Source organism: Tachypleus tridentatus, chromosome 7 (assembly GCF_004210375.1).
Source record: "Tachypleus tridentatus isolate NWPU-2018 chromosome 7, ASM421037v1, whole genome shotgun sequence".
In the NCBI taxonomy this organism is placed as follows: Eukaryota; Metazoa; Arthropoda; class Merostomata; order Xiphosura; family Limulidae; genus Tachypleus; species Tachypleus tridentatus.
In genome coordinates this window covers 8,332,296-8,476,474 of record NC_134831.1, presented here as the reverse complement: position 1 = coordinate 8,476,474, position 144,179 = coordinate 8,332,296, and the positions used below count along the sequence as shown (strand labels likewise).

The 144,179-nt window shown below is 33.1% G+C and overlaps 1 protein-coding gene across 2 annotated transcripts; it reads left to right on the top strand.

The window, feature by feature from the left end:
- Positions 1 to 62,382: 62,382 nt before the first annotated feature.
- Positions 62,383 to 141,121, top strand: LOC143255061 (nephrin-like). Of its 2 annotated transcripts, XM_076510109.1 has the most exons (15): positions 62,383 to 62,571; positions 105,629 to 105,679; positions 106,004 to 106,339; positions 110,846 to 110,956; positions 111,435 to 111,638; positions 112,543 to 112,839; positions 114,249 to 114,539; positions 117,379 to 117,666; positions 118,054 to 118,353; positions 121,285 to 121,410; positions 128,658 to 128,688; positions 130,081 to 130,169; positions 130,990 to 131,132; positions 133,192 to 133,398; positions 140,479 to 141,121. In XM_076510109.1, the coding sequence occupies exons 1-15, from the start codon at positions 62,508 to 62,510 to the stop codon at positions 140,524 to 140,526; spliced, it is 2,586 nt and encodes an 861-aa protein (XP_076366224.1). In that variant the 5' UTR covers positions 62,383 to 62,507; the 3' UTR covers positions 140,527 to 141,121. The 2 variants fall into 2 exon arrangements, with proteins under 2 accessions (XP_076366224.1, XP_076366225.1); XM_076510110.1 differs by lacking the exons at positions 128,658 to 128,688; positions 130,081 to 130,169 and having other exon boundaries at positions 140,479 to 140,663.
- The last annotated feature ends 3,058 nt before the right edge of the window (positions 141,122 to 144,179 follow it).

Sequence of the window (144,179 nt, the reverse complement as noted above, 5' to 3'; positions counted from 1 at the left end):
GAGCAATTTCTTTCTTGCTTAACACGTTTAAAATTCTAAGCTTGAATAGTCTTATCTAATTATAGGAAACTTATATTAGGCTTGGATATATATATATCCGTACCTCAAACATACGATTTTTTTTCTCATTTGCCTTGTGTGATTAAAAAAAAAAATCATAGCCTACAAGAAACGTTCTGCTTCAAAGCAAATTTCAAATATTATTATTTGATTGCTTTATTTGTTGTTAAACACAAAGAATCACGGTAATCAATCGATGCGTTCTGTCCACCACGGGTATCCAATCACGTCATAAGCTACTAAGAATTTAACTTGGCTTCCTCGAGCCACTCAGTTAAAGTAACTTGAAGTATTTCATCAGAAACTGTAGATTTTCATTATTATTCATATTTAGAAGTTTTTATAGTAGGTGCTATTAAAATAACAATGTAAAAAAATGCAAAATTGCTATATGGCGTTAATCGTTCTACTAAAGCATACAGCTCTCTTGATAATAGGAAATTTCATATAAAAGACAAACATTTTATTATTGCATAACGAACGTTGTGTCCAGCTTATGAGGCTTTACAAGCTTAATGGTTAAATTTCAACACTGTTCTAGTCCTTTTGTTTTAACGTTAACGTTAAACACCAAGCTACACAATCGACGATCTGTGCAATGCCCACCACAAGTATCAAAACCTGGTTTCTAGCAGTGAGTCCGTAGACATACTGCTGTGCCATTAGAGGGGCTAGGGATATTTTATATTGTCATCCCACAAAGCATTTAAACATGAGTTTAGCTCAGTGTTAAAATATAACCGGTCGATTATCTGTGATACCAGTTCGTCGATATTAAATATTTAATAGGACAATGCGTGTTATTATAAGTAAAAGTAAATCGCACACATTATGTCACATGTTTTTAATAGTTGTGGAATGTCCTTTAATCAACGGTTATAAAAAATTTTATGGTGCATAAGCCTCCTGTTGACCAAGACTGTTCTGTATATTGTATGACATCACTTTACACTAAGACTGACATTCGATATAGACAAGAGATAGAGAGGTTGCCAGCAAGAAGAGCGTAATAGGAAACTGCAGATATTTTATGTGTTACATGTTCAACCGCCCTTGTTACGTCAAGCGTGTTGAAATACTGTTATATTCTTATGACTGAAACCCATATAGGGCTATTAAGAAATATCTGTTCACGTTCAGCACCAATATTATTATGATGTAAAGTCGCACAGACTATCTAACATATTGTATAGGAACTTCGAGAGAATTCCATGGCTTCTGGCCCGGCAAGGCCAGGTGGTTAAGGCACTCGACTCGTAATCCGAGGGTAGCGGGTTCGGATCTCCGTCCAAAACAAACATGCTCGTACTTTCAGGCTTGGGGGCATTATAATATGCGGTCAATCCCACTATTCGTTAGTAAAAGAATTGTCAAAGAGTCAAAGAGTTGATGGTGGTGACTACCTGCCTTCCCTCTAGTCTTACTCTGCTAAATTAAAGACAACTAGCACAGATAGCCCACTTGTAGCTTTGCGCGAAATTCAAAACAAACCTATCTATGTCAAGTTGAGAAACTCTAGTTTATATAACTTAGAAAAGTTGTTGATTTCTTTACTCGATGTTTTTATTAAACACTATTTTAGAATACGGGGGTTGAGTACGTTAAACGAAGATATCCTGGACCATATCCTGGTCATATTAGATCTGACGACTGTCAACGTCGACAATAGCCGTTTAGTGTAACTTAGATTCAATTACGAAAAGACTCGGTTATAAAACTATCCTGTCTAGATTGTATCCCTCCTCCTTGCATGCTTTTTATAAACCTTCAACTGCACGAAGACAACAGTTTCACAGTACTCATTATAGCACCAGGCATACTACAAAGAAATCCGTATACGCGTCCGGCGAATTGATTTAATTGTAATTGTACAGAATAGCATAAATATTGTTTCGTGTTGGAGCAGTTGAAGATATTAGGTGGTTGCACAGACATCTCGTGAAAGCAACTGGTCTATACGGCACGTGGATAGATATTGCAGATGGTAATCCTTTTTGATTATGTTGAGTACTGTTACTTGATGCGCGTGGTCGACTTTTGCTACTTGTCTATGCGTTCTTGAATTCTTACCTGTAACAAGACGTTGTATTATGTTTGCCATGTCAAGAGTACGACTTCCTGCAGGTCTCTTTCTGAATGGTCATGGTTCTTTAAGTTTCTACTCGTTCCTTTGTTTTCCAGAGCTATTAAACACAAGGAAATTATAAGTCCTGGAAATTATAAGTTTCCAATCTGTACATTCCTTTCTAAAAGTAAACAGCTTTCAGTGACATCGCTTTACTCATGAAACATCAAAGAGTGAAAATATGTACTTCTTATACAACTTGTTCCATTACAACATTATATCGGCTATGGTTATCAGATGATATGCTGATTTGTATACTCTTTTTTTTTCTTATTTACGTAAGGTGCTCTGACGTGTTACTAGAAAATGTGCGAGAATCAACTGTCTTCCCTTAAACGAAATTATAACATTTGTTAAATAAATGATCGTAACATTTGCCTTTCTATTTCTCTCTCAGATGTAATACCTATTAACTCTTAAGTGTTTTAGTGAATTTAATATAACTTAAATTCATGCTTTAGTGACAAGTTTAGATATTCAACCTGCTGAAAGATAGCTTCGAATCAGCTCTATTTTGCATTTACAGACCAATAACAACTCCCGAACTGGTTATAACTTTATTACGATGGTTCGGACTGTTAAGTAGTTTTAAATAAGCTGTACTTTGTAGAACAGTGTATATTACCTTAAAACTGTTAAGTAGTTTAAATAATCTGTACTTTGTAGAACAGTGTATGTTACCTTAAAACTGTTAAGTAGTTTTAAATAATCTGTACTTTGTAGAACAGTGTATATTACCTTAAAACTGTGAAGTAGTTTTAAATAATCTGTACTTTGTAAAACAGTGTATAGAACTGTTAAGTAGTTTTAAATAATCTGTACTTTGTAGAACAGTGTATATTACCTTAAAACTGTTAAGTAGTTTTAAATAATCTGTACTTTGTAGAACAGTGTATATTACCTTAAAACTGTTAAGTAGTTTTAAATAATCTGTACTTTGTAGAACAGTGTATATTACCTTAAAACTGCCAAGTAGTTTTAAATAATCTGTACTTTGTAGAACAGTGTATATTACCTTAAAACTGTTAAGTAGTTTTAAATAATCTGTACTTTGTAGAACAGTGTATATTACCTTAAAACTGTTAAGTAGTTTAAATAATCTGTACTTTGTAGAACAGTGTATATTACCTTAAAACTGTGAAGTAGTTTAAATTATCTGTACTTTGTCGAACAGTGTATATTACCTTAAAACTGTTAAGTAGTTTTAAATAATCTGTACTTTGTAGAACAGTGTATAGAACTGTTAAGTAGTTTTAAATAATCTGTACTTTGTAGAACAGTGTATATTACCTTAAAACTGTCAAGTAGTTTTAAATAATCTGTACTATGTAGAACAGTGTATATTACCTTAAAACTGCCAAGTAGTTTTAAATAATCTGTACTTTCTAGAACAGTGTATATTACCTTAAAACTGTTAAGTACTTTTAAATAATCTATACTTTGTAGAACAGCGTATATTACCTTAAAACTGTTAAGTAGTTTTAAATAATCTGTACTTTGTAGAACAGTGTATATTACCTTAAAACTGTTAAGTAGTTTTAAATAATCTGTACTTTGTAGAACAGTGTATATTACCTTAAAACTGTTAAGTAGTTTTAAATAATCTGTACTTTGTAGAACAGTGTATATTACCTTAAAACTGTTAAGTAGTTTTAAATAATCTGTACTTTGTAGAACAGTGTATATTACCTTAAAACTGTTAAGTAGTTTAAATAATCTGTACTTTGTAGAACAGTGTATATTACCTTAAAACTGTGAAGTAGTTTAAATTATCTGTACTTTGTAGAACAGTGTATATTACCTTAAAACTGTAAAGTAGTTTTAAATAATCTGTACTTTGTAGAACAGTGTATATTACCTTAAAACTGTGAAGTAGTTTTAAATAATCTGTACTTTGTAGAACAGTGTATATTACCTTAAAACTGTTAAGTAGTTTTAAATAATCTGTACTTTGTAGAACAGTGTATATTACCTTAAAACTGTTAAGTAGTTTTAAATAATCTGTATTTTGTAGAACAGTGTATATTACCTTAAAACTGTTAAGTAGTTTTAAATAATCTGTACATTGTAAAACAGTGTATATTACCTTAAAACTGTTAAGTAGTTTTAAATAATCTGTACTTTGTAGAACAGTGTATATTACCTTAAAACTGTCAAGTAGTTTTAAATAATATGTACTTTGTAGAACAGTGTATATTACCTTAAAACTGTCAAGTAGTTTTAAATAATCTGTACTTTGTAGAACAGTGTATATTACCTTAAAACTGTTAAGTAGTTTTAAATAATCTGTACTTTGTAGAACAGTGTATATTACCTTAAAACTGTTAAGTAGTTTTAAATAATTTGTACTTTGTAGAAGAGTGTATATTACCTTAAAACTGTTAAGTAGTTTTAAATAATCTGTACTTTGCAGAACAGTGTATATTACCTTAAAATTGTGAAGTAGTTTAAATTATCTGTACTTTGTCGAACAGTGTATATTACCTTAAAACTGTTAAGTAGTTTTAAATAATCTGTACTTTGTAGAACAGTGTATAGAACTGTTAAGTAGTTTTAAATAATCTGTACTTTGTAGAACAGTGTATAGAACTATTAAGTAGTTTTAAATAATCTGTACTTTGCAGAACAGTGTATAGAACTGTTAAGTAGTTTTAAATAATCTGTACTTTGTAGAACAGTGTATAGAACTGTTAAGTAGTTTTAAATAATCTGTACTATGTAGAACAGTGTAAATTACCTTAAAACTGCCAAGTAGTTTTAAATAATCTGTACTTTGTAGAACAGTGTATATTACCTTAAAACTGTTAAGTAGTTTTAAATAATCTGTACTTTGTAGAACAGTGTATATTACCTTAAAACTGTTAAGTAGTTTTAAATAATCTGTACTTTGTAGAACAGTGTATATTACCTTAAAACTGTTAAGTAGTTTTAAATAATCTGTACTTTGTAGAAGAGTGTATATTACCTTAAAACTGTTAAGTAGTTTTAAATAATCTGTACTTTGCAGAACAGTGTATATTACCTTAAAACTGTGAAGTAATTTAAATTATCTGTACTTTGTCGAACAGTGTATATTACCTTAAAACTGGTAAGTAGTTTTAAATAATCTGTACTTTGTAGAACAGTGTATAGAACTGTTAAGTAGTTTTAAATAATCTGTACTTTGTAGAACAGTGTATAGAACTGTTAAGTAGTTTTAAATAATCTGTACTTTGTAGAACAGTGTATAGAACTGTTAAGTAGTTTTAAATAATCTGTACTATGTAGAACAGTGTATATTACCTTAAAACTGCCAAGTAGTTTTAAATAATCCGTACTTTGTAGAACAGTGTATATTACCTTAAAACTGTGAAGTAGTTTTAAATAATCTGTACTTTGTAGAACAGTGTATATTACCTTAAAACTGTTGAGTAGTTTTAAATAATCTGTACTTTGTAGAACAGTGTATACTACCTTAAAACTGTTAAGTAGTTTTAAATAATCTGTACTTTGTAGAACAGTGTATATTACCTTAAAACTGTTAAGTAGTTTTAAATAATCTGTATTTTGTAGAACAGTGTATATTACCTTAAAACTGTTAAGTAGTTTTAAATAATCTGTACATTGTAAAACAGTGTATATTACCTTAAAACTGTTAAGTAGTTTTAAATAATCTGTACTTTGTAGAACAGTGTATAGAACTGTCAAGTAGTTTTAAATAATCTGTACTTTGTAGAACAGTGTATATTACCTTAAAACTGTTAAGTAGTTTTAAATAATCTGTACTTTGTAGAACAGTGTATATTACCTTAAAACTGTTAAGTAGTTTTAAATAATCTGTACTTTGTAGAACAGTGTATATTACCTTAAAACTGTTAAGTAGTTTTAAATAATCTGTACTTTGCAGAACAGTGTATATTACCTTAAAACTGTGAAGTAATTTAAATTATCTGTACTTTGTCGAACAGTGTATATTACCTTAAAACTGTTAAGTAGTTTTAAATAATCTGTACTTTGTAGAACAGTGTATAGAACTGTTAAGTAGTTTTAAATAATCTGTACTTTGTAGAACAGTGTATAGAACTGTTAAGTAGTTTTAAATAATCTGTACTTTGTAGAACAGTGTATATTACCTTAAAACTTAGTAAACTGTACTTTGTGCCAAGTAGTTTTAAATAATCTGTACTTTGTAGAACAGTGTATATTACCTGTAAAACAGTGTATAGAACTGTCAAGTAGTTTTAAATAATCTGTACTTTGTAGAACAGTGTATATTACCTTAAAACTGTTAAGTAGTTTTAAATAATCTAGTTTTAAATAATCTGTACTTTGTAGAACAGTGTATATTACCTTAAAACTGTTAAGTAGTAGTTTTAAATAATCTGTACTTTGTAGAACAGTGTATATTACCTTAAAACTGTGAAGTAGTTTTAAATAATCTGTACTTTGTAGAACAGTGTATATTACCTTAAAACTGTTGAGTAGTTTTAAATAATCTGTACTTTGTAGAACAGTGTATATTACCTTAAAACTGTTAAGTAGTTTTAAATAATCTGTACTTTGTAGAACAGTGTATATTACCTTAAAACTGTTAAGTAGTTTTAAATAATCTGTACTTTGTAGAACAGTGTATATTACCTTAAAACTGTGAAGGTGTAAAATGCCATCCAAATTTATATTCTCATTTTGATACGTAGATAATGCTGGTGTTATTGTTTTCTTAGCGCAGTGCTACACAACAGGTTAGTTTCACTCTCTCCACATTTAGGAATCGAACCCCGGATTTTGGCTTTATATGTCTAGTATGTCTCACTCACATAGGGAGTAAGTAATGGTACTGATTCACTGAAATCTTGTATACGTAGATTTTTTATAATACATTAGAGATAAATTTACTTTATTAAACGTATCACAATTTTATTACACCGTTATTAATATATCGTTCTTAGTACAACAAATGTAAATATTTAATCATTTTAAGAGTATGGGAGAACAAAATGAATAAAAGTAGTAAAAATATACACTCAAACTTATCGTATACACTCACAGGACAGGGTGCTGAGCGTAAACACTAACGGCAGCATATAGGTGCGAGAAATTGAATAAAGGTTCCCCAGTACGTGACAAATTCACGGCCTTCAAAAGCTACCCATTCACAGTGAAGTCTTTCTCTTCCGTTACAGTCAGAAAATAATTGATTGATTTTTACGCCTCGAAATGTTTTAACAACAAATTTTGTTCTAGTTCCTTCCCTAGTTACGTGCTTGGAATGTGACCGGACTTCCCTCATCAATAGGGTCGTCATGACAAGGTTTGTACCAAAGTTAGTTCACCAGACCCCATAGAACTATGCTTGTTGTATCTAATCAAGCCATTTGCTACCGAAAGCCCTGATGAAATTAGTTTTTGGTACGTTAGTGGCTGAAAAGGTACCTTAACAGTGACCAGTATGTCCTATCATTTCCTTTTACATGATTGGTTGAAGCAGACTCGCTTCTTTCTTCAACAAGTCAATAGATCTAAAATAAGCTAGTTCCTGTGTGCAGAAGAGTGAATGATGGTATATCAAAAAGCATCGTAAGAATACGTAATTTTTTTCTTCTATAGTTACTTTGCAATTGACCCGCTATGACTTATGATGACGCATATCAGCACTAAAAGAATCCGAGTTAAAAAATAATAATTTTATTACATTTACTTACGGGTCACACGTCGGATCGTCAAAGCAAAGGGCGAAATGTATGTCTCTGTTAACGCTATTCTCATTAGATATTTTGTATTATATATATATATACAAAGTGAGAAATACCATCTTTAGCCTTGTGTATTCAGACCCAAATCATTCTCAATAAAGACCATCACTGCTACGAACTATGTTAGTTTGACAAATACTCCTTCATAGTTCTTGAAAGCTTCTTTACTGTGCTTAATGCATTATAGGTGCAACTCAATACAACCACGCAAGCGGAAACATAATTTGTACATTCATATTTCGATATAATAGAGCTTAGAACAAGTTACATTCTGTATAAAACCAAGTAGAGCTAACTGTTTACACATCAGGCACACTATACACACATAATGAGATCAATTTCAATATCAAACCAATATACTATTTATAAATAAAGAGCTTGGACTTCTGATCAGTTAGACCAATCTACTATTTAGAATTAATTAACAAATTAACTGGAATTACGCTTACCATAAACACTTGAAAGACCAAATTTTCAGACAACCCTTATTTGTTTGTTATTAAGTCCAAAGTTGGGTAACCTGAACATGTCAATTGTTTTAACCAAAACGCTGAATCGATCTAGGGCCAGTCAAAACTAAGTACTGGCAATAAAAGAACATAATTTTTAGATCATACCAGACCTAATCTGTGCTATTTGTTGTTTGTTACACAAGGGATACTTACGTAAAGATACAGCCGCCTGTACCTTTGAACTGATCAACTAGTGGAAAACAAGTAGTCAACAGCATCAATCACCATTTTTTGGATAATTTTATCTTAAGTGTTCGTAAGCACGGAACATGTACAAAAAACATACGAGTTCACAACTCCGGTACGCTAACAACTTGGCCACACCTGGCCCCTTTCATTATTCCGCAATAAAAAAGATGCTAAGTGGAAGGAAGAAAAACACATCACTTCAATCCTCGAGACTATAAAATAAAATAAAGATGTTAATAATTAAAATAAGGAAGATTAAAAGTACAAAAAATATATTCTTCCATAAAAATTCTCTCATGAGACACTAACGATAAGTAAATAGTACTTAGAAACTTCAGCAATACGATCGCATTCAATCCACGCAGAACCCCCTGAGGGCCATACCGACAGCTAGAAATATATATTTTAAAATAATCCCCTCTTGACGTAGACTAGAGAAATAAAAAGTACTACCAAAAGCTGCCATTGGGCCATATGACAATGTAATAACTGATCTATTGGCAATAGTCCATTATAATAAAGAAGATGAACTAATACGCAATGCTGAATTAGGAATGCATAAGCCTTTTAAATCCATTTAGCTAATAACACACTGTTCAAGATATATTTTGTTTCACTAAACTTGGAAATATTCTAATGGTTAGTTCAAAAATGGAATGAATCACTTCCATTACGACCACATAGACTTCCCCGAAGATGGTGGCACGATAGTATGGTTTGAAATTATTTTAGCTTGTTTTGAATTTCGCAAAGCTACACGAGAGCTATCTGCGCTAGCCGTCCCTAATTTAGCAGTGTAAGATTAGGCATCTAGTGATCACCACCCATCGCCAACTCTTGATATACTATTTTACCAAAGAAGAGTGGGATTGACCGTTAGTTTATAATGCTTCCAGGGATGAAAAGATGTGAATGTTTGGTGTGACAGGAATTCGAACCTGCGACCCTCAGATTGCAAGTCGAGCGCTTTAACTACTGACCACGTCGGGTCCTCCCTAGAGGGGACCAATAATTACATAGAGATTAAATAAATAGAATCGTATCAAACGGGTCGGATATAGCCTTGTGGGTATGGCGCAGGAATTAGAATTTGATGGTTTATAGTTTGTGTCTCGATGTTGCAAAATCGAGTACTTTAAACTCACATAGAATATTGCATTCATAATACTGATGCCTAAGTTCTATGAAAACGTGTCATATGCTTTCTCGTGAAGGCTCAGTTATAATTGTACTTATTTATTCTCTTCCATTTATTTATAATAAATAATGTTAGTATATCGTTTATTGTCGTGCTTGTGAGATCAGAGAAGTTAAATACATTTATTTAATACATAAAGTAAGACATCTGTGTGTATGCGTTTCTTATAGCAAACCAACATCGGTTATCTGCTATGCCCACCGAGGGAAATCGAGCCCCTAATTTTAGCGTTGTAAATCGAAGACTTACCGCTGTCCTAGCGGAGTACAGTAAGACATCTAACTTCAATTTCGAATTTGCGTAGATTGTCCAATAATTGTTCCGAAACTATACAATAATTTGCTGTTTCTTAAGATTTTTGGTTTGATTACAACAGTTTTATATTGCACAAAAGAACAAACAGAATCACGGAAAAATAATTATAATGGTAACTTAAGATTTTTGATTTGATTACAACAGTTTTATTTTGCACAAAAAGAACACATAGAATCACGGAAAAATAATTATAATGGTAACTTGTAACACACGTATCGGTTTGAAATTCAAAGGAAATGTATGGTTCCCTGCTCGTATAAAAACAGTCAAACAATCGTGATTGGAATATTTAGGTGAAAACAAACTGTGTAAATAATGATTGGATCATTAGCATCTAATCAATATTGCCATATGAGCTCTAATTAAAAGAGCGTTACGTTGACGTTTCACTTTCACCAGAAAGAAAAATGTAACGATAGAACTTTCCATTATAAAGATACAATAAACTTACTTCGCTTCCGCAGATATGTAGCTCACGCCACTGTCACAATGTGTCTATTTCTGTGCGAAATAGCAGCGGTTGGTGCTGACAAAGACCAAACACAGGCATTGTGTGGTAGACAAAAGATAAAGGACTTAATGGTAAAAAATGGTAGACTATTCATATGAAGTGATTATGACATAAATTGAGCGAATTGTTTCAATGTGCATTATTTTCCCACTTTAATAGAAGTCACAGCTTTAGAATAGCTAATTCCATTACTACACATTTAAGTACGACTCGTCAATACTTGAGCATGGACAGATGTAGTCCAGGAAGATCAGAATTCGTCCAGCTATTGAACCAACTTCCTTATTTATAAGAACATAAATTAAGTTTTTTTTCTGGTTCCTTAGTTTGCACTAGGAAACACTAATGAAATCGTTTTTTGTTTTTTTTTCGTTGTAGAAAGCTATCAAAATCGATCTTCGACGATTCGTGTACTGAATGTGTTACTAATGACATCTGATGGTAAAAATAGTATAAACACGACATTCATATTAATACTTCATATCTGAAACCGACATGTCATTATACGCCGGTTACACAGTGAAAAGATATAAACAACACGTGTTATATAAGCTCATGGTGTAAGCTACACATTTGTAAACATCGCATGTATTTATTTGTTATCCTAAACATAAATCTCAGGCCTTACTAAACATTCTTAAAACAGTGTTTATATGGCATCAGTAACTAGTTCATTGTTTAACATTAACTTTGGTGCTCTGTAGTGGAACTCTGGAATTCGTAGGTGGATAACCGTATTGAGGTAAGATTTTAAGCTGTGGGAGCGTTATAAGAATGACAGTTGATCCGTAAGTGTGCTTGATTAATTACCAACTAGGAACGGTGACTAATAAATTTTCCAAAGAAATAAAAAAATCAATATAAGTGTCTGTTTCTATTTAAGTACAAAGCTACATTATGGGCGATTTGTGCTATACGCACCACGGGTATTGAAACCAGGTTTCTAGTAATATAAGTCTCCAGACATACCGCTGTGTCAATAGGGGGAGCTCCAATACAAAGATACATTTTACTTTGTTATTAAGTATAGTAGGAATAAAAAAGAAATACATATAAATATATATTCAGAATTAATATCAAACAGAACACAGAGGTTCTAAATACTCATTTTCTAGGATTTCGAGAGGCTATCTAGCTATTTATTCTACCAAATTATCAATAATAAAATGAATTAGGGCAAAATAGGTGCAGTATTTAAATTTCAGTTGATTTTTAATACCTCTCCAAAAGTCACAGATTTTTATGATCTATTTATAAACTGATATTATTGCCTAAAACAGAGGTCTATATCCTTATTCTACTGATTATTGTATACGTATTTATCATCTACGAATGTGCAAAATTGCTTCAGAAAAAAATGAAAGTGGTGACTTATCTTATATTTCAATATAAACAATATAATAAACTTTGTTAATTTGACACAATTTATGAGACTTATACGCTATGTATCCAAGTGTTTTTTACATTTGAATAAACATTCAAAAATACAGTGGCGGTACTTAAAGCCATTCAGGGGTCTTCTTATCATGTTTTATAAAATATAGAGGTCAGCTTTCTTAATAATCTTCTACGTACAATAAGTTAAGAGTTGAGGCTATATTTACACATACTATAAACTTCTAACCATACGATGTAGAAAGGAAAACAAACACACTGAATTATAAGTCAATCGAATGTACATCTTGGTAAAAACAAATTCATGTGTAACTACCTTTTTTTTTCATCTTATGTCTCTATACCTTAATGCAGTCACTTACATGACCACTACAATAGGTACACATTTTTACTTACGAGAGGCTGTCAAAATTTATAAATCCATAAATTATTTGAAGGTTCGTTTGTTTTGAATTTCGCACAAAGCTACTCAAGGGCTATCTGTGCTAGCTGTCCCTAATTTAGCAGTGTAAGACTAGAGGGAAGGCAGCTAGTTATCATCACCCACCGCCAACTCTTGGGCTACTCTTTTACCAACGAATAATGGAATTGACTGGACTTTATAACGCCCCCACGGCTGAAAGGGCGAGCATGTTTGGCGCGAAGGGGATGCGAACCCGCGACCCTCAGATTACTAGTCGCACGCCTTAACACACTTGGCCATGCCGGGCCTTATTCGAAGGGTTATGGACAATAGAGACTATTTTCTTAAATAAGTTGATAAAACATGGTCTGGAGATCGAAGTGTGAAAGATAAAAATATCCTTTTCAAAACAGTTAAAGTTAGGAATTTATTGCATACCAAAACAAAACAAATAAAACACAGGTGAATAATTTTTTTTATGTAGGAAATGAACATTATAAACATATAACCAAACTTCTCTGTTTAATGAGTTCCAAGAGAATAGTAAATATTTTCAAAATAAAGTCACTACATTATTACGTCACAGGCAGACTTATAGTTCACGAATATTCAAATAGAAACAGCGCACGTATGGTTAGTTTTAAAACAAGACTACTTCATTTTATAAATCCCTGATCCCCGCTAGTACAGTGGTAAGTCTAGGGATTTCCAACGCTATAACATCAGGGGTTCGATATCAGGGGTTTTTCTTGCTAAAAAAAAAAAAACACACTCACATAGATCCCTAGAAAACATGCTTAAACACTAACTAAAGTATAAAGAGAAATAGACATTAGTAGGTTTTTCCTCGTCATGAACCTTTGATTCTACACTCTAACAATGAGCTGCTGGAAAGAAATCTCAGGTTCTACAGACAGTTAAAATAATATTATATTTCATCAATATAGTTTTATCAGTCAGAAAGTGCTATGCCATAATATATGTTTAAATATTCTGTTGTACGTTTTATTTAAAAAAACACCTTATGATAATTAATATTTAGAATAACAGTTGGACAACATTTCCCTGTTGGACAACATTTTACAGTTGGACAATACTTCACAGTTGGACAATACTTCACTTGTCTTATGTTAGTCTTTCAAAGATATCAAAGCCAAAGAAATATTTCCGACAATGACATATCTCTCTTTCACTATCATTATGTTGAGTGATGTTAGTTATTTAATCATAGACAAGTATGCCACTTCAAAGTTAACATAATGAATTACAGTGAGGTAAACTTTTCTTTTCTGTCCCGATAATATTTTCGTTATTATATTTTAAAATGTTCAGAAAAAATTAATTCCTTCCTGAAATTGTTAAAAAATTAACTTCGACATAAAAACTTAACTAACGAATAACGTGTGACTTCATAAATACGTATTTACATTATTTAACGTCTTCATATTTAAAAGTTATAAAGTATGTGCGTGCATCACTTGAATGACTTAATACACTAAAAATGAATTTCAAAAATGTATACCACAAACTTATACTTATTGTACAAGACCATTTTAATGTACAGAAATGTAACTTTTACATAGCTATAGAAACCCTTATATTTTAAGATTTTTCTACTATTTCCAAAGCAACTTTTAAACAAATCAACCATACTAGTTATTTCTAGTTAGGGATAACATTTTAACTTTCGGTTTTCTATTCTAAATCACAAAATTAAGACAGAATAAAAAACTTATCTTATCATTCTAAATCTTAAAATGTTTATTATTTACAACGCTGATAAAATACTTCATTAAATCTCTTATATTTTTTACAGATTCTAGAACCTTAAAAAAACAACAAAGAACGGAATAACAGAAGTAACAAAGTAAACTAATTTGCAGGTGGATAAATTGTCTATTGAATATTCGAACCTTTCCAAGAACCTTCAATACTATGAAATATATAGTTTGTTTTCTATTTTCGTTCATAATATTCGGTGTATCATTAATTATCTAAAATTAATTAAAAAGAAAATGTGTAGAAATATTCAACACTGAATATTGAGCGTACGTTTTTCTTTGCGTAAAGATAGGACAAGTTTCCACACATATGGTTGTATTGTTACTACAAGATAGGACGATTTTAAACACAGCAACTCCTTATTGTGATGGTTAGGATAACACAGGACAGTATCATATCATCAGATAAGTAACTATATTATGATAGGCTGGATACCACAGAACAGTTTCATATCATCAGATAAGTAACTATATTATGATAGGCTGGATACTACAGAACAGTTTCATATCATCAAATAAGTAACTCTATATTCTGATAGCTTGGATACCACGGAATAATATTTACAGTGTCTATATAAGGACACAGGAACAGAAATAATAAACTAGTATTTATTCTTCAAAGTGAAAACGTGTGAGTTCACTGTGTCAAGTGAATCTTCGTTGTGCTTCATTCTGATGACATATATTCTCGACACCGAAAACCAATGAACCTTTCTTTGCAAGTACACATTTCGTTCTCATTTGTTTTTTTTTTTTATTCTGATGCCCGCAAGGGACACTGGTACTGAACAAGTCTCTAGGGACTATTAAATTGGTTTACTGTCAATATCTCCTTTCCAGAACGAAAAAGCGCTCGTAAAAATTTAGTTCCAAAATAAGTATTCGTGTTCTCTTAAACATTAGATAATTACTTCTATTCATGAGCTGATCTTGTCTCGAACAGCGGTTTTGTGTTGGTTAGTTCAATACTTTCTCAAGTAGATATCTTCATCCCATTGGCTTTCAGCAAAAATACTTTCAACACAAGTCAAAGACAAACAAATTAAATGGTGTGTAAACTTCGAAGTTTTCCTGTGAAAGACAGAAGATATTTCTAGCTATTGTACACAGGTTTAGAATATGTTCCCTTTCAACATCGATTTTTTTTAAGTGATCAATTACGAAATCTTCAATGAAAATGAATAATTTTCCAGTGCACACAAAACATTTATACAGCCAAACTGAATTACTAAATTAAATTATGGAATCGCATAGCCTTTGTTAGTACGTGTATGAAAGTAATAATTCGGTGTGCTCCTTTGATATCTTCTGTGTTCATGTATAATACGTCACAATACTGGCAAGATAGAAAACATTTTACGAATTAAGTGGACACCATTCATACTATTACGTTTCAGAAGGATCAAAGAATCCTCATGTTATAATAATTAAAAAGAAATATTAACTTATAGAGTTGTTACGTGTTAACATTATATCTTAGTACATAATAACATTTCACTGTTATTTTCTTCATGCATAGCTACACAGTAGGCTTTCTACGCTCTGTTCACAGCCGGAAATCGAGTATCGTTTTTACCTGGGCTCACCAGGATATAGCATTTTATAGCATCTAATATAATGATTATCAATCCAGCCTGTAAACAGTAATGAAGTCTAGTAATGTATCATTGTATCCTGTACAATACGGATTAATTACAAAAACACACTTCATAACACAACTTTCATTTAAAACCAAAGCAAGTTAAAAGCACTATTAAGCCTAAGTTAAAAAACAAACAAACTATTGTTAAATAATTTAAGTAGTCCTTGGTTGCCCTCTTCATTGACGTTTGTTTAGTGTATTACCAGGTAAATCAAACCATGGGTCAAACGTGTCATATTTTCTGCTAAATATAAGGGGGCGCAATAAAAAAAAAACGTTATATCTACGGACTTACAACACAAAAAACAAGGTTTCGATACGGTGGGCAAAGTACAGATAGCCCATTGTGTTTAACTTCAAACAAACTTAAATAGAGGATTTTAAATCGTTCTTTATAATGCTATTTTCACACCTCAGATTTATATATTTGAGTTTGAAGAATTTCTTTATTTGTAAACATGTTAAGTTTCTTAGTCGATATAAAAATAAGTTCTTAAAGTTTACGCCGACAAACCTTCTTAATTTAACCCTAGAACTACTGATATGATTTATATGAAAACTATCTGTTTTTCAAACATGTTTTTAGCTATTTTGAATCACAATTATGTATATCCATGACTTTTATTGGGTACGGATCCTTAATGGCATACAAGTCATACGCAAAATAAAAAGCAAACCGCAATACTGATCATATTGTATTTGATTAATCCCACTATTTTCTGGATTCTTTATGTGTTATATGCAGGAAATTAATGTTATTTCACAATTTGCATTCGTCAGTTTCCACAGTTACTATAGTAGAAATCAATATCATAAAATTATTCAACATACGCACTCAACAGACAGTGAAACATAGTGGAAAGTGACGTAACTTGGGGACACTGTGATAGATGTATTTAATGTGTAGTATAAACGTCCTGTCCATGATATTCATACGCTGAAGGGATTCCAATCTTTCAAAATAATATGCATATATGGCTCGAGTAATTACGTTAGTTGGTTATATTTATTTTAATAATAAAATAAAAATCAAATACTAGTAATTAAACTATAATTAACCTTTAGTTTGCTTAAAATAATAGCATTAAGTAATCAGTCTATTTCATTAATTATATATGGAAATTTGAAGTTGTTATTTTTTTTAATTTCGCGCAAAGCTACACAAGAGTACTCTTGGTTAGCCGTCCCTAATTTAGCAGTGTAAGACCAGAGGGAAGGCAGCTACGTCAAATGGAGAAATGAAGATAAAGTTATTCAAAAAAGGCCGTCAAATTTAACATGAAATTGATTTTTTATAGAAATAACAAAAAGCGTAGAAAGTTTGTTAATGATTAATTGTAGAAAAAAATACGGAATTTCTCTAGACTAATATGGGAATAAAAAATGAAGGTTACGCTTTAGGATATCAAAGTCAAACATTATAATTTACCAAGAATGAAAGTAAAAGTAACACAAATAGACGACGGATGAATAACATTCCATCTTCTCATGAATAAATTCTTTCTACCATATTAAAGAGGTCGTTACGTACCTATTAAGTTAGGAGGTTTGCTTAAATGTTGTTGTCTTCAATATTGTTAGATTATTAACAAGTAAAACCAATTCTTTATTTTCTGTCATATAAGTTAGGGATTCGTTTGTTTGTTTGAATTTCTCGCAAAACTACACGCGGACTAGCAGTCCCTAATTTAGCAATGTAAGACTAGAGGGAAGACAGCTAGTCATCACCACCCACCGCCAATTCTTGGGCTACTCTTTTTTTACCAATGAATAAAGAGATTGATAGCCACTTATAATCCTCCTACGACTGAAAGGGCGAGCATGTTTGGTATGACGGGGATTCAAACCCGCGACCCTCGAATTACGAGTCGAGTGCCTTGTCCACCTGGCCATGTCGGGCATAATTTGAAGTGTAAAATGAGTTATTTATTTTATTTTACAAATTAAAGTAGTAGGTAATGATAATGCTTTCATTACCTCAAATTAACCTCCTTTATTTGCACAGTTGAACAATAATTTCCTTACTGTATTCTATATTTAACTGATATTATTCTTAATTATTAAAGTGCTAAATAAAAAATATCTTTGAAGTATACATTCTTTCAACTACTGGATTTATATATTTCGTACTCTATATTATACTGGGATAAACATTGTTTTATCTGTACAGAGTTAGTTTTAGTATTTCAAAATATTAATAGCAGTAAAAAAATAGTTTTAAGGATAAAATATTACTCATTTGTCAATGCATACTTTGTAATTTTTTAGCTTCATTTTTTTTCCCCAAAATTTAGTTCTATACACATTGTAATCAAAACTCGAGGTAAAATTTCTTAACTACGAAATTCTAAGTTAATTAAGCAAGAATTATTGTCTGAACTAAACCTAAACTGTTTCAAATCCCACTCAATAAATTTTCCTTTTTTGTTCCTCATGAACGTAACATAGCTCAAGTGACGACTAAAGATGTTTGACTGAAAATTGTATTTAGTAAAATCAGAAATTATACAAAATGTACAAATCTGGAACAAATAATATATACAGCGGTTTCTCTTTAGGATCTTCAAGAAGTGTCTTGTGTTTTGTTTTAATGAAGAAATCATTTATATTACAGGATTTTCAGTTTTTATCTTTAGTTATAGGTCCAATATAACTCAAACATACATACTGTTGGAAAATAAAGAAAATTAGACACATTCATCATACCAGTGATTATATGATACACGAAAACAAGATACATTCATTGTATCGTTGAAGATATACAGTATATTTATGAGTCGTAAAGTCCAAACGTTTATGAGATGAATGATTCGTCCAGTAGGTGTTGCTTGGGCATAGCCAGATAATTAGGGCGCTCGACTCAAAATTTGAGGGTCGCGGGTTTACATCCCCGTCGCACCAAACATGATCGCCCTTTCAGCCGTGGGGATGTTATAAAATGAAGGTCAATCCCACTATTCGTTTGTAAAAGAGTAGCCCAAGAGTTGGTGGTGGGTGGTGATGACTAGCTGCCTCTCCGCTGGTTTTACAGTGCTAAATTAGGGATAGCTAGCACATATAGCCCTCGTGTAGCTTTGCTCTCAATTCAAAACAAACAAACCTTTACCCACAAATATAATTTGCCTTTAACCTTTGAGTCCAGCAAGAAACATAAATTATTATAAGTTATGTTTACGTATGAATAAACGAGGATTTACACAAATTTTTGCATTCACAACAGTAATAATTGCTTCTTTCTTATTTATAAAACGTTTTAATCTAGCTATTTTCATCATAAATAATCTAACATAATTGAACACTATAATTTAACTGATAAAAATAGAAAAACAAACAAGACATCAATATACATATATTTATAACCGAAGATGGCTTCTACATTAACGTCTACTTGCGACTTAACAAAAGGAAATCTAATAAATATTTTCAATTTATATCTTTCACGATAACTTCGACACACGAATACTGCATCAATCGATGAGACGAGCGAGTACAGGAACAAGCGGCAAAGTTTTTCGATTCCAGGACTGTTTTTCTAAGAAATCGTAGTTACAGTTGCTGTTCTAGGTAGATTTGTTTATCAGTGCATAGCTAAACAAAGAATTATCTGGGCTCTATCCACCGCGGGGAATCGAACCTTGCATTTTAACACGATATGCACATTACGTACCACTGACACATCATTGAAGGATTATATTTACTTGCTACATCATATTATCACTGCTTAACAAACAAGTTATTAAATGTTTACACCATTACATCATTTTAATTGCCAGATGTTGTACAAACACAGATTTAAAACAAAACATGTTTATTTTATATTTTTCAGACATTGAAAATATTCAATACACACATTTAGTTTCGTAATTTATGCAGTTTAAACTACGTACAGTAGATATTGTACGTTGCTGACAAAGTATCTGAAGAAAGATATTGTACAAAGAATACAGTATCCTACCTTGTAATGGTAAGTGCATACGTTCATCAGATGGTTCGAGAAATAAACACTTATAAATTATAAATAAAGTACATAAACAAATCATATATTTTTCTTATCACTTTTGAGGACGATCTATGTTCTACTCTGGATTAGTCCAGACAGTGAACTCTACATTATTAAAAGACTATTTGTTAATTTCTTCGTAGCGTTAGCAAGTGGTCGGATTTCCTTTCCATTAGTTCATTTGGTTTGTTTTGAATTTCCCACAAGGCTACACGAGGGCTATCTGTGCTAGCCATCCCTAATTTAGCAGTGTAAGACTAGAGGGAAAGCAGCTAGTCATCACAATCCACAGCCAACTCTTGGGCTACTCTTTTACGAACGAATAGTGATATTGACCGAAATATTATAACGTCCCCACGACTGAAAGGGTGAGCTTGTGTTGTGTGAAGAAGATTTGACTCCACGACCCTCAGAGTGCCCTAACCACCTGGCCATGCCAGGCCACTCTGTTTCTAATACCCAAGCAACACCAACTGGATGATTCATTCACCTCACAAACGTTTGAACTTCATGACTCATAAATGTACTGTATATCTTCAACGGGACAATGAATTTATCTCATTTACATGTACATTCACTGGTATGATGAATGTGTCTAATTTTGTAGAATCCTCATCGGTATGGTAAATGTATAGGATCTCGCTGAATTTCCACCGGCATCATAAACGTGTCTAGTTTTCTTTATTTTTCTAACGGTATGTACTTTTGAGCAATAATGGGCCCATAAAAAAAGATAAAAACTGAAAATGTTATAGCGTGGAATTCAAGAATTTAAAAATTTAAAACTGTAATAAATCTATGAATTTTCTCTTGAATCTTAGATTACAAGTCGAGTTCCTTAACCACTGGAAATGTCGAGCCTCTCATTAGTTAGGGCGAAATTTATAAAAAGGTATATTTTACTTATTCCTCCTTTGTAACTACTTTTTACACTGTAAGCTAAACATGCTCACCCTTTCACCCGTGGGGGCGTTATAATGTGACGGTCAATCCCACTATTCGTTGGTAAAAGAGTAGCCCAAGAGTTGGCGGTGAGTGTTTATGACTAGCTGCCTTCCCTCTAGTCTTACACTGCTAAATTAGGGACGGCTAGCGAAGATAGCACTCGAGTAGCTTTGCGCGAAATTCGAAAACAAACAACACACTGTAAGCAAAACAATAAAAGCTAAGTTTTTCCATCATGTTATCCAGCATTGTAAATGTAAGAAGATTAACATGTTCAGCTATGCTATCTTGAATTATTCAAAAGCAGATGGTTTTAACACATTTCGCCATGTTTCCCAACACTAAACTAAAGCAGTGATGTCATGCAGGCCCGGCATAGCCAGGTGGGTTAAGGCGTTCGACTCGTAATCTAAAGGTCGCTTGTTCGCATCCCTGTCGCGCCAAACATGCTCGCCCTTTCATCCGTGGGAGCGTTATAATGTGACGGTCGATCCCACTCTTCGTTTCTAAAAGAGTAGCCCAAAAGTTGGCGGTGGGTATTTATGACTAGCTGCCTTCCCTCTAGTCTTACACTGCTAAATTAGGAACGGCTAGCGCAGATAGCCCTCGTGTAGCTTTGCGCGAAATACAAACAAACAAACAAAAACCCCGAAGTCACGCAACTCGCAGTATTGTTATCAAGAACATTTCTGAAACCTAATTATATTTGTAACCCAAACATTTGTTACTAACTAGTGACTGAAATTAGATGACTATTTCTCTAAATGCAACTAATTTATCCTACTGTGCTCTAATTCATGCCTTTTTATCTCTTTTCACTAGATACTTTTTTAACAAAACTTATAATCACAGGCAACGTATTGGATTTGAAATATCTAGTTCTGAACTTTAAAACAATTATGGTAAATGAAAGTAATTGGTTCAGACGTTCGTTATATGATGTTATCTAATGTTTCCTCAGCTACCCTTCCTTTGTTATTCTCCCAACCTACTCGACGCTTTAATTTTCGTCCGAACAACCACTTTCAAACACGAGAATTCGCGATTAGAGTTGTTCCACTAATTACAGTCTTTTTGTGTACAAACTGAGCAGCATTCTTTTCATATTTAGTTGATTTCCTCGTGTGAGTTTTTTTACGTAAATATCAGCTAAAAAACGGTACTTTTAGATGTTAAAAATCTCTTGTTAAAACTAAATATATATGGAGTAAATGATTTGTTATACTTTACTGTGTCGAAACATGCATTATGTTTCGAGTACCATTTTTCTTTTCTTTTCTTGTTTGAAGTTGAAGCTTAACAATAGACTATCTGTACATTTCTCACCATGAGTGTCGAAAGCCTGTTTCTGGTGTTGTAAGCTGGCAGACGTTCCGCTGTGCTTCTGGTAAGGTGGAGGGGATAAGTGCTATTGAAGAATTGTTTTGCACTTATATAAAAATTATATTTTGACTAGAAATGTATACGTATTTATGGCATAAAACAAGATACTTCATTCAATGACAGTATTTGGACTGTATTCCAGAGCTGAATTAGATTCATTATTAGGAATCTCATTCAACTGAAATTTATGTCCATCCCAAAAACACTTGATCGAAGAAAAAAATCTGCTTTAGTTCAAACAGTGAATAATGTTTATTAAACACAGCAAGATAAAACAAGTTGAAATTTCGCACGCTGGATAATTTCGTTCATGAGCTGTAAATATGGTTTGATTGTTTGTTGAGCACAAAACAATGGACAATTATTGCTCTGCTCATTACGTCTATCAAAACCCGAAGTTTAGCGTTGTAAGTATGCAGATTTACCACTCAGCCTCTGAAAGGTAAGCTTGTTAACCCTAACTCAGTGATGATTCTTAGATGAATTAGTAACCAAACTAGATGTAGAACAGTCATACTTAATAACAGTTTATTTTCTTAAATATATTTCATTTGGTCTAGTGTTAACTATATAATAATTTTGCTTGAAATAAAAGTAAAAATTAGGGTCCCAGTTAGTTTCATTTAAAACACTTCCCGACGGTATCGTCATGAAACTGTACGTGTTCTGATTGTTCCTTGTTCTTGTTATTTATAAAGATACCTGATAAACAGCTTCATTCCAGAAGTACATCTGTGCAAAAAATCCTTGTTTACGATTCAAAGTTATTTTTAAAAATATATATATAACCTAACTGTAAGCATATTATTTATAAAAAAAAGTATAACTTAATTGTATGTTACTTATACAAATTTATAATTTAACTGTAAGTGTGTTATTTCTACAAAATTATAACTTAACTGTATGTTATCAGACTTAATTTTGTAAGTATCGTGATCAGCCTCACATTTTAAAAATAAATAATCTTGATAATAACATTACTTTACCAGGTTTGGAAATTTACTTCTCTTCAGCTTATTACGAACAAAAAACCTTACGTGCAGACCTGTTTCTTTATACAGTTGAAAGAACAAGAAACTGAAGCGTGTGACAAAGACTGAACTACCTTTATTAATGAAACGACTTTGAAAAACAAATTACAGATTGCGACGTTTCTAAAGTTTATGGAATGATATGAAAACACTGGAGTGTTTGTCGCAGCTAGTGATTCTTCCAAAACTTATGCAATCATATCATAAATTCAATTATCACTAGCTCTTCTCCAATAAAAATAATTACATGCGATACTGTTGTTTATGTGTTGAAACGTTTAAGCTTATAAACATATTGTAACTTGCATTATCTTCAGATGAACTTATCAGGCTGAATAGATCGTTTTAATTGGAATATAATCAAACTGAAAATAATATGACTAAATAAACATTGTTTTAAATAAAATAAAATATCACTGTTATAGACCTTCATAATTGTGAACATCTAGCTATGAATGAAGTAAACACATGTTCATAATACGATGACCTTAGGTCTTACGTTTATCTTCCATAGACACTGATAAAGGTTTGGTTATGTATACTATCCCTACTTTATCAAAATGATCTATTTGTTTCAAATAATATAACACTCTCTTCCCATAGTTTGTCAGAGTCAGCGAGAATTGTGCGGATTCAGAAATAAAAATTTCAGGATTCGATTATCCGCAAATAACTACGGTAAGTTTTGTTTTATTTCTCCGTCTCACTTCCCACCTGTTATTAACATTCGTAAACAACGACTGATAGTTAAGACCTACATAAAACGAGCACAAAAGCACCTTAGTTTTGACTTTTGGAATCAATGATTGCGTGGATTTATAAAATATAATCTGGAAGATACACAACGAGTCTTAGTATGAAACCTACTTATCTAGAGATCTCTAGCATTTAGTTTCAGCTGGTAAATAGAGTTGGTTTGTAAACTGTAAAATAGAAGATACACAACGAGTCTCAATATGAAAGGATTCCACTTACCCATAGACCCTGTAAACCTAGATTTTTACTTACAGACCTTCCAGTATTAACTTGTAAGTTTTAGTATCATTGTCTTATGGGGTCGCAAGAAATCGACCACAAATAACAACAAATTCTTTATAAATGTACAATTCCGAGCGACTAGCTATATATTAGAAGGGTTCAAATTACAATGTGAAAATTTAATAGCCAACCTGTAGCACACCAAGGCTCAAATATATGTTAATAGTAAGCACATGAACAGTCTCAAAATTGAAAGAGAAATGAAACCAATTTTGCTTTGACAAAAGATAGAGATAAAATTAAAGTAAAGCTAAAGTAGGGACTCTAAAGTTTGATCATTTGTACCATCAGAAACAATGAAGAAATGAAAGAATACATTGCTATGTCGTTAGATGACGCTCCGGAAAATTGGTAACCAGCGAGTAAAATGCAAGGAATGTTGGAGAGCCATATGAAAACATTTCGCAAATTATTTCAACAAGAACAGCGTACGAGCAGGAGAAGACAGATAATTCTTCTTCCGAACTACGAAAGTAATTTTTTTGTTAAATACAGAGGAAGAAAATCCCAAAGTAGAAGAAAACTTTGCCTACGACGTGTTTTTACACCAAACTGATAATTCTGAATGAGCAAGAAGTAAAATATAATTCACTAAAGCAACAGAACTACTTTCTATATAGTTATGGTCAGCTTAAAATTGTTAAAAAGTAACTAACCAATCTCCTTAACTTTAACGACCAGGAATAATGACGTGTTAATATAATATATTTTTCAGTCCTGAGTAACTTTGTTTTATCTTTCCAAACTTTGGCTACAGTAATGGTCAAATAAGTGTAGTTCATCGTAGCTTTCTACAAATAGCTCTTTCACGTCTTTATGTTAAAAATAATAATTTCAATTTTTGGTGCCCCTCACTAGTACAGCGGTAAGTCTAGAGATTTAATCTCTAAAATCAGGGGTTCGATTCCAGTCGGTAGACTCAGCAGATAGCCTGTTGTGGCTTTTCTATAAGAAAAACACAACTTTTGGTCTTCAGTGTGAATCTGTGTTAATGGTTTTTCACATTTAGAACTTTTGGTCGTATATAGTTTAATGTAATATTAAACACCTGTATTAATATATTCTTAAGTAATCAATATATTTTAAGTGTTCAAATCAAACAATCAGTTTGCTGTTCAGTATTTATATAAACACTGTCTTAATTAATCATGATATTGTTGAGTGCCAGATAAACTTTGTGTTAAATAATTAGTATATTGTACAGTATACAAATGAACACTGTCTTAAATAATCCATATATTTTTCAGTATCCAGATAAATATTGTCTTAAATAATCAATATACCGTGCATAATACAGATAAACAAGACCTTCCTGTTTGTTATTGAGCTCAATTATTAGCTAAAGTCTTTGTTTGTTTGTTTGATTTTGAATTTCGCAAAAAGCTACTCCAGGGCTATCTGTGCTAGCAGTCCCTAATTTTGCAGTGTAAGACTAGAGGGAAGGCAGCTAGTCATCACCACCCACCGCCAACTCTTGGGCTATTCTTTTACCAGCAAATAGTGGGATTTACCGTAACATTATAACGCCCCCACGGCTGAAAGGGCGAGCATGTTTGGTGCGGCCAGGATTCGAACCCGCGACCCTCAGATTACGGGTCAAACGCCTTAACCCGCCGGGCCGCATTAGCTAACAAATCAACATTCTGATAAGTGTTCACACATGTTGAAAACGTTTTACAGCGTGTGTTGTGTAGAGACATCTTGACATAATTTACCCTTTTTACTTAATTTTCGATCTATAAAAGTATTCCTGACAAACGGAACGTATTACGTTTTAACATTTTTTATGATGCATATGACTAGAGAATTAATTGCAATTAAAATAGTAGTAGACGTCTATGAAATTCACTAGAAATATTATACAGTTGCAGAAAAAATTACAATTGGATGATGAGTCTGCAGGAAAGAAAATTATTCGATTTCAGTTTTTGGATTATAAGATGACGAAGCCGAAGTCTCATGGGAAATTTGAAAAGAACAACTACCGGTAAAAATTATTCCTTTCTTTCTCAGGTAACCTGAGCCGCATGGTAACGAGAAAGTCTTTAACTCTTTCCGTAACTCTATTAGGAATAGTAATGATGTGAGAATTATAAAATCTGAACTGATGTAATGATGTAACAATGTCATTTTATTGATATTATATTACAAGGAACGCTATCAAAGTGTATTTTTTACGTTATTGGGAGGCTATTAATCTACACATTGTCTTTCTTTTTTTTACGTAGAGTTAAATAAACATGTCTGAAAGACATTTAAGTATCATCTAAGTGAGTTACCCATTCATTAAGACTTCATTAAACTAACAGTTAATGACACTACCAAAGCGCTATAGCCATCTATCTGATTGCCTCGCCATGATTTTCTCTGCAAAGTCTGTTCAGCAGTGAGGAATTACGGGTGAGTAAACTTTCCCAATTTGCTGGTACCTTTACGACTATATATATGTAGTTATGACTTTACACTGTTAAGCTGCAGCTAATCCAAAAATCACTTCACAACTACCTTTTTTCTTCTGCGGGGTGGGGATAAAAAATTTCAAATGTCAGAAACATTTTTGTTTATCATACCGGCTTCAAGTGCTCTCTCCTGGACTACCAAAACAAAGGTGAGACTAGCAGTATAATACTGGATAACACAGAACTCTTAGATCTCCAGATAAAATAATACTAAACTTTTTCAATGATTTGGTTCATGTATTAGATCACGTTGTGTGAAACTAGATTTACCTGTGGAAACGCTTAATTGGATTGAATAACTCAGAATCTATATGTATAAAATACACCTCCAGTAATTAAATGAATTAATAGATGTATCGATGCAATGTTTATACTGTGACTCGTGTGCTGTTAGGGGACCTGTGGAAACAATGTGATCCATCTACAAGCAACCTGATACATAAATATTTTAGGGAAAGGAGTTTCAAGAACCGATGGTACGTATTAGAGGGACATCATTTGTTACCGTAATACGAGTAATTTTGAGTTAATACTTTAGTGGTTAGGAAAGCAAGTGACTGCTGCTTCTTCCATATCATTCTTCATAAAAAAAACTAACTTAATTATATTACATCAAGTTATACCCACTGAGTTTTAAATATTACATCAAGTTATACCCACTGATTTTTAAATTCACAAACGAATTTTCTTTATTCTATGAAAAGTGTTCTTTAGGTAGCGATGACTTTTTTTCCCATGAATATTTACAAACACTAACGTTAGTTTTCGTATTTTTCAAAGAATTTTCTTAAATATGCGACAAAATATTACAAAATTAATATTTACCATAACGATAATTAAATAAAAAAATTAGTTTTTGGTAATTTGTAAACAAGGTATGTTCAAAAATGTTGTTATAACATTTTATTGCAAGGCATTAAATATATTTTCATATAAAAACAAACATAAATGCGTTCATACATCGCAGAAATGTTATACAAGAAAATAAATGAGGCTTACTCATATTGTATTAAACAACTGAAGGTAAGATTACTGTTCTGCTACTAAATAACAAAAGATAAGCTTACTGTTCTGCTACTAAATAACAAAAGATAAGCTTACTGTTCTGCTACTAAATAACAAAAGATAAGCTTACTGTTCTGCTACTAAATAACAAAAAATAAGCTCACTATTCTGTTTTCAAATAATTAATTAAAGGTAGGCTTACTGTTCTGTTATTAAATAACTAAACATAAACATACTGTTATCCTATTAAATAACTAACTAAAGGTAGGCTGCATGTTCTGTTATTAAATAACTAAACATAGACATACTGTTTTCCTATTAAATAATTAATTAAAGGTAGGCTGACTATTCTGTTATTAAAGAACTAACTAAAAAAACCTTACAGTTCTATTATTAAATAACTAAATATACGTTTTCTATCTGCTATTAAGATAGGCTTATGATATTAAGACACAGTTACTTTTTGCTGTTAAATAGGCTCATTGTTCTGTCATTAAGAACTAAAAATCGTCTTATTGTTCTGTTATTATATCACTAATTAAAGATAGACTCACTGTTCTGTTATTAATTAACTAACGAAAGATAGACTCACGATACTGATATTAAGCAGTTAACTAAAGATAGGTTTACTATTCTCTTATTAAGTAACTAAAGATAGTCTGACTCTTGTGCTATTAAAGAACAAATTAAAGATAGTCTGACTTATTTGATATCAAATAACTACCTAAAGATAGGCTTACTGTTCTGTTATTAATTAACTAGCGAAAGATAGACTCACGATACTGATATTAAGCAGCTAACTAAAGATAGGTTTACTATTCTCTTATTAAGTAACTAAAGATAGTCTGACTCTTGTGCTATTAAAGAACAAACTAAAGATAGTCTGACTCTTTTGTTATCAAATAACTACCTAAAGATAGGCTTACTGCTCTGTTATTAATTAACTAACTAAAGATAGGCTTACAGTTCTGCTAGTAAATAACTAAAGATATGTTTTTGAACTGCTGTTAAGGTAGGCTTATGTTATCAAGACACTGTCTTACTGCCTGCTGTTAAATAGGCTCTCTGTTCTGTTATTTACTTACTAAAGATATGTTTTCGATTTGCTGTTAAGATAGGCTTATGTTATTAAGACACTGTCTTACTGCCTGCTGTTAAATAGGCTCTCTGTTCTGTTATTTACTTACTAAAGATAGTCTTACTGTTCTGTTATTAAATAATTAACTAAAGACTTGCTCACTATCCCATTATTAAATAACTAAATATATTCTGACTGTTCTTCTGTTAAATAACTAAAGATAGACTCACTATTTTGTTATTAAATAACTAGATAAGGATTGGCTTTCTGTTCTGCTATTGAATAACAAAAATAGGATTACTATTCTAGTATTAAACTATTAACTAAAGATGGGCTTACTGTTCTGTTATTAATATATAAAAATAGTATTACTATTCTGCTATCAAAAACTAACTAAAGATAGGCTCGCTGTTCTGTTGTTATTAAATAACTAATTAAACATAGGATTACTATATTGGTAACTAATAAGACAAATAAGTTTACTATTCTGCTGTTAAATAACTAACTAAAGAAAAGTTCAATGTTCTGTTGTTAAATAACTAAAGATAGTGCTACTGTTCTGTTATTAAACAACTAACTAAAGATTGGCTTACTGTTCTGCAATTAAATACTTAAGGTAGGAGTACTGATTTGCTACTAAATAACTTACTAAAAATAAACTCACTGTTCTGCTATTAAATAACTAACTAAAGATAGGCTTACTGTTCTTTTATTAAATATCCATCTAAACATATGTTTACTGTTCGGATATTAAATAACTAACTAAAGATAAGCTCATTGTTCTTTTACTAAATAACTATCTGAAGATAGGTTCACTGTTCTATTAGTAAAGAAATAACTAAAGATAAGCTTGTTGTTCTGGTATTAAATAGCTAAAGATAAAATCACTGTTCTGCTATAAAATGCTCTCTCTTCTCTTTTTAAATAACTAAAGACATTCTTACTGTTCTGCTAGTAAATAATTAACTAAACATAGGCTCTCTTTTCTGTTATAATGAACTAACTAAACATAGGCTCACTATTCTGTTATTGCATAACTAATTAAAGATCAGCTAACTGTTCTACTAGTAAATAACTAAAAATACGTTCACTGTTCTGTTCTTAAATAATTAAAGAAAGACAGGCTTACTGTTCTCCTATTAAATAACTAAAATAGGCTCAGTATTTTGTTATTAAATAACTAATTAAAGATAGTTTTACTGTTCGCCAATTAAATAACTAACTAAAGATAGGCTCAATCTTCTGTTATTACATAATTAAAGAGAGTCTTACTGTTCTGCTATCAAATGAATAAGTAAAGGTAAGTTCGCTATTCTGTTAGTAAATAGCCTGATTAAAGATTGCCTCAGTATTCTGTTACTAAATAACTAAATATAGGCTTACTGTTCTGCTATTAAATAACTAATTACAGCCTTACTGTTCTTGCATTAAATAACTCGCAAAAGATAGGATCACTATTCTGCTATTAAACAATTACTAAAGATAAGCTTACTGTTTTACTCTTAAATGATTAAAGATGGGATTACTGTGCTGCTTCAAATGACTAACTAAATATAGGCTCACTGTTCTGTTACTAAGAACCACAGATAGTGTTACTGTTTTGCTTCCAAGTAACTAAGTAGAGACAGGTCCACTGTTCCGTTATAAAATAACTAAAGATAGTCTTATAGTTCTGCTAAACAATAACTAATTAAAAATAGATTCATTGTTCTGTTATTAAATAACTAAATAGAGTCTTACTGTTCTGCTATTAAATAACCAACTAATGATAGGATCACTATTCTGTTATTAAAAACTAAATAAAGATAAGCTTGTTGTTTTACTGTCAAATAACTTACCAAAGATAGGCTTACACTTATGCTATGAAATATCTAATTTAAGATAGGCTTACTCTTCTGTTATTAAATAAATAAGTATAGGTTTTATGTCTGTTGTTAAATAACTAAATAAACATAGATTCACTTTATTTCCTTTAAATAACTAACTAAAGATAGTATTACTGTTCTGTTCTTAAAAACTAGCTAAAGATAGGCTCACTGTTCTGCTATTAAATAACTAAAGATAGCTCACTGCTCTTTTATAAAATAAGTAATTAAATATAGGCTTATTGTTTTGTTTAAATAACTAAATATTGTCTTGTTATGCTATTAAAACAACAAAAGACAGGCCCTTTTTTTACTGCTATTAAATAACTAACTACAGAAAGGATCACTATTCTGTTATTAAAAACAAACAAAAGATAAGCTCGTTGTTTTGCTATCAAATAACTAAACAAAGATAGGCTTACTATTTTGCTATAATATTTCACAAAACTAAAGACAGTTTTACTGTTCTGCTATTAAATAACTAACTAAAAATAGGCTCACTGTTCTGCTATGATATAACTAACAAAAAGATAGGTTCATTATTCTCTTATTTATTAATTAAAGATACTCTTATCGTTCTGAGGCCTGGCATGGCCTAGCGCGTTAAGGCGTGCGCTTCGTAATCTGAGAGTCGCGGGTTCGCGCCCGAGTCGCGCCAGACACGCTCGCCCTCCCAGCCGTGGGGGCGTTATAAAGTGACGGTCAATCCCACTATTCGTTGGTAAAAGAGTAGCCCAAGAGTTGGCGGTGGGTGGTGATGACTAGCTGCCTTCCCTCTAGTTTTACACTGTTAAATTAGGGACGGCTAGCACAGATAGCCCTCGAGTAGCTTTATGCGAAATTTCAAAACAAACAAACTTATCGTTCTGTTATTAAATAACTAACTAAAAATAGGTTCGCTTTTCTGATATTAAAAAATCAACTAAAGATCGGCTTACTATTCCTTTATTAAATAACTAAAGATGGTCTTACTATTCTACTGTTAAATAACTAAGTAAACATAACCTCTATTCTTTTGTTTCATAACTAACTAAAGAAAGATTTACTATTCTGTTATTAAATAATTTAAGATTGTCTTACTATTCTGCCATAAAATAGCTAATGACTGATGTGCTCACTATTCTGTAAGTAAATAAATAACGATAGTCTTACTATTCTGCTATTAAATAACTAACTAAAGATAGGCTTGCTATTCTATTATAAAATAAATAACTGAAGATATGTTCGCTGTTTTGCTATCAAATTACTAACTAGAAATAGGCTTACTGTTGTGCTATAAAATATCTAATTAAAAATAGGCTAACTGTTCTGTTGTTAAATAACTAAAGATAGGTTTTCTATCTGATATTAAATAACTAACTAAAAATAGACTCTTTGTTCTGTCTTTAAATAACTAACTAAAGATAGTCTGAATATTCTCTTATTAAAGAATTAAATAAAAATAGGCTCACTAATCTGACATTAAAAAACTAAAAATAGTCTAATTGTTCTGTTATTAAATACCTAATTACAGATAGGCTTACTGTTCTGTAAATATATATAACCAAATAAAGATAGGCTGCTGTTTTGTTATTAAACAAGTAATTAAAGATACGTTCATTATTCTGTTATCAAATAACTAACGAAATATAGGCTTTCTGTTCTATTATTAAATAACTAAAGATAGAATTACTGTTTGGTAATTACTGTTTAGTTAACTAAAGACAGGCTTAGTGTTCTGCTATTAAATAACTAACTAACCATAGGCACACTATTCTCTTATTAAATAAATAAAGTTAGTTTTACTGTTTTGCTATGAAATAAATAACTAAAGAGAGACCATTGTTTGTTTGTTTGTTTTGGAATTTCGCACAAAGCTACTCGAGGGCTATCTGTGCTAGCCGTCCCTAATTTAGCAGTGTAAGACTAGAGGGAAGGCAGCTAGTCATCACCACCCACCGCCAACTCTTGGGCTACTCTTTTACCAACGAATAGTGGGATTGACCGTCACATTATACACCCTCACGGCTGGGAGGGCGAGCATGTTTAGCGCGACGCGGGCACGAACCCGCGACCCTCGGATTACGAGTCGCACGCCTTACGGGCTAGGCCATGCCGGGCCAAAGAGATACCAACTATTTTGCTATGAAATAAGTAATTGAAGGTAGGCTTAATGTTCTGATATTATATAACTATATAGTATTACCGTTATCGTGTTAAATATCTAACTAAAGAAAGGCTCACTGTTCAGCTATTAAATAAGTAAAGATAAAATTATTGTTTGGTATTAAATCGTTAACTACAGATAGGTTTACTGTTTTGCTATGAAACAACTAGCTAGAGATAGGCTCACTGTTCTGCTATTAAATAGCAAAAGATAGCATCACTGTTCTGATATAAAATATCTAAAATATAGAATTATTGTTTTGATATAAAATAACTAATTAAAGATAAGCGTACTGTTCTATTAATAAATAACTATAATCTTACTGTTCTGATATTAAATAACTAACTAAAGAAAAGCTCACTGTTCTGTTTTTGAATAACTGACTAAAGACAAGCTCTCTGTTCTGTTATTAAAAGAAACAACTGAAGATAAGCTCAATATCCTGTTATTAAATAACTAAAGATAGTCCTACTGTTTTGCTATGAAATAACTAATTAAAGTTAGGTTTACTGTTCTGATATGCAATAAATATAGATAGTATTATGTTATAGTATTTAATAACTAACTAAATATAGGCTTATTGTTCTGCTCTTAAATAATTGAAGGTAGGGTTTCTGTCAGCTGTTAAATATCTAAGTAAAGATAGGCTCACTGTTCTGCTGGTAAATAACAAATTAAAGATAGTCTCAGTATTCTGTTATTAAGTCTTACTGTTCTGTAACTAAATAACTAACTTAAAATAGGCTCGCTTTTCTGTTATTAAAAAAACTAACTAAAGATAGGCTGACTATTTTGGTATGAAATAACCAATTAAAGGTAGGTTTAATGTTATGATATTCAATAACTATAGATAGTACTATTGTTATGGTATTAAATAACTAACGAAAGATATGCTTACTGTTCTGCTATTAAATAACTAAAGATAGAATTACTGTTCTGTTTTTAAGTAACTAACTAAATATAGGATCACTATTCTGTTATTAAATTACTAAAGATAATCTTACTGTTCTGCTTTTAAATAACAAACTAATGATAGCCTCACTAACTGTTATTAAATAACTAACTAATGATAGCCTCACTATTCTGTTATTAAATAACTAACTAAAGTTAGGCTCACACTCTTCTGTTATAAATAACTAATTAAAGATAGGGTTATTGTACTTTTTAAATAACTTACAAAAGGTAGATTCACTGTTCTGCCATAAAATGACTAAAAAAGATAGGATTATTGTTCTGTTTAAATAATTAAATATAGTCTTACTGTTTTGTCATGAAACAACTAACTTAAGATAAGTTGTCTGTTCTTTTATTAAATAACTAATTAAAGATAGGCTTACTCCTCTCTTATTAAATACCTAAAGATAATCTTACTGTTCTGCTGTTAAACACCTAAGTCTAGTTTTACTGTTCTGAAATGAAATAACTAACTAAAGATAGACTGACTAATCTCTTATAAAAGATAAACTAAAAATAGGCTAACTGTTTTGCTGTCAAATAACTAACTAAAGATACGCTGACTGTTCTTTTCTTAAATAACTAACTAAAGATACGCTGACTGTTCTTTTCTTAAATAACTAACTAAAGATAGGCTCAATATTTTGTTATCAAATAACTAAAGGTAGTGCTATTGTTTTGCGATTAAATATTCAACATCATATAGGCTCGCTTTTCTGTTTTTAAATAACTCACTAAAGATAGGTTCACTATTGTGTTATTGAATAATTAACTACAGATTGGCTAACTGTTTTTGCTATGAAATAACTAATTAAAGGTAGATTTACTGTTCGGATATTAAATAACTATAGATAGCATTAATAGTTCTACTATTAAATAATTAACTAAAATAGGCTCGCTTTTCTGTTATTAAAAATTAACTAACGATAGATTCACTATTCTGTTATTAAATAAATGAAGATTGTCTTACTGTTCTGCTATTAAACAACTAACTGAGGATAGGTTCTATATTCTTTATTAAATAACAAACTAAACATAGGCTCTATATTGTGTTATTAAATATCTAAAGATAGTCTTACTGATTTTCTATTAAATAACAGAATACAGATAGGTTCTCTGTTCCGTTATTAAATAACTAACTAAAAACAGGCTTATTGTTCTGCTATTGAATAACTAAACATAGTTTTTTTTGTCTGCTGTTAAATAACTAAGTAAAAATTGGCTCACTGTTCTGCTAGTAAATTAATAACTAATGACAGGCTCATTTTTTGTTATTAAATAGCTAAAGATAGTCTTACTGTTTTGCTATTAAATAAGTAACTAAAGATAGATTCGTTTTCCTGTTATTAAATGACTAAAGATAGGCTTACTGTTTTGCTATGAAATAACTAATTAAATATAGACTTACTGTCATGCCATTATATAACTAACTAAACATAAGCTTACTCTTCTGTTTTTAAATAATTAACTAAAAGTGGCTCACTATTGTATTATTAAATAATTAATGATAGTCTTACTGTTCTGTGATTAAATAAATAACTAAAGATTATGTCGCTTTTCTCTTATTAAATAACTAACTAAAAATAAGCTCACTATTCTGTTATTATATAACTAACTGAAAATATTATTAATGTTTTGCTATGAAATAACTAACTACATATAGGCCTACTGTTTTGCAAAGAAATAACTAACTAAATATAGCTTTCTGTTTTGCTATGATATAACTAACCAAAGATAGGCTCAGTGTTCTGCTATTAAATTACTAAAGCTAGATTTTCTGTCTGCTGTTAAATAACTCGCTAACTTTCCAGGGTCATTCTTCGAAACAAATCGACGTTCCGTTTTCTAGTGAAAAATCTATCATCATAGCGTTTTGCTCTTGGAAATTGATAAACTACTCTACGATTGGAAGCCCAGTCAGTAAACCCCTATAGTAACGGATATACCACTATACTGTCGAAACGTTAATGGATATACCAATTTGCTATTGAAAAACCAATGTATATGATCTGTGCTACTGGTAAAACTATTAATTATGCCAATGCATTATAGAAAATCAATCAATTTTACCACTGTAATACTGGAAAACCAATTAATATACCATTGTACTATTAGAAAACCAGCCGGTATTGCACTAGACTTTTGGAACGTCAATCGAGGTTTTGTTTTCGTACAGAAACATCAATCAATGTACCGTTTTCCTACTGAGAAACGTATTGTTTTTTTGTTTATCAAGCATATCATTATATTTATTTGTTGTTCAAAAGTCCGGTGTTTTAATACTGTAAAACATACGAGACTTATCACGTTGCGTCACAAAAACCAAACAAGCGCTTCATTTAGCTGATTGAAAATTCATCAACATTGTGTTATTGATAAAAAAAACACCAACACTAAAATATACAGCATTTAAGCCTTGTTTATTCGTACAGAATATTATTTAGTTCGAAAGGTTTGATCCTCGTTTAAATCAACTTAAAACATGAAACATTTTTTACACGGTTACAAACAAATAGCAAAATATAACATAAATACTGAATTAGTCTTATAAACGAAGCCTAAAGTTAAATACAAAGTATGCTAGTCATGAAACATTAGACAACTATCACAAATGGGTCGAAATAAGTGTCAGACTATTACCACTGGGTGGTGGTGGAAATAAATGTCAGACTATTATTACGGAGAAGTGGAAATACATGTCTTTCTATTACTATGGAGAGGTATTAGTAATTTTTAAACATGTTACTGGATTAGTTAAAATTTGTTGGCTAGATACATTCAGTTGTGGTTTTAGCTTTATCAGAATACTATCTATTTCCATGGCTTCACTGGATTGGCAAAACGACGCGTATTTACTCGCCTTGCAGGTCCAGTGAACATGGACGATTGGTGAAGGTACCCGTGTTACGTTCGTCATATTAAACGTCACTTTCGTTGGTTTCACGAAGTAAAAATATAAATAGCTGCTAAACTCGAACGTTCGTCTGATTGTTTACCTGTTTACGCTCCGTGTTGGAGAAGGCAACTTGATATTGTCTATTAAATTTAATGAAAACTGGCTCGGTCTGTTGTTCACAACCGCACTGGCACTAAGATACAAGGGGAAATTCAACTCTACCTTACAGTTATAGAGTTGTTCACTGAAACTCGGATGGTAAAGATGTTTTACAGCAAAGTAAGAGAAAAACGAGCCCAAAAAAAGTATTAGGCTACAGTGACTGACCTCCAAATAATAACAGGCTACAAAGCTCCACCTGGAAAGAGTTACACAGTTAAACCGAGCCCACAAAGAAAATTGTGGATAATGTACCAGTGTTCAAACGAAGCAATAGTTTTTTGTTTTCCTGCTTTTATATTAACGTAAGGCCAAAATTTAGCTTTATAACGAGTTTAAGAGAACTATGTCTAAATATTAATCAACTGTATTTCTATGGTATCGACGTACCATAAAATAGTGAATTGTTTACTAAACACATGTGAAGGTGAACTTTAGTTATTTGTTCCAGTACCAAACTATTAGCGATAAGCAAAAAGAGGAATTATGGGATGGGTATGCAGTACCGACTGCAAGGATCGAACTGCAAAATTTAGCACTTTAAAACCTCGAGCCTGACACTGACCTATCAGGAAGACGTCGCCATGAACCTAACGTTTTCTACACACCAACTTTATTTGGTAAATTATGAGAATGAGAAGGCAATTCTAAGGGCAAACAGCTGTGAAAAGTAACCATATCTCATGATATTTCAGTTGTGTTTATTATATTTGGGGCATTCTTAATGGTATATTGCCTAATAGTTAAAAATGAAATGTGTCCGGTGTAAGTGTTATATGGTATACTGGGATTTATATGATTGTATCTCGTATTACACTAACTTAGTTAAAACACTGTCAATGTATAATAAGCATAAGAGGTTGCATTAATAGTTTTGTCTACGATAATTGTTGCACATTTGAGCACAACCATTTATTTGATTCCATTTGTGTTATCAAAAATTGCTTTAATAATGCTTTCGTTACTACACATTTCTACTACAAGCAATACTTTGATAAGTTATAAGTTTCTGTAGTGATACAATTTTGTTGTTGCATATAGTCACCGATTTTATTAAAGATATACACAGAAAACGCTAGCCAAAGTCATACAGAGTCAGTTCTTGTTCATACGAAGTAAGACATTCATGTAAAAAAGTGTTTTCTCTGTAGAGCAGCATAATACTACATTAGAACAGAAATTCTTTTTATTAAAACAAAAATTAATATTTTTCTTACAGTTTATCACCGATACTTTTATTTAACACAGGTTTGTAACAAATGTTTCTGCTTTAATATTTCTTTCGAATCGTGCCTGAAGTGGTCTTGTTTAAAATGAAAACAATTAAACAGAAACGTATTTTGAAGTATGGCGTAACCTTTATTGCTGTGATAACATAATTAACCACAGTTCTTTTTGGAACCCATAATCAGGCCTAAAATGAATGGCTTACCAAGTGAAATAGTAAAGTAAAGTAAAATGTTTGTTTAGTTATAATCAATTAAAAACTTATCCCACAAATATGTGAAACTACTCAAACAAATTTTAGTTTATCACTACAATACATGAAATACTCGACATATTACATATTAAAAGTTATTGTATATTTTTTTAGTTTATTCAATTTGTACTTCTCCCAGTATTATCTTACTCTCTATATATAACGTTATTGTTGAGAGAAATACAAAAACTTAGATTAAGATACACATATGTATTTTCGCAAATGAATAATGTGATAATACCTTAGTTCACGTTTTCCTATAATAAATAAATGATGTAATTCATTTCTAAACCGAGTTCTACATACACATATTTCGTTGATTCAAAATCATTTGCTCGCAGCGAATTTAGAAGAGGGAAGTGTTTGCTTCACAGACATTTTGATAGCGTATTTATTTGGGTGTTTGATTTTTCGTGACCTATATCAGTTTAGCCGTATTAAATAATTATGTATTTCGTGTACTTCCAATGCTCAATCCAATAACCTATTACTACTGTAACAGCTACTTGTTTTATTGAGCTTGCCGTGATTCGCTACAATGACCAAGTATGTTAAGGCGTTCGACTCGTAATCTGAGAATCGCGGGTTCAAATCCCGGTCGCACCAAACATGCTCGCCCTTTCAGCCGTGGAAGCGTTATAATGTGATGGTCAATCTCACTATTCGTTGGTAAAGGAGAAGCCCAAGAGTTGACGATGGGTGGTGATGACTAGCTGCCTTCACTCTAGTCTTACACTGCAAAATTAGGGACGGCTAGCGCAGATAGCCCTCGAGTAGCTTTGCGTGAAATTGAAAAACAAAAGAGTCGCTACATTATTCCAAGATGGACTTTGTTGTAAATTCTATAAATAATTTCGATACGAACTAGAATATTTTATTGTCGAATCCAACGAAAGTGCTCATTATCTTTTCAGATCCGATTGGAAAATAATTTATTTTCCATTTATAATATTTTACACGAACGCAATAAGACAACAATAAACTTAAGTTTTTAAAAATATATATACCAGCTTTATTCATATACAAACAAGCGTCATCGCTTGGAACAATGCATGTTACTAAGCAACGCGATAAGAAATTTTTGTTTCGCTGGCAATGTTGGTTTTATGAATTATTCAGAACTTTATATCTTATCGTCGTTTATTTTTACAGCTATTCTTTCTTCAACTGTTATAGATTTTTTTTCAGCATTGTCATTTTTCAAGACTGATAGATATAAACTGATTAATACGTTTTGAGGAGATATCATGAGTTTAAGAATAGTTTGCAAACATAAATACTAGATCCTGGGTGAGCATGTAAAATCTATTAAGCTATATTATAAAATGTTTGAGCATTACAGAGTGTTAAATGTGTATTATGCCATTGTTTGTTTGTTTTTGAATTTCTCGCAAAGCTACTCGCAAAGCTATCTGCGCTAGCAGTCCCTAATTTAGCAGTGTAAAACTAGAAGGAAGGCAGCTAGTCATCACCACCCACCGCCAACTCTTAGGCTGCTCTTTTACCAAAGAATAGTGGGATTGACCGTCACATTATAACGCCCCCACAGCTGAAAGGACGAGCATGTCTGTTGCGAAGCGGATTCGAACCCGCGAGCCTCAGGTTACGAGTCGAACGCCTTGACCCACCTGGCCATATTATGTCATATTGATAATTATACAGTATATTGAGATATTAAATAACCTTAATACTGTACCCTTTACTATTCATTTTTACACAGAAACGATATTTTATTTACAAATAGTGTAATAACGAGCACTTTTATTCGTAATACTAATTTCAAATGTATTTAATGAATTAATATGCAAAAAATAAATATGTATTTAGAAAACTGGTTTATCTTCTGAATATATACACGTGGTTATTACAAATCACTTCATCACACTAAACACAAAATATTTAATTAATACATTTTGTATTTAATAATTATTACACTTTTTGGAAAAGCTAGTTTAAAAACTGTTTAATAAATGACGTTATAATAATATTAATTAACAAACCAATAACAATTTTAATGGAACAATGTAGATTTTCATAGAGAGTTAAAAAATAATTCCTTCTATAAGAATTTATGATCAAATTTCTAAATTATTCAAATGGGTGAAATTTCGTTTTTAAATATTTTTTTCCAATATTTATATTATGGTTAGGGTTAGGCTATTACCAGAAACCGACTAAACATTATAGAAGTGTTCTATTTTATTTCTAGAGAAGAGGCCTTTATGGGTTTAGAAAAACGTATAAGAATAATATTATTAAAAATAAATAAAAATATAGTTGTATATTACTGAAAGTATAATATATTATCTTACAAACTAGTGTTTTTATTTTGTTTCTGTAGAAATTCATGTTATCAAACATTCAGGCAACTATTGAGTAAAGAAAATATCACCCGAGATAAAATATATACAGGGTTGAATAGGTTTTATATAAAACGATTTTGAGAACACATATTGACAAGTTACAAACGTTGTGGTGGTGTAGGATGTATCAAAACTACATTTTGACATTGATTGGTATAACTACTGCAATTCTCCGAAACTTGAACATTTTTTGTAATAACAATGATCATAAATACGTATTCAAATCAGAAATTTAGAATTTTCAGGACGGGTATATTCCATTTTTTATGGATCAGTTTGAGGCACCAAGATCATCCAGAAAGAGACTTATAACAAGCCATACCGCAGATATGGTAAATTGAGAGTGGCGTCTTGCTACGTGTGAGAATCAACGAATACAAAGGTCAATAGACAGTACTGACCACGTGCTCCAGGTAACATAACAAAGAAAAAGCTCCCTCTGGAAAAGTGATAAAGTCACGATACAAGCTACGTATGTGACATACCTGTTCAAAAATCGCATTCCTCAACAACTGAAGCAGGCGTTCATGCCATTCTCTAGAAAGACGTGCTAGTCAAACTGCTAAACACTACGTCTATGTATTTCTGTTCGTTATCATATTTCATTATGGTACACTAAATAGTTCTAGGAAAGCTTACACGGATGAAGTGTGTGTTTGAACATGACAGCTTTAAGACCAACATTTTGCGATGTAAGCCACACCACAGGGCAAATGGAAAATGCAAATTCGCCTTGTAGAATATTTACTGTAACAAGCTGATGGTCCAAGATCAATTTCACATAACGTAATCAATCTTATCTGCAAATCTACAAGTTTCGTTTATAAAAAAAAACAACAAATGCGAAGTTAGTTTATTAACCCCAACAAGTTCAAAAAGGTCATGTGTGTTTAATATCTGATTATTAAGTTTGTAGTTTAACATTACTACAAACAATATTTCGCCAGCATACAACTTAATGTATTATTTCTATGGCGATTGTTAAACTATTTATAATTAGCTAAAATATGGCTTTTTCTTAGACCGAATCATAGTTTAATGTAAATAAACAATCTGAAAAATTAACATATAACTGGGATTACAGAGAGTATAATCTTAGTTCACACACTGTCTTTTTACCTACTATTTCAAATACAACCTCAGTATGTCGTTGTTTTTCTGATCATAGTTTATAATTCCTAATGTCACAGGCTTTTTAAATAGTAGCTTTGGAAGATTTTCAGTAAAATCAACTAAAACTGGTCTGCTTCCAAAAATGTTTTGAAAAAAAAAATATGTATTTGAATATTAACATGAAACTCTATCAGAAGTACTACTAAAAATATAGAAAACAAATATTCTTAAACACGAATAATTTCTATAATTTCTAAGTCATCAGTTGGCTACTTTTGCTGTGAGCGGTGGTTTCATCTTTAACCTAGGAAAACCTAACATGGTCGGGTCTGCTTAGTTAAATTACTATATAAAAAATCATAAATCCCGCAGGTAAAGTTTCATATATCATACATACCTCATTACGTTGCTACTAAATAAATGTAATAGTATATATTAAATCTAATACTATGAATAATTAAAATACATTTTGAATTAATTAAGTTTAATATATATAAATTACAGAAGCATATGTAAACTTACAACTTATTTATTATGTGGCATGTTTTGACCGATCGATAACTACAAGTTAATAGCTGTGTTGCATGTTACGGCAAGAGAACCGATACCTACAAGTTGAAAGCACACCCCTTTAATTCGTATGTGGAATGTTCCGGCTGGAAAACCGAGTCTTACAAATTGATAGCACAGCCGATGGAAACGTGATGTCTCGTGCACGTTGTAAAGTTGAACTTCATTTAATCTACTATAACGTTTAAAGGCCGGACTTTAAAGAAGGAAGCATTACGATTTGTCAGAAAGCAGAAGTCACAGACCTAGGTTTAAAAAATATATAGTGTGATAAATGTTTATACTTGTGTTGAAGTATCTAAGGTTAGGATAAAGAAGACACTTTATAACATGTAATGACTATGATAATTATGGGATATTCTCTGAATCAAGGTCACATCGTGAAAAACGACTGGTTTAGTATAGTGTATAACTTAAGATTCTTTTTGAGTATGTATTTCTGGTATGGCGAAAGGTATTTAAATTATGCTACTTATAGGGAGCTTACGCCCACACCGCAGAAAACTAACTCGAGTCTAGCTCGGTATAAATTAATTAGATTAGTTTTAATTGAAATTATGGCTATGAAAAGCGAAACACTAGGGTTTGTGTTAGGTTACGTAGGGTACATTTGACGAGCAAATTCACTTGGGATATTTGCAGTGTCCACAGAAAGGAAACAAGCCCCGGACTTTAGCGTTGTAATCCGTAAACCCATCGTGTGATTTGTTGGATAGGATAAATGAACTTATGCATAATTCATAGGTAATATATTAATTTGTAAAATTATTCTTCATACTATCCTTTGTGACTATTTTAACATTATATATATATATATATATTTTAATATCGATGTTTATTTCAGTTAAATATATATTTATAAATGTACATAACTGATAGTGTTAAAACTGTATTGCGAAATTTCCGCCTATTCATTAAATTTGTAGAAGATTCTGGAGTGTAAGAATCAACAATATATGTGTGTACGTAAACATTAGTGTATCGTCACTATTGCTGTGCAGGTTGGAATTTATAGAAACTCTACTCTGAGATTATAAATGTAAGCAACGCGATGCACCAAGAGAAAGTATTTATTACTGGTTCGCTACAGTTGGTATACTATAAACCTCGGAAGCGAGAGTTATCATCAATGCTTATTAACCGAGAACTTCAGTTATTGAACAGGAGTGTTTGTAGATTACGAACATTAAAAACCACTTAACAACGGATGTTAGTATTTTTACGTAGAAATTATATAAGTTCAGAGGCAAAAAAGCTCGACATGTGATCAACAAAGAGCTAGTAAGCTCCCTATTAAGTGAATTGTACCCATAACAACTAAAAATGAATTCGCTCATCTTGAACCCTTAAGAAGATATCAAGAGTTCCAGACCGGATAAAAGACTCAGTATTATTTGAAAGTTTTTAAAATGGTTGTATATAAACCATTATTTGTTTTGTATCTTAATTTCATGCAAAGCATCGCGAGGTCTATTTGTGCTAGCCGTCCCTAATTTAGTAGTGTGAGACTACAAGGAAGGGAGATAGTTGTCACCATCCATCGCCAACTCTTGGTTACTCTTTTACAAATGAATAGTGGGGTTGACTGTCACATTACAACGCCCCCACATATTTGGTATAACGGGTATTCGAACCTGCGACCCTCGAATTACGAGTCTATCGCTTTATCCACCTGGCCATGCGGGTCCTATTTGTAATAACCCTTATTATAAATTGTATTATTGTTCGCATATTGAAATATATTTGTATGGAAAAAAAAGAAAATTGCGTATATCAATCTTGTTGGGAAATATCATAAAGTTGATACACATCGGCATTTAATTAACTTCTAAATTAAAATTAAAATTTAACTCGGTTTAAGGCTATTTCAAATTAAAATACGTAACATACGTAATATCCCATACGTTGTTGTATGAAAAACGTCATAAATTTCAATTAAACATAAATTATACGTACAATAACATTTAAACATTCCGTTCGCAATTTACTGTTTGGTAGATATGCAAATGTATGCCGAAACATTTTGACAGGTTTGGAACTGCTATATCTTTGGTTTGAAATTTTGTTGTTTTTTAGTGTGATGTATTGATATTCAAGTTCAAAAAGCAATAAATATGTTGCTCACAGACTGAAGTTATCACATATTAGTATAACTTGTGTCTGAGTGATTCGAATCATACGTGTTTTACTTGGGTGATTTCGTTACGTGTAAAGTAACGATAGCACTTAGCAGCACTTACAAAAGTCTCTCACGTAATTACCAACGTCGTGAGGAAAAGTGATAATTACTTCACCTTTCTTGACTTATTTCATGCACGGAGTGAAATCAAATGTTCCGATAGGCTTAGCTTTGAAATATTTTAGCTTTTATTTGCGTTTCATTGAACTTTCTATAATTATGTGTAGATTAACAGCTGTTCTTTTATAAACTTACAACATTTATTCAAACGTTCTATGAGGTATATTATACCTCTGTTTATTAAAAGGAATAAAAGTTTTGTGATAGTTCATTTTAACTGTTGTATTTATATGGTGACGAGTGGATCGAATCTCTATTATTTCTCACTTTTTCAGCTGGGGTGGGCGTTATAAAGTAACGGAGTTCCCTGAGAGTTAGGAGTTAGGAGAGCTAGCTAGCTACTTGCTTTCACTGCTTTGTCTTTCACTGCTAAATTAGGGACGGCTAGCGCATATAGCCCTCGTGTAGCTTTGCGGGAAATTGAATGCGTTGTAAAACTGATTATTGTTTATTATTTAACTGTTTTCAATAAAATTTCAGTTAATTTCCGATACCTCCAAACTGTACATCATTTATTCGTACTCTTGAACATTCTAAGAACTTATGGGTGAAAACAAAGAATATATCTCTTACTGCCCACGAAGCTTTTCGCCCTGTAACAGAGCACATCAAATACGACAAACACAGTGACGATCTAGCCGCTAAATCATTAAATCATTAACTAAATGTACAACTGGAAAGTACGACTAGATTGGTGTTAAGCGCAATCAATATCAGTTAACCTGAAGGATGACCTAAGAAGGTCAAAACGTTCTTCTCTGCTTATCAATAAGCGTTAATACCAATACCGGCCACCCTGAGATACAATATCAGTTTCATTTAATTTATAAATTATAAAAACGGTTTGTTTTATTCATCTATTTAACACCAATTATTTATTATTTTTATCTACCAGAATTAATTTTTCGATTATTCAGAAGAACCGACACTACTGTCATTGCTAAATGTCTAACAATGACGTGAAGAACGGATATATACTGTGAACTAATACAGTAACACACAACCTGAGAGACTATTCCCCCATTATTAAGTAATAATATACTTATAATAAGTTTATAATAATATACTATCCGGTGATAAGTTTACAGACTTGAAACACTAAAATCTGTGGTTAGGTTGTCCATGGTATATATAGCACAGGTAGTTTGGCAGTTAGCTGTTCGCTAATACACACACAAATAATTCTACAACCGTGCAATCATTAGAAAAACGTTTTTGATGGGTTTTTGTATAAGGCTGTTAGAATTTTGATGTAACAGGTAGAAGACAGCAATTATCACAGGAAATGAGCATCACAATATCGAAATATATATATATCAATAGTCTGTTTGTTATTAAGTACAAAGCTACACAAAGGGCCATTGGTGCTCTGTTCACTACAGGTATCGAAACCCGATTTTTAGCAGTATGAGTCCTCCTTTATATCAATAGACAGACTGTACATTAATAAGTTACACTCTTTTGTAACATCGAGGAATACTTTTAAAATTTTCCTACCTTAGATTTATTGGATCTATTTGAGAAATTTATTGATAATTGCGTTGGCAAGTACAAAGTGAAACAAAAAGGTATTTGTGTTGTGCCTATCTGAAGTTTCGAAACATTATTTTATAGCTACTTCAAATTTATTATCAATGTCTCTATAACGTAATTTCTAATTAGTTTTAATCAGCTTAAGCAACATGAAGCGAAAGGAGATTTGCTACATTAGAAGTAATCCCTCTATTAAGCCTAATGGTGCCCTACTCCTATTATTTCTATGTTTTTATTTTTTACCTTAACTACAGGATGACGTTTAATAGGTTAAGAAATCACCATCACCAACTCTTGGGCTAATAATTTATCCATGAGTAGTGGGATTGACCGTAAGTTATAACACCCCCACGGATAAAAGGGCAAGCATCTTTGATGTGAAGCTGATTCAAACCCACGACTCGTAGATTGTTAATCGATCGCCTTAACCACCTTGCCATGCGGCACCCATCCAAAAGGTGTCTCGTTTTTCATTTATCAATTCTATTACCTAGTGGATCATCGTATCGAACACATTTCATTGGTTGAAATGTAACTACAAGAATTAAAATGCTGATATAGGAACATATCATTCTGATTTTTGACAGAAAATATTATCCATTAATTGTTATTTATTTTACGTATAATTTTATCCCATAAATAAGTATATTTATTTTTGACTGGAAAATTGTGTCCATATATTATTATGTCTATTTTTCACAGGAAGCTTATGTTCAGTTAAACATTGAAAATTTTCTTACTACTAATCAATACAGAACATAAATATAGCAGTAAGTCCAATATTTAATAAGGTGAATTCAATTTTGTTACTTTCAACTACGTTTAATAACGTCGGTAGGCTAAGAGATCAGTTTGGTTACGTCTGTTGGTTGTTTGTTTCTTACTTTCAATAAAAGACGTTTTGGTTAACATGTTTAAGTTGTTATCTCAAATATCTTTAAGTGAAATGTGACAAACGATAATTATAATGCTACATGATACTTATGAGTTTTAAGTTTACTTGTTCAAGAGAAGAAAAATTGTTAGTTATTATACCCATGAAATACTGGTATTTTGTTGCCACAAATCAAATATACTACATAATTATGCATTTCACTATGATGGTTAAAAACATAAAAAACATATTACACTAGAGAAAATATGTACTTTAATCTATCAGTTAATTTATTTTTCTTTATCAATAGATAAATGTAAGAAAGAATTTGTAGAAATTATAAACATTAACACAATTCAGTTTTGACTGTTCTTAAGTGCTCGAGCCAAATGTTTCACTTCTGGATGTTTTCTTTAAAAAATATGACATATAAAAGCAAACTGGAAAAACTTAATTATTTCATAAGAATGCGAAATGTAATAAAAAGAAATCCAGAGGGAACCTTTTCTCGAAATAAATGCTTTAGTAAAAATAATACATAATAGTACATGCATTCGTTTAAAAAAAAGACATCTCGTTTTTGAGCATGTTTATTCGCTTGAAAATTGCCAAGAATTTTTGTTTTTCTGCCAGCAGTGTTTGTTGTTTATAGAAGACATTTGATACACCATAGATTATTATGGTGTTTTATGTGTTCTACAAGCGGGTGAAGAATTATTACAATTCTACTTGTTATACGACATCGGTTTTAGGCCTACTACACTTTTAAGTACTACCTTAGATATTTTTAAAAAATATAGGAGTGTGTAATAATTGTATTTCAACCATACCATATTTGTTGTATCAATTAACGACGACGCGTTTCAATCAATCCACAGCTCATCAGATCGACTGAGACACAACAAATACATAAGAGATCGATAAATTATTTATATAAGACATTTAACACAGTAACAATTATTGTGGTTATGTGACACCTCTTTTAGTAACTGTGCTGTCTACATAAATTTGAAAATCCTTCATCTTTCAATAACTTTAATGTTTAATTTCTATAGTTTCAAAATTAATTTGCGGTTCTAATAAAACACCAGTTTTATTTGTTAATGGAACTAGTGCTATTTGTTTATCTTGAAAATTAATTAATTTTCTATAAATGAAATGTACTAGTAACTAAGAAGGTTATTATTATTCATTCCATACAGCTTTTTAAATATAATACTTTAATTTAAAGTATCCATAATCATAACACATTACCCTTTCCTCGATAGCATTGAAATATGTTAGAATGACTAGTCTAAATACCTGGCTAGAAATCTGATACAAGAAATACTTACCCAAAGTATGAAGTAAAAAAGACATCCACACAACAGTTTATGAAATTAAGAAATTTCTCTACATACTTATTAATTAATAAAAAACATACATCGTTTAGGTAGTCACATATTTTCAATATTATATTTGATATTGTCATTACAATCTGTATTTCTAAAGAAGGTGTCTATCTAATGACACATTAGATAGTCCAGTGTGGCTTTTGTTTTCAGATATTCTCAATAGTTAAAAAGAAGAAATCTGATACAAGAACTCTTGGATAGACAGATAGATTCACAAAACTAGTGGTTTACATTTTTAGACACCATTAGCCAAATTAGTCAAGTAATACCTAATAAAATACTTGTATCATACATTTCAAGCTATTTCCCAGAATAAGCTAAGCAAGAAATTGTTATTCAAAGAGAGTAACAGCTAAGGGAATTTTACGTGATTTTAATTAGACTACAGATATATAACTTAAACCTCTAACCGCGCGGCACGGTAAACACGAACACAAGAACTTCGTAATTAAAAAAAAGGGAGGGGAAACAAATACGAATGTTAGAATAATCTGATTTAGCTCTTCTTAATATTATGATTAGCTCTTGTTAATAGTAAATAAAGAAACTTAAACACTGGTAACAGATGCACAGTTCTTGAACGTAAAATAGTAAGAATAATATACACAAGGCTTGACAATTTAAACCAGTGTTAACATTAAAATTAAACAACGAAAAAAACACAACCAGTAAATCTAATTAAAGCACGATTTCACATCTCACCAAACATAACAGTACATTCAATACGAAAAACGTAGTGAATCAGGAAACGTCAGATCGGAAAATGTTACCCTTGTTATCAACAGAAATACGCAAAATATGATCATTGCTAAGTAACTGTTTACCTTTTTAAATTTATTTTGTAAATTTAAAAGTGTGTAATAATTAAAGACACTCTACGCGTATAACTTTGTTTGTTTCTTTTGGAATTTCGCACAAAGCTACTCGAGGGCTATCTGTGCTAGCCGTCCCTAATTTAGCAGTGTAAGACTAGAGGGAAGGCAGCTAGTCATCACCACCCACCGACAACTCTTGGGCTACTCTTTTACCAACGAATAGTGGGATTGACCGTCACATTATACGCCCTCACGGCTGGGAGGGCGAGCATGTTTAGGGCAACTCGGGCGCGAACCTGCGACCCTCGGAGTACGAGTCGCACGCCTTACGGGCTTGGCCATGCCAGGCCTACGCGTATAACTAAAAGACTGTTTATTTAAGCAGCTGTTTTATTCAAACTCTATTACATAAACATTTTTAAAAAAGGATGATTCAAAGATCTCATTTGCAATATAATCTAATTCCAGAATTATTTACCGTAAACGCTCTTACCATGCATTAATTGGTTTATTACCACGCACTATATAATTACTTTAGAAAAGTTATTCCTAACATTAGCAAGTCGAATTTTTAAACCCCCAAATGTGTGTGCTATTTATCTTTCAAGCCAAAATTTTAACAGAGAATCGTTTAAACTTATTTCAAACTGAACTTTTTGTATCAGATGCGTTTCGTGAAGTTTTAACAAGTTCCTGGTGATTAAATTTGGTCTTTTTTAAAATTATTTTCTTGTTTAAAGATCTCCATAATCGCACTTATGAACTTGACTTCAGCTATAATTTGATGTGAATACTATCCACGTTCCAGCTTGTTATTTTATACGGTGGGCTGAGCAGATAGCCCGATGTGGCTTTGCTATAAGAGAAACACACACACAAACACACGTTATTTTATCAACGTAATCTGTCTTTCAGAGATAGCCTGGGAGCCTTTTTCTTTGTTCTTTAACAACCATTGTCATGTATCTGCCGCTAGCTGTCTTAGCTATAAATAAAAAACGCTATTCATTAAATTATGTGGAATACTAGAAGCCTTCCCTGATTAGAACGGTCACGTATATTGATCGCATTTTAGAGAGAGACAAAGATCGCATTTCTTATAATTATCGCATTAAAATATTGTTAGTCTTTCCGTTTTTCGAGATAAGCAACTTGATAAAGGATTAGGACATACGACAAAATATATATGAACATTATTTATTTCATTCATTACAGTATGACAAGGCTACATCACGTGTCTGTGTATGTGAAATAATTCACTCACGAAGAAGACAAAAACTTGTATATTTTAGTAATAACATAAGAACCGTATAATGTATACATCACCTAAGGAATATGAATATTCAGTGTAAGTATATATATTAAGTTACGTTTCAATTAAAAACTATGGAATATTACAAGAACGAATCCCTGCCTGTCGATGTGGTTAGAGCGATCGACTTGCAATTTTAAGGTTGCGAATTGGAATACCTATTAAACCATAGCTTCCCGTACTTTCAGTAGTGGGGGCGTTATAACGATACGATCAATCCCTCTATTAATTGGTAAAAGAATAGACCAAGAGTTGACGGTAGGTGGTAATGACTTTCCTCTACCCTTACACTGCTAAACTAGGGAAGACTAGAGCAGATAGCCCTCGTATAGCTTTGAGCGAAAACGCTATATGTCAGCACCATACATGCATTTGACCTACTTACATATTGTTTCACTTTCGATTCAAAATGGCGTCACGAAAAAGGCTACAAAATAAAGAAGCATTAGAGTTGTATTTTGAACTTGGTTTGGAGTTGCCGTAGCAGCTGAAATACTTTGCAGTCAACAGGTTAAACCCCTGAATGTTTGTACTGTGTCACAACTCCTGTATACAGCAAAACAAAGAATGACAACATTTCAACCAGCAACAAGTAATGCAATCGTTGCATAAATATACAACTTGAACTAAGCTGGCTCGAAACTAAGTTATTTGCTTTCATTAAATCGCTATTACTGGGTAAATTATATAAATATTAATATGACGAACTTAACGTTTAAGTTTCTATGTTGTTAACAATCATAACTTTCCTGTAGGTGATTGTACAAAATATTTAGACAGTTTGCTTTATCTGCTTTCCTTAGTTTTATCCACTGCTCATCTTTTTGTACAATTATTTTCACTTGTTCTTTTCCTTGTCGAAGCCTTAAGTAGCTTTATAAATGCATATTTATCATTAATCGTCTGACAAGTCTTCCATCACTTCGAAGTAATTGGGTTACATTGTTTTTGATGTGCGACCTAGCTCTATATTAACCTATGAACAAATACGAATTATTTTACCATCATTTGTAAAATTCCAGCACTGGCTTTAGTTTGTAGTTAAAATTTTAAATTTTGTATGTTTAAAGACAAGAATTTGCAAATGTACAATTTTAGAAAAATGTAATTATACATAATGGATAATGTTACATTATTTTTACACACAAAATAAATGTTTAATCATATGCATATATAGTATGCTCATAAAGGAATGCGAAATATGCTTGCAGCTAATATATAATAGCTCATGAACGGCTTTTAATATAATTTAAAGTCTAATAGACTCTTCCGTCGTACTGAGGTAGTTGGTCTAGTATGTAACTGAACATCGTATATAAATACCTTTGACTACATTATTCTTACCCAGAAATAAATGCAGCCAATTATATTTGTCTTTCAAATAATCTCGTTTTAATATATGAAACTGCTTTCAATGTTAGATGGCATCATAGGAAATTCAATATCATATCAGGTTAACTAGATTTCAATACCAGGAGGCAATATCAAGAATTTCACAAACAGATGCTTGCATGTTCCTCATGTTGAGAAGGTTTAGTTTAGTAGGTTACTTATTAGGTTACAACCAAATGACCTTCACAGACAGATACTTATCATTCGTGTGGATCGTGATTTCAGATTGAGTTGTGTAGGATTATTTATTAGGTAACAATCCAATGGATTTTACAGACAGGTAATTATATCTCGTGTGTATCTTGGTTTCAGATTGAGTGAGTTACTTAGGGCTATTTATTAGGTGACAATTCAGTGTATTTCATATATGTCCCCCACTGGTACAGCGGTAAGTCTACGGATTTACAACGCTAAAATCAAGGGTTCAATACTCCTCGGTGGACTCAGTAGATAGCCCGATGTGACTTTGCTATAAGTAAATGAATATATCAGATACATGTACTTATATCTCATGTGGATCTTGGTTTCAGATTGTGGAGGATTATTTATCAAGTGGATTTCACAGACAGGTACTTCACTTTCATGTGCACCTCAGTAACTTCACAGAAGAGTTCTTTTAATGATGTTAGTGGCTATACGCTGTTGTACTGATTTTTCATTTTTCCCTTTCAGTAACTCACCATTTTTCAACAGTCACATTTCTTCTTAATGTCGATAAAAACCTATTACAATTCTAGTCTTTTTTTCTACTGTACAGAAGGTCGATATACAAACACTAGACTTCTGCCAGATTTCATATTGGACTTGGTTTGCGATCTTGCCAGCTTCCTCCTTTAGTTATACCCTACATAATATGACACGAATATCGAATTGATGGTTTTAGCACGCAGTGGTTTTGCTTTTGTTCTCCCATATAGGGAAAGTCCAGTCTGATTTGTGTGAATTACTGCCTACAAGTCAATCGCATATATTATATATGGAGAACTTGGTATTTGCTCATTCATTACTTTCAGTAATCCAGGAAAGAGTTTTCATGTTCTAACAGTCTGAATCGAAATGTTGTTGCTCCATGAGAAGATGAATGTCTGAGCAGCTCTTTCACTGTCCGTGGTGTAGGAACCATCTGTGACCTTGCTGATCATCGTGGCCATTACGTAAGTGATGAAAGCGTTTCCACTTTGCTCTCTACAAGATTTGTACATCTTGTTTTGTTTGTTTTTGAATTTCGCACAAAGCTACTCGAGGGCTAAGCTAGCCGTCCCTAATTTAGCAGTGCAAGACTAGAGGGAAGGCAGCTAGTCATCATCACCCACCGCCAACTCTTGGGCTACTCTTTTACCAACGAATGATGGGACTGACCATCACATTAAAACGCCCCCACTGCTGAAAGAGCGTGCATGTTTGGTGGTGTGACATGGGATTCTTACCTACTACTTTCAAAATGCAAGTTGAGCGCCCTAACCACCTGGCCATGCGGGACCTTATTTTGTTCGACTGTTTGTCGTGCAAATATGTTTTCGAATCACACTAGTAAAGTAAAGGTTAATAACAATGTTTTTTTTTCAGATATTGGAGTAAGGTATATAAGGTTATCACGTTAGCCATCAATATCGATACACAAAGGTTATCTACGTTAGCCATCCATATAGGCATATTGTCAAGTCAGCTACACAAAGGCCATCCACGTTAGCCATCCATATAGCCAAAAATACACATAGGTTGTCCACATTAGCTATCCGTATAGCCATATTGTCGAGTCAACTACACAAAGGCCATCCACGTTAGCCATCCATTTAGCCAAAGATACACATAGGTTGTCCACATTAGCTATCTGTGTAGCCATATTGTCCAGTAAGATACATATAGTTAGTTATCCATATTGTCGAGTAAGAAAAACCTAGAAGTGAGAAACGATAAATTATTTAGTTCTCATTGCTTCTTCTACAGTGTAACGTAATTAGAAAAATCGTGATGACACAAAATGGCAGCAACACAGTCATGTGAAAAAGATAGGACACCTTATGAAAGCCTGTGTATTTTTTGTAACATTTTTGGATATTTCGATATTTAATCTCAATTTCAACAATACTGAGAGATTATAGGAATATAACTGAACAATTAAAACTGAAGAAAAGACTTTTCAAGATCTTCTTTAAACGTAATTCTACAAAAATGCATATTCTAACTGAGGAAAAAGTTAGGACACCTTAACCCCTAATAGCTAGTGTTACCCCCTTTGGCTGAAATAACTACAGTGAGAAGCTTCTTGTAGCCATCGACCAGTCTCTGACATCGGTCTGAAGAAAGTTTGCCCAACTCCTCAATGCAGAATTCTGTCAGCTGTGAGATGTTTGACGGGTTTCTTGCATGTACTGCCAGTTTCAAGTCACCCCACAGCATCTCAATGGAATTAAGATCTGGGCTTTGACTTGGCCATTCCAGGACCCTCCATTTCTTAGTTTTCAGCCACTTCATGGTGGATTTACTGGTATGTTTTGGGTCATTGTCGTGTTGCAGGGTCCAGTTCCGCTTCATCTTTAATTTTCGTACAGATGGCCTCATAAACCTCAAGCACCCTCTGATACACAGCAGAATTCATGGTGGATTCTATGATTGTAAGCTGTCCAGGTCCTGCTGCAGCAAAGCAGCCCCAAACCATGACACTTCCGCCTCCATGCTTCACAGTTGGTATGAGGTTCTTTTCCTGATATGCTGTATTTGGTTTACGCCAAACATGTTCTCTGTTCTGGTGTCCAAATAATTCAATTTTGGACTCATCTGTCCAAAGAACATTATTCCTGAAGTCCTGGTCTTTGTCTACATTCTCTCTGGCAACTTCAGTCTGGCCTTGATGTTTCTCTTAGAGAGCAAAGGTTTCCTCCATGCACACCTCCCATGCAAGTTAAATTTGTACAGTCTCTTTCTGATTGTAGAGGCATGCACTTTCACATCAACAGTAGCCAGAGCCTGCTGTAAATCTCGTGATGACATATTAGATTGTTTGGAGACCTTTGTTAGCATCTTGCGGTCTGCTCTTGGGGAGAACTTGCTTGGACGACCAGACTTGGGCATGTTGGCAGTGGTTTTCAAAGCCCTCCATTTGTTGACTATTTTCAGAACAGTGGAATGGCTGATTTCAAAATCTTTTGGGATCTTTTTAAATCCTTTACCAGACTCATAAACTGCTAAAATTTTCTTTCTGAAGGCCTCAGACAGCTCTTTTGCTCTCACCATGGTGCTCACTCTAACTTCAATAGTCAGGAGCACACCAAACTGAATGTCTGAGGTTTAAATAGGGCAAGCCTCATTCAAAATGCTGAGTAACGATCTTCTAATCATGTGCACCTGGTGTGATACATCTGTGTGTAAGTTGAGCCATTTTAAGTGGAAGTAAATGTGGGAATGTTCTAACTGAGGAAAAAGTTAGAAACCTAGCGCGTTAAGGCGTGCGCTTCTTCATCTGAGGGTCGCGGGTTCGCGCCCGAGTCGCGCCAAACATGCTCGCTCTTTCAGCCGTTGAGGCGTTATAATGTGACGGTCAATCCCACTATTTGTTGGTAAAAGGGTAGCCCAAGAGTTGGCGGTGGGTGGTGATGACTAGCTGCCTTCCCTCTAGTCTTACACTGCTAAATTAGGGACGGCTAGCACAGATAGCCCTCGAGTTGCTTTGTGCGAAATTCCAAAAACAAACAAACAAACAGTTAGAATATGCATTTTTGTAGAATTACATTTACAGAAGATCTTGAAAAGTCTTTTCTTCAGTTTTAATTGTTTAGTTATATTCCTATAATCTCTCAGTATTGTTAAAATTGAGATTAAATATCTATATATCCAAAAATGTTACAAAAATACACAGGCTTTCATAGGGTGTCCTAACAAGACAGTAAATATTAACTCTAATTACATTAACTAATTAATCACACTGACCTCCAAAAGTATTGGTGAAAATTTTAATTTTAATTAATTCAATTTTCTTAGTTTTGACTTTCTTGCTCAGTCGCATTCCTATCGTTAAAACTTTTTCTATAAGTTACGTACATATAATAAACCATTCCCAGTTTTATAAAATGTAAAAAATTTTACTATACTTACAATACGTGTAGCTATAAATCAGTTGTGTACAAACTCCATTTTGTCGACATCTACAATGGTGGAAAGGAGAAAAAAAAGTATTAGTGGCTATTGTTTGTCTCGGTCTCGAGATTTGTGACACGTGGAGATATGTGTTCGGTGTGACACGTTGTTAATATTCTCCCTTTTGGTTCGACAAAAAAGTTAACGTTAAGAAGTATCGGCTGAAATATTATTCCACCTCTAAGTATGAGGTGTGAGATTGGTCTAAATTCGTGATCTAAGTTGTATTAATTACTTTACGCACCAGAAGGCAAATATAATGGAATGTTTTTCGACACGTTAAGATGGAATCGAAAGCGTTGAGTGGTAAGGGAATGAAGCAATATTTCAAGCGAGGATTTCAAAAAAGGAAAGATGTTTCTCCTTAGAAAGTTTACAGTAGGAAATACGAAAGGGAAACAAGAAATGGAAGTAAAAGGCATCTCTTGAAATATTGACGCTGGGCGATTTTCCCATTCATCACGGATTTCTATTATATGCTACTTTACCTTTACAGTTTTGCATTGAACATCGTGTCTCCATCTGTTTGGATTTTAGCGTCTCTTGACAAGCACTTATCACCACAAACGAGACTGTTCGCTCTGTTGTCAAATACTGAATATTCAGATGGTACGTTTACACTTAGTGGCTCGCGGCGAGATCCCAACTTCCAGCATGCTTCAGTTCTCGTCCAGTGTGCAGCTGCGATTTATTTCTTGAAACATCTGTATCATGAAATTTTAGTGTCAGCTCGGAATGTTTTCCTGATCTTTCTTGGAGTTCTATGTGAATAAAGACTTTCCGCCCATTCCTGAATACAAACATTATCTTTATCCTTGCTTCTTCACCAGAGATAAATGGATCAACCTTTCAACCTTTAAGAAATGATTTGTATGATTTTTCTGCCACATTACAAACATACGGCTTGCAGAAACTATATTTAGTATTAAAATTGATACATCAGACACTACAGTAACCACCTACATCAGACACTGCAGTGACCATCTACATCAGACACTACTGTGACCACAGAATAGTTGCAATGGTTTAATGGCTTTGTTGGAGTCTTGAAAAAGACATCTCAATGTAACAATGATGAAACTTTTTTCGAAGACTGCTTAACATGTTTTAGTTAATCTCTAGAGTACAAGACATATTTGCGTAGAGAAAGTTAAAAGCTCTAATTTGCCAAGTGGCTACCCGTCAGAATCTTAAGCCAGACATCTCGAAAAACTCATTTTTTTGAGAATAAAAGCAAATTATCAGATACAACTTTCTGTTTCACTCGATTTTAAGAGATTGTCAACGCTGCTGATGATTTAGAATTAGAAAACCAGAGCGGTTTGTTATGGCCTAATGGTTAGGACTAACGGTTACTGTAGTCAGTTCAGTGGCAAACATGCTCGCATTTTCAGCCATAGGATCACTATGATGTGTTAATCGATTCCACTATTCATTGTTAAGGAAGGACATACAAATTTGCCAACTGTCTTCCCTGTTGTTGGCAACTCAAAATTTAGGACGGCGAGAAACAGCCTCATCAGCACTTTAACACAAACAATAAAATATAAAACCATAATAGAGATAAATAGAGTAAAATAAAGTAAAATAGAGTAAACAACACCAACATTAATTCTAGGGCTACTCTAAATTAACGGTGGTATTTGACTGTCATCCATTTCCCCTGGTAAGTTTACAGATTTACAACACAAAAATCCGGGGTTCGATTCCAGTCGCTGGACACAGCAAATAGCCCAATTCTGATTTTCCTCAAAACAACCAAACTGGCTCAACCATGCTCAAAATTCAAGGTGAGTTTTCTTGACCAGGACATAAGCCATCAGATTCACAGGGGCACGCCAACTCCATGACTGTGCCTGATTTATAATTTTAGTGAAAGTAATCACTCCATTTAAGGCAACATACAGTAAAAAAAATCTAGTATTCTACATAAAATATATACACTAAACTTTATGACTGGATGAACAGTAAAGTAAAGGAATTTTCAAATTTAAATTGCAACAAAACCATCCTGGAAGGAGAAAGTAAAAAAACAAACAAACAAACACTTTTCGATTTGTTTTCTTTAGTGAGTGTACAGAGCTGAGGAACAACTTCTAAAATGGCGTGACGTTAATCTACAATATAGTAATTGTACAGCTATATATTTTTATACAAGAGTAGGTAATAAGATGGCCATAGACAGGCAAATATAACAAGTCATTTACGTTGTTCTCTAAGCACATAAATCCAGCCAATTGATCCTTAGGCCACATGACTGGTGTCGAAAAGCTATCCAAACACAATTAGTTTTCGTTATTGGTTCGTCAGATGGCAGAAAATTAGATTAAGCCATCACAGTCAGTAGTAAGTACCGAGTGCAGTCTGGAACTCGTCTTGTGAGTCGGCTCACATCATTAATGTCGAGTTTAGACCTGATGTTTCCTTTCTTAGATTTGTTTCATTACCCAAGGATTCGAATTTTATGCAATATTTTCTATGCATGCTTAATGAGAATAAAACACACTTTTCGATCTTAACATCGTTCAATTAGCGTGGTTTAATTAAGAGTTTTAACGAAATAAGGATACCATGCCACAAAGAAATTATTAGTAAAAGAAATAAACGAAGAAACGTTATCGTACGAGATGTCATAACAAGTGGACGTTAATGTTCGAATTAGTAAACCAATAAGACATTAGTCCTCATTTCTATACAAATCGTAAAACAAAAAAAAAACAAGCTATACTTTTGTATGCTTGTATACCAACACAACCGCGGCCCGGCATGGCCAAGCGTGTTAAGGCGTGCGACCTCGTAATCTGAGGGTCGCGGGTTCGCATCCCCGTCGCGCCAAACATGCTCGCCCTTTCAGCCGTGGGGCGTTATAATGTGACGGTCAATCCCACTATTCGTTGGTAAAAGAGTAGCTCAAGAGTTGGCGGTGGTGGTGATGACTAGCTGCCTTCCCTCTAGTCTTACACTGCTAAATTAGGAACGGCTAGCACAGATAGCCCTCGAGTAGCTTTGTGCGAAATTCAAAAACAAACGAAACCAACACAACCGTTTTTTTTATTAGTATTTCAAATGATCGTGTGATTTACACTTCACACTATACTTACATCTTAAGCATGTTCTTAGTGCAAATAAAATTGAGTAATAATTATAAAAGTGTTAAAGGCATTTTGCGTATAACTAAAACAATGAACACGAATTATTTTATTCAATAATTAGGTCTCCAGCTGAGACCGAGTATCACTTAATATCACCATCAGTGCTAATTTGAGAGTTCAAGCCATCTGTATTCGTTCCTCAAAAAAATATGTTAAATAAAACAGATTTGTTATAAATATGGAATGAACATAATCATACCATTGTTGGTGGTTCCAGAATTAAACAAGGGGATCTTGAATATCACGCTATTAATAAAAAATATTCCATTATTATGAAGAAAAATATTAATTACGTCAAAAACATTTAGCCTACATTAACTGATTATGCAAAATAACATACTTCAATGTCCAGCAAAAGATGTGTCTATAAATATATCTGAAAACCAACTAAATCACCCACTTTATCCCTCATGGAAGCCTCTTCATTTCACATTAATTTCATTCAAGTCCTTAATCTGTTTTTAAAATTATTTTTAGTGAATTATTTCAAAATATTTAATTTTACCCAAGATGGCTCGCATAGTGATATGTGAAGATTATTGTGAGTTATCACCAGTTCCTGCTTGTTTTAAGTACGCTGTACTTCTGCTGGCGTCATGCCCTAATCATCAGTGTTATAAACTCTTAACTATCTAAGACACCGTTGTTAATAGCCTGTATTTCTCTGAAAGCTTGACTTCCAAATTTATCATATATTATTACAAATATTGATATGAAATTCTACCTTTTTCAAATAACGTTTTAAAATTATCATTTTTTTCTAATATTTGCATCAGTCGAGCTAACTGCATTTGTTGCAAACATTTCCACGGAAATGACATATTACTTCTATTCTTAACCTAAAATGTACATGTAAAATGAATGGGATTTTTGAAGGCTGTTTGGAAATGTGATTTCATACAAAGTTTATTTTTTCCCTAACTTTCTTAATATCATGTGAAACATGTCTTTGAAGTAAAACAAAGGTTAAATGGATAGCATGTGTTTAGGTCAGTGTAATGCTTCTAGAAAAAGTCTAGGAGGCCAAATCTACATAATTAAAACAGATGGTGGCATGACCAGGTGGGTTAAGGCGTGCCACTTGTAATCCGAGGGTCGCGGGTTTGTATCCCCGTCGCGCCAAACATGCTCGCCCTTTTAGCCGTGGGGGCGTTATAATGTGACAGTCAATTCCACTATTCGTTGGTAAAATAGTAGCTCAAGAGTTGGCGGTGGGTGGTGATAACTAGCTGCCTTCCCTCTAGTCTTACACTGCTAAATTAAGGACGGCTAGCACAGATAGCCTTCGAGTAGCTTTGTGCGAAATTCAAACAAACAAACAAACAATGGTAACGAAAGACACAAGGTGTGATATAAAAGTAAAATTATATCTGAATTTTATCGAAATACAAAAATATAGGACTGGACGACAAACTAAAAACTCTTACTAAGATTACGAGCACAATAATTGTTCATTTATATATATATATATGCATATACATTTCATATTGTATTCATAGTTCCTTTTAAGCAATATTATGACTTTCAAGAATGGATAGGAAAACAACAAAATTAATTAAAATGAATGAGGAAAAGTCCCTAAATCTAATCCATAAATTCTGTTTATTTCTCGTATAACAAAATATGTGACACACACAGAACACTAAATCATAATATATTGCAATATCACTAATCTTATAAGGATAAGCACTATAGCTGCCCAACCCAAATCTCTACTGATCCATTCTCTGGAAAACTAGTCTTTATTATCTTGCTCCCCTTGACAAGAACTTTCCCGGGAATGTCTTTTTTCTTTATTTCAGGATGTACTGACGATAAAATAATAATATTATTTGACGAAGATTTCCCCACCTCGATGGGTCGAATGTGGAGTGTGTTTGTTTGGTTAAGTGCAAATCTACACAAAAATTACGGCACTAGCCGTCCCTAATTTAGCAGTGATAAACTAGATAAAGTAAATTAGTCAACATCACCCTCCGCCAACTCTTGGGCTGCTTTCGTTAGAACAAATAATGGGATTTTATTGTCAGTCTAATAAAGCACGCCGACTGCCGGAGCATAAGTCTTAATTTTTTTCCTTTAGTGATGGGACTCGAATCAAGGGACTTCAGCTTCACAAATTACCAGGATTTACTTTACAAAGTATGAATATGAAACAAAGCTAAGTGATTATTATTGTAACACTTGGACACAAAATAATATCCTTATCAGTAATACTAATATTGTTTTTTGCAATATTTTCTAATTCGTTTTCAAACGTTAGCCTTTACGTTTTTATTTTGACATTAACGTCACATATACTTATGTTTTCAATATGTATTCGAGTTCTTTCAGTACTGAAAACGAATAAAGCTCTCAGAATATAATATTATTTAGATACATATATTTTATATTGATCGTGTAAGATACGTCACGTTTTACACTATAATCTGTCATATCTAATTATTCATACGATAATTTGTTATACATGATCTTTCACACAACGATCTATTACATCTAACCATCCTTACAAGGATATATTATATCTAATCTTTCATACGATCTTATATACAAGTTAATTTATTATACCTATATGTCTTTAAATTTCAATACAGATTTATTTCAGTATTTAAAAATCTGTGTATTATACTAAAAAACTCACACAATTACAGAAACAAAACTATCTAAATTAGTTAAATAAAACATATCCATTCGATATCTCTGATAAAGAGAGATGCAAAAAATAAAACTTATTTAAATAACGCAGATTTAGCAAATTAATATTAGTGTAATGTTTAAATTTAAGAAAGTCAGTGTGTATACATATATGTGCGATTATGACAATTCTGTCAATATTTTGATATGGTTCCAAACTAATCATAGAAATTACTTTCGGGATAACGACAAAAAGTCTCGTATGAACAGAGCGCTATCTAGTGGCGTCACCAGGTGGAGCTTTGCATAACAGATAACGAGCCGCTTCATCTCTTGGAAGCAGAATGCCGAACTCAACACAAGTAAGCAGATGCGCCTTGCGCTTGCTTCGATCACTAGTACTGCGTGGACAAAATCATGGATTTAAATAGCTTTGAGATGTCCCATGCAACACGTACACTTGGGCTCAAGCTCGTGAAGTATTTATAAGTCAGGGAAAGCTGAAAGTAATCCATTCTCCTTTCAAATAACTTCTTCGTCCATTATTAGAAAATCCACCAACAGTGTAAAGCAGGCTAGAGCGAGAGAACTAATAGAGAAATCAACCACCAAACTATGAAATGAGGAAGTGGAGTTTTCATTACTATCTCTATTTGTTGATAATAAGCCCTGTTGTCCTCTCAGGTAAGATTTAATGTCTTTTTTATCCTTACGTTGATAATAAGCCCTGTTGTCCTCTCAGGTAAGATTTAATGTCTTTTTTTATCCTTACGCATATTATCTTCTTCGATTAAAATTTGTTGTTGTTACCTGGTCTTCATCTAGTTTCGATGTGTGTTTTTTATCATAAAGGTAACGAGATATCTCATTCAAAAAGGAATTTATTGTTCAACCGTCAGATCTCTTGATGACTATTATTGTTTGCTTGTGTATATAATATATTTAAAAAAATGAGACATTTTATGTTATTTTTGGTTATCAACTTTACCTTGGTTCATAAAGAACTATTTATCTTTTTACATTCGACATATTTTCGTTTAAGTAATTGAAGAACTTTTCTAGTGATTAGAAATAAATAAAATATAGACATACGCCACCAAAAAGGAGTGTATTTGATTATTTTGTACCCTAGTGAATTTTCGAATTGTATTGATCAAGTAAGTAAGGTACAACCTAATAAACTTAGATAACATTCAACTTACCTCATTGTAGAATTCTCAACAACCGCTTAAAGTAACTCGACTTTTAAATGTGTTTATCTGGTAATTCAACATGTGACCTAAAGTTATTAAATCAAATTTGATGGCCGATCCGATAGCTAAACTTATTAGCATATATAATAATTTGACAGCAAATATTCATTCACTAATTAGCCAGGCTATGTTTTTTATTCAACATGACGCATGATGATGGACAAAAAATATGCATTCTGCCTAACCAATGAATGAATATTTACCATAAAGTTATTATCAATGCTGTAAATCTAGTCACCAGTTTTGTCGCCAATTTTGATTCATTTCTTTACATCGCACGTTCAATCCTTTTAGTGGTTGTACCTTTTTTCACATATAATGTGATAAGATAACAAAAGTTTTTGTCCACACACGCAAACAAAGCGGAAAAAGTAAGAAAATGGCATTCGATAGTAACTAAATATTAGCTTTAGGCTTACAACCCTATTATTCGGAACAAACCTCTACTTTGCAGAACCAATCAGATGCTGGTAGTTTTCCTTTCTAAAACAATGTTAATACATCTCTTTATTACTAAACCATGGGATTTAGATTACTGTTAACATCACCCCAAAAAGTCGGCACAGTGATACCATGCATTGTTATTTAATGTACAGTGATACCATGCATCGTTATTTAATGTAAGTGATACCATGCATCATTATTTAATGTACAGTGATACCATGCATTATTATTTAATGTACAGTGATACCAAGCATCGTTATTTAATGTACAGTGAAACCATGCATCATTATTTAATGTACAGTGATAACATGCATCATTATTTAATGTACAGTGATACCATGCATCATTATTCAATGTACAGTGATACCAAGCATCATTATTTAATGTACAGTGATACCAAGCATCATTATTTAATGTACAGTGATACCATGCATCATTATTTAATGTACAGTGATACCATGCATCATTATTTAATGTACAGTGATACCAAGCATCATTATTTAATGTACAGTGATACCATGCATCATTATTTAATATACAGTGATACCAAGCATTATTATTTAATGTACAGTGATACCAAGCATCATTATTTAATGTACAGTAATACCATGCATCATTATTTAATGTACAGCGATACCAAGCATCATTATTTGATGTACAGTGATACCATGCATCTTTATTTAATGTACAGTGATACCATGCATCGTTATTTAATGTACAGTGATACCAAGCATCATTATTTAATGTACAGTGATACCATGCATCATTATTTAATGTACAGTGATACCATGCATCATTATTTAATGTACAGTGATACCAAGCATCGTTATTTAATGTACAGTGATACCATGCATCATTATTTGATGTACAGTGATACCAAGCATAATTATTTAATGTACAGTGATACCATGCATCATTTTTTAATGTACAGTGATACCATGCATCATTATTTAATGTACAGTGATAACATGCATCATTATTTAATGTACAGTAATACCATGCATCATTATTCAATGTACAGTGATACCAAGCATCATTATTTAATGTACAGTGATACCATGCATCTTTATTTAATGTACAGTGATACCATGCATCGTTATTTAATGTACAGTGATACCATGCATTATTATTTAATGTACAGTGATACCAAGCATCATTATTTAATGTACAGTGATACCATGCATCGTTATTTAATGTACAGTGATACCATGAATCATTATTTAATGTACAGTGATACCAAGCATAGTTGTTTAATGTACAGTGATACCATGCATCATTATTTAATGTACAGTGATACCATGCATCATTATTTAATGTACAGTGATACCATGCATCATTATTTAATGTACAGTGATACCAAGCATCATTATTTAATGTTCAATGATACCATCCATCATTATTTAATGTTCAGTGATACCATGCATCATTATTTAATGTACAGTGATACCAAGCATCATTATTTAATGTACAGTGATACCATGCATCATTATTTAATGTACAGTGATACCATGCATCATTATTTAATGTACAGTGATACCAAGCATCATTATTTAATGTTCAGTGATACCATGCATCATTATTTAATGTTCAGTGATACCATGCATCATTATTTAATGTACAGTGATACCATGCATCATTATTTAATGTAATTCATAAAATTTAGCAAATTTATGCTTAAAAGTTGACAATGAATAACAACCATGTACTCGCATGATTCTTTTGAGAAGTGGACATAAAAACTGTTAATCTAGTTTACTTGGATTAACCAACACTTATTAGTCTACGTGTACTTTCACCTTATAGTTGCTCTAATGTGAACGGTTTTGATGAATATTTTTTTCACATGTGGCGTTTATTTAGACCAAATTTTTACACATAATTGTAGGTTGTAATGATCTATCTGCTTGAAAACAAAAATCCATAAAAGTGAAGCATGTTTATCTATAAAATAAAATTTTCCTATATCCGGCGTCAAGAAAGAAAGTTTTGGAAAAATTGGAAGTTTTATATCTCACGTATTTCTTAATGAATTGCTATCAAATTTGCTATGCGAAGTAAATTACCAGTATAGAATATTCAGGAAAAAGTTATAATATTGTGGATTACCACAGTCTAATATACAGAAGGTGGGAAATGCTAAACTATCACTCCTGTTAACAACATACGTGTTTTGCAGATTGTTTTAGCAGCACAACACAATACTGCGTGTTTTGACAGCATTTTAAAATAACTAATTGACCTAATTGTTAAATGTGTTTATCCAATGAATTCTAAATAGCCGCTCAAAATAATTGTGTCACTGGATTATTAAATGTGTTTACTCCATGGAACATTTGCTTAATCTGACTATATGAGTGGATTTTTAAATGTGTATACTCAATGAATGCTGAATAGCTAGTCATAATAAATTGTAACTGGATTACTAAATGTGTTTGTATGCCTGGTTAATTCTTAGCACTCGCTTAATCTATATGTGAGACTGGATTATTAAACTCGTTTACATTTTGTATCGCCAAAAGAATGCGTGTTTGTGTGTTTTCTTATAGCAAAGCCACATCGAGCTATCTGCTGAGCTCACCGAGGGGAATCTAACCCCTGCCTTTAGCGTTGTAAATCCGTAAACTTACCGCTGTTCTAGTGGGGGGGGGTCGCCAGAATAGAGTAATATTCAAGTTATTATGACCAAGCTGTAGAGTTAAGTTTATTAATCCACACATTTCTCTTGAATGTGTTCGTCCTCCTGACAGTGGTAGTGGCCCGTCATAGCTAGGTGATTAAGACGCTAGACTCGTAATCCGAGGGTCGCTGTTTCGAATCCACGTCGCACCAAACATGCTCGCCCTTAAAGCCGTGGAGGCTTTATAACGTTATGGTCAATTACACTATTCGTGGGTATAAGAGTAGCCCAAGAGTTGGCGGTGGGTGGTGATGACTAGCTGTCTTCCCTCTAGTATTACATTGCTAAATTAGAGACGGCTAGCGCAGATAGCCCTCGTGTAGCTTTGCGCGAAATTCAAAACAATCAAACAAAACAGTGGTTGTATATTACGTTTCTGTTTATACGTCAGGGAGTTAGTCATTTCAAGGAAAAAGAAATTCACATAAAGTTTGAAGGTGGCTTGAATAGTTTACAAAGAAACCTCATAATCAGTTTAACATAGTATCACACATTTTATCATTATCAGGTACAAATATTTTACCCACACACAAAGATGTGTACAAAGTATGAAGCTGTAAGATGTTCACGGCGTGGAGTAAGACATGAATACCATTAACGCAGGTTATCCAGTATTTCATCAAGAGCTATAAACATACGTTAAACATTCAGAAGTTGCAGCTCATCAAAATATTTCAATGAAAGGTATATAATTCAGTAATGCCATACTTCAGAGAAAATACGTTGTCACAAATTAAAGGCAATAGTATCCCAATAATCAGGATAAGTTGCATTCTGGGACTATTTTGATCTATCACTGATTAAGCCACAAACGCAGATAGCTGTTTCTTTATCTTTCCCCAAGGAAATCATGGTGTGAAGCGCAGAGTTAGAGTGTTGTTTTACTGAAACTCTATTATCCCAACATAAAGAAACGACGGTCTTTCTGTAAAGAACTCATTAAAAATGCTCTTTGACTGGAACTGTTTGATATTCGTCCCTAAATAAACGACGGTCTCTCTGAAGGACGTTGAAAAACTGTTGTTTGACTGGAACTGTTTGATATTCTTCCCTAAAGAAACGGTGGTGTCTTTGTAAAACATACCGTCAAAGTGTTGTTTTACTGGAAACGTTTCCTTACGGATAACCGTTTTGATAATCTTTGTTTTAACTTAATATCCGTGTTAGTCTTTCATACTAAGATGCTACAACATTATAAAATAAGACGTTGGTGAATGAAAAATTAGCAATCCCTATGTAAACGTAACATAAACAGCAAAAAGAAGTTATACGTGTAAACATTGTTCATTTAACATTGATATTAAAATATGTCCATTGAAAATAATTTTTTAAACAGAGAATGTCCAAAGCATTATTTATTACGCACGTTTCACTTTCTAATAAATTCAGTATTATGTTCATTATTATAATTGCATTATTTATTAAGCAAGCTTCACTTCCCATACAAATTTCGTATTACGTTCATTATTAGAATAGTGTTATTTGTGATGCAAGCTTCACTTCTCATACAAATTTCGTATTACGTTCATTATTAGAATAGTGTTATTTGTGATGCAAGCTTCATTTCTGATACAAATTTCGTATTACGTTCATTATTAGAATAGTGTTATTTGTGATGCAAGCTTCATTTCTGATACAAATTTCGTTTTACGTTCATTATTAGAATAGTGTTATTTGTGATGCATGCTTCACTTCCCATACAAATTTCGTATTACGTTCATTATTAGAATAATGTTATTTGTGATGCAAGCTTCACTTCCCATACAAATTTCGTATTACGTTCATTATTAGAATAGTGTTATTTGTGATGCAAGTACAAATTACGTTCATTATTAGAATAGTGTCATTTGTTATGCAAGTTTTAGTTTCATGAATCTGTCGCACATTATTCATTAATTAAATGAGAATGTTTCTCAACTCCCGAAACATTGTTTATATCTCACTCTCAACATGCAATCAAGTTGGTGTAAAAAAATGAATATATCAAACTTGATCCGAATACTGTAATTAGAACTATTTACAAGAATACGTTTTGATATATTTTTTATTTTGTGTTTAACCAGCGTTACGTTCTATATACGTTTTATGGTTGTTAGAAGCAAAGCTGCACGTGTGCTCTGCTCATCGCAGGTATCGAAACCCAATTTTAACCTTTAAGCCTACAAACAATACCACTAAGCTCCAGAGTGAGAACATAACTGTGTAGATAAAATTGTCTATATGGCAATAAAAACATACAACACTGATATTAACTCTACTCTCTAACTTATTATAAACCATAATAAACCAATTTAACTATAAGAATAAATTATTTTATTTATAATCTAAATTGTGTTGACTTTTTCAGACCAATTTGTATGTACATAATCGTATTTATTGGCATTATTGTGTTATTTATGCTACAAGAAACTGTGCCTAACACGTGTACTTATAACATTTAGCTTCGAAGCATACTTCGCTGCAAAACCTGTAATCATTTAACATCCAAACAAACCTGCAATCAGTGAACGTTAAATGTTAAATCACGTTGCAAACAAATCTTCAATCAGTTAACACTCGAACGTGCTACACTGCCGAAATTTAAATCACGTTTAAGTTAAAACATATTACGTTGCATAATCGGTAAACGTAACTTAAAGTTATTTTGTTAGGGACCCTGTAGTAAATTACATTGAAAAAATAATACGTTGCAGAATGTGCAATAGTCTTATGTTGAAACATGTAACAAAGAAGAACCTACGATAATTCAACATTCAAACATATTATGTTGCACAGCCTGCAATCAATTAACGATGAAACATATTGCAGAACGCACAAGATTAAGTTAAGAAAACTGCGTTGCAAAATCTACAAAGTTACAGATTAGACGTACAACGCTGTTCAGTCTGCAAACCTAAATATAAATATATTTCGTTGCGCATGTACTTACGTTAAAAACTTCCATCCATAATGTTCCTTCTCAACGCTTTAAATAAAATAAGTTACAAATAACACATCTTCCTTCGCACGTAATGGAAGGGATTCGATGAAATGACTAGATATCTTAGTTAAGCTTCAAACTAGGAAAAACACTCAAAAAGAAACGGTTGTATAAAGAGACAAGACATCTGATTAAATGTTGAACTCTACATAATGACTATATTTATGAGGCTTATCTTAAAACTACTATATATCTTTAAGTCTGGGTGAGTTCCTTGAAATAACTCTTTTGACAAATTCTGAATATGAGTAATATTCGAATTTTTTTAAAACTCAAACTTGTCTTCAGAAAGTGTAATAAAAAGTAACAATCCAAAACCCCTCATGAATACGAGAAAATTTATTGCTTCTAAAAATATTGCCCATTAGTCAAGGTGATGTAGGGTTGTGAGATAGAGAGTCTCATTCCCGCAAGATTACATGGCATAATATAGGGGGCGCTGTTAGCCTAATATGTCACTTTATCAGATGCTCATAGTGAGAAAGAAATGTGACTTTAACTAATACTAAACATTAGTTTATTCAGAGTTCTTTTCTTATCAAATAATCAAAAAGCTAAAAGCCTTTGAAAAATAAAGTATAATTCTTATCAAAAAAGATATAACTTCTGTTTTTAATATAAGTATTGCAACTGGCATTGCAAAATAGTTACAATGTATATAATACGACATGTATTGTACGTTTTAATATTTGTGTTACAAGTTTTCTTCTACGGCTGAAAGAGCGAGCATGTTTGGTGAGACAGGAATTCGAACGCGTGGCTCTCAGATTGCGAGTCCAGCAGTCTAACCACCTGGCCATGCCGGGCCGGTTAAGAATGGAAGGCTTACGAAATTCAAGGACATAAAATATGTTTGGGTTGTGGCTGAGTCGTAAGAATATTCTTAAACTTAAATTAAAATGATACATATGATATGATATATGTTCTGGCGGTCTTGGGCAACTCTTTTCCTAACGAATAGTGGGAATTTCCGCCACTATTCGTTGGCAAAAGAAAACCCTAAGAGTTGGAAGTGGGTGGTGACGACTAGATGCCTTCATTCTAGCCTTACACAGGTAAATTAGAGACGGCTAGCTCATAGTCCTCGTGTAGCTTTGCACGAAGTTAAAACAAAAAAAAAAAAAAAAAACGTTTTCAACTAAAAGTCTAAATCATGTGATTTGTAATACAACATCATTGGTTTCTATAGTCTCATCAGAAATGCATTTATTTAAAGTGTTAACAATGTAAAAGCCAGTGAATTAGACAACATTATGCCAAATTTCACTGAAATAATGACCTGTCGTTATCAAGTTTACAAAAACATGTAAAATAGAAACGATATAAAAAGGCAGAACCCACTGGTTCATCTCCTCTTCAAACATGAATGCACTTTCACTTAAGACCAAGAGCACAGGCATTAGTCTGATGTCTGTCAAAAACTGTGTCGTGTATGTTTACAAAGCGGGAAGTGAGTCTTCCACTTTCCAACTAAAATACAAATATTTATTCGTACATGAATAATGTCTCCTTCACAAGCTGTAAATGTTGTTAACGGAGATTTTTATTCTGAAACACATTAGAAAGTCCAGCAAGTATTCTCAATAACCAAGACACCGAGTATATGACAATACTTCCTGTCCACCATTAATACTGAATGTGAGTTCCACCTAAAACAAACTATACTATTTTGTAATTCAAACATAAAAATATTTAGCTCTATTACCCTACTGCTTTCTAATGGTGATTTGTTTGTTTGTTTAGAATTAAGCACAATATTACACAATGAGCTATCTGTACTCTGCCACCACGGGTATCGAAACCTGGTTTTTAGCGGTATGAGTTTACAGACATCCCGCTTTGCGACTGGGGGTGAGCATATAATAGTGAACCTTTCTTTGTCAAGAGGAAATAAATTTTTAATCTTTGTTTTAAATTGAATTTTGATCCTTTTTGTATTCATAATGTTTGTATTCACAATGTTACTGTTTGTATTCACAATGCTACTGTTTGTATTCAGAATGTTTGTATTCACAGTGTTACTTTTTGTATTCAGAACGTTTGTATTCACAATGTTACTTTTTGTATTCACAATGTTACTTTTTGTATTCACAATGTCACTGTTTGTATTCACAATGTTACTGTTTGTATTCACAATGCTACTGTTTGTATTCACAATGTTACTGTTTGTATTCACAATGTTACTTTTTGTATTCACAATGTTACTGTTCGATTCTTCTTGTATTACGATGTTTGCTGAAATTATTTCGCCAACATTTTTCTATCTCGACTTTCTTTTAAAAAAATCCATTTGTTGGATAATGTACTTCTTTTTGGTTTTCAGTTCGAGTCCATATTTATGATCGTTTATAAACATCTCCTATTGCATTGCATACTTGTATTCTATGAGCCATACACCGCTGCTCGTATTTCATGAGCAAATACGTATTCATGGAGTCCTTTTGATTCGTCAGCTATATTGGAATAAAAACAAAAAAAACACAATTTTATTTAGCTTTATTAACAATATTTTAGTAGCACTAAATTAGATTTTAAAATATAGGTAAGGAAATGGAATGATTTTTCGGTGTGTATTTATTTTTTCATAGGGAAGAAAAATTAAATATATTGAACACGTGTTAAATGAAATGATTGTATTTTCATTCATCCCACAAACGGAAAAAAAATCACTTCACAATTTTGATAACGTCTAATCTGTTTTCCATTGGATAATATAAATTAAAAGACGTAAAATGAACTTACAACGGCACGTAATGCATCAGTGGCAACATATTTATGTCTTTCCAAATATTTTAAGTAAACAAATTATTTGAAGCCTATTAATTTATGCTGTCAAAATCTGTACTTAGGCCTAAACGTTTACATTCTCGACCTGACCCACAGTCACACCAAATTACACGAATTTAGAAACAACGAACAAACGTGTTTTTATGCCTTATAAACATAAATTTTGGAAAAACAAAAGCGTGTCAAAGGTCATTCGTATGGGCTTGACTTTGTTTTTTTAAAATAACAGTATTCATATATTATATTACACAATGTAACACAAATTTTGTTTGTGGATAGTTTGCGTTATTTCTTTATTGTTTATGTTTTAAAAGTACAGAAAATGGTCATTATTCCCTTCAAACTTTCTTTTGTGACCTGGATAATGAACTTTAGAAATTAACATATTTTCTATGTTAAAACGGGCAAGGTTTGAATAAAACAACATCTGAGTGAAGAAGCTTGAAAAATTTTGGTGACCCTTCCTCTGACTTGCGACTTGCACACTTTCATCTAACAAATCCCACTCCTTGAACCTAGATTTCAAAAGCTCGGCATTCGACTTTGTTAGACCAAGACATCTAATCACGTCATTGAGGTCTCTTTGGTTAGGGTAGATGCACCTCTGAAATTGTAATCTGCATCTTCAACGTCTACCTCCTCCTCTGATTTGCTTCTCTCTTCTGAGGATGGCTGCTTTCTCTCTGACGGAGTGGATACAGAGACCTCAGGGCAGTGTAGCACTAGAGCGATGGATGATGGAAGGTCCTGATACGTGATAACAAATGCATTATTGCCATCCTAACGTTTGAAAGGTCCATCATGAAGAAGTAGCAATTGCTTGAGTGGTCAATGGGTTCACGCCAAATTCTTGGAATAGCAAACTTCATGGCTCTCTTTTCCCCTCTGTACCATCCTACAAAAGAGCAAAGTTAAAATTATTGTTTTGAAGAATTCATTTATTTCATCCACAACTAATGTGTAAGAGATTCATGCAAAATATTTTGTGATATTTTTTCTATACTATTAGAAATTTTAAAAAATATGAAAGATATTTAACTTTTAAAAGGTCTAAAATTTGTATAATATAAAATCTTACTATTCAAGCAAGCAAACATTGTTCTTCTTATCTTCTAGAGTATTTTTGCAGTCGTCACAGGTAAAATGAGGTGCCCAGGGTTTGTCTTGATCCCTGACAGGCATGCCGAAATATGTGTTGTAGGCTTCACACATTTTAGCACATGCTGTTTCAGAGCACTTTTGCGCTCTTGTCTTGATAAACTGGCTACATACATAGCAGAATGCGTCTGCAGAATATTTGTGGCTTCTTGATGCCATCTCTGATAAAATCAGATAGGTCTATGTGTTCACTTTGACAGCTGGAACTAAACTGAAGTGGGGAGTTGTGAGCCTCTGTATATATATTACTATGGAAAGTTTTAGAAAATCCTAAACGGTTCTTGAAAATTCTCGTAAGTTCTACAACATTCTAGAAAATTCTTGAACGTTCTACAACATGCTAGAAAGTTATTGAAAATTCTTGTAAGTTCGAGAAAATTCTCTATAAGCCACTGAGCACTGAATCTACCTGAAATGTTCTCCAAAATGGGTAAATTTGAAAATATCATTACCCAGGTCACAAAAATAAAGTTTGAAGAGAAAAATAGGTATTTTCCATTTACTTTAGGCATAAGCAATTGGGAAATAACACTTTCTGCCCAGGAATAAGTAAAAGTAAAAATTTTGTTATCAATGTATTTCAGCGTATAAAGTGATTTTGTCATGATTGACATAGCAGACATACTACGGCGAAACATAAACATCTGAATTTTTAAAAGGATGGACACTGGTATTTCCTGAAACTGAGTATTTAACGGTCAATGTCTGAGTTTTACAAGTATGGTTTAGTTAGTTTTGGCCTTCGCGGAAAACTACACGAGGGCTATCTGCGCTAGCCGTCCTTAATTTAGCAGTGTAAAACTAGAGGGAAGGCAGTTAGTCATCACCACCCACCGCCTACTCCTTGGGTTATTCTCTTACCAACGAATAGTGGAATTGACCGTCACATCATAACGCTCTCACGGCTTAAAGGACGAGCATGTTTGGTGTGACGGGGAGTCGAACCCGCGACCCTCAGATTACAAGTCGAGTGCCTTAACCACTTACATTAGAGATGTGACGTGTTGTTTATAAGAAGACTTGAAAAATGAGTCAAGTACGTTTCATTAAGATGTTGTTTTGTCTGATGAAATGTGACAAAAATTTGTGGTATGAAATATAAATAAAATATCTAACGGAATAATAAAGTTCTGTGATAATACGTGATTCTTAATTTACTGTACTTCCTTTACCGGCTATTTTGTACTTTTATGGGAAATAAAAATGTTTAAAATGTCTTTGACTGTTCTTCTACGATACCATACGTTCAGAATACACACACTAGCGCAGTTGTCAGGAATATATCAGTTTAATAACCCGAAAGATGCTGGGTACTTGCGCTCGTAAAAATATTTAAAAATAATAAAACAATAAAAATAATAACGATGGAGAACATTAATTTAAAAGTAAGAGAATACTAAGAGTTACATCCAATGTTTGGAAATGTTAGATCCTTTACAGTCTAAAGTTTAGGAAATAATTTCTACAGGGTTTTATTTTAACTAAACTGAATGTGATGGACGCATTCCACCTTACTTCATGTACTTAAGCTCAAAGTAACATAGCATCATAAATCAATGAACTTATCAGCGGGCATGGAGCTGTCATATGTGTGTGAATAAAGGACTTGGAAATTTTAATATTTTATTTAAAAGGTTTCTAGATCTCTCTTCATTCATTACGGGATTTGCAGAGAAACTGAACAGTAGAGTATTGTTGTGATGGAATTATAGACTTGAACAATACCTTAGAATGATATGATTTGTCTATTTGTTTGCACTTTTATCTTGTATTAACTAACGAGAGTGTCTTTTTAAATAAATAAATATATATATATAATTATCCTAATTATAAATACATTTCGATTCTTACAGTTTCTTATTAATTTCGTTCAAACCTACAAGAGTGCTATCTGCGCTAGCCAATCCAAATTTTAATTGATAAACTGGATAGAGAAGGTATACAGTCATTAGTGACCACCGGTGACTTTTGGGCTAATAGTGAGATTTCACCGTCACTCTTGTAGCACATCCATAGCTCCAGTGTGGAGTGAATTTTTGTGGTAAAGGGACTCGAGCCAGTAATTTTCCGATGCACAGTCAATGGTGGATACTTATTACTAAATTATGAATGTCCATTAAAATTCGAAGGTGAACATTTTTAAACATACAAAAATGCACTTATAGCTTGGTAAAAATGTTCTATAAAACCTTCATTTTACAACAAAGGATTATGGTGGAATAACTCTGTGGTGGAATTTAGCTAAGATATCATGCCTTTTGGAAATACTGCTAGCAATGAGGAAGTGTTTTTCTGATGGGGTGGTATAAATCACATTTTTACGTTGTTGTTAGTAATATAACTTAAAAGGATGTCCGATAAGAACAGTTTTTATAGGGTTCATTTTAGAAATATACCGACCGTTTTTTTTCAACATTTATTTACCTCCTATTGTAGAAAATGACATAGTGGAGAAACAAACAGGAAGTTGAAATTCATAGACAAAGCAACTCTTGGCCGTACATCAGATCCACGTAATACATCACAACGTTTTTGTTTATTAGTGTTTCTTCCGAGGAAAATGCTGGTATGATTGGACTTTAAATCGTAATGTATCAAGCGGTATGTTCGTTTGAAACCAATTGTTGAAATCTAGACACTGAGGCTTCATGATAACACGCCTGCTAGGGGCTAACGTCAGTAAAAGATGTGTCAATAAGCGTTCTGATCTCTAGTACCTCAGCACGAGAGAAATATTGGCACATGCTCTCAGTTGAATGAGGTATGATTTAAATTATTGCGCCTCTTACCGTCTTATGTTTGACGCTAACAAAATGATTATTTTAAACCTGATATGTATGAATAGGTTTCTGTGTGTCCTATTACTTTTCAGTGTAATACATTATGTGCATGTAAAACCTATTAGTCGGTGGGATTTTCTGGACCTTTAGTGGTAGGATCTCTTGTAAAGTGTACAAGGTTTGAATATTTATGTCTCGTGTCACTTTGTTTACTTTACCATTTTATGTTGTGTGTCACTAGGTATTGCAGCTCTTTTTCACGTGTCACTCTCGTTATTACAGTAGATTGTTGTATTACTCTAATTATTACAGCAAACTTGTACCGTACCACCAGTAAATAATAGTTTATTAAAGATGTTTGCCATGTGTCTCTCTCACTCGTTACAAGAGCAAGTCATCCCTACCAATACGTTCTATAAGTCAAAACAAAATTAATAATAAGTTTCCAACTGAAAGTATATTGAGCTAGAAAGTTAACACAAACAACCGAAGAAAGAAAAAAAGTACAACTGGGAATTTTAAGAGGTTACTTGAGTTTAACAACATTATACTTAACTAAATTGTAATCAGATAACATTTAATTTAAATATGTTCCTTTACATCGCTTTACGTCAGGCTCACTTACATAGAGCCTAACTATCATCGTAAAATCGACATGCATCTTAATAGAAGAGCTATAGAACAATAGAAATAGAGCTGTAGAAATTTATATTTCAGAGGATATAAATATTGTACCAGATAAGTAGAGTGTTTAATATACATGCATATATATTGTGTGTGGAAGTGTATGAACTATAACGTAAGATTTATAGTCAGTGCTACTAACCACAGAAATTCACTCAGCCTTTTATATCCTTCTACACACTTGTTATTTTAAATTAAATTTTAATTTTGATAATTTCATTTGATTTAAAAACTAAGAAATTAATATTAGAAGAAATAAAAAAAAATTGATATATGAACGCTAAATGCAATTTATGTTTTCTTCATTAATTTTACAATTATCTGTCCTTGCATAAAATAGCATAGCAGAAATTAAACTTTGCTATTTTTATTGGTTAAAATAGCAAGAACAAGTGTAACCATTTACATATTTCTAATAACATGGGTATTTTTCACATACCACAATGGTATTTTAACCATTATCTCTTTATGAAGTCCACCTCAAACGTAAACCAAATAGACTTTAACACCTATTAGTCCATACCACATGAACCTTTGAATCTCTGGATGTTCAATAAAATATAGTTCTAATAATTACTAAAATTACATAAAATATCATCAATATACTGATTTTATATTTGTATGTAAGATTGAAGAGAACTATATAAGAGATACAACTGTTGAGTTTTTAACGAGACAGATTTAGTGTATGAAGTGCTTAAACTTAAAATAGAAAGTAAGGGGATTAACAGTACATGAAGAATGTTCAACTTGGAGAAATATTTCATTAGTGATAATTATGCACTAGTAACGTTGCGGTATAACAGACTTAGCAGGGCATTCAGTGTTACGGAATATTACAATGTTTGAACACAGTTATTGTTAGAAATGGTGAGATTTAATGACAATACAGTTATTGTTAGAAATGGTGAGATTTAATTGGAACATAGTTATTGTAAGAAACGGTGAGGTTTAATGACAATACAGTTATTGTTAGAAATTGTTATATTTGATAGGAACATAGTTATTGTTAGAAATGGTGAGGTTTAATGACAATACAGTTATTGTTAGAAATGGTGAGATTTAATTGGAACATAGTTATTGTAAGAAACGGTGAGGTTTAATGACAATGCAGTTATTGTTAGAAATTGTTATATTTGATAGGAACATAATTATTGTTAGAAATGGTGAGGTTTAATGGCAATACAGTTATTGTTAGAAATTGTTATATTTGATAGGAACATAGTTATTGTTAGAAATGGTGAAGTTTAATGATAATACAGTTTTTGTTAGAAATGGTGAGATTTAATTGGAACATAGTTATTGTTAGAAATGGTGAGGTTTAATAATCAGAACGCAGTGATACAAATTGTGAAGGGAAATATTTATTAGGTATAAATAGAAATTGTTAAGAAATTGTGAGTTGTTAAAAATACGTTTACTGCGTAGAATTTTTCGAAAGAGAGAATTTGAGCGTTACACTATGAATGATGTAAATTTGGAATATTTATATTGTACACAGAGTTAGATTTATTGAAAACTGATTAGTACAGGCGTTAAAATGTTGACGGTTGAACATTAAAAAGTGTTAAAAATGTTGACGGTTGAACATCATAAAGTGTTGAAAACGATGGCAACTGAAATTAGAGTTTGTTTATTTTTCAAAGACTGCAACTACCATATTACTAACTGATTAATTACATAGTTTGTAATAAATTAATTTTTACTTGAAAAATTTCGCATCTCAAAATAAAACCGAGATTAGAACACAAAAGTCTGGAAATAAATTGCTACTTATTATATGTCATGCTCTACTATAGAACACACGAACTTCGACTCAATTCACTGTCTAAATTCTAGACATACATTTGGAGAAAATGAGTTGAATTGATCTTTAGTTCACTGTTCTCAAATATGTTAAAGTTATCAGTATATACAAAGATTAATCTATAATATCTTCAAATTATATTTATTCAATATCATATTTCGATCTCAATTTTTTCATGATAGCTGTAAACCTAACCGTGTAATGACATGATATATAATACATGAGAGGAACGTTGATGACTTTCAGGGTTAACGACAACAAAATTGGGCAAAATCGTTATTCAGTAGCTGATTTTATCATTCACTCAACAGATCGAACATAAAGAAGGTAATTAGATAACATACGGATGTAGTTTTAGCTATTTGTGTTACTTTAACTCACTTTGTTCAGTTAAACTTAGATAATATTCTTTATAAACCAATCAGGAGGTTGTTTCGATTAATGTCCGAAATGTCGAGTGTTCTTTCTAAGCTTTCAAATCAATACACAAAAGATGAAAAACGTGGATCATGTTGACGTTTTTGAATAATCTCATTTTCAAAAAGTGAAAACAGAGACGTTTTAGTTCTACAAGTATTACTTGTAAGTACTTTAGCTATCATTTCGCAAAAATTAATATTTATTTCTAAACGTTGTGTAGAGTAATATTAACTTTAAACGTTGTGTAAAGTATTATTAATTTCTAAACGTTGTTGTGTAGAGCAATATTAATTTTTAAACTATGTTGTGTTGAGTAATATTAACTTATAAACTTAAGATTTATAATGCAGATTTATAATAATTTCTAAACGTTGTGTAGAATATTATTAATTTTTAAGCGTTGTTGTGTAGAGTAATATTGATTTTTTAAACGTTATATAGAATAATAGTGATTTCTAAACGTTGTGTTACGACTGTTACAGTTTACACGAATGTTTGTTCGTTTCTTTGTTTTGTTGGATTTTGCGTAAAGTTATATGAATGCTATCTAAATTCGCAGTACATCATTTTGATGTAATAAAGGGAAAGAATATAATAAACATCACCGTTTTTAGGCGACTTATATCACTCCTATAATACATCCACTGTCCTCAAAACGCGAAGTGCGACTTCTTTCTGTTTTCTCTATTCGTTGTTGTTGGCATTGGCAAGACGCGAACCTCAGTGAGACACTGATCACTGTGTTGTGGTAAGCCTGTTCATTATACAAAAGACCATTAACATAATTCAACCAGTTGCTTATTAAGTATTCACCTCCTCAGTAGCAGAGCGGTATGTTGGCTGACTGACAATGCTAGTAACTGGGTTTCGATATCCCTGGTGATCAGAGCACATTTTACAACAAACAAATTTACGTAATTACTCAAAGCGCTAAGTTCACAGGCTCACAACCGTGGTTCGTTTATTTGTTTGTTTTTGAATCTCACGCAAAGTTACACTGGAACCGTCCTTAATCTAGCAGGGAAAGGCTAGAGAGAAGGCAGCTAGTCATCACCACCATCCGCCAAGTCTTGGGGTACTCTTTTACTAACGAATAGGCAATTAACCTCACATTACAATGCCCTACGGAAGAAAGGACGAGTATGTTTGATGGGACGAGGATTCGAACTCGCGACCCTTAAGTTGTGTATCGAGTGTCCTAACTACCTGGCCATATTTAACTGATCCGTGGTTAAAATCCCGCGACGGATAGGGCACAGATAGTACAATGTATAGCTTTGAGTTCAAACAACAATAACAGTATTTGTTAACATGTACTAAGCTTTCGATTTTCTAGTCGATTCCTTAATAACATATTCTATGTTTTTTCTCTTCTTCTTGCTTTGTATGCCGAGAATAAGAATGTCCATAATGGCCTTGTATTTATTGACCTATTACACAAATACGAAAGTAAAGCATTTTTAGTGTGGCTAAATGGATTCTCAGCTCCTAATTAATGATTCTTGTCAGTTTTCGTGAGCAGTTGTATACGTATTTAGCCCCATACAGAAGAATAATGGACGTTCTCTTGTAAGATAAGCGGGCATGTAATACAGTATTGGGCTATAACTAATATCGACAAAAGGTGTCGCTGATTAACAACAACAATGAAAGAGGTTACGGTGTACATTTCCAGTTGTTTATAGCACATAGTAGTTTTAGCTTGTAAAGAAATGTGTTTTAACTTAGATAGGAATTAATTTATAATGTTGAAAAACGTGACAATCTCTATCAATAGCACCCACCGCCAACTCTTGGGCTACCCTTGCAACTTGTTTACCGCCCCAGTGTTCGAAGTACAATTACTTTTTGGCAGTAAAGACATGCGAACATTGAACCCATAAATCTACATTCCGCCACACGTTCGACCGCAATGGAAAATAAGAAATATATGTCCAGTTGTTCTTATACATTGGCTCACTCACAATGACCATGAGCTCTGGCGTGATAAATTTGTTATAACTGTATTTCTCAATAATAAATGTTGCTCAATTGACAATAGAATCAATAAGTTTACATATTTAATAATATGAGATAGATTTAGCTATTGACATCTTAGATTAAACAATATTTTTATGTGGCATAGCCATGACGCACATTAACGATGCCAGATAGATTTGACTATAAGCTTCTTATAGTAAGCAATATTTTTATGTGGCGTAGCTATGACGTAATGCTCAATTAATATTTATTGGTATCTAAACAAATATATTTTTTCTGGTTTCCAGAAGATAGAGTAGTAACTGTTCGGACTTAAAGCGCTAAAATCCCAGACAGATTTGGCTATAAGTTTCTTAAAGTAAGCAATGTTTTTATGTAGCGTAGCTATGACGCCCCTTTAACTATGCCAGACAGATTTAACCATGAGTACATAAGAGTAGACAATATTTTTATATACATTTTATTGTCGCTTTATCTAACTTCTTCCGATACCATGAATCAATAAATAAACATACTTTCGTGTCGAACAAAACCTACACAACGAGATTTCCGTAGTTTATACACCACAGAATATCGAACCTGGGATTTTAGCGCTTTAAGTCCGAACAGTTACTACTCTATCTTCTGGAAACCAGAAAAAATATATTTGTTTAGATACCAATAAATATTAATTGAGCATTACGTCAATTATACATACGTTCATATGACTGGATACTATTGTTTATATATTGTATATCCTAACAAAAAAGCAAACAAACAAAAAAACAATATGAATTTAGTACTATGACACTTATATACACTCAGCTGGATTGCATAGTATTAAACTCAATAATATTATCCAATATTGTAAACTATAATGTTCTTCTTTATAAAAAATGACCTAAATGGATCCCTTAAACATAGTATGATTAAACAGAATTACCATAAACCAGTAATTTAAAAATTTGTTCACACTTCTTTGTGGATAATCGCATATTTAGTGTTTATAGGTAATTAGAAAATCAGGAAATGTGAGAACTGTTTTGTTATCAAGGTAATAAAACATTAAACCAGTTGTGATTCGGAAACTTAAATGCCAACTTTAAACTAATATTTAGATAAGATAATTTCATTGACAATTTAGGTGAATAGTTGGTATTAATGAATGTTTTCTTTCTATGTTATTTTCCTTTTCTTCAGTGCATACCTTACATTTCATTTTCGTTTAATGTCGTTCTTTAGTAGTCGTTTGAGTTCAATAATATTACACTTTTTTCTTAATACTGTCTCTTTCTATGCAGATTGTAATACCGGTCTTTTTTCACAGTCTTAATAAAAAAAATCCATCTGGTGACTTAATGGTAAACTAGTAAAGCTAAAATTAAAGTTTCGATCGCCCCAGCTGACACAGCGAACGTAGCCTGTTGTGTTGTTTTGCGCTAAAATAAATAGAACTCTAAAAAAAAGCACATTTTATACCTGTTAATAGTGTGATGTCTGAAAACAACAAACGATGAATTAATGAAAACTCAGAAATAATCGTTTATTAAATTACACCACAATTAAAAAGCTGGGTATGCGGTTGTTTGACATTTCACTCTCATGTATGTTTGCTTAATTTGGATATCAGTTATATCACATTGAAAGACGAAAAACAATGTAGATTATTGTGTCAATGTGATAGTAATTTCTACATATTTATTAAATACATAAATAAAAGTCGTCCTCTAAAACCTAATAAGTTTCGTCAAAGTCAAAGTGTAATAACATTTTGAGCTGTAAAGACGAATGTGTTCGATTGTCCAAAAGCTAAAATAGTATGAAGTTTTATCATGCTATACATTATTTTCAGATGACTTAATAATATCAACTACAGATAGTAATTTACGTTGGATAACTTGTTTGTCTGTTTAAATTTGTTTCCAAATTTGATGTGATAATCCAGAGGGAAGGCAATTAGTCAAACATCACCCATAGTCAACTCTTGAGCAACTCCTTAAGAGTTGGAATTGACCCTAACTTTATTGCGCCCCCATAGCTAAAAGGAGAAAAAACATATTCGGTGATGGGGTTCGATCCCATGACGTTAGATAAAAACTAAATTTTGGTTAATTTTAAAACTTGCTTCTAGTTTAATTTGCTAGAAAATGAAACATGCTATTCCGCGATTTTTAAGAAAATTACATTCGTCTCAACTTTATTTTAAAGAAAACTACATTTGTCTCAACTTTATTTTTGCTGATTTTTAAATTTAAATTAAATGACGTTTTTCTGTAATTTTAAACTTCGTATAATTAAATTTCAATAACATATTAATTCGCCATTGCATTCAAACACGTAAAGAGTTTTCATTATTTTTTTGCTCTAACCGTTGTTGTGCATTTACCTTTCATTGAACAATACGAGAAAACTATACAAATGGGAGTTTCATTAGACCCGTGTTATTATCTTGGAAAATGAGAACAGTGATTCTTGTTGGACAGGAAAATGTTCGAAGTCCCATTAATAATGGTGTACCACTTCACCTCCCTGTAAATCTCATCTCGAACTCTTAACACGTGCCTAGTGGTTTTCCATTCACCCCATTAAATGAGAACCTGTGTCGAAGCCCCCCACTAGGAGTCGCAGACAGAAAACGAACTTTGTATTTTCACTGCACAATTGAGCAACTAATGATGCAGTTTACCATGGTAAAGGATTTCTAAACTACATTTCTGACGATCCTTAGAAATTAACTAGAACGTTTATAAAAAGAACGAATTGTATATAATAATCCGAAAGTATCAAGCGATGCACTATACAGAAGATATATTTTTCATGTTGTTACCTTGTGAGAAGAAATTGAATTGATAAGTATGTTTGTACATGCCATGTTTCTTTTCGAGGTATACTTTGAACACGTGTACGTCTCGTGGTAGGGAAGGATGATATGGACCGCGTCGGTCGAACTAAGTATAAAAGGTGTTTTCACCATTGTTGAATGTCACAAAAATACTTCTTAATAAATACATATATACATACATATATACTCTTCAAAAAAATAAACGCAAAATTGATATTTTTGTTATTTTAAAGAGAAATATATGTAATAACGTTACAAGCTCAGAGTATGTGATGTTACACGTGTTAAGGCACTGATTGTCAGACCAAAATTACAATTAAAGTTGTGCACTTTGAAAACGGAGGAAAACATCTGATTTTTCGCCAAAAAGCATTCGTGTCCAATAACTTTGTTTGAGAGATCTGCATGTTCTGCAAGTGCAACATGTGCAAAATCCCTATAAAAGTGACGGGTTCTCGGTTTCCATAGCTCAGTGTTAAGCCACCGACACGGAATACAGTTACGCTAAGACTGACTGAAGCACAACGCAACAACGCCATTGGTCGTTGGAAGCAGGCGAATCTCGATCAGATGTTGCCAGAGCTGTGAATGTCCACCCAAGCACCATCACAAGGCTATGAAATCGTCATCAACAACATGGATCAACTCGTGACCGTCCACGATCTGGCAGACCTCGTGTGACCACGCCCGCACAATATCGCAACATCCGGTTACGTCACCTTCGGGATAGGACCACCACTGCGACGTCTACTGCCTCAACCATACCAGGGCTGCGTAGGATTTCCAATCAGACCGTACGCAACCGTCTACGAGATGCAGGAATCCGACCTCTACGTCAAGCACGGCTGCAGTGGACTCGGGCACATCGGGTATGGTCTCATCGACGATGAAGGCATGTTTGGTTCAGCGATGAATCACATTTTATGCTTCGTTGGCAGGATGGAAGGGCCCGTATTTACCGTCGCCGAGGTGAACGTTTTGCAGCAAACTGTGTGCAGGATGTTGACAGATTTGGTGGTGGCAGCGTCATGATGTGGGCTGCCATCGCCTACAATGCCAGAACAGACCTTTTGCACATTCGAGGGAATCTTACGGTTCAACGATACGTTGACGAGATTCTTAGGCCCCATGTGCAACCCATCATGGTGAACGTCAACGACATTTTTCAACATGACAACGCCCGTCCTCACACAGCCCGACTCACCACTGTCTTCTTGAGACACCACAACATCAACGTTCTTCCCTGGCCCACCAGATCACCAGATGTAAACCCCATCGAACATCTTTGGGACGAGTTGGACCGACGTTTGTGACGGCGACGACCTCAACCGCAGACTCTACCTCAGCTTGCAGCAGCTTTGCAGGCTGAGTGGACAACCATTCCACAGGATGTGATTCGTCATCTCATCGCTTCCATGGGCAGGAGATGCCAAGCAGTTATTGATGCTCACGGGGGCATACTCGTTATTGACGTTGAGTGACGTTAAACTTCACCTAGTGAGCGTGGACTTCGCCTTTGCAGACTATGCATGTTCAGCAGTGAATGTGCAAAGTTTCACACATGTCATACAGAACTACCCGGAATAAACTTGTTAACAATATGTCTCAAATTTTGCCTTTTGCGTTTCTTTTTTTGAAGAGTGTGTATATATATATATACAGATAAAATAATTTGTTTCGATTTAGGCCCTAACTTAAGTTCGCAGCTGGAATGTGCAGACGTTATCCAATTCTTTTGTGAATAATAGTGGTATATATTGATATAACTGAAGGCCGTATTGGACCAAACCGATGATATGTAAGTTTATCTTACATTTAATCAAAGGTATATCAAGAAAAAAAAAGAAAACTGAGATTCAACCACCATTTTCTAAATGGCCTCATCGAGTCCATCGAAGAGAATCGAGCCCCTGGTTGTAGCGTTGCAAACTAGAAGACTTACCGTTGTCCTTCCGAGAGACACTTGTTAGTGCGTAGCCTCATTTAATTTACTGAGTAGCTTCTAAAATGCTTCCATCTTTAAAATAAGTAACTGTGACTTGAAAGTATACCTGAGGACAAAAAGAGAAAACTTAAAGAATCAGGTACTGAGAAATAAAATTCCAGAATTCATTCTTACCACAACAGTTGCTTAGAAAAACACTTTTAGAATGCAGTATATCATTCGCTAAGATTGTCTGTTCAAAAAAATCTTTTCAGAAAGATATAAGTATATTTTTTTCGTTGGATTTTAGACAAGAAAATAAATCTTAATGGTTCAACTGTCTGATAGAACAATGTGATATACTGCGTCAATACAACAGGAGCCACGGTTCGTGTGGACATAGAACGGCCATTTTACTGATTAAGATACTCTAACGTGTATCTGTTCATAGCCGGTGGCGGTGAAGGCAAGACCAATAACTGATTTCCCGTAACATTTGCCCCATGAACATTAAGTTTGTTTGTTTTGTTTTCCTTTGGTCATACGGTGAAATCTTTCATAAAATACAGCGTGTCCTCTTCCGGAATGTCGCCCTGTGCGTTTAATTTCCGTGGAGTGCGTTAGCTACGGTTCTCGAGCTTTCCAATTTCTGCAATGGATAAACTGTTCTGTTACATTAAGGAAGTATTTTCTCTTCTGCAAGTAGTATACTGACAAAATCCTTAAACTTCTGACTAATATATAAGCCAATACACTTAGAAAAATGGAAACAAAATTATTTTTAATTACATTTTAGACAATATTATACTTCAAAATTAATGGAAGGGAACTTAGTTGAGTTTAAAATACTTTCTGGATTATATTTAATAAAGTATTTAATAATTTAATGTATGAGATCGACGGTTTACTTTTAGCTAAAACACTATTTTTAGTAAAATATTTTAGACTTCAGCTATTTCATCCCATATTTTCCTTAATGTGCTCATTATATTAACTTGAACAATATTATGCCAATTTGAGAAAAACAACTTCTACATTAAGTTAGATTTTTAATATAAATATGAGGTTTATATGATTCTAATGGTTCTCTGGTTTTAAACTCACAATTTTAAATTCGTTTTGGAGTTTGGAAGTTGCACGAGAATTAAAACACTTATAAGCTTCTTTTCTACTTCCGCTATAAAACTTAGTTCTGTTTAGGGTATTGCTTCTTCAAAGTTACATGTATACAACAGTAAGTGAAATGTTTTCTGTTTTATTATTTAATTGTTAAAGAAATGGCTAAATATTTGTTTCTTTTTTTCCTTTTTAGTCCCATTACATTGATTCATGGATGTTAACATGTCTTTCTTCGAACTGCTATTTGCATTTAAGCACGATAGTAAGAAGTGAGAGTTTCCATTATCCGAAATCTTTAGCAAATGTAATATGAATTAATCCATAGTAGTAATATAAGTGTTACCAGTATCTGCTCAACAGTTGCCAAACGATACCGTTTACAAGCAGCCACATCCAAGTAACATCATATGAATTTATCTTTAATATATCTACACCATCATAGAAATACATAGAGATGCAAGCTCTTTTGAATAGTATCTCTCAAAAGAAGGCACTGCTTTAATGTAATGTTTTATCTTATGTCGTGGTGGTGATACAATAGAAACGCAGAGAAAGTCCAAATAAATCTTTAAAATGTCCTTAAAAATATCAAATCATGTTAGAAATTGACTAAAGAATTTTTATTTTGCATTAACATTTTTACAGCAGGGAGATACATGTTCTCGCAAAGAAATCAATTAAAACCTAATTTCTAGTCCAGTATACGAAGAACGTTCAGAAATCAATTTCCTTACAAGTTAAATTAAAGTTGAGCGACATTAAATGTTTACATATAGTTTTTAATGGTGGCATTTTAAGATCTGAGAGCTATTTTTGCTGTTTTTTTCTCTGTAAATCAATAAAAATTTCTAGAACGAAAAATGTGAGTATCGCGCAATTTTTGTTATGAAATTCAAAACGATTTTTTAATGTAATAACATGGTTTATTTATAATCTATTTTTAGTCTTAACATATATAACATATTTATAATTAAAATGCACCTAGTGGTAAAGTTAATTGTGATTTTTTCTGTGTTTCTAATATTAATTTCACTTCATTATGACAAAATTAGTATTTGAAATAGAAGAAAAAATATTTACGTATCTCTGACTGATATCTGGAGTTATTTCAATTACACAACTGATACAAGAAAAAAGAAGAAAGCCTATTGAATAATAAAATGAAAACTACATGCAATAATTTATCTGTAAAACTGTTCACTAAACTGTTTAGTCATCACTCAGTATGTAAAGATAGACCGGTCGCTGTTCATGTGTTCCGTAAATAAAGTATAATCTATGATTCTATGTTGTCTTCAAGGTCACTTTCCTTTAGTACTCGGCTTCGAATCCCCGTCACACCAAACATGCTTGTACTTTCAGTCGTGGGAGAGTTACAATGTGTTGGTCAATCGCACTGTTCCTTGGTAAAAGAGTAGCCCAAGAGTTGGCTGTGAGTGGTGATGACTAGTTGCCTTCCCTCTAGTCTTATATTGCAAAATTAGGGACGGCTAGCGCAGATAGCCCTCGTGTAGTTTTACCCGAAATTCAAAACAAATCAAACCGTACAACTTTCATGTTTCATAAGCATTTACTTTTTACCGAACAAAATGTAGAAACTACATCAGTGAGATTCTCTTGACTGGCTAACTTATATGTAGAAACTACATCAGTGAGATTCTCTTGACTGGTTAACTTATATGTAGAAACTACATCAGTGAGATTCTCTTGACTGGCTAACTTATATGTAGAAACTACATCAGTGAGATTCTCTTGACTGTCTAACTTATATGTAGAAACTACATCAGTGAGATTCTCTTGACTGGCTAACTTATATGTAGAAACTACATCAGTGAGATTCTCTTGACTGGCTAACTTATATGTAGAAACGACATCAATGAGATTCTTTTGACTGGCTAACTTATATGCGTCATTAAAAATTCAAACTAATATGATACACAACGGATTAAAAGGTAAACTGATATATTATTGAATTAACAGCTGGCATCATATTGGTGCCTTATAATATCCACGTGCATAACATTAACAGAAAGTCAAGTTCAGGAATCGTTAAGATTCATATCGTCTTGTCTTCAACATAGTGTGAAATGAATTAATAAAATCTACACGAACTAGATAAATTAATTTAATCTAAGTAACTTTCATTTGAATATCGTACACCAGTGTACTAGTGTAAATATTAAATTCTGCAGTAGTATTGTGAATATGATACACCAGAGTATTATTGTAAATATGGCCCACTGTGGTATTATTCACAATATAATATATGCACATGATAGTATTCCAAACGTGATACACCAATCATAGTACTATTTTAAGTATTACACGACAAGTCTCGTACTATTAAATTGGAATTTGTTTGTGATTTAAAACGTTATTTTTATAAACATAAAATGTTATCCATCAAATATTTAAAAATATATTTTACAATAAAGTTGTAGTTTCTTTCACATTGTGACGAAATATTATGATCCCACAAATATTCACAAGGATATAATTAAACAGTAGCTTCAAATGTTACAATTCAAACACAAAGTTTTTGAAACTTCTTAATTTCAAATTCATAGGTTTTAAAATGATAGGTGTATACAAAGGGCACCTCAAAGTTGTAAAAACAAAATATATGTATTTAATGTCATTTTATCATAAGTTTTAGGCTTTACAGTTAGATATTTTACTAAATCAATATGTTAAGAGTATTGAATAGGAAATAGGGTATTCAACCTGAATTGTACTCCCAGAGTATCACTGTATCTAATTATGAATTACTGACTAAAAAATGACAGTCAACGCAATGACTTCGACCGGAACTTTTAACTGAATAACAGTACTGACTGCCACGTTTATAACGCGTTAACAGCAGAAAGCGTCGGAAATATTTATTTTTAAAAGCAAAGATGACAACATAGAGGGAACCTTGTTTTTTTGGGGGGCACGCTTTATGAGAATTGTAATTCCTGATATGAATGATTCCCCACCCTGTTGAATACTTAAATATTTTTATATCCTGTCCTAGAAACATCTATTAATGTATAATCTAATATAGCTACCATAAAACCAATTTATTTCTTCTACAATTGCCTGAAGTTAAAATAAATACATTTTAAAATGTCACTTTCGAAGCTTTCATAAAACACCACCCTAAATGTTATTCTTTCAATTCTACAGTAATATTAAAATGCCTCCTGCAAAAGGAATATCAAACCAAGAAAAGAATCACAGTTTACAGCTGTGATTATTTTATGTTCAAGAATAAAATATTCAATGCAAATTTAGAGAAAGTAAATAACGCGATCAAAATTTCAAAGTCCAATTAAACTACTTAAACCCATAGGTTGTTAAAAACAGTTGATCATAGTACAATATAAAGAAAAAAACATCCAGTCAGTAGCATGTTCGTATGGGGTATACTTTGAAATAAAATGAACTTTATCCAATCAAAACAGCCACATCACGGATACGAAATAACTAAAAGTATTTTTACGACAGCACGTGAAAGAGACAAATACAGATTTTACATTACACTGCTTCAGTGAAGTACTTATTGTTAGCACTGAAACAGTAAATCATATCCACGAATTCTTGAAAATAATCAGACACCCCAAGTTTTAACATTTATCACATAATCTTAACATATAACAAAACAAAAAACCTTTGTTTCGCCGATATTCTGATAATCAAAACATTTGTTTGTTTTTGAATTTTCGCGCTAGCCGTCCCTAATTTAGCAGTGGAAGGCAACTAGTAATCATCACCCACCACCAGTTCTTGGGCTACTCTTTTACCAACGAATAGTGGGATCAACAGTCACATTATAACACCCCACACAACTGAAAAGGCGAGCATTGTTGATGCGACTGGGATTCAAACCCAAGGTTCTCAGATTACGAGTCGAGTGTCCTACTCACTTGGCCATGTCGGGCTTAATCAAAACATATCAATCAAGTAAACAAACTACCTGTTCCAGTATTGTGGGATAAATTAGTTGAAACGCCAGCAATATAGCTCGTTCAGTATTTACAGAATTGTTTGGGAAGAGAATATGTATTTTGCTTAGTTTCTATTTGAATTCAACAAGAAATGAATCGTAATTACAATTACCAAAAACAAAATAAAAAATTGTGCCCCTGGCTTACTTTTGTTGAAATCAAATACACAGTTTTTATTCCTGATATCTTCTCCAGTAGTTAGCGTGCTTGGTAAAGCACAGAATCTGTGGTTCATATCCTGCTACTGCACAAAGAGACAATCGTGCTAAGTGATTTGGGTTCTGTGGATGGATTGTAAGAATGATGATCAAATCCCATTATTTGGTTGACAAGTGCAGCCTATGAGTTTGTTGTAGGGGGCATTGAGTACCTGTCTTCTTTTGAGTCAGATTGAGAGGACGGATAACGCATATAGCACTAGGTAACACTGCTCAAAATCCAACAAATAAATATTTCATTCACTTATTTCTATAACGTTTCTCAAAAGCATAAATTATTTGTTTTTTTTTCAGGATTGAGACATATTTACATACACGCTACTATAATTTATTTTTTATTAATTTAGTTATAATTGTAAAGTAATAAACTATTAACATTATACTACGTAATGCTATAAGTATTTTTCATTTCAGTACATTTATAGCTCCATTCTCCAACGAATACTTAATAATCGTTACATCACATAATACATTTATTATTATAATTGACAGCTGGTATTTATCCATAGCAAGTACAGTCCAAAGTTGAACGTGCTAAGCTTTCGAATAACAAACTATAACATGGTACGTACATACTTACGGCCTTTAATAACATGATCGAATTAACTGTGTTAACACGACCTTTCTTAAAATTATTCTGTTCGCTACACTTGGTTATATGGATAGTATGTTCTTAATTTAGTAAATTAATTGGATTTAAGTTTAGATTAAAACTTTAAGTGCTTTGAATACTTTTAGTCAGTTAGCGAAACTTCAAACTTTTTTATATTTCTTACTTTCTTCAGTATTTTAATATATAGAGAAGCCTTAGAAAATATTTCATTAATATTTTATTTTATGTCTGCTTCTCAGTGCCACAAATACACATAATTCAATTTGGAAGATTAATCTAAATAGTAAAACAGTTTATACCGGGTGGCCCGTAAGTCCTTACCCATCCATATGTTATAATGTTATATTCAATTACGCATGTATTATAAGTTTGTTTCTTTTTTTTTCAGAGAAATATGGATGGCTCGGCAAGGCCAAGCGTGTTAAGGCGTTCGACTCGAAATCTGAGAGTCGCGGATTCGAATCTCAGTCGCACCAAACATGCTCGCCCTTTCAGCCGTGGGGGCGTTATAATGTGACGGTCAATCCCACTATTAGTTGGTAAAAGAGTAGCGCAAGAGTTGGCGGTGGGTGGTGATGACTAGCTGCCTTCCCTCTAGTCTTACTATGCTAAATTAGGGACGGCTAGCGCAGATATCCCTCGAGTGGCTTTGCGCGAAATTAAAAACCAAAAAACAAACAGAGAAATATGACAGATGTAAGCCCATTTACACTTGAAGAGCGTATTATAACATGGTGTCGCATAATATTATGCAGCGAGAATGAGCGACAGCACACAGATACACTGGATACATAAGAGATATGGATGGTTAGGGAGTTACGGGCCACCCTTCTCGTCAAACCATTCGATTGGCGGTACTTTACAATAGCTTTATTTAGCAAAGGTGAAAATGACATGGCACAGCTGTAGATTTGTGAACTATACTATAAATTCGAAATTCTATAAACACAAGCTCTCAGCTGTATATAATTTGTCTGTTTTGTTATTAAGCAAAAACTACATAATGGGCGATCTATGTTGTATCCAGCTATCGAAACTTCACACTTACTGTTGTACCACTAAGAGTTAGACAATTGGAGAAATTGGAATAAAATACCTAAAGTGAAAAGTCTATGTATTGTCAATAGAATATTATACTTTAAGTATCGCCTTCTGATCACAGTTGTACCCCGCTGTTACAGCGGTAAGTCTACGGAATTACAACGCTAAGATCAGGGATTCGATTCTCCTCGGTGAACTCAGCAGATATCCGATGTGGCTTTGCTATATAAAATTCACACACTGATCACGGTAACTATTTCGAAGATAATACATTTTTAGAAAGCACAACGTTAGACCCGAAACGTCACTCCTAGACTTAATAAGCCCGGCATGGCCAGGTGGGTTAAGGCATTCGACTCGTAATCTGAGGGTCGCGGGTTCCAATCCCCATCACACCAAACATGTTCGCCTTTTCAGCTGTGGGGACGTTATAATGTTACGGTCAATCCCATTATTTGTTGGTAAGAGTAGCTCAAGAGTTTGCGGTGGGTGGTGATGACTAGCTGTCTTCCTTCTAGTCTTACACTGCTAAATTAGGGACGGTTAGCGCAGATAGCCCTGGTGTAGCTTTATGCGAAATTCAAAAAACAAACAAACCTAGGCTTAATAAATGCCACGTTTATAAATTTATTAATTTATGTCTGAAATAAGGTTGTAAGAAATACATCATTATAATATATTTGCTTTATTCACCGCTTTCCGCTACAAATGTTATTCTAAGTCATGTTAAAACGGTTCACTGATACAATGGATTGACTTGTCACCAATGTTCTAAAATATATAGAAACAGCGAATGCTCACATAATGCTAATAATCCAATTCGCTTTACTGCTAACGAAATATTTCTTTTATTAACTGACAATCTCCAGCTTTCTTACTAGCGATAGCGTTAGACCCAACGCTATTTTTTTCTTTTCATTCCACTATTATCATTAGACAGAATCAGTGTTAAATACGTTTAATTGTTTAAGATTAAAAAGTCATCGCTGTTTCGTTTTCAGAAACTAGTCATTATTATTTCCACAGAGTTTAATTTGGTCCAAGATGTATGAAGATCTGTTTCTTAATGTCGACTCCCTCATCTTTCTTAAAATGATCTGAAAAAAAAAAATCGGTTGGTTTGATGACCGCCGTCATAGCTCGACGTCTATCCTATCAGTGCCAGTGTGATATTACTGGTAATTATAGTGTTAAGGGCACCAACTGAGAGTCTATTTCATGGTTATTATCTATGAAATAAAACGGCGTTTCTATTCGACCTCAGATTCAGTTTGTAAAATTGACTATATTTCATGATATAATATAACTCTGCAAACCCTAAAGTTCTAAGTCATAATAAAGTGATGTTCATATAATGGGCTATCCTGTTATTAGTCCTAAAAAAGGAGCAGGTCTTAATGGAGGAAACTTGGAATTTCATTGTTTCTTTGACGAAGACATAGATCGAGGTATGTTATATTGTAAGAAAGTGACACGGTTGCACTACAATTTCAACAGCTTTTCTTGTCATTCTAAGACTTTAGTCGAAAAATAATTGTGATGAAATTAAATACTGAGTATTAATTGCACTTTAACAACAATGATGTACCAGAACCTTTAGGTTCCTTGAAAATACTTCGTCCATCATAGATCCTGGCCATTCATACTGTTACAAAAGGATGACCAGATCAATGTTCAATAATACATCTTAATGAACTGTGTGTTGGTGTTCGCTTGCTACACCACTGACACAAATTTCCTTTGCAGCTATACCAGTGGTGTATTCAGAGTGTACAGGGATAAATTCCCCTGAAGTACAGTATTTTTCAGATTGTTCAATTTCACTTTAAATTCATCCCCCTAACCTCACAACCACCCTCCAGTGGAGTAAAGTCCTGTATTCAATACTGAGTTGTACAGAAGGCGTTGACGGCTGTGTAGTGGAATGGAATTACTGTCAATATCAAATTCTTGTTTCTGATAATAAGGGATACGAACCGGGTTCATCATAGTGTTTTTGTTGGGTTTGCTTCGCTTTACTCTGAATTGTGGTTTCCAAATCTGCTGCTGTTCTTCCAATTATATGAATAACAATGAAGTTTCCTTTTTTTTGACAGCACTTCGTATGTCAGTATCGCTGTATGAATGCCCTTCCTAAGAAAGCGCTAACAGACAACTATCCAACAATTAGTTCTACCGTTTGTACATTGTACTATACAATGATTGAGAATTTCCGATGAATCAAATATTTTGGTTTTAACATGTTGCCTGATATATTCACAATGTTTCTTTCATAAAATATAATTAAATATGGAGTGTTGATAAATTACCAATATTTCTTCAATTAAATATAGAGTGCTGATAATTAAAAAAACTACATAATTTTATGTGATTTCTGCATCAAATGTCAATAACAAGTTTTAATTTCTGTTTTTCTTTGGCCCGGCATGGCCAGGTGGGTCAAGGCGTTCGACTCGTAATCTGACCATTGCGGGTTTGAATCTCCGTCACACCAAACATGTTTGCCCTTTCAGCCGTGGTAGCGTTATAACTTTACGGTCAATCCCACTGTTCGTTGGTAAAAGAGTGGCCCAAGAGTTGGCGATGGGTGGTGATGACTAGGCCTAGCTGCCGTCCCTCTAGTCTTACACTGCTAAATTAGGGACGGCTAGCGCTCATGTAGCTTTGCGCGAAATTAAAAAACAAAACATTCTTTCAGAATTAATTTAAAGAATAAATTAAAGAAAATAAATATAATAACATTTTAATTAATAATGTATCTTTAAATTTCTATCTACTCTAAGAATGAGACTTATTACATTCATATATATCTTCTGGTGCGTGAGTTTGTTGAATAGAACACATAGCATCTGTTAGTGAATAAGATTAGAAATTATACAATATAATGTAATATTTTTATAAATAACTTTCACGTATTTTATTGTAGAGAGAATTTTGTGGTCACGTTTAGTTAAATTTTCAACTGGTTCATGAAGTGTATCTAGTGAAAAGTAGTATTTATGACTTGGTTCAAGCATCTTCAGCTGAATTAACAATAAAAACACAATGATTTCGTAATATTCGTCATTGTTATGGCAGGTAACGTAAGACGTTTGTAACAAAACCAAAAACATTGCACAATACACCTCCTCCCTTTGATCCCTTCATATGAGGTCGGGCGTCTCCTTACCATTCTGTATTTAAGTATAGGGTCAGGGTGTCTCGTTAATTTACTTTATTTAAATATGGGTCGGAGCGTTTCCTTATCCTTCTGTGTTTAAATGTAGGGTTAGAGCGTCTCATTACTCCACTCTACTTAAATATAGGGTTGAGGCATCTCTTTACCGTTCTGTAGTTAAATATGGAGTTTGGGCGTCTCGTTACCCTTCTGTATTTAAATATGGGGTTGAGGCATCTCGTTACCCTTCTGTAGTTAAATATGGAGTTTGGGCGTCTCGTTACCCTTCTGTATTTAAATGTATCGTTCACCTTATCGAATTCTATTTGGCTTCTGTCCTCCTTGATACAACAGTTTGTATATTTAGCTGTTATTAATTAAATGCACGATTTATTCATAATTATGTCTAAAACTCTTTCAGTGTTCATGAAATGCACGATTTATTTAGAAATATGTCTAAAGCCCTTATTTTCTTAACTCTGGTTACGTTTCTGCTCGGTGACAGAAGTAAAGAAACGTTAAAGACTTACTAAAGCACCCAACATGCATGTATAACAAAGACATATTAAGGTCACTCATGCTGCTTATTTCGAGCTATACTTCTACAGTTGAGCACGTGTAGCAAATATTTTCTGTATCAAAGAAATAATTTTACACCGTATTAATTATTACTCGACTAATTGCTTCTTTCCTCTCTGATAACTGACAGCTTGCTACTTTAAATTTCTACCAAAATTCGCTAACTGACTGCAAATGGAAGATTTTTCTAAACATTACTGCGATGAAAACTAGTGAAGTTCGCTTGTACTTCTTTCCTTACGAATATCAACTACGGATAGCTTTGAGCAAGCAATAAAAAATGTGTTCGGAACAACATACACTGATTGTACGGTTATATCAGATTGTTAGGACTATACCTTATACTACACAATCTTCTATCTTAACCGAAACTCCGACACAACATACTGACTGATCTGAGGTTTCAGGACTTCGACAACAGTTTAATATTATTACATCATTGCTGTCACAAAATTTGCACCGCAATTCTATAGATATATTATTTGTTAGAAAAACCTTGGGCTACATGAACTCACCCAATATTTTGTGTTAACGCTTATACACATCTTACTTCACACACATATATATATTTACAAAAGAACTTAGGACTTATCCATCATGTTATAGGTCGATACTAAAATGACGTATGAAAGATTAAGACCAGAATACGTGTATTAAAGTTTGTTTTCACAATAAAGCATTGATCCAATGATGTTTTACGAAGGAGTGTTTTTGTCTATTTTGTATTTATGAGAAATATACTAAGACTAATTGCAGCCGTCTGTAATCTTAACCAATTAACCAGATGGAAGTCAGCTAACGGGCAACACCCTACTACCCATACTAGGGGACTGACTGTCACTCTTATAATTTCCCAATAATTTCAAGTGAGAGGAAAACATTGTTGTATCATATAGATTCAAACCTGACTTGCAATCTCCGGAACTCTAGCATAAAGCTAATCTATTCCTAACCTATAAAGAGATAGGACCTGTGCCAGTGACTTTAAGAAAACAGAGAATAAGACATGGAAGCTTTTATAAAGTTACACAAAACTGAATAATTATAGTATCTTGAACCGGCTTAGAAGGCCCACAATGTAGAGAAACAAACATAAAGTTAAAAAGTTGATGAAATTTTAACTCTCATTTTGAAATTGTGATGAGCAAGTATTATCAAAAGTTATACACTGAGCATGAAAAACAAACAAATATAGGTTTCCTTCAGAAGAGGTATCTGGTACATTATCATAATAAAGCGACGGTAACTAGTGACTCGTGATGACGAAAAACCCATTTGAAATATGAATGTATCTCATAACGCCTTATATGGATATTAACATTTTACTAATAAAGCAGAGAACAACGTTTCGACCTTCCTAGGTCATCTTGTTCTCTGCCTTATTTGTAAAAATGTTAATACCCATACCAGCCGTTCTGAGGTAACTTGTGGCGTTTTTAACAAGGAGATTCGTCTACTAAAAATATTTCACTAAGTCGCCCAGCGAAATGATCATGAAACAACTCCATTTTCATAGTATACACTAATTAATCACTACAAAACTGCACATAATAAGTAATTAAGTGTCATTTTGTTTCTCTCCAGCTACAGGAAGATGGTAATATTCCTTAGTCATGTGCTATATATTTCAACACAGAAATAAAATAAACTTTTATTAATTCAGGTAAAAATAGCGTGATACTTTAATCAAACATACTTGTGGTATCTGTTATAAATCCAGTTTGAATATCTCAGTTTTTCTAATGATACCAACACTCACGTAGTATTTCAGTTTTTCTAATGTCACTTCATATATCTTCAGTCATATAGGAATTTTGCAAATTACAAATTTGGACATTTCATCTATATAAAATTATATGCATTATACACTAAAAAATCTCACGATGTTCCAGATAACGAAATATTAGAAGAAAACTCCAATATCAAAAACATGTGGATGGGAAATATGTGAAGCTGTCTTATGATGGTTTTTCAGGACAAAAATATTATAAATAATATCATTATCAGCCTTAAAAACTGCAAGTTGTGATACATAAAACCTTATTATTAACTTAACAGAATTGGAATAAACAACTTTATTGTTAATTTCCAGTTTTGGTATAGACAACTTTATTATTAATTTAACAACTTTGACATAGACAACTTTATTACTAACAACAAGTAGCGATACTATCAAGTAGTAGTTATAGTGTAGAAAACGCTAATTTTAAGTACAAGTATCAGCTGTGGTGTAAATAGTGCTATTATCATGTAGTAGTTATGGTATAAACAATGCTATTATCAAGCACTAGTTATGATGCAAACAATGTTATTATGAAGTAGTAGTTATGGTATAAACAATGTTATTATCAAGCACTAGTTATGATGCAAACAATGTTATTACGAAGTAGTAGTTATGGTATAAACAATGTTATTATCAAGTAGTAGTTACGATGCAAACAATGCTATTATCAAGTAGTAATTATGGTGTATGTGTTATAGCAAAGCTACATCAGGCTACCTACTGTGTCTACCGAGAGGAATCGAACCTCTGATTTTAGTGTTGTAAGTCTGAAGACTTACCGCTGTCCAACCGATGAACAGTTATGGTGTAAACAATGCTACAGTTTTTACCCATGATTATATTTAATACGAGTTTCTCACTTAAGGTGTACTGAGTTACAAGAGTGGGAATATTTAAGATAAAGCTATCTCTATAATGCATAACAACCATCATTTCGTGTTTATCCCGTAATTTCTCCACAAAATAAAATGTTGGTTGAATCTCGTAAAATTATTAAATAAGTAAATCTTTTCTCTTTAATGTACCAAAACAACAATTTAGACTAGATCAGAAAACGACATATAAAACAGTTAAATGTTAAAACTATTGTTTCGAAAGTTTCCAAATGTGAAGCGAAGATTACAAAAGTATAGAAGAATAACGTTTCCCTAAAGGAATAGTCACGTTTGTAAAAAGAAGAAAAGTTGAATCAACATCACAGTCAAACAAGGGTTTCTCATACTTCGTTAGAAACTCTAATTCTCAAAAGTGAAGCAGTTGTAACATTTTGCAACCTGATTTATACTATTAATAAGTAGAAACTAAGTCCTCACTCTTATCACAGTGAAAATGGCGTCTGTCATACATCATTACAAAGTATAGCCAGTGTAAAAATGAATAACAGGTTTTTACCATTGGTTTTCAAATGAGACCTTGTTACGTTGACACGGGTCATTTGTTAATTTTCTGGTTTAAAGAACCAGTAGTTTTTACCATCTATTCATGTATTTTTCTTCCAATTTACAAATGTGCTTTCTGTTCCTTTATGTGTTTTAATTTGCTCAAGTATCTAAGAGTATCTATACTTTAAAATAACCACCGGATACATTAAACCTACGGAAATTACTGGCGTATCTACAGAAAATCAATAGCTGTTTATCAGCATCCTTCGTAAGAAGGCTACAAATATTACATGTCACTGAGTGATCGAAAATACAGTTGTGTAATGTATTATTATCAAATCAATACCTTTGCTCAACATTTTCTTAAATACAAATTATATTTATAACTTTTGAAAGCTATTTGACGAAGCTGAGAAGATAATAAATGAACTCCCTGTTAAAATATCTTCAAACCAGTAATAATATGTTAATAATTAGCATATGAAAAACAAGGAGAATGTTTAACAGATATGAATTATTTTTTCATGTTGCATTTCTCACTTAACACAAAAATTATTTCACATTAATAAAAAAATATATTTATATAACATATCTACAAAAGTTTGAGATAAACCGATTAGAAAACTCAGTGGATATTAGCGTGGGGAGCTGACATTTCATGGTTCGCCTCCCAGTACGATTGAGAAACAATTCACAGTCAATAGTTTGTGGCCATAAATGGATTATAATGATAGAGATCAAATCCAACTATTCGGCCCCACAAGAGTGTCCCAAGAATTGAGGCAGATGGAGTTAACTAGCTTACTTCACTCTAGTCTATCTCTTCAAAGTTACTAACAGCTAGCACAAATAACTAATATATGTATCTTTATTTTGTCTTTAGGTAACCTGCTTCAAAATAGAATAATTTAGCTAATATTGTTTCAATAGAACTTAAAAAAAACAGAACTATTGAATCGTTGGGTTACAAAAAGTATTCTATAATCATACTAGAATAACTAAGTGAATAAATGGATGGATGAACTGACGGATATATTAATAGATTCCAAAATAAAGGTACAGCCTGAACAAATAAAAACCCGCGATACAGTTCATAATAAAATACAATTATAAGAAACCCTCATTTCTACACGAGATTATTTACCAAAACATATAACTCATGCATCGCAGGACACCAGCAGACCCAATGAATTCCTTGACCATAAATCAAAATACCCCAACGGTGTAAAGACGAACATTACACAATGTTAGTTTCTGGAATGAACATAACGAAGATTCCAAGAAGAAAAACAAATACATGAGTGTCATCTCGTTGAGAACTGATACATGAAGAGTTGATAAAGAAGCAACTGAAAAAGATAACTACCAAGAATAAAAAGTAATAAAATCACAGATACAACCATATTCCCTATTTCAGTTGTTTCATTGAAGACCTGCACAGAATATGCAAAGTGAAAGTGGTGCTCATAAGCCGCGATTCGATCGTAGTTAGTACACAATGAAACACCTAAAGGTCCAGCGAATAGCAAAAATTCCACTTGCAACATACTTTGTGAATGTGAAAGTGAATTCATTTAGTGATACAAAAACATTAATTAAATAGCATGATAAACAGAGTGGCCTCTGTATTACTGATCTATTCATCTTCTGGGAGAAGATGATCATATGATAAACTAATAGACAAAATAATTGGATGCAAACTACACTTGAGAAAAATAACATTTAAATAAAAACTTTATAAGTAATACACTCATTAAATGATGTAGTCAAAACTAAGAATTACCTCTTGAAGGAATTCAGGTCCTAGTTGGTTCAGTTCCTAATTAGGAGAAGGTCTTACTCCAATAAGTAGCACAAGTTCTATGAAGAAGACCCAGGTTCGAAGCCCGACCACAAACATCACGAAACAGTCCCTATAATAGCCGATAAAAACTGTTTGTCTCTTTTTTGGTTTACATACTTACACAATGTGCTATCTGGGTTGTGCTTTCCGCGAGTATCGAACTTTTAATTGCTGCTTAATTACTAAAGGTAATGGCGGTTAACATTAAGTTATTAAGTGTTATCTGGTAATAATAAAATTATGCATTAATTAATAATTAGAGATTTCTTCTCATTTCTGAGTGAGAACTTTCAGTAGAACACAAGACGTACGGTAATGGGCTTAATGGACGTTGTGAATCAAAAGATTTAACAATATACAATAGAGACTATATGAAGTGTGAACATAAAATAGTACCATTTGAACTAAACGTATGAATAGATTATTTAGAACCATAACTGTTAATTTATTTACTTTTCACAATTATTAACATTTGTTAAAATGATCAGAGCTTTCAGTAAGTCACCCTATAATTATGACAATTAAAAATGTTAATTTAGTCTTTTAGGGACTCTCGTCGTAGTTTTACGTTATGGACTGTAACACACTACAATGTCAGGTTTACTAAAAACATCAAATGTCTTTACGTATATCTGAGATTTTGTGGTGACATCAAAATTGCAACTTCCACCAAATCAAATCAACCAAAATGCTATTAAAAGGAAAAGTAAAACCATACAATATGGCAGTTCACAAAGATGTAAAAGACGTTGGTACATTTAGCCTTAACTTATCTTTGAAGTGTGAATATCTAATCAACTACAGTCTCTCAAACGCGTTAGTTCTTGGCAACGAATTGGATTCTTTCGCAATTAGTTTTCATAATAAGTATCATTAAATTATAGTTACATTCCAAGACGTATTAGATAATGTAGATGAAAGTTAGATGACAAGTCGGTATTTTGGAACTTTGTAGTATTTTACTCTGTTATTCCTTCTTATTATTCCAAGTTTATGAGTGTTTTATATTTTTCATTATAATTGTCTTACATTAAATTACATTATTGAGGTACGAACGCAAATTCTGTGCTTTATTGTTTCAAAAATAAACATCCAAGTTATCAAAAACAGCAACAAAAACTTTCACTGAAGTGTTCTATATCAAATATCAAAAGTAGCAAAACCAAAACCATATGAAATGCTGCAATGAAAGTGACATATGAATTGTTGATAATAATAAAAAACGTTGGCAAAAAAAACAAACAATTGAAGGGATATAGGAGATATAGGATTTCTTATCCTCATATCCTTTTCAGTTGCTACACGTCAAGTTTACTGAAAACGTTTCGATTACTTGGTACACAAAGAAATGGATAAAAAAGAATTATGATGGTAATGTGTTATGAATTTTTATATGCAAGGCACTTAAGCGTTGAGTTCAAGGAGAGTTACGCCTAAATCAATCTATTTATACACAAGGGATAGTAAAGGGATAATACTAAATTTCAATAAAACGCTTTCTTTAGAAAACCAAAACCTAGTTTTACATAGAAAGTTCTTATACAAGCTCACTGTAACCAACAAGTTTCAGCTAGTGAGTAAGTAACTGGTTAAGCTATTAGGAGATTAGAATTGGAGGAAACTGGTAATACACGAACTTAATTAGGCGGTAAAAAACATAACTGGAAATTACTAATACGTGAAACTTCACAGGAACTAGAGATAATAGGCGGTAAAAAACATAACTGGAAATTACTAATACGTGAAACTTCACAGGAACTAGAGATAATAAAGCACTTTGCATAATCTTACGAGTCATCACAATACAGTGAGTCACGTATTAAGCTATTTTACTTCGTTTTAATGAGGCATGTCTTACTTTAGTATGTAATATTCAAATTTTAACTATTCTACTTTGTTGCGTGTGACATGATTTAAATTATTCTACTTAGTTGTATGGCTCATATTTTAATTATTCTATTTCGTTGTGTGGGCCATATTTCAAATTATTCTAGTTAATTGCGTGTGTAACACACGTTAAACTATTCCATTTAGTGGCATAGGTAATTTCAAGCAATTCTATTTTTTTGCACGTGAAATATTTTAAATTATTCCTCTTAGTTTTACTATGATGTAAAGAATTAGAAAGTTAGAAGTGATTTCAGGACGAGATGTAAATCATGTACACGTTAATCAATGTGATATCATTAAGTGATAGTCGTTCAATTATCTAGAAGAGTTCGAAACGTAAAACTACTCTTTAAAATAAACTCTTTTTTTTCTCTTTGTTTACAACTTAACAGGTTAAATTTTAAACGAAATGTACAAAATACTATTACAACAATAACGAACGAAACGATTTGTGCTGTAGGAAATTAAAACAAATTATATTTTTAACGAGTTTCTTCAAGATACTTCAGTTAATAGCGTTGTTTTTATTTTTTTGGCACGGCTTGTCTTATAAGGAACACAAACATTAAAGTGCATAAAATATTTAGTAATATCACACGGATTCGAACCCGACTGCCATGCTCCGACAATCTACGCCTTATGACACAGGTAACCCTCGTCTTACGTATTTTTTCTGCGATCACTTAACCCATACGTTCGCGTTATCTAATAACACATCACAGTAGCACAACAAATACAAATAGAGGACTTGTGCAATATGTGAACTGTGTGCTGAAACCCACTACTAATAGAAGACTTCTGCAATATGTGAAACGTGGGTTGAAAACTACTACTAATAGAGGACTTGAGCAATATGTGAAATGTTTGTTGAAAACTACTATTAATAGTACTATATAGAGAAAATAAAAATAAAAAAAACAAACAAACAGGAATGCTAATAAGTTAAGTATATTCAGTAAAGTACCATCACGCTACTAAAAGACAATTTTATTCGGCAGTATCAATAAATCCCATACTATTTTGTCTAACGATTAACAAAATAAATATTATAATAAATCTCGAGTCGTAAAATAACTGTAAAACATTTCTTTACACTTCACCGAACCCCCGCTAGTACAACGGTCTGTCTGTGGATTTAAAACGCTAAAATCAGGAGTTCGATTCCCGTCAGTGGGCTCAGCAGATAGCGTGATGTGGTTTTGGTATAAGAAAACGCATACAGTTCAGCAATAACGTTTTAGCGAAATATAGTGTGTTAATGATGTTAAAGTGATTGCTTTGTGGAAATAAATATTCTTGGAAAACAACTTATACATGTATTGCTGGAAATTAAAGATTTGCTGTCTATAAGTTTATAATGTTTTTAAATTATACATACATTTGTATTCATAATATTCTATGCTGGAGGTTCTCAGTTCATTAACTTTAAAATTTGATTTAAAAAAATATCACAAATAAATTAATTCGTCAGCTGCACAGTAGCTTTTTATTATATATTAATTAATTCGTTAGCTGCACAGTAGCCTTTTATTATTTTTCTCTGTTTAAAATATTGATTTTATTTGAATTTGTTGGAAAAAAAAATCACTACAAAATGTAATACCTCAGAATATTGTTTAAACACAGTAGTTTTTCCTCCAGGAACACAGATAAAGGAAATGAATAATGAAATTGGATAAAGAAAATTATATTTTGCAGCTTTCTATTAGTAAAGATCAATATATTTCCTATTCTACTTTGAACAGAAGAAATATTATATGCGAAAATAAGAACGGAACATTTGATAGGTATAAGGATCAATTTATATGTACTCTATGTCCATCTTTTGTGAAGTTTGTTGTTAATTGAAACGCCCTATTTCTATTTATTTCACGTCTTTTAAAGCTTCTGTCAGGCTCTATCAGGATAATCAACTATTCCTTTCTATAAAATATGATGCGCTGATACTTGTTTTATCACAAAAATTTTTAGCATGTCTGAATGTATATAACATCAGTACATAAATTAGATAAAGGAACGTTTTCATTGTTTATATTATACTAGTATTGCATCATATATTGTTCTAGAAAAAAAATCGAATCAAGAAAAACTCATCTCTAATTATATAAAATTCCAAATTTTCTCAGAAAATATTTTCAGAGCACTATATCGAAGACACTGGAACACTACGTATCTAACTTAAATATGCTAAACTCGTTTTATTTTAACAGAAAACAATACGTACATAACTAAAGAACACTAAATTATGCTTTATTTAATAGGAAACTCTACGTACCTAACTTAAAGATGCTAAGTTATGTTTTATCTAATAGAAAACACTAGGTACATGACTGAAGGTTACTAAATTGTGTTTTATTGAATATAAACCCTAGTACGTAACTCAATAATACTAAATTCTATTGTTTTTAATAGGGGTACCAGGTATCAAGCTTAAGCCTGTCCATTACTACGATGAACAGAAAGGTAAATTAACATCGAAATCAGTAAATTATACTTTATAATTTTTTTTTACTTCTCATTTTATACATTTGGACTTTTCTTATTAAAAGCTTATGAAACGTTTATGTTCTAACTAAAAGCTACTATATTTTACGCATTGTAACTTAACATTACTTTAATTTTTGTCTTCAGAAAGACCTAACAACAAGTTAAAAATTAATTTCATGTAGAATGTATTTAATTATATAGTATATTATATGTGTATGTATCACCCTTATTTTACTATAATAAGTTATTCAAATATTTTAATTTTTTACTATAAACCCCTTTTTATTTTATTTATTCCAGAGTATCCAGAGTACAGGTCAGTTGTAGGGAGAAAACTGGTTCTACCATGTAACATTACACCCCCTTCCTCTGACGACCGTGTTTCACTCGTGCTATGGTATCGAGGAACCTCTGGAAATCCCTTGTATGGTGTAGATGCTAGAAACGAGCCAGTGGAAAAAGCCAAACATTTAATTCACAACGAGTATAGTTCTAGAACTAGCTTGAATATTACGACCAGATCGGCTTCTCTCGTCATACAACCAGTAACTGAAGACGACGCAGGTGAATACAGGTGTAGGGTAGACTATCAACGAGGACGAACCAGTCACCGAAAACTGAATGTCAGTATTATTGGTAAGAACAGATAGTCTAATTATTACTAAGACCATATGTCAGTAATATTGGTGAAAACAAATACTCTAATTTTTACTAAAACGACATGTGAGTATTATTGGTAAGAACAGAGAGTCTAATTCTTACTAAGACTGAATATCAGTATTATTGTTTAAAATTCAGAACCTAATTCTTACCGGTGGATTATTTATTAAATTAATTATAATTTATTAAAGATTAAGACGTAAATAATTGAGTGAAATACAAGTTTAACTTTCGAGCTAACGCGACTGACAAAAGAGTTTAGTAGACTTCTTTTATTTCAAGCTTTTGTTTCATGTGCAGGAGTTACCGATGCCTAAAGATAATGCCAAAATCGATCAATCATATATGACTGAAGCGATTAGTTGGGAAAACTTTAGCTTAAGATTATAAAACATAACCTTTGTTTAGCAATACCTTAACTTAGCATTATATTCCTCGTTATATCATATATCATTAATCCAATATCACCTGATCAGGTTAACTCTGTTTTGGTCATTTAGTTAACTAGATCGTTCTGGTAAATGGTCATCTATATGTATAATCAAGATAAACGGACAATTCAACTTTTTATCATCCATGGTTAAATCCCAAGAATTAACGCTGTCCCACTGGGGGACTATTGACTATTATCCATGGAAGGTTATTTTTTTCCATCGCCGTAATTATTGTAAATATATAGGTAGAGATGATGGAGGATTAACATATTCGCCACAAGTAGAATTTAAAGAGCAATAAAAGAACTGCGTAGGCAAGGTAATAAGAAAATGTAGAATAGGTAATATAATAATTATGCAAATATCGCTCATCATAAGGTTTTCAGCAAGACTAAAACTGTTAATAGAAGTGTTAGGGTTACAGAAAAGAAACCCAACAAAAACAAGTAGCATGTGGTTCGAGAACAAATTCTTAAGCTATAAACGAGATAAGGGAAAGAGAAAAATAGATATTAATAAATTATTCAGTGTGTTTACAGAATATCTTACTAAATTAATTAATTGAAAAACTAGAACGTGAACACATGCAACGGTGTGACAAAATTAAATGAATGAAAAAATGAACACGTGCATCAAATAAATATTCATCAAAGTGTTAGAACAGTAAAATATAGAGGGAATTAGAAAAGGGTGGAAAAGACACGTTAAAGAAACCAAAAGAAACAAGATATAATTGTGGGTAGCTAAAGTGACAAGGATAGGGAGGAAAAATATGGAAATATTTACAGCGTGAAAAAGTGCAGATAAAGAGTAAGGGAAAAATGTGAGGTGGAAAAGTGGAAAGAATGATATTAAAAGAAAAGGAACTTTTTATTGAGTGTAAATGGACTGATAGTATATATTTTATAAATCAAACACATTTACAGACATTACTGGGCTAATAGTACCTAATTTATAAATCAAACACATTTACAGACATTACTGGACTAATAGTACCTAATTTATAAATCAAACACATTTACAGACATTACTGGACTAATAGTACCTAATTTATAAATCAAACACATTTACAGACGTCATTGGACTGACAGTACCTAATTTATAAATCAAACACATTTACAGACATTACTGGACTAATAGTACCTAATTTATAAATCAAACACATTTACCGACATTACTGGACTAATAGTATCTAATTTATAAATCAAACACATTTACAGACATTACTGGACTAATAGTTCCTCATTTATAAATCAAACACATTTACAGACGTCACTGGACTGACAGTGTCTAATTTCAAAATCAAATACATTCACAGACGTCACTGGCTAATAGTACCTAATTTATAAATCAAACACATTTACAGACATTACTGGACTAATAGTACCTAATTTATAAATCAAACACATTTACAGACGTCATTGGACTGACAGTACCTAATTTATAAATCAAATACATTTACCGACTGGACTAATAGTACCTAATTTATAAATCAAACACATTTACCGACATTACTGGACTAATAGTATCTAATTTATAAATCAAACACATTTACAGACATTACTGGACTGACAGTACCTAATTTATAAATCAAACACATTTACCGACATTACTGGACTAATAGTACCTAATTTATAAATCAAACACATTTACCGACATTACTGGACTAATAGTATCTAATTTATAAATCAAACACATTTACATACATTACTGGACTAATAGTTCCTCATTTATAAATCAAACACATTTACAGACGTCACTGGACTGACAGTACCTAATTTAAAAATCAAACACATTTACCGACATTACTGGACTAATAGTATCTAATTTATAAATCAAACACATTTACAGACAATACTGGACTGATAGTCCCTAAATTATAAATCAAATACATTCACAGACGTCACTGGACTGATAGTACCTAATTTATAAATCAAACACATATAGAGACGTTTCGGATGAAGTGTGGATACATCGGAGCTGGAATTTCAGGAGTTATTTGTTTATTTAATGATAGTTTTCAATGATCCAGATAAGTGGTTACCTTGTTTTGAGATTTAAAACATATGTATTTTAGTTTTTTCCTTCCTCATCTTCTGTAAAAGAACGATACATCAAAATTGTTGTAAACATTTCAGTAAAAACTTTGAAAGTTCTCTCACGTTACACTGAATAGTATGTTTACACTGTATTATAGAAAACGTTGAACACTAACTCAGACGGTTCGATACTCAAAATCTCAGTATTTAATAGTTGAAGCCTGACGGTTTGACTTTTTTTTTTATAGCCAAATAAGTGAAAGCTCTAGCTATTTAGACAAACTGCTCTTTGATCGGATTTATTTAGTAACTTGGTATTAATGCTTTCTGTTATATGTTTATTTTTCAGCTCATGTTATGATTTCGGAACTAATTGATTAAGAATATAACTCTACGCTAATTAACTAATTATCATTTAATTAATCAGTGCTGGGTAATCATAATTTGAAACTTTTATGAAGCCTAATCGCAATTTGGTATATAAAGAAGCCACACGTTTCAGCCAGAAGGTTACAAACACAGGATTCACTTCATTCTAAATTAGAAAATATTTATTAAATTATTCACAAATGTTCAAATATTCTGTATGTAATTAGGCTACTACTTATATTTTATGAAACAATTACAACTTAAGTACATAAAATGTATGTGAACAAACATCAAATAAATCATGTCGTCTAATTATGCATAGCATAATAAGTAGGTTATGCCTAAAGTGTTATTTTAATGTATATTTGACCACTCACAGTAACAGTCAAGTGAAAGTTCGTCTGTTGTATTCTGCACAGAGTTACTCTATGGCTATCTGCTCTTGTCGGCCCTAATTTAAAGTTGATTGAAAACAGCTAGTCAACATCATCTACCTCTAACTCTTGCGCTAATATTATCAGAATAGTGGAATTGTTTGTAACATTATAACATCCCCATTGATGACAAGGGTGAATATGTTCGATAATGGGACTCAAAACCGCTACCTGCAGCCTTTAAGTTGAGCACCCTAACCCTTAATCTATGCCAGTCAATCAGTTAAACTGTTTCGAATTCATTTTGTACCATGCCATGGTTAGTGGTATACAAATGTTTCACGTGATACTTAAATAAAATTATTTGATTAAATTCGTTCATTTGTACCACGTGTAATCTATTAATTAGAGTGGTGCATTTCACTTTAAAAAAGGAAAAGTCGTATGACTTTTCTAAATAGAAAGGTTACTAACACACACTAAATTCAAGAGGAATGTAATTATAGAAACAACCTAGACGTGTCCTTTATTGCTGTGTTTGTGATTTCTCTGAAAATTACATTTAATCGTGTGTTCGATTTGTCCATTCATTAACATTTCTTGTGCCTAAATCGGATGCCGTTATTTCATTTCTTTGAATCTCAGTTTCTAATCACCTTCGAGATCTATAGTGAACTCGTCATTTTATTAAACCATCTAAAAGAAAGTAGGATACTCCACGTAGCAACGTCAACAGGTGATTAACAAACGAATTTCGTTTTTCTATTTGTGAGACAGAGCAGTTTGTTTGTTTGTTTTTGAATTTCGCACAAAGCTACTCGAGGGCTATCTGTGCTAGCCGTCCCTAATTTAGTAGTGTAAGACTATAGGGACTACAGCTAATCATCACCACTCAGCGCTAACTCTTGGGCTACTCTTTTACCAACGAATAGTTGGATTGACCGTTACATTCTAACGCTACCACGGCTAAAAGGACGAGCTTTTTGGTGTGACGTGGATTCGAATTCGAGACTCTCGGATTACGAGTCAAGTGCCTTAACTACCTGGCCAAGCCGGGTCTAATGGCAGGGAAACTTTGAGTTACAACAATTCATATTCATAGCTTTTTCCTTGATGCATTATTTAAAATTTCGAAAGTGTTTTAGCAGTGTCAGTTGAATCTAGTTTTGCAGTTGATGCTTGAAAGGAATGATTATATATGATACAATAAAATAAGATACAAAATTCTATGAACATTGTTGTAATACCAAACATATTTTTTTTAAGTTCCTCCTAAAGATATCTATATCCGATATGGTGATCACAGATACGAAGGTGGCAAAATAGGGCCATTTGACGAAGGAAGTTACTTGAACCTCACCTGTGAAGCTGCAGGAGGTAAGTTAAATCTCACGTGTGAAGCTATAGGAGGAATAGAATTTTTATATTAATTTTCAGAAAATAGAGAATTTCTAACCGTACAGTTGTAATAATCCACAATAATGAATTAATGTTGATAAGGTTATTACACGTATGTGTATTTTTTCCTTTATCAAAACCACATGAGCTATCTGCTGTGTCTACTAAGGGGATTCGAACCCCTGATTTTAGGATTGTAAATCTGAAAACTCACCGCTGTTCTAGCGGGTTGCAGTTAATATTATACAAAAGTGAAGCATAGAAAGGCTTTAAGAAAACACGATTTATAATTCCTATTATATTTCATCAGTTATTGTTACACAAAATTTTGGGACATTAATAATGTAACAAAAGTATTACATCAAATAATCGTTTCGCATATAAGAACTTAATATTGCATTTTTTTCATTTTTAAATAGACTTTATACAGTATCTTAAGGTCCAAAAATATTTGTAGGAAACCCTCCTCCTATTGTGTCGTGGTGGAGTGGATCCATCGTAATAGATGACACCTATTGGCGTGTTTCAGAAGAAGCTGTCGCAAACACTTTCGAGATTCCTTGTTTGTACAGGAACTATTCCATGATGGCGCTGACATGCAACGCTTCCAATACCAATTTTATTCCCCCAAAATCGATAACGGTGAAGATTGACTTAAATTGTGAGTAGGTAGATACAAGTAATAGCCATGCTTCTTCCTTCATACCACTAAAATTGGTTTAGGTTTTGAAATTAGCTAACATATAATGTGCGTGCATTTTAATTACTTTAATGTACATCTAATAGTGTGTATATTTGTGTTATCTTATAGCAAAGCCACATCGGGCTATCTGGCCCAGCATTGCCAGATGGTTAAGGCACTCGACTCGTAATCTGAGGGTCACGGGTTCGAATCCCCCTCACACCAAACATGCTCGCCCTTTCAGCCGTGGGGACGTTATAATGTACGATCAATCCCACTATTCGTTGGTAAAAGAGTAGCCCAAGAGTTGGCGGTGGGTGATGAGGCCTTCCGTCTAGTCTTACAGTGCTAAATTAGGGACGGTTAGCGCAGATAACCCTCGAGCAACTTTATGCAAAATTCAAACAAAGCAAACCAATCGAGCAATATGCTGAGCTCACCCAGAGGAATCGAACCCCTGATTTTAGCGGTGTAAATCCGTAAACATACCGCTGTACTAGAGGGGGGGCACATCTAATAGAAAAGCTTTCTTTGTTTTTATTGATTTAGTATAATAAAAAAATATCACGAGTGTTATACGGATTGAGTAATGAGTTTAAACTAAGCAGCTTGGTTACCTCTAACGGGTTCATAATTTATCAGCACCGAGTGGCTTAAACGATATAAAACTAAAGGCGATGTAAGATTTATCTTGTTAAATGTTTATAGTATAGAAAAGAAACTTTTTATAAGACATTTGTTTCCTAATACAAAAAACTATCACAGTAAAAAAAAGTGAAAACGAAATATTTGGACTCAAATATTTGAAATACAATAGTAATATGAATCAATTACATTTGTCATTTTCAATTTCTTGCTTTCACCACTAAATATCTTTGCCCAGTGAAGCCTCAGACTGTTCGCATTTCATCTCTGAGATCGCCACTTCTTGCTGGAATTGAAATGGAAATCACGTGCCAGTCTCAAGGGTCCATTCCACCAGCGGAAATAACTTGGTGGTTGGAAGGTAAGGAACTAAAGGCTTCCAAAAAACCTGTTACAGGCAACAGAAGAGTCACGACCAGTCATATTTCAATTTCACCGAGAAAAGAAGACAATGGAAAAATTCTCGTTTGTCAAGCAAAAAACCCACGTTTGTCAGAAAGTGCCTTAGAGGATATATGGAAGCTGGACGTGCAATGTAAGCATTCATAGAATTTTACTGTATTGTATTTCTAGGACTACTAACGCTTCCTATTACAAATAAAATTCATTGGCTCAACGCTATCTTTAACTGATGGGTTAAAACTGTTAATCTCGCTCTTGTATAACTGCGTACTTTTAATTGGTTCTAATACTAATATTACTAGTACAACGTATAGATGTTTCTAACAGTAATATTACTTACTATTACAACATTGAAATGGTTATAAAAGTGAGATTATGAACGCATGATTTATATGGTTCTACCAGTAGATTATTAAGACATCATTTACATGGTCCTAGCAATAACTTTATTAATACAATGTTTAGATGGTTGAACCAGCTAGCAGGACCAAAATTTAGAGACAAACTTAAGATGGCTCGGTTAGATATTCCTTGTCTGTATGGCACATCCCTCATGTCATCCAAATTCAAATACAGAGTGTGAACTAAAACATGTCCAAATGTTCACCAAGGTATTACGAGGTTTAGAATAAGTTTTTATGGTCTTTGAACCAGTATTTGGCACAAAATGTATGTTCATTTCTCGTCCCCCAGGGATACATGGACCAAGATAACGAATCCATACTTGGGGCACGCGTGTAGGTACCACGTGTAGGTGTCCTAATCATTTTTTTATGGTTCGGTTTCCTCTTGGGGTAGCTACAGAACTAATTGAGGGAATTAGAGTGCCTTAAACAATACACTGGAGCCTCTGTGGATGGTTTATTCTAGTTTAAGTGACGGCCACGAAAAACGTGTCGAAATGAATCTTAAATTGCTTTAGACCAATTTTAATGTTTGTTTTTAATTTCGCGCAAAGCTACACAAGAGCTATCTGGGCTAGGTATCCCTAATTTAGCAGTGTAAGATTAGAGGAAAGGCAGTTAGTCATCAACACTCACCGTCAACTCTATGACTTTTTGGCTATCTTTTACTAACAAATAGTGGGATTGACCATCAAGTCATAACTTCCCCACAACGAGCATATTTAATGTGACGGGAATTCCAACTCGTGACCCACAGGTTGCAAGGCGAGCGCTCTAACCACGTGGTCATGACGGGCGTTGACCAAGTTTGAGTTAATTCCTGTGACCAATGTACTAAAGAGAATCCAGAAACTCTTGCGTTTCATCGGATTACGAACTCATGAATACAGAATGCTTGGAACATACGGAAGACAAATAGAGAAACAAAACGATGTAATATTGAAATTAATCAGAAACAAAAAATTCTGAAAGAGAAAATAAAACTTCAAATTAAATTCAATACAAAGGTCACACACTGGTATTTCCAAATACACACATAACATAGTTGTATTTCAGGTTAAGTTAAACTCCAATGAGGTATAATATTGCAGTATTCGGCAAATAACACGTGCATATTTATTATCAATGAACCTTTCAGATAAGCCTGAATTATATTTGGAGTTACAAACCAGTGATCAAGATAATGTACTACGAGAAGGAACAGATGTTTACTTAGACTGCAAGATAAATGCCAACCCCCAATATAGAGAGGTTCAGTGGATATTGGACGATCACAGGCTATTTTCTAATCCAGTTAATGGCATCGAGATTCATGGACATACACTTATGATAAAGAACGTATCTCGAGAACACGAAGGACGCTACCGTTGTGCTGCTGAGAATTCAATTGGAAAAGGAGAGAGTGAGAACATTTTTCTGAATGTTTTATGTGAGTATTCGTTGGAAAATAATAATTTATTTTATTTGTTCTGTGTTGAGTCAAAAATAATAATCTACTTATGTATATAAGGATCTGTTGTGTGTTACTTTATCACAAAAGGGCACTAATTAGTCCAAGTCAACTTCTTCAAAATGTGTATTTTGTATAAATGCCACATTACTGTCACATTATCTGAAGATGTATTTCTAATTTTTGCCAGAGATATCTGTATAAATACCTTATACCACGCTAGAGTATATCTGGATTTGTATACCAAAATTATAATTAACATAAGTGATGTTTTTCACATACGTTCTGCAGAGGTCTTAATTATACAGTTTATGAATAAAGTAATTCATTAAAATGAATTTTATTTCTTTGTTGAATTTCGGGTAAAGCTACTCGGAGTCAATCGACGCTAGACATTCATAGTTTGGGAGATGTAGGCTACAGGGAAGGTAACTAGTAAAAACTACCCACCGCTAACTATTAGGCTACTCTTGCAAGTGACTCTCATAGTGCACTCACTGTCCCAAAGTATAAAAAGCATTTTTAGTGGTAAAATAAAGTAATACGAAATTCTTTTACACTTTTTGTGATTATGCTTGTCTATTTCATTACAAATGGCCAGTTATTAAGAATCCTGGATTACATATAAATTCAGCATATTAATAAAATATCTTAAATCGTATCCAGCTTTGGTAACGAGCTAATATTCACATTGCTTTGTAATATACTAACTAAAGTACGTTTGTTTCATGAATTTTTGATCACTCAACTGTTGTGCGTTTGTCTTTCTCCTCAATCTGTAGTCACTCACCAGTGTACTGCTCCCCATTTTCAAGTGCGTTCGTGTCTTTCTCCTCAATCTGTAGTCACTCACCAATAGTGTAGTTCTCTTGCTCCCCATTTTCAAGTCACCCACTAGTAAGCTTCGTGTCTTTCTCCTCAATCTCTAGTCACTCACCTATAGTATAGTTCTCTTTCTTCCCATTTTCAAGTCACCCACTAATAATCTTCGTGTCTTTCTCTTCACTCTGTAGTCACTCACCAATAGTATAGTTCTCTTGCTCCCCATTTTCAAGTCACCCACTAATAATCTTCGTGTCTTTCTTCTCACTCTGTAATAGTCCACTAACAGTTTATTTTTCTTAATTTAAAATCCCCCACCAATAGTCTACGTGTCATTTTTTCTCACTTTATAATCACCCAATAATATTATATTAATCTTTCTCTTGATTTTGAAATCACTCACCAATATCATATTTATCTTTCTCCTAGCTCTGAAATCACTCACCAGTATTACATTTATCTTTCTCTTGACTCTGAAATCACTCACCAGTATTATATTTATCTTTCTTCTTACTTTGTAATAGCCCACATAAGTGCGCTACTTCTGCTCCTCACTTCGTATTAGTAATTGACTGCACTGACGGAGATAGTAACAGTATGTGGTTTTTCAGGCAGCAATACACAACTCAATGATTTTACAATAGTGTTTATAAGATGATGATGCACAGGAGTGAAACAAAAAGTATTAACTTGAATATCACAGTAGTTTCATGTCTGAAAGTGCTGGAGGGAACACGTCTTCTAAGAACATCCTAGTTATTTTGTACGTGATTTATGTCAGGAGAACGTGCTATAATTTTATATATGATGGTTGTCCTTGTTGTTCTCTCCTTATCAATAAAAGTATTAATAACCATACCAGCCGTTCAGAGACACATTTTTTATTTCAAGTGAGTTTTTCGTCATACAAATGGATGTCCTTTCTGAATGGGTGAAAACGTGTTCTTTTATGGACTAGCATTATCATCCATTAGAAGGAAGTTAGTTCCCATTGTACCTGCACATTATTTAAAACATAGATCCAGGGTCTCAGTCCCACACCATAATCAAAATCTTTATTTCTTCACTTACCTAGAACACATTCCACGTATCCCAATAATCTAAATACAAACACCATAACTATAACAGGTGGCAGCACGTTGTCACTACAGGAAAACTACATCAGCTGGCAGCTCATTCTAATTACACAACAACTGCAAGAGGTGTCAGCACATTGTCACTACAAAACACCTACAAGAGGTGTCAGCTCACTGTCACTACAGGACAACTATAACAAGTCATGGCCATTGTTACTAAAATATAATTGTAACAGGGGGCAGCACGTTGTCACTACAAAATAATTTTATAACTGCCAGTATGTTTCACTAATTCATCATAATTTTAAAAATTAAATTCTATGCAGTATTCTAACGAATATTCCAGAGGAAACAAAGAATAGGCTAAATATTATATACATCTATATATATGTTTCTAGTGTTTCAACATTCCCTGCTTTGTAGAATAACACGCTTTCTTGCTGAATAATTCTGAATAATAATAATAGTGCACTTTGTTTTAAATAAATTATTAGGTATAGCAACGAAATGATTCGTGCCTCATGTTATATTCGGTGTAACACTAGTTTCATTAAATAGACAGTGTCTTCAAAGAAATATCGACTGTATTTCTTTGATATACTTTTTAATTTATCATTCACATACAGGTTTCTATTCCTCACGGTTCTAACGACTGTTCCAAATTTCTAATCAATACAATATTTTCGAATGTCCTAAAAATTTTTCGTAATCTCATCGGTTAAAGAAATTATACAATACTGCCTTATATTTGCATAGAATTAAGTACGAAAATATCATCCAATTATTTCAGTAAATTTATTTACAAGCTGTGCAGGTTCTTTCTGTACAAAATTTCTGGCATTTATTTGTTACGTTTTCTCACATGATTTACTAAATCTTGATGACACAACATGTTTAAATAAAAATTTTCTTTTTTTTAGTTTCACCCATTTGTGCTTCACGTCCAAAAACAATTTATGGTGTAGGGAAGGAGGGTAAGGTTGACATATTATGTGAACTCATCGCTGAGCCTATAGAGGTCGTGTTCCGCTGGAGATTTAACACATCAGGAGAAACGGTAGACGTCAATTCTTTCAGCAGTAACCGAACACGAAGTATTGCTATCTTCTCGCCAAAATCTAAATACGATTATGGAACTCTTTACTGTTGGGGAGAAAACATTATTGGTGTTCAACAGGAACCATGTGTTTTTAACATTATACCATCAGGTGGGTGATAAAGTTCAGTTATACAAAAAAACATGTACATCTACGTGTTGCCAAATATATCAACACTATACTAATGTTAATAATGGTTGTTTATTCTGACTCAGACCCTGGTACCAACACTATGTTAATATTAATAATGGTTGCTTATTTTCGTTTCAGGATAAAAAGTAACTAAAACCTTTAATGTTAAAGTTAATTGCATTGCTTTTCAACAATAAAATACCATTGTTCTATCTCTACATACTTTGCTACTCGTGACAATCATTTAAACTGTGTTAAAATAAATTATTGAAACACTTAGCAACTACGCTGTCGCATCTATTCCAACAAAAGGGAATGAACATTACTACGTGTTAATATTTGTTTTATTCTGTTATAATGTTTCAGCCAGACCGGAACCTGTCACCAACTGTAGTGTAGAAAATCAAACAGAAAGATCGTTTACAGTTAACTGTATAGCAGGAGAAGATGGAGAACTTAACCAGCAATTCCACCTAGAAGTTTACACTAAGAACAGTCACCAATTACTGGTAAACCACACAAGGTTCGATGAACCGGTTTTTGAGGTAAATGACCTTCCACCTGATAGTCCCCTACGAATCTCGATCTATAGGTCTACTGCTAGGGGGAAGAGTCGAGCTGTTCTGATTGACACGAGAACACTTCTGTCGACAGAAAAACATACAGGTAATGTGACTATAGAATCCTACCTTTGTTTAACTAACACCAGGAGTCCAAGTTCTTATAAACAACGTCCTCTCTTAGTTTAGAATTAGCTAGCTAAAATATCATTAGTGGTTATATTAAGTTTCTCAAATTCTGATGAAATATAACCGAATAATACAATTTTAGTGCTTAACGCTAATAATAACTGACCATTTTCAAGTATTTTGTTAATGTTCCAAAAGAAACAGAGAAATAAACTATACAGAAACAAAAACAAAATATCCTTGCGTTTCAATAAAATATATTGTTTTAAGACGCTTCAAACCGGGAATATTTTGAAATATGACGTATACATATTTAACGTTAATAGTTTGTGTTATTTTACCTACTGTTTATGTATGTATGTGTCTATACATTTTGTTTCATTAACATAAATTCACTTTAATACCTACAAGACATATATACAGGTGCTTACTGTATATATACTCTTCGAAAAAAGAAACGCAAAAGGGATATTTTTGTTATTTTAAAGAGAAATATATGTAATAACGTTACAAGCTCAGAGTATGTGATGTTACACGTGTTAAGGCACTGATTGTCAGACAAAAATGACAATAAAAGTTGAGCACTTTGAAAACTGAAGAAAACATCTGATTTTTCGCCAAAACGCATTTGTGTCCAATAAATTTGTTTGAGAGATCTGAATGTTCTGCAAGTGCAACATGTGCAAAATCCCTATAAAAGTGACGGGTTCTCGGTTTCCATAGCTCAGTGTTAAGCCAGCGACACGCAATACAGTTACGCCAAGACTGACTGAAGCACAACGCAACAACGCCATTGGTCGTAGGAAGCAGGCGAATCTCGATCAGATGTTGCCAGAGGTGTAAATGTCCACCCAAGCACCATCACAAGACTATGGAATCGTCACCAACAACATGGATCAACTTGTGACCGTCCACGATCTGGCAGACCTCGTGTGACCACGCCCGCACAAGATCGCTACATCCGGTTACGTCACCTTCGGGATAGGACCACCACTGCGACGTCTACTGCCTCAACCATACCAGGGCTGCGTAGGATTTCCGATCAGACCGTACGCAACCGTCGACGAGATTCTTAGGCCCCATGTGCAACCTATCATGGTGAACGTCAACGACGTTTTTCAACATGACAACGCCCGTCCTCACACAGCCCGACTCACCACTGTCTTCTTGAGACACCACAACATCAACGTTCTTCCATGGCCCTCCGGATCACCAGATTTAAACCCATTCGAACATCTTTGGGATGAGTTGGACCGACGTCTGCGACCGCGACAATCTCAACCGCAAACTCTACCTCAGCTTGCAGCAGCTTTGCAGGCTGAGTGGACAACCATTCCACAGAATGTGATTCGTCATCTCATCGCTTCCATGGGCAGGAGATGCCAAGCAGTTATTGATGCTCACGGGGGGCATACTCGTTATTGACGTTGAGTGACGTTAAACTTCACCTAGTGAGCGTGGACTCCGCCTTTGCAGACTTTGGATGTTCAGCAGTGAATGTGCAAAGTTTCACACATGTCGTACAGAACTACCCGGAATAAACCTGTTAACAATATGTCTCAAATTTTGCCTTTTGCGTTTCTTTTTTTGAAGAGTCTATATATATATATATATATATATTAATTAAAAATTATTTTTCACTCCATTGGTATAACAAATCTGTACACATTTTCGCAGAACTGTATGCGTGTGTGTGATCGGCTGATTAAACATTTGTTGTTGTTGTATTTTTTAGTAAAGTAGACATAGACAATTAATCTTAATGAATTAAAACTCTTATCCGTCTCAGGCTTGGTTTGGCTGTCTTAGGGTGTCACGTAGGACAAAACAAATTCGTTCATTTTCCTATAATTATATATATATATATATATATGTAGACATAGAAAATTGGGTAAATTATATTAAAACAATTCTCACTGTGTAAATCACGGAACAATTATGAGGTTGTTTGGTGTTTTGTAAAATAGTGAGATGTCGCCAATAATTCATCGTTTAAGGAAAGGATACTTAAAGTATTCTGAATCTAGAGTTTCTTGGTTCGCATTCCTTACCGCCAAACAACGTTTTATTTCCACTCCTTAAGGCTGTAGGTACTTTATAAGAGTGACAACCAAATCCAACTATTAGTTTTAAAAACAAAGATTAGTCCAGAACTTAGTGGTCGATAGTGTTAATTAGATGCATTCTCTTTACTGTATCAAATCTAAGTTATGAACGGTTGATTTAGAAGATAGGAGATTTGGGACTTCTTAAACAAGGATATCAGTTGTAATTAGTGGCTCTGGAAAACAAAACATTATGAACCACCTTAGACAACTAAAACCATTTAAAAATAATCCTGAAAAGTTATATTGTACCCGTGATAAGGTTGTTGCGGCGTCTTGTAACATGTAAGAATGCATTATCACAAAGTCTGGTGATAAAAACCATTCAGTTGTCTAGAGCAAAAGAAGACTACACAAATAATGAAAACGGTCAAGAAAAGCGAAACAAGTCACATGTACATAATATATCTTCTCAAATGTCACATATATCAATTACATATCAATGCTTCCCCATGAGAAAAGATTTCGGTCAATTTATATATTTATATTTGACTAAATCGTTGAAATAGACGCTGGGAAACTAGGTGGATTATCAAAACAAACAGAAAGGAGGGGTGAGCTTGGGCACGGAAGTCTTGCGACTGAAACTTTTGCAATAAAAACACCACGCAACTTTTATCAAAAGGTTATTTATTATATAGAACATGACCAGTTGTAGTGACGGGGACTGTAACGACGTAGTGAGACTCCAAAATCGTTTTAATATAACGCACTTAGCTTCTGTGTGTGTGTTCAAATATATATATATAAACTATTTCTGGAAATTTTCAATGTTATTAACCAAATGTTTATCACACGTCTAGGAACTGTTTTTCCACTTTTAATCAGCCCTCTAGTGGCGGTGTTACTCGGAGTTATTATAGTACTTGTTATCTTGGGGATGATTGCTCTTATCATAGTGAAGCAAAGAAGAAATAGGCTACAAGAAGGTAGGTTTGTTACCTGTCTGTGATATTTATTTGGGTGAAAAACAGAAGAAAAATTACTTTTAAAGTACTTTCAAGTAATCTATTAATCAGTTTATCCTTGAAAATCGGTGTTCGTACAGTTCATGTTTAAACTTGTTTTTTGTACATTCTGTCATGATAAAATTAAATTTATCAAAATAATATCCCTTATGAGAAGGTTTTATCCATTATGAAGTAGCCCTGACTGAAAGATTTAAGATTGTTTTTTCCAAATTCAACTACTACCACCCAATGATTGTTTGTATTTTTAGTAACAGTTTTCATACAATATTTCATCGGGTCATCATGCCGTATTCTGTAGACAATAACATCATTTCAACAAAAAACTGAGTTTACGATTAAACAAATGCAAACCAGTTATTTTTAAAGAAACTTCTGTGAGAAGTACGTGAGCCTTAGTGTAATGGTTTCTATCTGTGTGTAATCGAAGAAGTTCAACTTGAGTTCAGAGTAAATACATCTGTTCAAGCCACAACTCATATGAAGCCCAAGGAGCTTTCCGAACAAGTGAGGGATAAAGTGGTAGAGACGCACAGATCGGGAGAAGGTTATAGGAAGTTTCAAAGTCGCTAAATATTTTTTTGTGTGAAGTTTGTCATCAAGAAATGAAATGTACTTTACACCATCTAGTCATTACCGATGTCAGGTCTCCTTCCAAACTGAGCAGCTGGGCAAGCAGGAAACTGGTTAAGGATACCACTTTGAAACAATCATGACTTTAAAAGATTTACAAAGTTCTAGGTTTGAAATGGAAGTCAATATTAAGACTTCGACAATATCCTACACAAAGTTGGTCTGTATGGGTGAGTGGAAAGAAAAAAAGCCATTACTGAAAAACAATCATTCTATGTCTAGTATGGAGTACGTGACAAAGCATGTAAATTATACCGTAGTCACGTGGCAGAAGGTTTCTTGGTCAGACGAGACAAAAAGTTAGCCTTTTGGTCCAAATTAAGTGTCTAGCGCAAGTCCAACACAGTACATCACCCAGTCAACACCATCATAACTGTCATGCATAGTGGTGGTAGCATCATGTTATGGGGATGCTTGTCAAGATTGAGGACAAAATGGATTGTGCAAAGTACAGGTGAATCCAAGAGGAAAACCTGCTTGGGTCGGCCAAGTATCTGAAACTGAGTCATAAATTCATATTTCAGTAGGACAATGACCAGAAGCACAGGACCAAAGTCCAACTACAGTGGTTTCAAAAAAACGAAAGTGAATATAGTGAAGAACCCTTATGGCATGCCTTTGGTACACGTATATGGGTATTCTACAGAATAATTATTCTCATCTTGGATCATTCAGTTATCAACAGAGATCAGTGAAGTATTACCATAGTATTGAAATTACCTTTTGTAATGGCATGGAAGAATTAGCTCCATAAAATGAAAATAATGACAGAATATTTTATTGTCCTAAACACTTTTCCACACTGCTGAATATATAGTGTTTTTTGTTGTCTAAACTTCTAGCAGTGTAAGAAAGAAGACTGGGAGATTACATTGTGTATTATACGTAGAGTGTTTATAGTTATCTAAACTTCCAACAGGGTAAGAAAAAAGACTGGTAGATTACAGTCCAAGATGGCTGCTCCAGTATATATAACCTCAAACTTTCACTTTTCTCAGAATCGGCTCTCATTTTATATATCATCAGTAATTCCTATTAGGAGTTGCCCTATGATAATATGTATGTGTATTTTTTATCAGGGTTATGTACTGAATAATATTTCTGGTAATTTAATTTTGAAGGGTACTCTTATGTTTCAGAATTTTCGCTCAAAATTAGATAAATATTCTGTGCGCATGGATGTAGTTAATTTTGCTCTCATAAATTAACGGGGAGGTCTCTAGTCCCAATTACCCAATGTCAAACACTAGACTGCCACTCTTATAACTCGTTTTTCGGTAGAACCCTCCTCGGATTTATACTTTCTACATGTTAACGAGTACACAACTTTCTGATATTTGTGAATCTAAAGATACCTTACTAATTGACTTTTTTGCAAATCTGATATATACTGTGGAATATAAGTTTTGGAAACAATACTTACGAAAACATTCAAACAAAAATATAAAAATAATTTAATTAGAAATTCTTACAGAATTACTGTTTTTCCTGGATTGTTCACCAAGAGTTTGACTCTACCCCTCTTATAATAAGTTCTGCGTGTGGGTCACCTGTTTTAAACAAATACAGAAGCCACTTTGGATACGTATCCCCTATGCAGACAAAACGACTTCTAGGGGGAAAGGAGAACAGAATCTCATTTTGTCCAGAGCAAAACTTATCCAAGAAAAATATTACTCAATCGGTGACTGTTTCAATCAAGTAATACTTATTCTGTGCTGTTATATGAATAGTTTAATAAGGAATTATAATTATTAATGACAATTAAGCCTGGATATATTACGAAACTTCGAGAGTTAACCCTGATTTTCAAGATCTAGTCTTCAGTCGTCAGTATTGTATGTCATGATAATCTTCTTGTGTATATATTGCATCGCAGCAATTATATACTTACCATAATGCCTTTTAACATACTTTTAACAAACAGCTTGAAATGTGCTTATAACTAGTACTTGTTTACCTGAATGCCATGAATGTCGTATGCAGTAACATTTTCTACGTTATTGTAACGTTGAAGCCGTCAAGACCAAACACTGATATAAATGTCAATAGTTAGTAATTACTAGGTCCAATAATACAAGCTCTTCCATCGTGTAGCCTCTGTTCAAGGTTCGTAAACCAGGAATTGAATGCTCTAAGGATGCTTGCGTAACAATAAAGGCTATAATTTGAAGTAAAGGATACGACGGGAACTTTTATGGTAATTTGGAATATTCGTTTTAAGGCAAACAATAAATAAAATCAGTGTTTAATACACAATAACGCATCAAATGATTGACGACACGCATTTAAAAAAGCGACACCAAAATCATTTTTTATCTAGCTATGTATAAACAATTCAGCGAAAACTGTAAAATGGAGTACTTATTAGAATACTTCACTTCAGTAAATTCAAATTTTTTACTGCAAAGACTCAGTTTCTGATCAACTCGTTAGTAAAAAATAAATTGCATTTGAATTATTGGGGTGGTACACACAACATCATCAACGGACGTCTTTCGATTTTTCAGAGAAATCAGTCATGTTCCTGTCGTGCGGCGAGGAATCTCGTGGTAATTTTTCATCAGACTGTAGACGTGAAGAAACGTCATCTTCACGACGCCATCTATGACAGGTTGTCGTTGATCAAAATAAATCATTTAATTTATTTTTTCCCAGATGTTCTTTTAGTGATGCATATTTTTGACCTTTTTACTTAAAAGAACACGAATCTTCTACATTTTTGTTACGGAAATGACATTAAAAAAGTAAATCTGATCCCCAACCGTGATCAACAGATCACATTTATACCTTGAACGTACAGACACAAATACTTTCGTTCTGATCACCTGATTATGTAACTATGGTCAGATAACAATGGGGGAAAAAAAACTGAATAGACACTTCCAGCCTGATATGAAAATACCTCCCTGAATATCTAATTGACTAAATATGAGTTGCTCATATACAGGTAATTGAAACAAACATTACTAACATCATAAAAAAATGCCACCCTCTTCAAATGATTGTACAAATATATCGTATTCCGGCAACACTTTCAATCTGTTAAGACTTTCAACACTTTCAACCACCTTAATCAAATAATTTTATCGTGTCCCGACAATACTTTCAACCTGAAGAGACAATGCCATCATCAACACATGATCATATAAACTTAATTTTATCTATTCCAGCAACACTTCCAATCTTATAAGACAACGTCGTCCTAAACACACGATTATGTAAAATAGAATGCCTTTTAGTATGGCAGTGGTATATCTGGGAACTTACAACGCTAGAAAATGGGTTTCGATACCCGTGGTGGCAGAACATAGATAGCCCATTGTGCAGCATTGTGCTTAAATTGAAATAAAGAATTTAAAGTAGATTTGTTTGTTTGTTTAAACGTAAGCACAAAATTATACAATGAGTTATCTGTGCTCTGCTCACCACAGGTATCGAAACCCGGATTTTAGCGATGAGAGTCCGCAGACATACTGCTGTACCACTTGGGGGTATAAAAAGTAGAATAAACTAAATACCATCACCCTTGTTACACGGATCTTCAAATCCACGTGAATACGTTTTATTATATTCAATTTTAATAATTAAAACAAACTATTACCGTTATCTACAATCACACTTTCCAGCTACGAGAAAAATTAACCACAATAAATTAATTAATATCTGCACACCATATCAAACACATTCTGGTGGATATCAGAATTAACTGAACTAATTAAATATCTAACATATATCATATAGATAGTTAACACTTAACTTGGGAATGAATTATATCCGAACCCACGATCTTCAGATTACGAGTCCAGTGCCTTAACCACCTGGCCATGCCGGGTCAATTATGTACGATCATATAACCCTTACCTAAATACACCAGTTCTTAGACTAAACACGAGCACAACAACATGAATGTTTCCTGGTTATAAAATTTGTTTGTAGTTGAATACGAGGCTACACAATGGGCTAGTTTTGTTCTGCCCAACACGGATATCGAAACCCGCTGTCTAGCGATGTAAGTCCACACGTTTCTAACAAAATAAACAAAACATAAGTTAGTCAACTTTAGGTTTATAAACTCCCTTTTGGGTTAATACAATCACATTATTTGGGTTACTTAAGTACAATTCATCGCAAAATTATTGGAACATTGTTTAAATTCTAGCACTGGAAGCATTTTGTATACGGAAATATGAACCATCTTTATTTTGAAATATCCATGTATTTTTAATAACGTGTGTTGTGATGTATAACATTGCCCACCTTATATAGGTAGCAAAGAATACATCACCTTATGTCAAACTAATTGTTATGAACAGTAAAATACCATCTAGACACATCTTTGGTTCTGATTCGATAGAAGGCATGTCGTTGTTTCTAATTATGTAGAAGGCCCGTCATTGTTTTTCCTGTACTAGAAGTCATATTGTTTTAACTTGAGTAGAAGGCACGTTGTTGTTATCTGTGTTCAAGAAGAAGATTCCCGGCTTTCTTATGTCGATTTTTAGTAAATACTTAACATTCCTGACATATTATAAAAGTATGGTAGTATTTAAAAATGTAACGTATTATTAACAAGATAAATTGTGAAAGAGGATTCCTTAAGCTTGCTGAGTGAACTTTCAATTTTTCACGTCCCCATGGAACAAAGATGAAATGCGCTTATAGTCAAATAACAGCTATAAACTAGATTTGTACATACAATTTATTAAGCCCTTCCTGTGCCTTTCTTATATAAACACATTATTAATTTACCTGTGAGTGAATAACTCAGCTTTGTCAGACAAGCATGTGACACAGAAACACTAATTTAGACTGTGATTTCAACACGACCAACAACACTTACAAGAGATTTTTGTGGGTCAAAATGAATTATGCTTCTAGTAGCAGTTAAGTTGCTAAATTTGTCAAATGCTAAGACTTCTTATTGCGTTCTTTCAGGTGAAGGTTCTTCCGTTATCAAATGTGATTTGTGTTACTCGTAGGTAGAATACTTATGACTGGTTAACAGAATCATAGTTTTATATTGTGTGACGGCTTTTTAAGTCGAAAGGTTTTTTTCACGAGCATTTTAAATAATTCAGTAAAGAAACTGAAAAATAAGGAAATAAAACAGACATAGTCCCAGATTTAAGGAAACAACACTGAAGAATAACAGGATCAACGTGACATTTTCCGAAAATTCCAGTTTCCTTATCCATATAACGTTTGTATATGAAGTATAAAGAGCATTTGTATATTCTGTAATATAATGCTTTTCAATTCGCTGTTCTACGCCAGGAGGTGGAATGTAGGCGTCAACATATTGCGATATCAATACGACATCTAAGCATGAAACACACATCCAATAACATAGAGACTTGGTCGGATCAGAGACCTGGTTCTTGGTAAATGTTATGCAAACATTGAAGATGCCAGCTCGTTCCTAAACCCTATTTTTGTCCAAATTTTACGATAGAATATATTTCCATAAGAACGTTTAGATACCAATAAGATTTGTTTTTGTTGTCAGTAACATGTTTGTTCACTGAAAAATAAATAAAATCACAAATACAGGTGTTTATGGGCGGATCCAGATAGGAGGTATGGAAGTTCCAGATAAACTGTTACTTTCATCTTTTCACAAAAATGAAAAAGTGCAAAGACATTTGTTATTTGATGTTGCGCAAAGCTACAAGAGGGCTATCTGCGCTAGTCGTCCCGAATTTAGTGGTGTAAAGCTAGAAGGAAGGCAGCTGATCATCATCACCTACTGCAAACTCTTTTATCAGCGAATAGTTGGACTTACGGTTATATTATAACGCCCCCACGGCTGAAAGGGCGAGCATGTATAATGTGGCGGGAATTCGAACCCTTACCACTAGATTGCGAGTCGAATGCCTTAATCACCTGAGCATGATGGGCCACAAATATTTTTATATATCAACAGACTGAGTTAAGCCTATTGTACAAGTATTTGTTGATAACCTATGTCACGAACTTAGAAAGAGCAGAAAACTCTCAAAAATGTAGTTCTCAGTTTGTCAGAGAATGTTATCTAATATGATATTTCACGTGTTATTATTGAACCATACATTTGTCTTTGGTATACACGATCGATAACTATTTCGATGAGTGGGTCGTTCTCATGAAAATTCATTTAACGAGCACAGTTTGTTGATTTTCGCGTAAAGAAACTAAAACAAATATCTATCACTTTTGAACTTGAAAAGCTTAGTGACTTTCTGTAGAACAAAACGTGACTGAATAATATCAAACCAGTTATGAAATGGTAGCTTTCATGGAATTAGTGTTTTCACAGTACTCAAGTTAGGGGCTTAACGCCAGTGTGTCACGTTCTTTTGATTTAGTGCAAAGTTCTACAGTGGATTATCTCTACTGACCGTAATGTAGGATCGAACCCATAAACATAGCGTTATAAACCTTCGAGCTTTTCGTTGAGCTGTTCTAAAGAATCAAGAAACACGGTTACCATTTTTGTAGAGGACCATAGCTTTACGTTATGAAGCTTTTACAACGTTACTAGATATGTTGTAAACGTTCATGAGCTAATTATTTTTAACGTTTTCTTGTTACAGGTGTGTCCTTAGGCCCAAGTGATGGTAAAAAGTAAGTCCAATAGAGTATGTAATTATCTGATATATCACTGTAGTCTTATCAGGATTTTCTGTAATATGTGTTATATTTTGTTACGATTAACATCTGACCGGTCAGATCTTTCCTGATCATTATCCAGATTGAACGTAGAAATAACAGAACGTGCTAAACGTGTGGAGGTAAATTTAATTAATCAAACTATTGTATTGAAAACAACAACAATGATATTGTCACTTTTAAATACGAATAAATATTAGTATTGAGTCGCTCAATTAATACAGTTTATTCAAGTTATTCATATAAGATCATGTAATATTTAAATAATTCTTGGAAAACAGAGATCAACTTGTCTACCACCTTACCCATCAGCGTGTAGCAACAGATACGGCATTATGATATTACAAATAATATAGTAATTCTCCATGTTGATTCAGCATATTCGAGCATTAAAGAACACTCGACTCCGAATCCTTTTGACATAAACATTGCTTAAAATTTATTATTCTATTTTGTCTTTGCAGAAATTATGTAAATTCTCTGTTTTTTCTGTTTCCAACAGTTATCTTATCCAGCTGTAACGTCACTAGTTATTCATACCGTTTACTCATTTTTATGTTCACATGACATGTAATCACTCGACTTGTCGCCGTGCAGTTCACAAGTCTAATAAACTCAGCGAAGCGTGCTAATGGTCAGATTTAGGTTAACATTCCGTCATCTTTACTACCAGAAATTTACAATTCACAATAGGAAAGAAGATGCATTATGTAATACATCTTCAGGACTCACATGCGTCTCTACACATCTTTTGATACGTATAAAACAAGTTATCTAGAATGAAATGAGTCAAGTACGCGTTTTGGGCAAATTCCTTTTTTTTTTTCTCTTACGTTTCGATTACAGTTATTTTTGTGTGTGTGCAAGATAGTTATTTAGTTCACAATGTATATGGTTATTCACGTAGTAAAAAAGACAAAGTTTGCCCCTGTAGAAGAAAGTTCCAGCTTTCGAAAGCTCTCGGGTCACAGGACTTTTATTTCATTTCTAATATTGTTCATATACAAGTACAAGATAAAATTATCTTTGTTAAATCAGAAACGATATTCATATCCGTATGAGTGAAACGAATTGCTAAAACTTTCAATTGCTAAACATTTTAATTTTCTGCATAGTCAAAACCACGTTTATGTGACATTTATGCGTATAAGTCAGTATAATTTTATAAAACTTGTTAAAATCAGCATTTTTAATGCGCATTAAGAAACACGAGAATATAAATCACGTACAGCTGTTATTCCAAACATGTTTTTTGAAAATCTGTACATAAAAAACAGTATACTGTTATTCATTTATGTCTGGGTTTGGATCTATGACTGAAAATTACAAATAAATATGTGCTTCTAGGTCTAACGAGCAGATAAAGAATGTAGATGACCAGCTTGACCCTGAAGACAACTGTCCAGATATAGTTCCTCCAAAAAATGTTACATCAGGTAAATTCTCACATTATGAGCCTTTGCAGTAAAATATTTGTGAGTAACCGCTGAAGTAAAAGACGTTAATTACATTTAACTAACCAAATATTTAAAGCAAGTTACATTATCTAACTTTGGTCCGGCATGGTCAGGTGAATAAGGCACTCGACTCCTAATCCGAAAGTCGCGGGTTCGAATCCCCGTTACACCAAACATGCTCGCCCTTTCAGCCGTGGGGACATTATAATGTTATGGTCAATCCTACTATTAGTGGGTAAAAGAGTAGCCTAACAGTTGGCGGTTGGTGGTGATGACTAGCTCCCTTCCCTCTAATCTTACCCTGTTAAATTAGGGACTGCTAGTCCTCGTGTAGTTTTGCAAGAAATTCAAACAAACAAACGAATCCCTAACTTATATGACAGAAAATAAAGAATTGGCTTTACTTGTTAATAATCTAACAATACTGAAGACAACAACGTTTAAGCAAACCTTCTAACCTAATAGGTACGTAACGATCTCTTTACTATGGTAGAAAGGAATTACGTTGAAGAAGTACGTTGAAGGCATTAATTGAGAAGATGGAATGTTATTCATCCGTCGTCTATTTGTGTTACTTCTACTTTCATTCTTGGTTAATAATAATGTTTGACTTTGATATCCCAAAGTGTAACCTTCATTTTTTAATCCCATATTGGTCTACAGAAATTCCGTATTTTTTCTACCACTAATCATTAACAAAATTTCTACGCTTTTATGTTATTTCTATAAAAAAATAATTTATGTTAAATTTGACGGCCTTTTTTGGATAACTTTATCTCTATTTCTCTATTTTATGTAGAAACTGAGTTGGAAGACATGATGAAAAATCCAGCAAACAATATAACTGACTTGGGAAACCAAAGGATTTACGAAAATTTGAGGATTGACAGAGATCGAACGTATGAGAATATAATAGCTCGTGAATATTTTTTGCCAAACCAGGTTAGTCATCTGACACAATTATGTGGAAAAGTATCTGAATTTGGAATCCAAAAAAGTGAATATATCTACAAGAATGTTCCTATGCTTACAAAAAAACACACACAAAAACACGTAAAAACGAACATTCTTATCTTGTTAAAACTTGTTAGGCAACAATTAAATACAGTGTGAGACAAAGAAATATAATTAGGATACAAGTAAAAATATAGAAGTATTCACAAAATTAAGGCGACAAAAATATACCGTTAGAAATCATATATAGATTTCTATAAACACACACATAAACATATATATATGTCTGTCTGTATATATAGATTGTGATCTAGATTTATTTAATACGCCCTTATATATTAACACACAATATTATTAAGTTGCTTTACACAAAACTAGTCTTACAAATAACTGGCAAAATTTTCAAAATCTTTTCGTTGTCATATACAGAGATTTCAAGAATCTCTTTATTACAGAGTTGAGCACCTTCTTGTCCGTATCTCTGGGCACTGAATATCATTCCAACGTGAGAGCCCTTTAAGTTCCTGTAGATGAGGTTATTTTGATCATTAATGGTGCCCTAGCTAAAGACGGCCCGGCATGGCCAAGCGTCTTAAGGCGTTCGACTCGTAATCCGAGGGTCGCGGGTTCGAATCCCGGTCGCACCAAACTTGCCCGCCCTTTCAGCCGTGGAGGCGTTATAATGTGACTGTCAATCCCACTATTCGTTGGTGAATGAGTAGCCCAAGAGTTGGCTTTGGGTGATGATGACTAGCTGCCTTCCCTCTAGTCTTACACTACTAAATTAGGGACGGCTAGCGCAGATAGTCCTCGAGTAGCTTTGCACAAAATTCAAAAACACAAAACAAACAATCAAGCTAAAGACGTTTGTTGGTGTAAGGTTTGATCATTTCGGCGTGATCACACGATTTGTAAACATTGATTAATTAATCGTTGTAGAAGTTACACTTCTAATATCTCTTTAACATATTCGTGAAAGTGTGTTAGTTCTTCATGACGTTTCAAAGCCTCGTGCCTACAACACTGAATTCAGACAAAACTGGCACATCGCTTGTCCGATGAAACTCAAAATATAATAACAGTTCTTTAATCAAATAATCAAACAACTTAACCAAAACATACCCTGCGCCACAAACCATAGCTCCAAATGTCACTCCTCTGTAATTTTCCAGTCCATGTCATCATGCCAAGTAGCATGTCAGTTGAACAATAATTTTGCCTCGTTCGTCCCTAACATGTGTTCTATCACCGTACTGGTAAAGGAACATTTAACAAAAACTGAAGAGCAGTCCACTACCAGGGTTCTTGTCAAGTTATACATGTTCGCGACCAATATGTTCATAAACTGATACACTTGAGAATATGCCACATGAAAAGTCGTGTTTGGTGTACAATCGATGAACTGATTTCCCAAGCTGTGTGTGATTCCATACTTCCTAATGTGACCACTGTCATTGGTCCAAGTATTCCTGTTGTGTGTGTCATGGTACCATTCCTTTCAAGTTTGGATTTGATAACCTTAAGTGTATAAGGTTATGGTGGGACTTCAGTCATTTCTCTTAGTACTGTTGGTGTACTTGTATGTTAACTGTATAACACTCAATCGCTTCAAAATATCCACTTAACATGGGTTATCATGCACATGTCTGAACAGACGGAAACCTGTTTAAAGTATGTGCGTGTATGTGTTTATCTTATAGCAAAGCCACAATGAGATATCTGATGTCTACCGCAGAGAATCGAACCCGAATGTTATCGTTGTAAACCCGTAGACTTAATGATGTCCCACTGAGAGAAAAACATAACACAAATACTTTATTTAGTCCATTTTAATATCCGACAAGTGTATTACATTTTTTCAATTCCGTATCTCTTTCCTGTAATGATAAAACATTTATATTAAAACAGCGAGTATTTGACCGTACACGAATTTCATGATAAATCCCTGATTTGGTTACAGTGTGTTTTACTAAAACCACTAAACCTTTACTATTCGACTAGTGTTTGTAGAAATTATGTGCCTTTTGTTCTTCTATTCGAAATGCAGGAAGAACTTACGTACACAGAACTGTCTCTTTCTGAACCTAAAACACAACTGGTCAGAAGAACAGATGTAGAGCACACAGAATATGCGAACATTGACCATCAGAGAGGCCACAACCTTCGACCCTGTCAACGAATGGAGACGGGAGATGAGCTGGATGGGTTTTCAGTGGAGACCCCATTAATGAATAGCCTTCAAAACAACAAGAGAGTAAGTATGCAAATATGAAAAAAAGGTTTATACCAAACCCAAAGAAATCTGGTTCAAGTTAACATAACTAACTCATTTGCTATCGAAACTTTGGGTATGTTAAGACACTGAATGTTAAAACAGAAAACAAACATTACCTATATTTTGTTTAATAAATAGTTTTTCCCCATTTTATTGTTATTTTTACTTAACTATCTCTTTGTAGGGACTTTAAAATGTAAACATTCCATCTTTAGACATATTTCTTTAATTTGCTTTACAATAATAGTAATGTTTATTAAGCAGGCGTTAGCACTGCCTGTATAGGGATGGCTTACGTTGTCGACAAAAATGGTATTTTAAGTATCTCCTCAGTACTTTACAATACTACACAGTGTTTCCGTTTATAACAATATTTATATAATGACTGAGTCGAGTTGTGGGAATATCTGTAAATATTATAGAAACAAGTTTGAATTTCTTGTTCTTCTTTCTTTTTTTTATTACATGATAACTGGAAATGAAAAACTATGGTATCAACCAATGTCACTGAGGTAACATAGTTTTAAAACAGGTTGGTTGATTTGTTTGAAATTTAGCACAAAGTTATACAAGGGTTATCTGCGTTAACCATTCATAACCTAGCAGTGATGGGCTACAGGAAAGGCAGCTACTTATCACTACCCACCGCCAACTGTTTTACCGTTACGCCCCCATAACTGAAAGCATGTTTGATTGGTCTGGGATTCGAGCCCACTACCTTTAGAGTACATGCTTTTATAAGTATTATTAACTAGTGTTTGCCTACTTACTAATATTTTGTGTTCCTTCTAAAGTTTATGTACAGGTGAAGCAGGAATTAGGAAGCCAGTAATAAATAAACAATACATTTTATAACTGAAATTTTTATTGTAGTTAGAAAGTAAGTAAAACCTTCCTATGTCTGTTGATACACTGCATTAGAAAAATAACACGCAAATAAGTAAAGAAAAAACTTTTCAAAAATAGAAGTCAATGCAGGGATGGCTAATATCAATTCTTCACGAACAATACAAATAAGACAGTAGGGGTAGTAGTCGTATCTATCCCTACATAGTACTATCTTGTTTATATTGGTTTTGAAGGTTTGACATCAGCCATCTCTACATTTACTTACTTTTTTGAAAATAGTTTTCTTTAGTTGTGTCATTAAAGCTTAAGCGGCTAGAATTATTCTAAACACAACGACAGTTGGTAATAAATTTTCGACTTAATTGTTAAGCCTATTTGTACTATGTAAGGCCACTTTCAGCACATTATTATATTCTTCTGTGTTAGACTTGTATCTAAATAGGGTATCAAGATGTGGTACTGACAACATATATATCATTATAAAAGAAAAAAGTATAATCATATTATCGGTGAATATAATTTAAGTTGTTTCTACTAGATTCTTACATAAAAACGTTCCTGATGTATGATCTTTTACGCAAGGCACGTGATGAGAAATTTTACAACTCGATTACATTTGAGCAACTGTTTAAAGTTTATTATCTTCTACAGAAGCAGTTTGTTTAGCAAAGTATACCAAATGTCACCCCTGGTAACACAATGTGTTATTGTGCGAACATTCATGCTTGTGAGCTAAAACATCTGGTTAAAACCTTGGATCATTTCATAACTGTCATATTTCAAGTTTAACACAAGAGTTATCATCATAAATTTATGGTTTGCAGACACTGTATTTTACAGCAATGACACAACGGAGTGGTTGGCTGATTCATTTACATCGGGTTTACTCAACTGTCATTTATTCCTGCCCTCTATATTCATATAACAGTAGTTTGTGTGTTCATAAGACGAACCAAGGTAATAATGAGCCAATGTATTTCTGAGACTTGGAAATACAAAGAATTCCTTTACTGTTATGTAAAAATTACTCAAGATTTTTAAAATCCCAGTAATTTGTAATTAACTCACTATATAAGTAATTTTAAACGATTCGTTTGTCGACCCAAAGAATTTTCGTGATTTAGATTCCGTTTAACAGTCTTTGGTTTAGTTTGAATTTCGCGCAAAGCTACACGAGGGCTGTCTGCGCTATCCGTCCCTAATTTAGCAGTGTAAGATTGGAGGGAAGGCAGGTAGTCATCACCACCAACCGCTGACTCTTGGGCTACCCTTTTACCAACGAATACTGGGATTGACCGTCACATTTTAACGCCCCCACAGCTAAGAGGGCGAACATGTTTACTGTGACGAGGATTCGAACCTGCGACCCTACACAACATTTCTGTTGTGTTAGTATAATAATATCAAATTATTCGTCGCAGTACCACATAATACATGTCCCTTGGTAAATACTAACAAATTTTATGTTTCACTTTTGTAATATTAATATTCTTAAAGCTAGAAATACATTCGTATCGAACACAATAAAACTGGTAAACATAGACAACATTTTATTTGCCTTTTTTAATTACTGACTCTGATATTGTTATTTTACCTAACACGAAGATACAAAGTTCATTATTCTATTTAATTATCAAGATTAATGATTTGCTGTTCTGATATCTAAAACAATGATGTAGTTTTTTGTTGTTGTTCTGTTACCAAAAACAATGATGTAGGTTTTATTATTCTACTATTTAAAAATAATGGCGTAGCTTATGCTATGGTGTTCGACCTTCTAAAATCATTAGCATAGGTTCTTATTCGAAATAACTGAAAATACTAGTATAAATCCATTCCAGTTCTTTATCCATTTTTTTTCTTATTGTCATTATTCTATTCGAGGCTGAAATAATTCGGATCGTTACATCATAAAATTATATTCAATTTCTATAGTGTAGGGAAGGAATGTTCTCTTTAAACCTTAATAAAAAATTTGTTTAAAAAATCCTGAAAGGTTCATTCTGTTTATGTGTTAAGCGTTCTTCCTCGAGTTCCGTTTCGTGCCTATAGATTGTTTGTCTGTTTTTGAATTTCGCACAAAGCTACTCGAGGGCTATCTATGCTAGCCGTCCCTAATTTAGCAGTGTAAGACTAGAGGGAAGGCAGCTAGTCATCACTACCCACCGCCAACTCTTGGGCTACTCTTTTACTAACGAATAGTGGGATTGACCGCACATTATAACGCCCCCACGGCTGAAAGGGCGACCATGTTTGGCGCGACGGGGATGCGAACCCGCGACCCTCAGATTACGAGTCTCACGCCTTAACGCGCTTGGCCATGCCGGGCCGGGTGCCTGTAGATACGAATTTTAGTAAAAACGTTATTTAATACCTTCCACTAAACTACTAGCGATGTCCGTCTTACCTGAAAAGTACCTTCATTAACACAATATCTTCCATTTTATAACTTATCTGGCATTATTTAAAAAGTGGGCCTAGTACACAATAAGCATGGGCTTCTAAATATTCAAGTGGTAATCAAAGCTGATTGGCTGATTTAGGCTTAAATAAAGCTATACAATTGGCTATCTACGATGTGCCCATTGTAAGCATCGGACCCCAGTTTTCATCATTATAATTTCTAAATTTTATTTCTGACCAAGCAGGGACATGTAGTAAAATAAATACTGTATATTTTTAATCTCGTAATCCAATACTTCATATATACTTTCGTAAGAAACATTGCAGATGCTTCATACTCTCTCCTACCTTTCTTTTAAGCACCCATAAAACTGACTTATTATATTATATGTAATGTAATATAAATCTCTAAAGCGAGTTTTTATTGGTAGGAATTACCATACAACGGTTTTTAAGCAACGTTTTCGTCATTATTTTGTGGCCATTTTCCCGTAAACATTCGTCCTTCTCGTGTGAAGATAGCAGCCTTTACGTCGTGCTCTCGAATTATCATCATCATACAATAATGAAATTCTTGTTTATATGGAAAAATATCCTACTTTTAGTAGCAGGCTGAGACAAAGACAGTTTACCATAGCGCAAGATATCCTTTAGTAGTAGGCTAATACGGATACAGCTGAACAAAGTGTAATATCATATTACATTGCTTATATGATATTGGAAAAACTGTTTTTATTATACAATGTGCAACCATCAACTTCACGAATTTTTATCCTTTGTGCATGTAGATTTGCAATAGGGGTCATGATTTTCTCGTTGTACCTCCTTTTCCGTTACGAATAATTTTATTCTTCTCCATTTTAGGGTGCAGAGATGACGTCATGAATACGTCACGCGCGGATTTAATGCATGGGTGCCACAGGTAATCGACTAGTACTTAATAAACCCAATTCTTGCTTGAATCCTACTTCCACTCTGTACACAGAAGAATCCTGGGATTTGGGGCAACTGAGTGTGGACTTGCAAAGGCAACACCTAATTTCTACATATCTTGTATGGCAAAATTCGAACCCTAATACTCCAGTGTGATCTAACATAAGGCTTCAGCTGATAGCTTTTGTTTTGTTTTTGAATTTCGCACAAAGCTACTCGAGAGCTATCTGTGCTAGCCGTCCCTAATTTAGCAGTGTAAAACTAGAGGGAAAACAGCTAATCATCAGCACCCACCATCTTGGGCTACTCTTTTACCAACGAATAGTGGGACTGACCGTCACATTATAACGCCCCCACAGCTGAAAGGGTGAGCATGTTTGGCGCGACGAGGATGCGAACTCGCGACCTTCAGATTACGAGTCGTACGCCTTAACACGCTTGGCCATGCCGGGCCCCTGCTGATAGCTCGTTAATTTGCTTTACGTGGAGATACGCTACGTTTTTTGACAATGGAGTCCTGATTTACTTCCAATTTTCTCATTTTCCATCATTAACTTTAAATTATACGTTTAAATTACGCTGTTTGTGAACGTTTCTAGACCCATTGTTTACAGCACCCATACATGTTTTTATCATTTCTTACAAACCTACATAAAGATTTATGTCACTGTTAACAATTACAGTGTCATAAAGTACAGAGTTTTAAGTATCAATGAAATTAATACTATTTGTTATAGATTAAGAAGGGCCAATAAGAAACGCAAACACATTAATACATGAAACTGAATTTGGTGCTATCTACTCAGTATGTACATCATTCACATCAGTGATGAACTAAAATCTTAGAATAACGTGACAGATACTAAAAAGAAGTTGTCTACTATAGAACGTCCCGGATTTTATAAGATGGGAATAGCTAGTCAGTTAACATAACTGACACACAAATACCATAAGATCGTAAGTAAGCTGGTTTGTATGTTTATCTGTTTCTACGATTACGTTCCGTGTTATGTTGTCAGGTTGTGTGTTTTTCTCAAATTATGTTAGCTGTATAGTTGTGTTCGGTACTGTTTGTGGAAGTACAACTAGATATACGACATATGGTACTGGTGAATTTAGGTCATGATGACCGGAAACCTACTTGAAGTAAAAATGTATTTCAGGACAGCTGATGTGGGCATTTTTACTAATAAAGTATTGGCAACTCTTATAGAATTCACTACCACCAAAACTAACTTTACGTTCAATGACCAAAACTACTTAAAAATAAATGGCTTAAGTATAGTGAGCCCCGTGTTACCAGTTCTAACCAATATTTTTATGACATAGATTGAATCACAAGCGATCAATTCAGCCTTATACCTACCACTATACTGGTACAGATTTGTTGATGATGCAATTGCTAGATTCACTTATACAGAACACAAAGGAAAACTTAATGTTGGGGTGTAGAGAGTTAACGTGATTTAAAAAAAAAACAACCAATTAGCATTTCTCAACCTCAAGATCACAAGAACCGACACACAATTCAAAACAGAAATCCACAGAAAAGTCATCCATACTGGATTATACATTCCTTGGGACTCAGAACATGAAACAAAACAAAATCTCAACATTTTAAGAAACCAAGTAAACACAGCCACAAAACTATGTTCACCTGATAACATTAATGATGAAATCAACAAAATAAAACAACACTTCATCAGCTTCAACAAATTTCCTCCAAAAACCGTTGAAAAAATTATACACACACACCTAGTGCAATAACACACTAAAGATACTAAATCCCAATATACAAAAAACTACAAAACTTTACACTGTTGCACACCATATGTTCCCGACATCAGCGAAAAATAACCAGCATTTGGAAAAAACTTATGACAAAACACAACATTCCAGTAAACACTAAATTTATTTAAAAAACAGGTACAAAACTAAGGTCCATACAATGTAAAAACTAAACTGACAAACACAACACCAACATTATTTATTAAAAAACAATGCAACAACTGCCATGACTTCTATATCGGAGAAACAAGCAGAAAAATGGAAACCAGATTTAAAGAACACAAAAGTCACCTTCACACGTTTTTGAACACTGCAAATCAAATAAACACAACATAACCATAAAAAACACCCAGATACTAAATAGGGAAATAAATATAAACAAATGTAGAATCAAAGAATCCCTATTTATACAACAGATAAAACTAAAATTAAACCAATATAAAGGATCACCTTTATATATATATTAACTAATAACCTAACATCCAACATCTAACTGCATCGCCTCCTACAATCGCTTACCCGTTTACACTCTCATTCCGTTAACAGCCAGTTGCAAACTCTCTCTTTGTTAACCTGAAGATGACATAAGAAGGTCGAACCGTTGTTCTCTGCTTTATTAATAAAAGTAATAATACCAACACCACCCATCCTGAGATACATGATGACGTTTGGTGTCCTATTGCTACTTTAATTATTAGTGTAATGCTGGGGTTTGGTTTGAATCGTCTGTAGGGTCTGTCATTGTTAAAACACTCTCAATTTCCTGGAATTCTAGTTGAATTTATTCATGGCTGGCCGTCTTCAGAAGCTGTTCACAGTTTCATTTACTGAGCATATCTAGCGCCCTCTTGTGCCCATCTTCAGAGACCACAAGTTCGTATTTTTATTCTATAGGAACACTGTATAACTAACGAGGATTTCAATGGTTATATAAAATTTAGATTGTTTCGATACTTTTCTTTTTGTTACTTTTACATTCCAATATCATGAAGTTTGGTTAATTATTTAACACTTACCATTCTACGTTTATTTCAGTTGATGTGCTCGAATATTATCAGTATTCCAATTAATCCGATTCTCTTGCAGTGGGGAAGAACAGATCGGAAAAGACCTGCAGTATCAACGGCAGTGTAAACACCATTTGAAAATACTTGAAGAAGTATCTAGTATTAACGACAGTCTACAACGCCTTTCGTAAATATTGGAAGAGGCCTATACTATCAACGGAAGTCTGATAACTCCATTCCATGCACACCAGTAATAACTTGTCGTTTGTGAAGAGTTTATTCAGAGAAGGACAACTAGAGAAAGATCCTATCGATCCCTCGAGTATGTGATTATGAGATGCTAAAATCGTTTCTGGTGTCTGTGAACAAATGTGATTTTTCTTTTTTAGTGAAAGGATACATCTACTGGTCTTTCGTGAGAAGACCTAGCGGTGATAGCTTGAAGAACCGCACCCTTTGCCTAAATCTCTGCTATCAGTGATGTTTTATGTTTACCATTAACGATTATATCTGTGGTTATGTAAGTTTATTGAGGTGTCTCCAAGTTTACTCTGGAGCTACACATCCTTGTTTAAAAATGTTCTCTAATCGTTAACTTCTGTCAGTTCGTATCCTATTGAAAGGAGTAGAATTGTTTAATTTTGCGCATTATCTCAATATTTTGTTGGATGTGCTGTGGTTGTGTGAATAGATTTGTGATTTCTGAATAAATATTAAAATAATTAATTGATAGAAATTTTTACGTTTCACAGAAAAACAAAACACACCATATTCGTCAAACAGACATAAAATCTGAGTCACTGTTTCTAATTTGTATTTTTCTTCGCTGTTGTTTATAAGACATGATTTAAATCTTTAACTATAAATAAGGCGTGCACTACTCAAGACACTTTCGTCTCTCGTTTAGCAATAAGCACCAATTATTTAGACAAATGTTATTAAAATGTTGTGAAAATACAAGGATAAAAGTAACATAAATACTAATCAAACCGTGGCTAGAAGTACCAATGAAACTAACGAGCGGTACCTCTGATGCTCTTGAGGTGAGATGTAGTAAATTCTGCAGAAGTTACTGAAAATAATTCGCTAAATCCAAACAGAGTGAAAATAAAAAACGAACAAATTACATATTCAAAGCTCTATTTTATCTTTCAAACATTCTTTGCAAAATGCTATGCGTCACATTCATCCTTTATTAGGACTTTGCTCAATTAAGTTGTAAATATTCTTCTACTCAATCTATTAGCTTAAACAACAGTTTTTCTTTATATTGTTAATACGACAAAACTAATTTACAACTGGTTACCCACACTGCTCTAAGTTCGTTTCTAATTTAAAAACAACCACATTTTATTCTGTCTTTTCAAACATTTGTGACAATGCTGTTACTATATTTGCTAATGAGCATGCGTATTAATATTAGGAAATAACCGCTGATAGCAAAGTCATAGTAGATTATGTGTAAATGCTGGATATATATATATATATTTACTTATTCTATAAATATATATATATATATATTTATGTTGTAAAACAAGGTACAGTTCATTAGTTCGTATTCAAAAACGTAATGTATTTGAAACTGTTTGTACTTATTTATAACTTTTGTTGATTAACAACTTAAAGCCAAACATGTACTTAGTTATTGTTGTTTGGTTTATTTCTAGTGAAAGTATTAACATATTAATTTTTACGTAACTATATCTGTAATGTTGAATAAACACTTGTAAAATGTGAATTCTTTGTTATTCGAATCTGTATATGTTTAACCGTTTTTACGTTGGTAGAAAATATAACAATGCAATTTCGAAATTAACTTCGATCAAAATAGTGCAAAATTGTTTAGAAAAGTTCTAGGGGTTATTTATAATGGTTTGATAAGATTAAATAATAATACGTTTCCCATTCACTCGCCATGTTGAAAGTCCCTAATAAAATTATTGGAGGACATGGTTGCCAATCTCTTCAATATGTTAGTAACAACGTGAAATATGTAGCTATCTACCTTCTTAATCTGTTACTTACAACCTGAAATATGTAGTTGTCTACCTTCTCAATCTGTTTGTTACAACGTGGAATACGTAGCTGTCTACCAACTCAATCTGTTAGTTATAACGTGGAATACGTAGCTGTCTACCAACTCAATCTGTTATAACGTGGAATACGTAGCTGTCTACAAACTCAATCAGAGTTACAACGTGAAATACGTAGCTGTTTACCGACTTAATATGTTAGTTACAACGTGGAATACGTTGCTGTCGATCAACTTCATCTGTTAGTTACAACGTGAAATATGTAGCTGTCTACCAACTCAATCTGTTAATTAACAGTGTAGAATACGTAGCTGTCGACCAACTCAATCTGTTAATTAACAGTGTAGAATACGTAGCTGTCTACCAACTTAATCTGATGCAACATGGGACGTCGAGTACACCCTTGTGCAAATTTGTTGAAACAAATGGTCATTTTACAATATTTTCAGCATGGCGGCCGGTATAGGCTCGCTGGACCCGCGGATTTCCTTTAATAGTCATTTTTTCACACAGACGGCGTCATTAGCTGTGTTTTGCAGTACGGTCGATCTATTTTTGGGATATATGACGAAATATTACGTCATTCGAAATTGTGTTAAAAGGGCAAGGAGACCAGTCAAAAACAACTTCTTACCAACTCAATGAAGAAACAACGGTATCAATGAGGTCTGAAATACAAGAACTGGACGCGAGAACAATGGAGGAAGGTGTTATTCAGTGACGAGATTCATTTCTTCGTACAGGGTCAAAGAAGTCTGCATGTTCGCAAATCTCCAGGTGAGAAACTTCGAGAATCTCACATCAATCAGTTCGTAAAACATCCCTTGAAGAAGATATTTTTGAGCTTTTTCAGCTACTATGGCGTCGGAGTCTTACATATCGTAGAAGGTATGATTGAGGACCACAGTACATCGAAGTTTCGCAGAGAAGAGTCGTTCCAGAATTGAAAAAGAGATTTCCAGATGGATCTAGCATTTTTCAGCAAGATCTGGCTCCGTGCCACACATCGAAACTTATGAAAAATTTTATGATTACAACGCGAATAAAGTTGCTGGACTGGCGTGGAAACTCTCCGGATATAAATTCTACTGATAATCTTTGGGCGATTTGTAAAGAAAGACTTCGGGGAAAAGACTGTACTACGAAAGATAAGCAAATTGAGGTCATAATTGAGGTGTGGTACCGCGATCCAAAAATTAGTAAAATTGCAGTCAACTCGTGGACTCGATGCCAAAGCGGATTAATGATCTTCTGAAAAATAAAGGCGGTCATATCATGTATTAATTTTGAGTAATTTTTGGATTTTCAGAAATAAAACGCAAAAAATTGAAAAATACGTAATTTTCCGTCATGTTTCAATTAATTTGTACAAGGGTATAGCTCGTCGTTCTAGCCGTTTAGTTAATATTTCCACCTGAGTATTATATAGTCTGTCTTATTCTCTGTGTATGAAAATTGAATACAAGAAACATTTTACCGTTTTGACGAGACGGTCGTGTGGAGTCAAGCAACACAGGTGCTATAACGTACTTGAGATATTATAATAATTATTTCCTGCTACAACTTGTGTAATTTACTTGAGATATTATAATAGTTGTTTTCTGCTACAACATGCAGAAATAACTTGAGATATTACATAATGAACGTCACATAATAGAATATCTCATTCCCTCGACAACGTACACGGTATGCTACAAATAGAGTATCTCATTCTTGCTGAGGTTCAAATAACCAGTTTTATTTTGCA

Bases quoted from the DNA above. Each gene is read 5' to 3' on its own strand.
- LOC143255061 (XM_076510109.1), top strand. From the start codon at position 62,508: ATGAGGAAGTGGAGTTTTCATTACTATCTCTATTTGTTGATAATAAGC. The intron at 62,572-105,628 runs GTAAGATTTAAT...TGTTTTTAATAG, and splicing joins AAGCCCTGTTGTCCTCTCAG to GGGTACCAGGTATCAAGCTT. The intron at 131,133-133,191 runs GTTAGTCATCTG...TTCGAAATGCAG, and splicing joins AATATTTTTTGCCAAACCAG to GAAGAACTTACGTACACAGA.